The 122,707-nt window shown below is 31.9% G+C and overlaps 11 protein-coding genes across 20 annotated transcripts; 5 read left to right on the top strand and 6 right to left on the bottom strand.

Annotated features, from left to right (window-relative positions):
* Positions 1 to 330: 330 nt before the first annotated feature.
* On the bottom strand, positions 331 to 1,594 carry LOC7479142 (NAC domain-containing protein 104). The gene is made up of 3 exons (XM_002306998.4): positions 1,272 to 1,594; positions 786 to 1,045; positions 331 to 686 (listed from the first exon to the last, which is right to left on the bottom strand). Exons 1-3 carry the CDS (start codon positions 1,438 to 1,440, stop codon positions 528 to 530), a joined length of 588 nt encoding a protein of 195 aa, XP_002307034.4. The 5' UTR covers positions 1,441 to 1,594; the 3' UTR covers positions 331 to 527.
* A 6,161-nt stretch (positions 1,595 to 7,755) lies between these two features.
* LOC7479143 (histone deacetylase 14, chloroplastic) lies at positions 7,756 to 13,892 on the bottom strand. The gene is made up of 9 exons (XM_002306999.4): positions 13,762 to 13,892; positions 12,939 to 13,105; positions 12,331 to 12,405; positions 11,281 to 11,382; positions 10,921 to 10,992; positions 10,553 to 10,609; positions 10,055 to 10,306; positions 8,778 to 8,959; positions 7,756 to 8,390 (listed from the first exon to the last, which is right to left on the bottom strand). Exons 1-9 carry the CDS (start codon positions 13,796 to 13,798, stop codon positions 8,090 to 8,092), a joined length of 1,245 nt encoding a protein of 414 aa, XP_002307035.2. The 5' UTR covers positions 13,799 to 13,892; the 3' UTR covers positions 7,756 to 8,089.
* A 6,396-nt stretch (positions 13,893 to 20,288) lies between these two features.
* On the top strand, positions 20,289 to 22,791 carry LOC7479144 (ABC transporter G family member 5). Its single transcript, XM_002306218.4, has one exon. The coding sequence runs from the start codon at positions 20,624 to 20,626 to the stop codon at positions 22,616 to 22,618; it is 1,995 nt and encodes a 664-aa protein (XP_002306254.3). The 5' UTR covers positions 20,289 to 20,623; the 3' UTR covers positions 22,619 to 22,791.
* Positions 22,792 to 27,150: 4,359 nt separating this feature from the next.
* On the top strand, positions 27,151 to 28,704 carry LOC7466852 (alkane hydroxylase MAH1). The gene has a single exon (XM_002306221.4). It carries the CDS (start codon positions 27,151 to 27,153, stop codon positions 28,702 to 28,704), a length of 1,554 nt encoding a protein of 517 aa, XP_002306257.4.
* A 6,680-nt stretch (positions 28,705 to 35,384) lies between these two features.
* Positions 35,385 to 63,568, top strand: LOC7479145 (uncharacterized). Of its 2 annotated transcripts, XM_052453334.1 has the most exons (3): positions 35,385 to 36,426; positions 62,831 to 62,866; positions 63,080 to 63,568. In XM_052453334.1, exons 1-3 carry the CDS (start codon positions 35,687 to 35,689, stop codon positions 63,168 to 63,170), a joined length of 867 nt encoding a protein of 288 aa, XP_052309294.1. In that variant the 5' UTR covers positions 35,385 to 35,686; the 3' UTR covers positions 63,171 to 63,568. The 2 variants fall into 2 exon arrangements, with proteins under 2 accessions (XP_052309294.1, XP_024456044.2); XM_024600276.2 differs by lacking the exons at positions 62,831 to 62,866; positions 63,080 to 63,568 and adding an exon at positions 36,640 to 37,128 and having other exon boundaries at positions 35,386 to 36,426.
* Positions 37,217 to 41,428, bottom strand: LOC7466854 (uncharacterized). 2 transcript variants are annotated; one of them, XM_024600277.2, is made up of 8 exons: positions 41,290 to 41,428; positions 40,955 to 41,167; positions 40,749 to 40,860; positions 40,168 to 40,329; positions 39,350 to 39,396; positions 38,288 to 38,408; positions 37,627 to 37,693; positions 37,217 to 37,550 (listed from the first exon to the last, which is right to left on the bottom strand). In XM_024600277.2, exons 2-8 carry the CDS (start codon positions 41,156 to 41,158, stop codon positions 37,496 to 37,498), a joined length of 768 nt encoding a protein of 255 aa, XP_024456045.2. In that variant the 5' UTR covers positions 41,159 to 41,167; positions 41,290 to 41,428; the 3' UTR covers positions 37,217 to 37,495. The 2 variants fall into 2 exon arrangements, with proteins under 2 accessions (XP_024456045.2, XP_052309296.1); XM_052453336.1 differs by having other exon boundaries at positions 40,168 to 40,242; positions 41,290 to 41,405.
* Positions 60,186 to 87,849, bottom strand: LOC18099039 (protein trichome birefringence-like 14). Of its 7 annotated transcripts, none has more exons than XM_052453330.1 (6): positions 87,292 to 87,849; positions 86,195 to 86,501; positions 84,540 to 84,743; positions 84,151 to 84,354; positions 61,467 to 61,662; positions 60,186 to 61,354 (listed from the first exon to the last, which is right to left on the bottom strand). In XM_052453330.1, the coding sequence occupies exons 2-6, from the start codon at positions 86,346 to 86,348 to the stop codon at positions 60,526 to 60,528; spliced, it is 1,587 nt and encodes a 528-aa protein (XP_052309290.1). In that variant the 5' UTR covers positions 86,349 to 86,501; positions 87,292 to 87,849; the 3' UTR covers positions 60,186 to 60,525. The 7 variants fall into 7 exon arrangements, with proteins under 7 accessions (XP_052309290.1, XP_052309291.1, XP_052309292.1 ...); XM_052453331.1 differs by lacking the exon at positions 61,467 to 61,662 and adding an exon at positions 82,512 to 82,707 and having other exon boundaries at positions 87,292 to 87,836; XM_052453332.1 differs by lacking the exon at positions 87,292 to 87,849 and adding an exon at positions 84,908 to 84,982 and having other exon boundaries at positions 86,195 to 86,299.
* LOC127905377 (uncharacterized) lies at positions 63,657 to 67,846 on the bottom strand. The gene is made up of 8 exons (XM_052453335.1): positions 67,727 to 67,846; positions 67,395 to 67,607; positions 67,189 to 67,300; positions 66,608 to 66,769; positions 65,790 to 65,836; positions 64,728 to 64,848; positions 64,067 to 64,133; positions 63,657 to 63,990 (listed from the first exon to the last, which is right to left on the bottom strand). Exons 2-8 carry the CDS (start codon positions 67,596 to 67,598, stop codon positions 63,936 to 63,938), a joined length of 768 nt encoding a protein of 255 aa, XP_052309295.1. The 5' UTR covers positions 67,599 to 67,607; positions 67,727 to 67,846; the 3' UTR covers positions 63,657 to 63,935.
* A 7,679-nt stretch (positions 87,850 to 95,528) lies between the features above and the next one.
* On the top strand, positions 95,529 to 101,614 carry LOC7479150 (probable methyltransferase PMT26). Its single transcript, XM_024601626.2, has 9 exons — positions 95,529 to 95,817; positions 96,589 to 97,752; positions 97,836 to 97,985; positions 98,920 to 99,190; positions 99,475 to 99,585; positions 99,675 to 99,849; positions 100,159 to 100,431; positions 100,703 to 100,897; positions 101,012 to 101,614. The coding sequence occupies exons 2-9, from the start codon at positions 96,628 to 96,630 to the stop codon at positions 101,238 to 101,240; spliced, it is 2,529 nt and encodes an 842-aa protein (XP_024457394.1). The 5' UTR covers positions 95,529 to 95,817; positions 96,589 to 96,627; the 3' UTR covers positions 101,241 to 101,614.
* A 2,204-nt stretch (positions 101,615 to 103,818) lies between these two features.
* Positions 103,819 to 104,777, top strand: LOC7466855 (nuclear transcription factor Y subunit B-7). Its single transcript, XM_002306224.4, has one exon. The coding sequence runs from the start codon at positions 103,890 to 103,892 to the stop codon at positions 104,523 to 104,525; it is 636 nt and encodes a 211-aa protein (XP_002306260.2). The 5' UTR covers positions 103,819 to 103,889; the 3' UTR covers positions 104,526 to 104,777.
* A 2,312-nt stretch (positions 104,778 to 107,089) lies between these two features.
* LOC7466856 (gibberellin 20 oxidase 1-B) lies at positions 107,090 to 109,618 on the bottom strand. 2 transcript variants are annotated; one of them, XM_052452883.1, is made up of 3 exons: positions 109,020 to 109,618; positions 108,270 to 108,576; positions 107,090 to 107,541 (listed from the first exon to the last, which is right to left on the bottom strand). In XM_052452883.1, exons 1-3 carry the CDS (start codon positions 109,571 to 109,573, stop codon positions 107,278 to 107,280), a joined length of 1,125 nt encoding a protein of 374 aa, XP_052308843.1. In that variant the 5' UTR covers positions 109,574 to 109,618; the 3' UTR covers positions 107,090 to 107,277. The 2 variants fall into 2 exon arrangements, with proteins under 2 accessions (XP_052308843.1, XP_052308842.1); XM_052452882.1 differs by having other exon boundaries at positions 108,270 to 108,591; positions 109,020 to 109,612.
* Between the last annotated feature and the right edge of the window lie 13,089 nt (positions 109,619 to 122,707).

Genomic DNA, 122,707 nt, shown 5'->3' on the forward strand with positions numbered 1-122,707 from the left:
AGTAAAATAGTATTTCTTTTTTTTTAAGTCTAATATACATGATAAAATAGTATTTAATTATTATCTTGAAATAAATGAGATAAAAAAAATATCAAGGATACGTCTCATTATACTTTTTTTGTTTTTAAAAGAGAGATTGTTTTTCCAAAACTAGAAGCAGAAAATGGTGGGGGCAAAGTAAGCCATGCAAGACCATAAGTATAGTGGTAGCAGGGCACTAGGCGACGTGTTAGAAAATAAAATATTGTGTGCTGGTTAGATTTGCAGATAGTGCGTTGAAGATCTTACAACAAAGAATTGAATCTCAATTTCTGTATGTGAAAACTGATATTAATATTAATACCTCAATATATTTTTAAAACTCAAAAATGATGAATTTCGATACATCATCACAACAGATCGAACAAGCCTCCCACAAACAAAACGTCTAAGAACATTGTTAATTTTATCTAAATTAAACATATAAATTAAGATGTGCGTGTTTACACATGATTCAGTAACATATAAGCCGAAACAATACTCAGAAACTAATTTGGAAAACTTATATCATCAAGATCATCCATTGATAAGAACATCTCATCTAGGCATGAAAGCTCGGTTCCATCATCATCATCACTGTGGTTTGAACTCTTGGAACAGCTTCCTTCCCTCTGATAAACTCGACATAGGATCCATTTACTGCAATCCTGCACCAGACAATTAAAGATCATAATATTAGATTGAATATTTATAATTGATGATGTACGTATGTGAATATAAAAAAGAAACTAAAAGATTTTACTTACTAATTTTTGCTTTCTCTTGTAGGATTTGCCGCTCGACTTACTACTGCAAAGATGATATTCCTGCATCATCCAATTTGTTTCTACACCTTCGGGACCAATGCAGTACACAAGGTATTTCTTTAATCCAACCTTCTTACCAGTACTCGAACTAAATATAGGTTCTTCAATATCTAATGGCTTCCAAAACCCATTTCCTGTTGCTTGGTTCTCCATCACTCGACTAAAGTAGTACCACTGGTTTTCACTCCACAGAGCCCTGCCTGTCCACTCAAAAAGATAGCAACTAGTTAGCTATTTCTTTGAACCAATTTATGCAACTCTCTTGTTTTTTGTTTCCTCTTTATGTCTAAGAAAATGAAAACAAACCTCCGCTTGATCTAGAATGCAATACATAACTTACGGGGAGAAAAATCAAAGGAGAGAGAAGGAAAAGGTTGAGAAAAAAAGAAGAACAATCAATATTTACAGGGATAAAATAATTATTACCTTCAAGCTGCCAAGGATCCTGAGGATAAAGACCAAGATCGGGAATGATGTCAGGGTGGCAAGGTAAGAGAGAGGCCTTGCGATCGAGAAAGTGAAGGATGAGCTCTTCATCAGATGGGCTGAAAATAAATCCAGGAGGAAGGTTGCCGCTGCAGCCATGATCGCCCATGTCTAATCAACAGAAGCCGAGAAAAACACTCAAGGCAACCTTGGTTTTCTTGCTAAGTTACTCGGGATAGTGCTTGCTTGTGGCTATCCTATGGCCTTGACATATATAGTGGTGATGAGTGAGAAGAGAAGACACTGATTGCTGCACTATGACTCAAGAATTAGATATGGGTCAAGGGTGAAAAGGCGGCTGCAAATGGATTATGAGTGATTAATATAGCCCTTTACATTAAATAAATTGATTAAGGTAATTAATTAAAGCAATTCGGTATGTCAGGTAATTTTCATTATCATAAACAGGCAATTAAGTGATGAAATTAATGGATTAGGCATTGCACGTTGGACATGATCCCTTCACAGTGATATTTATTAATTAATTGTTCTCCCAAAAATATGTTATCACCATTCAAAAATATTAGCAAGATGTGATGACAACGTGATGTCATCCCATTACAATAGCTTGGATTTTTTTTTTTTGGAAGAGATCAGGCATGTAGCTTGGAAGTGGAGTGACGATTTCAACACTATCCGATAGATATCAATGTGCTGTTCTACCACTTGGAGTCAACACAGGTCGTATAAATTCTACAAATATTAAATTGAAGGAATATCATTCTAAAACTATTACAAAAAAAATAAAATTATAACAGGAAAAATTAAAAATAAATAAATAAGAATGCTTATAAGTTATTGGATCATTTATTAAAATGTGGGATCCAATAATAAGTCCATTATTAAGAGTTTTTTTTTTTAATGTTAACCATACTATATTCTTATAAATACATCTATATATGATCGTATAAAAATCCCTGCTTATAATAAAACTGTAAGAGAATTTAATTAGGGGTGATATACTAAGACTATTTCTTAAAGATATATATAGTACTACTCTACAATTACTGGCTACTAAATAACAAATTTGAATTCAAAACTCCATTGTTTTTTACTGGATATTAGTATTTTAAACAAAGCCATTGTAGAAGCTCCCAGATGAAGGCTTATTCTAGTAGAGACGATGAGTATATATGGTTGAGGTAAGCAGTCTAGGTTTGATTAGTGCAGTATCTCTGTCGTATAAAAGCTAGAGATGAGGATGATTGCTAGTGTTGCGCCATGGTCATGATGGCTACTGCTTGCGTAGCTTTCACCACCGAAAAGAAGTGGAGAATTGTAGCTGTAATTCGGTAACAGGCTGATGCTCCAATGACCATTTACAAGAATGACATGACCTCACACCATGGTAGCAGTGTCCATCGCCATACACACATATCATGTATTGGAGAAGCTAGGATACAAAATTTGGACAACCAGTTGATCCAAAATGCTTGCAATAATCCATGTCTGTGCATGGGGTGAACTATAAAGCTCAAGCTCATGATTGAAGAACATAAAAATAAAATAAAAAACTAAAAGTGATGTGGAATCTATTGTTTAATCTACTGTATGGATACATATAATATCCACTAGAATTGTGAATTCACACATTAAAATTAAAATTAAAAAAAAAAACTAAAAGAGTTGTGTAATTCACGATTTTATCTATTTTAAATTCATATATATCTCTGTGTAATTCACACAATGCCAATTTTAGTCTTCTCATTTTAAATTATGTAAATTTTTTTTCCAATTCAATTCTTCTATGTTGGATAGATTCGCAATTAAACATGATAGTTTATCACTATAAACTTGATCGAGGGTTCTCAAGGTTTTATAGACACATTTTGGCATTGGCTTGCTACTCGATTTTATAAAAGAAGTGTTCAATTTTTTTTATAATAAAAAACTAAAACTGACTTTGAGGAAAGAATTGAGGATTTCTTTGTACCTCTATTTTGTCAAAGCTTTTTCCTGATTCTTTGCCTTAAGTTTTTGTCAAAATTGAAGCTCGTCCCTTGAGTTTGACAGGCTTATGCTTTAATTTATTTTGTTTATATTTTAATCTCTAAATTCACACAAAAAAAACCACATTCTAACAATCAAATATTTGTTTTTAGTGTCAATGAGCTCAATTAAAGTATTTTTCTACCTTTTTATATTATTAATAAAATAGATCAAAGTTGAGAAGAAAGTTGTTTTAGGTTGATTTTGTGTTTTTTAAACAGAATTTGGGTTTTTCGAGCTTATAGATAGCTTTTTTGAGAGTTTAATGATGTTTTTTAATTGTTTTATATGAATATATCTATTAATTTTTTTAGAGCTTATAGAATTTGGGTTTTATATGATCTATCGCAGAATCATTAATACGCAAAAAGGAGAGACCTCAGCAATAGTGAAGGAGGCGCCCCAAGGAACTCCATTTGATTAGCTACGCCTACCATCATTCAATGGAAAATTTATGTTTCAATTATTATAATTTAAATATATTTCCTTTTGTTCCTTACAGTCTTAATTTCTTAACATCAATCTTCAAATTTTAAAAAGTTCCAAAATGACGATAGGAGGGTTCCTCAAGGGTGTATATATAGGAGTGAATACATGTTGTGTATTAACAATATTAAGATAAAATAAAAACAGATACTAGAGAGAGCAAGATCTTTGAGATTGCAACACATTGAGTTTTTTTAAAATAATTTTTTATTTAAAAATTTATTAAAATATTTTTTTTATTTTTTACATCAAACTATCAAAATAATTAGAAAATATTAAAAAAAATATCAATTTAATAGTTTTTTCAAACTAAAACTACTTTTAAAAAATATTTAAAATTAAAACCAGAGAAACTCTATAAAAAATTCCTTCAAAAAAATATAAACATGTAATAATAGAGTGATGAGGTTGGATTGAGAGGTGTTTCAAGGAATGTGAGAGTGATTTGTCAAAAAGTCCCTTTATGAAATAACTAGTATATTGGCCTTTGCTTTGTAGTGGATCATTTTTTTTTTAAATGTAAAAAACATATTAAGAGTATAGAAAATATTTTAAGTCTCTTGAGTCTGATAGTCATGTCAGACCCAAACAAATTAGTTCTGATAGCCAGTGGCGGAGCTAGAATTATTTGTTAGAGGGGGCCAAAATTAATATAATAAGATATAATATTTGTTTATCTGAATATTCAAACCACGGCTAACTTTTGATCCAATGAGACTGAAATTGACGAGGAGGTTTTTTACCAGTCAGCAGATATTCAGACATTAAAGGTTGATATGGTTCCAGATTAATGTATGCCCTTTGAATTTTATTTTGTTGATTAACCGAGTATTCCTAAATTTGAGGATGATTACTTGGATAAATTTCTCAAAGTAAGTGTGTTTAGTAATATGATACAGTTAAAAATACATCAAATAATATTTTTTATATATTTTCTTAAACTATAAATAAATATTTAAAAATATTAATTTAATATATTTTTTTATATTAAAAATAATTTTTTAAAAAAGGGGTCGGACTACGCAGGGATGACTACAACAAGAAGAACACAAACGACAGCTATGCCAACTTTTTATTCTTGAGGTGGGTATTTGACGATGGGCTCACTTCCTAGCTAGCTAGGTTTTCATTGCCTTGAGCAACTTGGAGAAATTGTAGATCAGCCTTAGAAAATAAATCATTGAGGTACTGCTGGTCAAAGCATTTCTTTATCTTTCCTGAGAAAACGTATTTCCAACGCAACAACGAGATGAGATTGATTGCCTGTTTAGATGTTTTACAGCTGAAGTTAATTTTAGTCAATGGAGTTAGACGACCAGGGGAATCCAAGCCCGGATTCAAGCTAAGCCCTGGTCGCCTCGAGGCAAGAAAGAGCGATCGTTCCTAATTTCTCAAGATTGTTTCATGTCAGATTAATTAATGATTGTGTTGGAGGATGCTTTTTTTTTTCTTTTTCATGAGAATATTAGGTGATTTTAGATGGCATGATGATGGAGAATTCTTCTCTTGATCTCTCCTAATCCATCCCGTCTTAGGTATAAAGATGACTTTATCATGTTTCTTTCTCGAATTTGAACACCAAACAAAGTTCACCAACCGAATTAGCTAGCAAGTCCACCATCGAATTTGTCTACTTCAATAAATTATTGAAATTGAAGTCCATCTTCATATTAATATATTAATATAAATTTATAAAGCATGTACTGCGGCAGTGAAATCTAAAGCGGTTTTTAATTGAAAATATAATAAAATAATATTTTTTTTATTTTGAACATCAATATGTTAAAATTATCGAAAAACACATAAAAATCAATTTAATATATTCTTAATCAAAATTGATTTTAAAAAGTATTTTGAAAATGCAGTCCACCACGAAAACAAACACATTGAAATCAAAATTCATAACCATGCTTGTTTGATGATTATGATCTTTACCAAACATGGAGATAGAGACAAATGTAATAGAAAGACAAGATATATTCCAATCACATTACTATCCACTCAACAAATTGAGCATCATTTCATGGCTTTAAAATCTTTACCACAAACCCATGATTGCAACTTACTAAAGGTTGGCATGTCACTTCTAAGTGGCACAAGAAGTTGCTAGTTAGGCATATGCTACATAGCTTAACGATCATGGAGCTTGAAGCTCATCTCTCAGCCATGAATTCTCAAAGAGATAGAAAAGTAGTGGGAATTTAGCTGCTTGTTAGATGTCTGAAAGTTCTTTAACGTGACATTTGTTCAAGTTTTCTTTTTATCGTGTCAAGCTTTGACATGTGAAATCGATGCCCTTTTTTCCCGCCTGTTCATGTATTTCTATCCCTGTTCTTGCAAGAATGATTTGAAAAGCGGGCCTTTCCAAGCAACTGAAATGGTTACTTTGCTGAGTTTTTTAAACCCATTTGAAGAGGTCTCCTGAGGCGATATATACTCTCTTCTTTTTTTTTTTCCTTATTTGGGCATACCTCATATTCGTCCTCATGTGTGTATCGTTTCTCGATCGAGTCCCCAATCTATCTATTGTTCCTTAATTAGGTCCTTCTGATACTGTAATCAGAGATTGTGTTAAATAGTGAACTTGCTATATATTCAAGCTTTTTCTAACCAATTCTAACCCTCCCAAGCCATAGGCATATAAACACTCAGTTTTTCTCTATATGACTAAGAGAAAGTGTTGTTTTATTCTATGCTACAGTAGTCCGTGCTCTCATGCTGAATGAGGGGAAACATTAGGTATTTTTCTTCTAGTGTTTGAGAGTGTGGTAAATTTTGTTTTTGAGTGTGTTTTAAAAATAGATTTTACTTACAAAATTATCAAATTAATATTTTTTAATATTTTTCGATGATATTGATATGTTGATATCAAAAATATAAAAATATATAAAAAAAAATTAATATATTTTTAAACAACAAAACTACTTTTGAAAAGTATCTCAAACTACTATAGAAACGTATGGAAAACTGGGTTAGTAAAAAGCAGGGGAACAGCATGTGCACGATTCGATGTTGTCTCCTAGATGGAGAACCAGTTGAAATAAAAACGATAATTAAGGGATTAAATTGAACTTTTCTTAATAGAGTATTCATTATAATTCTTATTTCTCTTTCTTTTTAGGCCTTTTAAATTAATTTGAATCCAAGACAGGCACCAACATTTGAAACAAACGAATATATTTTCCATCTAACTTGAAACATTGTTAACTAAGGACCAAATTAGCAAATAAACAAATGCTTTCTATATTAATTTAATTATCTGTTTAAGAAAAATACTTGCTCGTTGAAAATAATCATTTTGCATGAAATAATCAATATGTTATTACAAAAAAAATAAAATAATTAAGGATACATAATACAATGTTTGCGTTTTCTTTTGGTCTCATTTACTTGTGGGGAAGGATAGTAGAAATTATTTTTTAAAATACTTTTTGTTTAAAATAATATTAAAATAATATATTTTTTATTTTTAAAAATTTATTTTTAATATCAATATATTAAAATGATATAAAAATATAAAATTAAAAAATTAAAATTAAAAAATCTTTAAAAAATCAGTTAAACAGCAACGCGAGAAAAAAAAGTCTATCCAGCAAAGAAAATGGTAGTCTTTCCATTCATTGAATCACAAAAATTTAAGCATAAAAATGAAAAACAGTGATTCCTTGATCAAGGGCTGTTGACTTGTGACAAAAGTATAAATTTGCTGGGGTCGGTGAAACAACTTTGAGAAAGTAGCGTAATATAGCTCTTAATTGCAGTCCTTGTCAATGCCATTCATGTGATTAGACCACAGTCGCTAGCTTTGTACTGTGTTCTGGTTTACCAATCAATTCACGTCAAAAGTAAGAAAAAGATTGCTATCCTGCCAATTAGTGGTGTTTTTTTTAGTGCAAACCGTATTTGGGGTGGAAGGGAAAGGTCAAAGCAGAAAGCATGAATGAAGGAATGAAAGAATTGAGTGTTCTTTTTCGTTGGATTGAATGAAGGTAAAATCAATAATCACATTTTCCCATCTTTCCATATCTTGAAAGAAATTCGATGGGAAAATGCATTCATCTAAATATGAAGCATAATCTTTTTTCAGAACAGTGTAATTTTACCAGCTAATGTCAGTAATCGACAATCTTATCACTGAAGGCCTATACATGTTAAGATGATACTATACAAGAACAGTAGCAGGTTTTTTCAGACTGCGGTGATTACAGAATATGCTGAAAATAGCTTACTAGTGAGCAGCAAGGCTACTTCGAGACACTCTTGTAATGATGAGACATCGATCCTCAGAGGGAATGTATGTGTTTAACTCTCTGGATCGCTTGCTTCACCTTTGTTGATGGTTCTTCGTACAAGATGGCAGGGTTATCAAACTCAGATGCCAAACTCTTCTCACCGAGGAAAGCTCGAAAGGAGTCCGTTACTGAATAAGAAAGAGAATCGAGGTTGTATCCTCCCTCCAAGAAAAACACGCATCGGCCACCACATAGATCTTTTGCCAGTTCCTTAATATTAGAGGCAAGCGTGTAGTATGTTCCTGTTGTAAATTGAAGACTCCCCAGTGGATCCAGAACATGAGCATCATACCTGGAAAAAATTCGCAATACATGCTTTGTTCAGTCTATTATTTTTAATAGTAGAAACACAGTTCCAAACCTCAATTACGGGACGTTAAGACTATCATATATATATTTAGTTCAACTAAATTTGCTATTTAGAATTTGATCAGATTGCTTATGAAAGACTTTTGAAACATTCACAAATAACTGATGCAGATGCATGGTCTGCACAAAAGCATGTTCCATGACATTTAAACTGTAGCAAAGCGTCAAGATGACTTTATCCATGAAAAAAGGATCAAGCAACTAAAATAAACATGCAATTTCCAGATGCATGCTACATCGCATCATTTTGGAAAACACAGTTTTCAGTGAAACAGGGAAATCTGTTGCTAAGTCAAGGATGGCAACTCACCCAGCAGAAACAAGAATAATATCTGGCTTGAACCTTTGAGCACTTGGTACGATGACTTCATCAAACACAGTCCTCATGGAAATGTCACCTGAGCCTCCTGGTAGAGGCAGATTTAAAGTTGTACCTTCACCATCTCCATGACCTATCTCGTCAATTTTACCAGTACCTGGATAGCTTCCATCCTATACCCGTTAAGAGAAAAATAGGATTCAAGTGGTTAGTGGGCACATTTTGTGTTAGACCATGTTCATATCCAGCAGCAGAGATCCAGCTGGAATTATGGCATTGGGCAGGCAAAGTCCAAGAACATGCTACAAGTAATCTTGCTGCGTTGGCTAAGTATACTAATCAGTTAATCACATATTTTCTGCCATTTAGCATGTCTTTTGATATGCATATATGCTCCCTTATCCTAATATCATTTGTGTATCTTACCATTTTGGGAATCAAAATGTTTGTCCTGATCTTCTCTTTCACTTTTAACAATAAAATATTTGAAAATTTAACCAAACAGTCCTTAGTAGCATGAGAACACAGAAAGAACTCAAAATAAATGGACAGACAAAAGATCAGGAAACAGGGAGTAAGACAACATTAGTTGGTACACAGCAGATATTAAAACAAATACTCTGAAGACAAGACGGCTTTCATTATTTTAAGTTTTAAAATTTCTACCTCGAACATAAAGCTAATTACCGAAAGTGAAAGGAAAAACATAAATAAATAAAAGAAAAGATGCTTTTTATATCACATCATTTTTCGTCAAACCTCAATTTTTTGCCAGGGGAAAAATGTCAAACCTAAACAATCTTTAACCACTGACATAGAATGACATTTCACACCTGGTGAGCTAAGATTTTATGACTCCTTTTATCTTGAAAAAGGGATGTGTTGAACATTTGAGGTAACAACACATGCACTCATCACTGTTTAAAATTCCTACTAAAGCTACCATACTAAACCCGTATGGTAGGTTAAGTTTTTGTTGAACAAACAAGCACACAGTTTATTTTCATAATCACTTGATTATCTACAGTTCTTCAACAAGGAAACAAAAACTTATTCTAATCAAATATATGCTTGAGATATCCACTTGACTAGATTTTTTTTCTTTCCAACATCAGACATTCCAAATCAGTGTTTAAATATGAAATTCATGCTCCGAATGAGACATTACAGATGGCAAGAGGAAGAAGACATTGAGATTAGCAAGATACCAAAATTGCATGTGAATAGCAACAAAAAAATGTATTAACTCCAGATAAATTATAGCTTACTTGGTGAGTGGACAGGAAGTATATATCTGGATCATCAAAAAATGCATCATTCGTCCCATTCCCATGGTGAACATCAAAATCAATGATAAAGACTCGTTTTAATCCATGCACTAGTTGAGCATGACGAGCTGCAATGGCCACATTGCCAAAAACACAAAAGCCCATAGGCCCTTTTGGAATAGCATGATGCCCAGGAGGTCTGATCAAAGCAAATCCTGTAGGTGGATTCTGGCTGCAATTAGATGCTGCAACCTGACATATGACAGAAGATTTTTCCTGATAGTCAATAAAGGAACTTTCCTATCTTTACAAGTACCATCTTGCTTCAAAAACAACAAATTTAAATATCAACGTATAAATAGTGTTTTAGAAATTAGGGTCAACAAAGCTGGATTTCATCGAGTGAAATGAACATTGAACAGAGAAGATTATCATAAAGAGACTAACATTCCAGGAAGATTATCATAAAGAGACTAACATTCCAGGTTGAGACATCACCACTGAATCGACCAAGGTTAGTCCTGCTCCAGCTGCCACAAGTGACTCCCGGAACGTCTGAATCATAATGTCTTGATAAGAAAGAGTATGACAAATAGCACATATTGTTAATTAAAACAAAGAACTTGTATTGAAGCACCAAACTCTCCCTCATAGAAAGTGGTTATACAATCTAATGATTGAATACATATCCAGTCATTGATATTTTTTTTCAAGAGAGGTAACATAATATAATAGCACATATCCTATTTTTATCATAAGAAACGGAAAGCCATTAGGAAAAAAAAATTGCATCTATACTCTAAAGTAAGCAAGAATTCACAAGCCCAAAAACAGAAAAGCAGAAACACCTAAACAAATGTACTCACAGTGGCAGTAGCATATGTTGGTCCAGACCCATCGATATAAATAATGCCCTGTTCTGAAGCTTGATCCATAGCCTAAGTAAGAATGACCAATAGAATTAGTCATTGAAGTAACAGTATTTAGCCTAAAAGACAGACAGACACACACACACACACCCACACACACAGAGGGAGAGAGAGATTGCAACCACCTATAGTGGTCTGGAAAAGAAATAAACAATAAAACAGAAGGGGTTATCCATGTAACAGGTTCTTTCACCTTTGCAAAATGTTTTCATGTTTCTATGATCCTAAGAATAGCCAAGACAAAAAACAGAGGAGGGAAAAAACAGCAGAGAGAGAAGATGGTCAAGGCAAAACTACCTTCTCAAGGCCTGCTACATAAGCTCTGGCATGAACATTTGCAATGTCATCCAGTGAAGCAGGCTTGAAATCTTGAAGTTCAATGATCTCAGAACCACGAAACTGAATTCAGAAAAAAAAAAAAGTACTCAATACACTTAACCAGGTAAGAAATGGTTCCATTCTTGATACATACCATTGAAAAAGAATGAGAGATTGAACTTCTCAAAATTTCCATGATTTTTCATTTGTTATAAACAGATGATCCTTTTAGTACATTTCAGTTTTTCATCAGTTTGTAAAGCAATTTTACCCAGCATTGCTGTTTGTTATGCAAGGTTTTAAGAGAGATCTACACAGATTGCATTAGTAGGTCATTCTCAAGACTTGCACTAACAAAATTGTGCTTGGGAGTCCAAAAAATTCTACTTTGCAACACAAAATGGTCACTCTACCAGGGCTTTGCTGAAAGTAAAAGTTATTATTGTTAACTAGTAAAGAAGAACAGCAGTTTTAATGCTAAGAAAAGAGGAAGCAATATGATCCATGAAACATGAAAATAGAAAATAAAATCTGCAAAGAAAAAGCTTATATATACATCCTACCCAACAAATTTTTATTATGCAAGGAAAACTTTATATATGATATAGATAGAATGATTTTTGCATACTAAATAAAATGTAAGCATATTCACAGGCTGATTCCTTCCCTTAATTTTATAGACAAGTCATTCTAGAAAAAACCTTAATTCTATTCACAGTAAACCAATGATTTTAGAGAAATTCTCTTATATATGCGAGCACGAGCACACACATCAGCATGGCTAGAACACTCTTCTTTTATCATAGAATAGTTATTAGAGGAAAGCTCCAAGGCCATTTGTTAACTTTCAGGGATAAAATACAAAAACTTCAACAATGGCGAGTTTTATAGCTCTATCAGGGGAAAAAGATAAAAATAACAAGTAAGACGATAAAATGAGCATAGATTGAAAATCATAAATAAGAGCATCACATTATAATTATATATATATATATGGAAAAATATAATAGTAAAAAATCCGACAGCTACCTTTGATGTGAGTTCTGCCTTTTCAAGAGCACTCACGATTGCAGGAACTCTAAGATAGGATTCGGGATGTGCCTCCTGTTAGTGAAAAAAATGGAGAAAAATCCATGAACAAAGTAAAAAAGGGAAAAAAAACTACAAAGAGAACCCATGCTCTAACTGTAAAGAAGCAACACCACGGTAAATCAAGAAGTTACTCCCTACGCTGCAAATTGTTTGGCCCTGTACAGTATTCCAACTTTATGTAATGGGACTTGCAGTTGTCATTTCTTCCAGTGTCATAAATTGTACTGAATTTCAAGATCTTCCAATCTTAATGTGACTAGGTATGCTTACGTTTTTTAAGTTTCAGAACCCAAGTATGCTAAAGAAGCACCAAAAAAAGATGGACAAAGCCCCTTCAAATCAGGTTTAATTTGCTCGTTTTATGATAGAATAAAGAAAAGATTATAAAGGTTGACATGCTCATAACACAAGCCATAGCCAGACTTGATGTATCTTGTTCCCAGAACAAGACAGGCATGTCTCAGAAATGAAACCTTCACAGTTGTAAAGACTCCATAGCACATTAGAACATCCATAATATGAAAGCATAGCTCAGCTGAAGATACCTGGTTATGACCCATGGCAGGCGCAACACTATAAATTACTCGTGCATCAGTTAACTTTTCAATCAGTGGATCCTTGTCTAAACTATATGAGCAAGAAATAGAAAATCCACTGCGCTTTGTGCAGAACTGCCTTCGCAAAATCGAACGCCTCTGAAAATATCTGCACCCTGCAGATTGAGAACCAAAAACAAGCCCCTTATAGCTCTTCTGCTAGTACAGATGATCCCGCACCAAAAATAAAATGTTCCCTTAAAAAAAAAAGAGCAAGCTTTTTCTTTCTTGTTGAGAAATATCATACATGATAACATCAAATGCCACAAAAATCCGGCATGAATAACTAAAGCACCTCCAATCAAATAATAGCTTATCGAGATATTTATCTTGTAATAATCTTAATAATGAATTACATAACATGATATTAAGTGATCAATTTTACCATTCTTCTCAACAAAAACATTTACTTTGAGCAACCATTAAAACAACAAAAATTTCAAGAATTGAACAAACCAACAAGCCTAATCTGTTTATCCCAAAGAATTATATATTTCAACTATAACAATTCAATCACAACAACCAGAATTTACTATAACAAGTTGAAAGAGACATTATAACAAAAACCCAGATTTACAAAAACAGGAAAAAAAAAAGGCAATCAAAATTGTTGAATTTATACATTATAATTTTCCAAATACAGCTAATTATTCACAACCCGCCACCAATAAACATCAGTCCACTTTTCTTTTCTTGTAAAGATACTTCCTTTCATTGAATAGCAACTAAATTACCATTAAGTACAAAATTTGAGAAAGGAGGAAAGGGTTACCTGCAAAATATGGAAGGCGGAAAGTTTGAAGCTCCATTGAGGTGGATAAGTGAGCTTGTGGCGCTCAAACCTGTAATATTTTGTATGTCTTTTTTTTTCCTTCTTTTCTTTCTATGGCCCGTTGTTTGTTATTTTTTAAAATGCTTCTTGTTCAGGGTAATAATAATTTTTTTATTTTTAATATTAATACATTAAAAAAATTTAATTTAAAATAAATAAATAAAATATTTTTAAAACATAAAAAACAAACTATAATTATTTTATAGCATTTTATTTTTGACCCGAGAGATGTAGCATAATTTTTCTAGTTATCATCGTAGGCCTGAAATTATTTTTGTTTTTCCGAAAATGTCATTTGTGCTAGCTTGTATAGAGATTTTTCATTTTCTAGAAAATAAAAAATTATAGAAAACATAATTATTAAGTGAAAATAAAAATTATTTTCTTTAAAAAAGTATTTTCTAGCTCTTAAACTTTTTTAAAAAGTTTTTGAAAAACCCACCAACAAAAACTTATTTTTCATGTTTATCTGTAATAAAGAAAAGACAAGGACATTGTTTGATTTACGTGATTTATATTTTTTAAGGAAAAAAGAAAAAATAAGTGTACTAATTATAAGTTTTATAAAATAAAAAGAAAGGGTCTTGTCTAGCTTGCCTGTAATTTAATTAAAGAATAGAAGATAAAGAAAAAACACATGAATCACGTATAGTTTTTATTTTAATTTTAATAAAATAAGAAATAGATAATTGACAAAATAATTTTATGACTTTTTCAAAATTGAAGAAATATAAAATAATGGTCTTAAGAAAACAGTTTCCAATTATCTTTTAAAGAAATTCTGTCTTTTTTTTATTTTTGCTTTTTAAATGTTTTTGGTAAACAATGAAAATTAATTATAATAAACATGCTACTTAAACTTTATCATATTTTTATCTTTGGTACTTGATTTATATTATGGTAATTTTTATTTTTAAAATATTTTTTATTTGAAAAATAATATTAAATTGATGTTATTTTAAGTATTTTTTAATATTTTTAATTTAATAATATCAAAAATTAAAAAATATTTTTTAAAAAAAAAAACATCAATTCTCATGCAAGTCACGGTTGTTACAAAGGGGCATTCATCGCAATAATATTGTCATTTGTTTTTTTTTTTTTTTAAATATAAGCCAAAGGAACTCATTAATGAAACAGCATAACAAAGCTCACGACCGACGATAAAAAAGCAAAGACGAGAAAAAAGCAAAGTACAAAAATATCATTAATTTCGTTTGTCAACGAGAGTGAATGGGTCTTACTTTTTTGGTGCAAAAGAGACACACAAAGGCCCATAGAAAAAGCTTACCCTCCTATTATTAATTATTATTATTAACATATATTAAAATTTCTTGGAATTTCACAATAACAATTAACAGTAAAATGCTAAGTCTTTTTACAATTAGATTCTAAAGATTATTTTTTTCAATTTTATTACTTAATATTAATTTTAATGGGTATTGAACTTTATAATTTATTTTCTATAGTGTTAAATTAGTTTTATGCAAAATTCCTTTCAACTTTACCTACAAAAAAATTATTTCTATTCTTTTTGTACTTGTGATGGGTTAACAAGAATCTCTGGTGACAATAAAAAAAGATGTTTTATCACAGTTTGTTAACATAAAGACCTTACTATTTTCTATACAGTATGAAGATTCTAATTTTCCATGCGTGCTCCAACCATAAACTATCTCATACACAACAAAAACATTGACAATCTACATAAAAAATGCCTTCATTTGAAAATTCTGTTTTCTTGAGACATTATACGTCAAAGTTTTGTATGACCACAACTGCTTCAACTCATCAATCAAATGTTAAGGACAAACATCTATTTTTCTACCCGGACTATTAGGATTGAGTATGACTATAAATAAGAACAGAACTCTGGTCCCATACACATTCTCGATAACAAGTGTTAAACTGTGAATATTACTGGCTAAAAAGAATATGATGTAAGAAATAAATTAAATAGATTGAATCTGTCTGTACATAACCCAACATGTAAATTTTATTATTCTATTGAAAACTGATGATGCACATTATTAAACTGTTTACACACTTCACAATTAGAACGGTGCATCGTGATCTCATCCACTGCACTATATGAATGATGTTATATCATGTGCTTAGTAGTCTTTGGATAATTGAATAATATTTCTGGTGAATACTAAGAGAAATAAAAAGGTAATATTTTATCAATAAAAATCATTATTATTTACCAATAAATTTTATTTATCGATATTTTTATTTTTATTTGAAATTTTTTTGGTAGTTTATTTTTTGATACTGGGAAGTTTTGAAGTGTTGGTTTAATTTATTTGTTTAATGCTTGAAATGTGAAATTACGAGACCAACAACGTTGATGTGAAAAAAATATGCTATCCGCTGTCGACAATGGTACACACACAGTTAAGAAGTTCATTGCCCATCACACAATGTCTGAATTCAGTCTTATCATAATTGTTTTTTTCAGTCTTATCATAATTAATCGGCTAGGTTGATATTGCTATACCTATAATTAATATAGTGATATATGGAGCATTCTGCATACATATTGTTTAATTTCCTAGGAGGTTAATAATGTCACACGTCCCTGTATTTATTATTATATTATTATTATTATTTTGTCTTTATATCAATTCTATATGTTAAATTTTTGTTATTGATAGCTCATTCTGTCAATTGATATATATATTTTGGTCCTCAAGATTTATCAAGACTTTAATTTTGTTTCCTATATTTTATTTTTCTTACAAATAAGTTCTTAATTATTTTTTTTGGTACTTATATTTTAGATTAAATGAAATTTAGTTCCTAAATGGTTTTTTTTTAATTAGTTGTCTAGCTACATGTCAAATCTTAAACTTGGTCAAAATTATGAAAATAGATATATGATATTGTAGGCAATGAAATCTTAAAATTTCAAAATTATCAACTTAAAAAAATTGAGACAAAATACAAGAAAATAAATTTAAAAAAGATAAGAGAAGAAAAATATTCTCATAATATTTTATTTGATATTATAGGAAACAAAAAATCTTATTAAAATATGAATTATTATTATTATTTCCTAGATCACTAAAGTGATTTTACTTTAATTTTGATTCTTTTCTCATATATATTATCATAAACATAGGATTTTTTTAATAAAAATATATTTTTTTATAATTTAAAATGGATTGATGGATAATATAAGAGTTAAGAGGATCTAACTAGATATACTCACTGAAAACTAAGAATTTAATTTTCTATAATATTATATATTTATTTCACAAGTTTGACCAAGTTTAAGATTTGACATGCAAGAACTTAATTAATTGAAGAAAATTATTTAGGAACTAATTGCATTTATTGTAAATTATAATAACAAAAACACTTCAATTAAGGACTTATTTGTCAGAGAAATAAAATATAAGAACAAAACTAAAATCTTTTAGAAAGTATGGGACCAAAATAAACATCAATGAAATATTTCGTCTCATGTATATGTCATTATTTAACGACGTTAACGTAAGGATCTAACAATGATAAAAATATAATATAAAATATTGGTATAAAGACAAAAAAAAAAAAAAAAGGTGCTTAATACGACATTAACCCATTTCCTAACGGGACGTGAAAAAGCCTACTGTATTACTCCTTTTTTGTCGTACCAAAGAAAGTACCGAAAAGAAAAGCCCTGCTCTCTTCTTACTCGTATTATTGCAATGAAAACAGCTAAGGGTTTGATGTATACTAGATAGGTGGGGCGGGCCAGATAAATCATCATTATTATTATTATTATTATTATTATTATTATTATTATCTTTAGAAATGTTCTATAATAAAAAAGCGAGGATGATCGATTATCGTGTGAATGTAATAAATACAATATGGAACTCTTTTTGGATAGACTCGACTGGAATCCCTTGTTTTTCATGATCAATGGATGCCTTCATGGTATACCCTTCATGTACTTGAGGTTCAGATTCCAAATAATTCCAACCATTAATTATAATATTCTTAATATAATTTATTTCATGTCATATATCTTACAACTAATCAATTTGGTCTTACGTGAGTACTGCAAACTATATATATATATATACATTTCTTGGCATCTTGTCTTGATCGTCAGATTTGAAGAAATACTAGTGATTAAGCAAGCTAAACCTAAATGAAGACAAGGTCTGATCAACCCTATAGAGTATTTCTCACTAAAAAACTAAACCATCAGTCTGTCATTAACTAGTGACGACAGTGCTCTAGCTAATTACCTGACAAAACCAGTGCTACAGTTGTTCAAAATAAAGGATCTGATCCTTTTTTAGTCGTAACCAATTGTACATGCAATTGTATATATGTGTATGGTTTTAGAGATTAATCTTTTTTCTTCGAGGAAACAACAAAAATGAGATGGATTATAAATGAAGATTCCATCTATAGTTTGTTTTAATCCGAGGAGCTAAGCAAAACTAGGCTGCCCAAAGTCAACCAAGCAACTTGATTTTGATTACTGGCTGAAGATTTTCTGTCTTGTAAAACAGAAAAAAGGGTTTAATTACACTTGGGATTTGAGTTATACCCTTATTATAAAAACAGGAAGGCAATTATATTGACGTTAAAAGCTTGATATAATACTATTACTAGGTCATGGCTGCCTCTGTATGCTTGAGCTAGCTAGCTACCAGTGTTGTCAATGGCCAAAAGGGTTGGAGATCTGATATAATGTCATTTTCAGCACCAGAAAAAAATCATGTCATTTTCGAAACAATTATTTTCTTTTCCAAAACATTGATTGGAATAATTTAATTGAGAGGTCGAAATGTTTCAGGGAGGACTGATTTTAAACCACAAATGGCTCTTAAAAGTAACGAATTACCTTATAATCTGATCCAGTTACACGATAATATTATATTAATATGATTCTGAAGAAATGCATCATGTTTATCATTCATCAACCAGGTAGAAACATGTAGATAAATGGATGATTCAATCATGATGCATATACGCCTCCAATGTTGAATAATTGCTGAAAAACGACGTGGAATAATTGAAAGGTGGTGGAGGAGGAAAAGGTTCACGGGTGGGCTGCAATTTCTTTAACCAAAGTAGATAGCATGATTGGTGGGGCAAGAAGATGGAGTCCACAGAGTGCCTGAGTGACCACAGAAATGGCCAGCTCAGGGAGGGGATCAAGTCACGGGTTCTTACTGCTACGTGCATTTGCAAACATGAACAAATCTCTAGACAGCATCATCACCACATGAGGCTTTTGTTTTCTTTGATTTCGAGGAGAGCTAGCAGTACCACAAGTTTGAAAAAAGTGCCAAAGGTAAAACCACAAGTCTCTTCGGCCCCGCAACCTACATGGAGATCTTTGATCTCTTGTCAAGTTCTCAGCCACGTAAATGATTCTTTCTCCTGCCATGATCATTTTGCCCCATCCATTATTTTGCCCCTTGTCTTTTCTTTTCACAGTATGGAAACTTGATTCTGCTGATTAGCTAGTTGTGGAGCTAAGAAGGAGCTGGGAACTGGAGGGAGCAATCTCCTCCTAATTCCATTTTTTTCTAATGATATATATTTGATGATACTTGCAAGCAAATAAATAAATATGAGTCTTGAACTTGGTAAGAAAGATTGCTTTTGAGATATATCAATTGAAATATTTGAACTAGAAAACATTTTGAATTGCAGAAGATGTCGATTATTTTGTAATTATGCTGAGAATTGACAGAACGAAGAAATTAAGTCAACAGTAAAAAACAATGTTAAAAACTTTTTATACTTCTATGAAATCGATGAGTTTTGTATGACTATAGAACGTGATTACAGATACCTAAAACTGATGTTTTAATGTTTTAACACTTCTTATTACAATTTCTAAGATGTTTAACATTAATTAGATCTCCTGGATTTATTTTTTTGTAAAAAAAAAAAACAGATTGAAGCGTAAAACCGTCACTGCCATGGGTCGATTATCAGCAGCCATGGTCGATGTATAATGGTGCTCAATGATATCCTACTAATAGAAAAAAGATTTCATAGGTTACTAGCTACTATAATTTAATGTGATTTCAGCCACAAATTCGAGGCCCTAATGGGTCCATGCTTATCTTTTCACCCATATGGAGGCAGCTTCCTGCATGCATATGCTTCCAAAATGGTTGAATAATTTATTTTATTTTTCCGAGTGAGGAGACTTGAAGTATACATTATGCACTACCGGAAACCTAGCTAATTATATATTTTCTGCAATTACGTTTATTTTTTAACAAGATAAATATCGCCTACAACCAGCTATAATTTGTTGAATAGGGAAGATCCTAGCTTAGAGGTTGATGGAATGTTCAATTCAATCCCCATTTTATAAAAAAAAGCAATTTGGTCATTTTTTATTATGTGATTTATGATAGTTATTGACCGAATTTGAATTACGAAGGCTAAGACAATAACTTGCTAAGAACATGGGGGATCAAAACATGGTTTTGCCTTTTTTTTTTATTTGTTAATTTTGATTTTCTTAAGAATCTTGGTTTCTCAAATGAAAATACAAGCTATTATTGAGTGGAAAACACCAAAACTTACAGCGAGAAACTATAAGATTACACGTAGCAAAACATGTGAACTATCCAATTTTCCATAACAAAATAAATACCAAAAAAATATCAAGAACAATTTCACGTGAAGCTCTTGTAACAATTTCTAGGCTGCAATTGTCACTACCCTCTAAGTCCTCTGAGCCATCCAGTAAATATTGTTCTACTATTTCTTGCCTTTTGTTCCCATTGGGAGAAAAAAAACCAAGAACAGCCGTACATATTAGCTAGTGATGCCAATAAACTGGTTGAATCTTGAGAAACCAAACCAAAAATTTGAGCAAAAAATAGCAATGAAGAAGCAAGGTTGTGAGATTGAAGCAATAGGGATTTCCTACAAAATCTCAACCAAGAAAAGAGAGCACCCTTTTAAAATCTTCACCAAAAAGCAAGAAATAAATGAAGAACCAAAGCAAGTGACGGATCTCGAAGAAGCAAGCCTTGGAGCCAAGCATGTCTTGAAAGATGTTTTTTGCAAAGCAAAGCCATGGGAAATCCTTGCCATTGTTGGTCCAAGTGGAGCTGGAAAATCATCCTTGCTTGAAATCCTAGCTGGGAAACTCACCCCACAAAATGGTACCATTTTTGTCAACCAAAACCCTATTGACAAAGCTCGGTTCAAGAAGATTTCAGGCTATGTCACACAAAAAGACACCCTCTTTCCTCTCCTTACAGTCGAAGAAACACTCATGTTTAGTGCCAAACTGCGTCTAAGGCTTCCTCAAGCTCAACTGAGCTCTAATGTTAAGTCCCTGATGAAGGAGTTAGGCCTGGATCACGTAGCCATGACTCGAGTTGGCGACGACAGGATTCGTGGGATATCAGGCGGAGAAAGGCGTCGTGTGTCGATAGGAGTTGATGCCATTCATGATCCTGAAGTGCTAATTCTTGATGAACCAACTTCTGGTCTTGATAGCACTTCTGCTTTACAAATTATTGATATGCTCAAGGTCATGGCGGAGACAAGAGGTCGAACCATAATACTAAGCATTCATCAACCCGGATTTCGGATTGTGAAGTTGTTCAACTCAATACTTATGATGGCTAATGGATCAGTCTTGCATCATGGCACGGTGGATCAGCTTGGTGTTAATTTGAGGACAATGGGAATGCAGCTTCCTATTCATGTCAATGTTGTTGAATTTGCCATTGAGTCCATTGAAACCATTCAACAGCAAAGAGAAGTCTTGCAGAAAGAAATGCAACCCCAAGTGCTAACATCATCAACAACAAAACCACAGCAGAAGAAAATAGAAGAAGTTGGCGAGGGTAGAAGTGGCAAGTTCACTCTTCAACAGCTCTTTCAGCAATCGAAAGTAGTTGATGAGGAAATTATCAATGTTGAGTTTGATTTTCCTCTTGGTTTTGCTAATTCAAGGTTGCAAGAAACTTTGATCCTCACTCATAGGTTCTCCAAGAACATTTTCAGAACCAAGGAGCTTTTCGCATGCCGGACAATTCAAATGCTGATTTCTGGACTTGTTTTGGGCTCTATCTTCTACAACCTTGAAGATGATTTGATTGGAGCAGAAGAAAGGGTAGGCCTATTTGCTTTTATATTGACTTTCTTGTTATCTTGCACAACAGAAGCTCTACCAATCTTCTTGCAAGAAAGGGAGATTCTTATGAAGGAGACATCTTGTGGGAGCTATAGAGTCTCATCATACGCCATAGCCAATGGACTCGTTTACTTGCCATTTCTACTCATCCTAGCCATATTATTCACAATTCCACTATATTGGCTAGTGGGGCTCAATCCAAATTTCATTGCATTCATGCATTTCCTGTTGTTGATTTGGTTGATTCTCTACACAGCGAATTCAGTTGTGGTGTGTTTCAGTGCTCTAGTGCCTAACTTCATCGTTGGAAATTCAGTTATTTCAGGGGTGATGGGATCATTCTTCTTGTTCTCCGGCTACTTCACATCGAAGCATGGAATACCAAATTATTGGATCTTCATGCACTATATATCGCTGTTTAAGTATCCATTTGAAGGGTTTCTGATAAATGAGTTCTCAAATTCAGGCAAATGCTTGGAATACATGTTTGGGAAATGCATGGTTAATGCAGAAGATTTGCTTAGAGAAGAAGGATATAGAGAGGATGAAAAGTGGAGAAATGTGGTGATCATGGTGTGTTTCATCTTGCTTTACAGGTTCATTTCTTATGTCATTCTTAGGTTTAGATGCTGTCCTGGCATCAGCAGGTTCAAGGGAACACTTGTCTGATATATGATTCTGCTGAATCTCTTTATCTATTTCTCTCTCTCTCTCTCTCACGAGTGTGAACAAGATAGTTCACATGTTTTTGGAATTTACTTAAGATAGAAGCCAAAGAAATTAATATCAAAATAATAAAGAACTAAGCCCAATACATATAAATCATGAGCCTTTTCTGTTTTGTTCTGTCCTGTTCTTATTTCCTTGACTTTTAGTTTTTTTTAAGCACAGTGATATGAGAGCTTTGGAATCCGGTAAAAAAAAAAGGGTGCTTAAACAGTTACACATCTCAAGATGGAAACCATAAGGAGAAGTTGTTGCTTCTTGTGTGTGTGGTAAAATCGAGTCCAAAAAGGTGAGGATTGCAGCCAGAGGTTAATTTTCAACAAGATGAAATAATCAATCATGTAAGATTACTATAACTTAAACTGGTGAACTGTTCTCTCGATTGCAGTTAGCCAATGGACAAACCAACCATCATAGAGATGCACCTTTTTTTGTAAAGCAAGAAATCAGGAACTGGTAAAAAGGGTCTGCATGTCCAGCTAGAACGATCAGGTTCTTGTCATGGAGAACTTTCATGCTTCTTGATCTGTCTCTCCCATGGGATTAATGTTCACAACCCTTTCTGATTCGTTAACGTTCACAACCTTCTGATTCGTTAACGTCATCTAGTTCAATGGATGTTGATTAATCAATGTGAATGAATCAAATGATCACGCATACAAAAATGTTTGACAAAATAATATGCTACATCTCAAGATGTCAGAAACATTCATATGTTGCTCCTTTTTTTCCAAGTCTCCTGAACACTTTCACTGTTCAAAAGAAATTGTTCACGAGCCCAAAGTTCATAATGGACAGCATGTATCTACAATACATGCATTACAACTACTGGCATAGCTTCAGCTCCATTTAAGTGCAATGGAGTCTCGCCAAATGTGTGAGGATGATTTTCATCCAACATTATGTAGTGATTAGTGTTTATGGAAGTTCACTATCAGAATTCTTAGATTTATTGACGGAATTTTTTGTCAATATTTATACTTTTATTCAATCAATAATAAATTTATTAACTAACTCATGGACGAAAATGCTTTGTCGGTAAAATTCTCGTTGACAATTTTTGATAAAAAACAAGTTCTAAGCAGTTGATGGCTTTTTGATTAATTTTTCATAGACAATGCTAATTGATGATGTTAAAAATTCCAAGGAGGTTTTTGGTGGTTAGAGAATGGGCTTAATAAAGTGTTAATGGAATTATATCATTTCTCTGTAGCAAAGTAAAGTAATAGCTTAATTTAAGATCTGAATTTAAAGACCATCAAATGCTTAAGTTATGAAGAATAATTTCTAATTAATCCAATGTTAAATGATAAAATTAAAAAAAATATTAAATTAAAAAATAACAAAAAAAACTATTCAAGTCAAACCAAGTTAACATGACAAACCCACAACCCGGGTCTTGAGATATGATACCCTACAGAAAACAAATTGAAAAACATTTATGAAGTTTAATTTCCAATCAACCCAATGTTAAAAGATAAAATAAAAAAATCAAATAAAAAAATAAATAAAAACCCAAGTCAACCTGAGCTAAGTTTTTAAATCCCCTCCCTAGATCATAAAATAAGAAAATTTTATAAAAATAAAATAAGAAAATTATGAAGCTTCATTTCTAATATATCTAATGTTAAATGTTGAAATAAAAAATAAATAAAAAATCATGGGATAGGGATAACTCCACATGACATAAATTGAAAAAAAAATTATGAAGTCCAATTCCAAAAGAACCTAATGCTAAAAAATAAAATTAAAAAAAAAACCTACATAAAAAAAGAAGATTGAGTTGTTGGAGGGTAAAAAAAGTTATTTTCAATTAAAAAAAGACTCAAACAAATAAACCGAATCAACCTATCAAACTCGCGATTCAAGTCATGAGATTAAGATAACTCTATGGAAAACAAATAAAAAAAATTACAAAGCCCAATTAAAAATATATTCAATTAAAAAATGACCTAAAAAAATAAACAGAGTTAATACGGGTAAACCTATTATACCCCCGACCTGATTCATAAAGTTGGGATAATCCCATATAAATTAAATCGTAAAAAATTATGAAGCCTAATTTTCAACTAACCTAATATTGAAGGATGAAACTAAAAAAAAAAATCAATTAGAAAAAAAACAAAAAAAATAACTAGAGTTAACTCAAGTTAACTTGTTAAATTTGCGACCTGAATTATGAGATCATAATCAATTCATAAAAAGCAAATTGAAAAAAAATTAAGAAGTTTTACTTCCAATAAATCTAATGCTGAAAGCTAAAATAAAAAATATAGAAAACTAAATTCATAAGACCGGTATATAATCTAACTAAAAGGAAATTAAAAAAAATTATAAAGCACAATTTCTAAAATACCATAATATTAAGGATAAAATTAAAAAAAAAACCGAATAAAAAAGATTAGGTTGATAAAGGATTAAATTAAAAAAATTGCCAAAAAAAACACAAAACACTATTTAAAAAAAAAACATTTTGTGGGTGTGTCTACAATGATTTAGCCGGCCACACCTTTTATTGTTTTGTTAATGACATGAACGGTAAACACAATTCATGTTTTTATTGAGATTGTTTTTTAATTTATAAAGATCAAATTGAAAAAAAAAACCAATAGAGATTTGAGAAATAGAAAGAGTTTTGCCCATACCCAGCTTAAGACCTGACCTGACTAGGATATGGAATATTATGTTATGAGTTAACCTGTTAGATCAACGAGTATATATAATTAATTAATTAACTTAATAAATTTAATTTTATACTTTTGAACATATTAATCTTGATATGTTGGTTAAAGGTTTTAATTAATAAAAGTTATCAATGTTTAAATCTTACTATAAACAATTTGTTACTTATATACTATAATTACTTATATCTGTTTCGGAATCCAAATCAAAGTAAAATAGTATACAATTGAAATTAAACCATCTCGGCTACACCCTATGCAGACTGGATATTAATTGGGAACAGAGAAGGCATTGTTGAAATTCAAGTCAAAAGTAAAATGTAGACTTTATGGAGCTTCCGGATTCAACTGGCAATTGCCCATCTTGGCTTTTCATATGATTTTTTTTATTAGAATATATATTATAATATACATAGTAAAAAAAATTATATTTATACTATTTAAAATATTATTTTATTAATAGCATTTTTTGTTGGAGATGCTGTTATTACAAGTGTTAGGAGTTAGGAGACGTATCCATTTTCTAAATTATAATAAAAAACAATAAAACACAGAGGTCCGGCTTGCTATGCATGCATGAGCTAGACACTGGGCCTGACCCTCTGCTTGGCCTAGGCTATGTTCAACTCAAGATTTATTATTGTTTAAACAGTTGAGTTTCACATTCATGGAAGGAGGGTCAATGAATTATTAAATAATTAATAGTAAAACTTAATACTAATCAAGGGTTTAACAATGAGCACAGCTTGGTTAAGGCCTCCCTTGGAACAGCGTCCACGAGCTTTTATTTTTACTGGTAATCTTTGTGACATTTCCTTTGAAAATAGTTCTTAATTATTTCATTTATCTTGCTAAGAATAAGAACAAAGAGGACTTTTGAATGGGTCAATGTCCTCACATTACTCCGAAAAGTTTTTACTACATTGACTTATCTTTCAGTTTTGATATGATTTTTAAATGCTATTATAAATCTTTATTTGAATCTTAATAATTATTTTTTGAATTATTATATATTTGATGTGAAAATAATAATAGTAATAATAAATTATTTATAAAAATTAGATTGAAATCGATTGTTAAATTTTTTAATTAGATTTGGAATCCAATTTTATCACATTTCTTATTTTTTAAGCTTCGAATCACACAAAATATAAACATGTTAATTATTTTGATATTTTTTCTTGTTAATTTGGTTTAACAATTATACTTAAAAAAATAAAAACAATGCTTCTAGTTAAAAATATTGCTTTTAATAAAATAAATAAAAAATCCATGCATATAATGAATTTATTTTTTCAAAACAATTGTTTTTTTCAACTTTAATAATGCAAAGAACTCTCTGATATTTATAAAAGCTTTTATTTAAAAATAATATATTAACTGATAAAATATCTTCACCAAAAAACTTTCATGTCTCGTGGCTATTTGTTTAATATCATGAGAACTTCAATAATACATTGATTTTTATAGGGAAAAAAAAGAGATTATGAGTTGAAAAAACTATTCGAAGAAATTGAATATTTTTAATACCTTTTTGACTAACTCGTGCAATTGAACTATTGCTCAATAACTGATGAGATACCTATCTTTAGTTACTTTACCTGCTAACGCCCCGCTGCTAGGTCAAGTTGACAATTCTTCTTCAATTATTATTTAAATTTAAAGAATCAAGTGGGGAAAAAAAAAAAAAACATCGAAGGACAACAGTACGTGGTGCCACCTGCACCATATATAGCGGCAATACAAGGAAACCTTACGAGTGCTAGACAACATCAAAAAACCATTACAGCTCCAATGGCAATTCTTGAATACTTTCACATCATTATAGCACTTGTTTGCATACTTCTTTTCTGCCATTGGTGTCGGAACACTGTATCCCCGGTCACTAACTGGCCTGTGGTAGGAATGCTACCAGGGCTTCTTTTCAAGGCACAAAATATCCATGAATATGCAACCCGGCTTCTGAAACAAAGTGGAGGTACCTTCGAATTTAAAGGTCCTTGGTTTGCTAACATGAACATTTTTCTCACTGCTGATCCTCTTAATGTTCGCCATATTTCAACCACAAACTTCGTCAACTACCCGAAGGGGCCCGAGTACAAGAAGATTTTTGAGCCTTATGGAGATGGAGTTCTTAATTCAGATTTTGAATCATGGAAATCCTTCCGTAAATTGATTCATTCCATGATTAAGGACAACAAGTTCCAGGTGTCTCTCGAGAGATCTTTGCGAGAAAAGATACTTAAAGGTCTAATCCCGGTTCTAGAGCATGTATCAAGACAAGAAATAGAATTGGACATGCAAGATGTATTCCAGCGTTTCACCTTTGATAATATCTGCCTCCTGGTTTTAGGCTTTGATCCACAGAGCCTCTCTGTTGATTTACCAGAAATTGCTTATAAAACAGCATTTGATGTTGTAGAGGAGGCTATGTTTTACCGACATATTGTGCCTGAAAGCATTTGGAAATTGCAGAAATGGCTTAACGTAGGAGAAGAGAAGAGGCTAAGCCAAGCCATGGACACCATAGATAATTTATTGGAGCAGTGCATCTCATCAAAGAAAGAAGAAATTCGCCAACGCAAAGCCCAAAATATGGTGCAAGTTGAGGATAATGATCAAGACGACTATGACTTGATCACCGCTTGCATAAAAGAAGGAGAAGCAGCGGAACAGATGGATGCCTCCAAAAGGACTGACAAATATCTAAGAGACATGGGATTTAACTTCATTGCAGCTGGGAAAGACACCGTAAATGCAGCTCTAACTTGGTTCTTCTGGCTGGTGGCTACACACCATGAAGTAGAAGAAAAAATCGTAGAAGAGATCAGAGCCAACATGAAATCGAAAGGAGATCATACGATTAATGGGATGTTTTTCAATCTGGAAGAGCTGAATAAGCTTGTTTATCTCCATGGAGCCATCTGCGAGACTCTTCGGCTATACCCGGCTGTACCCTTTAACTATAGAGTATCTGTTGAAGCCGACACTCTTCCTAGTGGACATCTGGTGAAAGAAAACACGAAGGTGATGTTCTCACTATACTCAATGGGAAGCATGGAAGAGATATGGGGTGATGACTGCTTGGCATTCAAGCCAGAGAGATGGATTTCGGAGCGAGGAGGAATCATTCACGTTCCATCTTACAAGTATATTGCGTTTAATACAGGACCAAGGAGCTGTTTGGGTAAAGAAATAACCTTCATTCAAATGAAGACAATTGCAACAGCCATACTCTTGAATTTTCATCTTCAGGTGGTGGAAGGTCATCCCGTTTCACCAGGTCTGTCTGTCATGATGCGTATGAAGCATGGTTTGAAGCTTAGGGCCACCAAGAGATGTGTTTAATTAATGAAGACAACTCATGGAGTCTAGCAGTAATCTGCCTTTGAATAAAGTTTGTGTGTTACTACATGCAGCAGAGGTAATTAAGATAGTTAAAGGAGTATAGTAGTGGGAGGCGGCATAGCTAGCTAGCAGCACTCAGGGTTTAAAAACTGGCATCCTTGTTTGGGTTATGTTTAATGATGCCATTTATTATACAGGTACAAGTGGCAAATTTAGGTTTCGGAATGAAAGATTTGGTTCCTTTGCATGTACTTTTTTATTTTTTTGTTCATGGATTGAGTTGTGATTTTACAATGGATTGAGGAATATTGTTATCAGCAAGCGAGTGCCAGCACTGCCTGAACTATCAGCACGAAGTTCTAACAGAAATCGGTTAAAATTCAGTTTTTTTTTTTAAAAAAATTATTTTAATATATTAACATTAAAAAGTTTTCTTTGTTAATTTTTTATATTGCTAACTCACAATTATCACGACATGATTTTTTTTTGCTTTTCTATTGAGATTTACTTTCATATAATGCTAAGTTTTTATTTTAACTTACAACCACACACCTGAACAAATTACAGCAGGCTATACCTTTGCTTAGTTTCTTATGAACCCCCCCCCCCCCCCCCCCCCCGGCCTGACCAAATTAAGCTGGGCTTTTAATTTTCCATATGACAAATGTTCGAAGCAAATGACTAGTTTTTTCCGAAGAACGAGCAACATTGGAAGGGTGAGGGTTCAAGCTCCCCCTTCCACAACTACAAAAGGAAGCCCCTCTCCCCCTCCTGGCAGGTTGCCAGTAGGGACCACGAGTCGTATTGATAATCAAGTCATGCTGGGCTACACACCTTTTTTTTAAAAAATAATAATTTCCGTAGGATGTGGAACCAGATCGAGTTACCTGTCATAAAAAAAAATGTGTGTGTATATAGAAGCCAAGCCACCTAACTCTATCTTCTCTGCCTTCAAATTTATTTATTCTTTATTGTCGAAGAATCAATTTATGTATGAAAGTATGTACGAGGAGGAATAATTAACAATTAACAAAATAATTAAAAGATTTGGGTGGCTGTCACTGTTTACATGAATAATGAGGCTACATCCCATATCTTTTATATATTTTTTTCATTTCTTTCCTTTTTTTTTTAATTCATTTCTTTCTTATTTTTATTTTTTATTTTTTTATTTTTATTATTTAGCATTGAGTTTTTTTATTGAGTTTTTAATTTTAATTTTATTCTTTAATATTTGGTTAATTTTGAATTGATTTTCATAATTTATTTCAGTTTACTTTTCATGAAGTTATTGCAACTTCTAACAAATATCTTGACATTTAACTTTGTGTTCAATTTCATAAAAGTTTAATTTTTTAATTTATAATTAAATAAAAAATAATTTTAAAAAAGTTATCAAATCCAATGGAATCTATGATTCGGGTTGTGGTTTTGACGAATTAAGTTGTGAAGCTCGATTCGATCCAATATATTATCATTTCAATATTTAAAAAAGAAGATGTCATCTTTAATTTTTTAAAACCAAACCATGCTTTTTATTTGTTGTTTGGATTTTTTTTGGACTCACAAAGTCAATTGGTTCATGTCGAGGTAATTCTCACACAATTTAATTTTAAATCTGGGTTAGACAAGGATAAAAATTATAAGAATTAGAAGGGTCAACCTGGATTGACCTGATTAATTGTAAGGATAAAAAATATTATTATCATACTTTAAAACCCGACTAGGGGGTCGACCAATGCAAGACCTTGGTCACGGGTCAGGAGGGTCACCATGAATTTACCTGAGTCGAATTATGGATAAAAGTGCTATTATCGTAGTTTTAAAACCTAACTCATGAGTAGACCCACGGCAAGGTTTATGTCACAGGTCGGGAGAATTAACCCAACTAACTCAAAAAAAATTAAAAATAATCAAAGCAACCTTATTATGATCAATTTTTTTTCAAAAGAATGGATGGGTTTTTGATTTCTGTTTTATCCCGGGTTAACCTGGGTTTTCAACCAGGTCAGGTCAAGTTAATCATTCCTCTATTTTTTTCTTTTCTTGAACTAGTCCAGGTCCCGGGTCAACTTGTCAAGTCAATCTTGGTTTTATAACTACGGTTATTATAATATTTTTAATTCCAACATTCAATATAAACTAAAATAATATATATATATATATATATATATATATATATATATATAATTTTTTTAAAAATATATTTAAGTTTGAAAACAATACATATTATGAGTAAAATAATTTATATATATATATATATATATATATATATATATATTGGCCATCGTAATTAAACATGATATATATTATAATATCTCACATCAGCGGGTGAAGATTTGAGTGAGGGTCTTATATGAACATGCTCACCTTGACTAGTAAGATGTGTTTGGAAGCCATGCGTAGCTGTCAAGAACAAATCTGTGAGGTCCATGGACTAAAGCGAACAATATCTTACTAGTAGGGTGAGATGTTATATATAGACAATTATTATTTTGTATATCACCACCAAACATAATTTTATCTATTTTTTTTCTTATCTTTTTTCTTTTATCTCTACTATCTTTGATTTTTTTTTAATCCGAAATAATAATCAAAAGCTACCTTAAATAACATAACATGGGAGTAAAATAGAAGAAGAGGACAAGGACTGGTGCATGTGCCTCTAATAAACATGCGAAGAAGGTTTCCTTTTTCAACAACCACCAAATGGGTCTATCGTAGGATAGTACATGGGAGTATTAGAGTTTTTAAAAATTTTAAAATTTTTATTTGGTTCTAATTAATTATTGTTATTGATGATTTTGAATCATTTTGATTTATTGATGTTAAAAATAAATTTTAAAAATAAAAAAATTATTTTAATGCATTTCCTACTAAAAACTATTTTGAAAAGCAACCGTTACCACTATCACAAACACCTCTAAATATAGATACACCAACCACAATAACCTAAGATATAACAAAAAAAACCTAATCTATCTTGGCTTTTCACTATATATATATATATATATATATATATATTTGGTTCAGTAGGTTTTAAATAATGAAAGTTAGTTGCCTTTTAAATAAATAATTTTAAGAAAAATATTTTTTTATATAGTTTAAAAAATATATTTAATTAAAATTACGGTGAGATAAATTTTTGCATGTAAAATAAATAAAAAACAGATTTTCATGAATAAAAATAAATTATTTTAGCTTTTATAAAATCAATATTTGAAACATAATTATTTACAGGATTAGAGTGAAAAACAGAAATTATTTAGTTAACCAAACAATTCTTTCTTCATGGCTAGGCAAAAAATAAAAGCTACTAAAATATTAAATTATAGAGAAACTTTATACCCATTATGCTTGAATTTAGTAAATCAGCATGGTTTTTCTGTAAGAAAAACACAACAACTAATTCTTTCTCTTTATTATTTTCTTACGCTTTCTTATATATACATGATTCTGAATGTTTAAGGCTATATATAACCTTATAAGTCTTATTTAGACTAAATTTTTTATTATTATCTAACTAAGATGAAAACTAATTAACTAGTTAATTTCTATCAAAATAAAACTTTAATAGATAATAATCTTATTATTGTAGAGTTCAAACAATATTAGAATTCTTAAAAATTCTAAATGCTAACTCCTTGAATTCTAACAGTAAGATTTTCAAAATCTAGATGCCAATCCCTCGGTTAATTTCTGTCCTTTAAATAATACCACTATTTTTCTCTATGGAAACTTCCCTTTCTGCTTCTGTTATCTTTGAAAGATTCTGATTTCTTGTCCTTTCTCCTCTAGATTGCTGCTCAAACATCCAAGAGCCATACAGCTCCACCACCTCTGGAGGAATGACATGATCAGTCATCGGAATAAGCTGGGGAGAGCTTTCGTTTGCCAAACTAACTCGGTCAACATGAATATATATCCTCTAGAACATCTGAACAAACTTCAGACCTATGACCATACTGGCCACATTTGAAGCAAACTAAATGGAGATCTTCGTATTCCAACCTCCAAATCCTTCTTCACATAAGAAATTTAGAGATGAGAGGCTTTGGTAAGCCAATTTCAACACTTGTACGAGAAAATATTGCTCTAGTAGACAATTCAATAGACACGAACAGGACTCCCAATGTGAGAATGTCTTGACAACTCTTTACCTATACGCGTGAGAAGGTCTTTGTTGCAGAATTCCAAAAACAACTTGAGAACTCTTACCTAGACCACCGCTTTGTCAAGTTTGATGACCTCATCAGGATCAAAATTTGGCCTTAATTCTTGAACAACTAGTATGTTGGTCAGCAACCATCCAAGGACCACCAAAAAGAACAGAACGATCATTATCTTCAGTGTAGAAAGGTTTTCCGAGCCTACGTTTACCTAGAGCCGAAAGACAAATCGTTGAACAATCATCTTCATCTTCATCTTCCGAATCTGAATCACCCTCAGAGACCAAATCATCAACTTGCTCCATCTTTGTCATGGAAGTATACCCACCAAGTTCTCCTTGTAAGATACTTTAAGCTTGGAATCATCATTAGCAGCAGGAGGCACAACTAAAATCTCATCACTAGGATCTTTACCGTCAGCAAGTTTAACCTTCTTGTTACTACACACCAACAAACCCGTTAGGAACCGTGGAGAGAGAACTATGAGATTATAATATTAATTTGTTGAAAGTTCAAAAAAAAAAAAAAAAAACAGAAGAACTGGTACAACGGATGCAACAAGTCGAAATCATCCACCGGTTTAGAATTAATTGACCAGTTAAGATAGGAAAATATAATTTATATTTAGATTAGAATTTTTTTATATTAATTTAATTAATTCTTTGATTATCTATGATTTTATACCTATAAAAAAACTTGTAATTCAACATTACGAAGCTGCACAAACAAAATATAACTAAGAAAATTAAAAAAAAGAAAACATTTAATGAAAATATATCATCCTTTCAATTTTTTCTTGTTTTAAAATTTTTAACTTCACATTATTGGGTTTAGTTTTCTACCGCATTCATTCTTTTTCAATGTAATTTTTATCATTGGTTACTGTTAATACAAAGTTAATATTTTGTTTTTTTATTCTAAATTTATCTTCATTAACATGTTGCTCTATTCGCTCTCGAATTAATTAATACATAAGAATCTTATCCTTCAATCTGAATTTCTTGTATTATATGAATCTGTTGAGATTTTGTGGTCACCATTATTATAAAGCAAACAACTTCTGGGTTCTAAGACTCCTAGGAATTAACGCATATTATTAATTTTTTATTTTATTAAATATTTTGCTTAATTAACGACAATCCTTTTGAAAATAATTTAGTTTAGATATAATTATGATCTTTTAATTAAAAAGTAAATGATTTAGACAAGTAGACACCTAATCCCTACAATGAAGTCCAGTTCTTCCGTAGGCAAGAGGGAAGCCGCGTACAAGCAACGGGCATAATGCCCAGATGGAGCGAGGACACATCAATTTGGCCCTAACAAAATCACTGAACCCTACTAGCTTTACAAGGATTTGCTCATCTATATATATATATATTATACAGATGTGATGGGCGCATGACAAGTCTGCTTGAAGAATTTTAGAACATGGTTCTTAATTTATAGTTCCTGTAACAGCAGTAGCCTTGATCTCTCTTTTTGTCAAGAATGGAGGATTTATTTGGAAATTGGAGTTAAACAGCCACCGGCCATATTGCTTATGTTCTTGGCCACGCCTCTGCTTCCCTTCTGTTGATCCTTCAGGACTTCAACTACATTGACCCTTTCCTTTTGTCTTGTGCCATATTGGCTTGAGCGGTTTCATCGGCACATAGCAGAAGATTTGACTGAAAGCTCTCTTGAGTTTGCATCAACAAAAGCAATTTTTTTCATCTAATTCTAGAATCCTTGACATGCTGTTTCCAAGAAAATTGTTCTTTCCTTGACAGAATTGTTCTGATTCTTCTGGGACAGAAATTTACAGCACATAACAGTGAAGTCCTCGAAGAAAAAGGTCATCTGGTATTTGAAGTTGAAGGGGTCTTGATTTGACCACCATTTCTGATGATATACCTCCATGTTCTTAATTAATTATATAATTTCATAATAAATGCATTACAATTAGATATTTTCTTTTAAATTGAAAAATATCTTCTTGATGATATGCAAATACTCTTGATGCATGTATAATCTTCTTTTGCCTGGAAACTAATTAATTCAACCTTTATTATTCAATACACGTCCAGTCAATATCGTTTTCACGCGTCAAGATTAAGATTAATGTATTTATATATATATAATTTCTTTTTAAATATTAATATCTAAAAAGATAAAATAAAAATAAACTCACCTACTATATAATCCAACACGTCAATAATTATGCTTATTTTTGAAAATTTACCACATGGAAAAACAAAAAAACAAAGTCAAAACAAGATCTCTTTAAAAGAACAATCTTCGACAAGGAAAAAGATAACGTGACTCATGGAAATTCTGCCTTCCATGCAAATTTTTTCAAACCTTGATTCCAGGGTCATGATGTTTCGATCAGCCCTTAGTACACGCATATGTTGAATTTATAGAGAGAAAAAATTCAACAGGGGCTTAATAATAACTCTACTCTTAATTAAATGATCTTAAAATCAATGCATGAAATACCTCAAAACAGTTATAAGTACCTATATTACTCAGAAAAATGGTGCTTTCAACAAGGGATAGCCACTAGAAATTCAAGATAGATGTTTATTTATTGAAAATTTTCTCAAGAAAACTTTTGAACAAGACATGGAGAAAAGGAGGTATATCAAACCATTCACTCCTCGCCCATATGAGACGGCAATGACTTTAAGCCTCTCAGTTAACTGTGTCTAGAGAATAAGACTTTTGTCCTCCCCGTATAAATGAACATCGCTTGATCTTCTCTCACCGTTTCACCTCCAAACCAAGCTTGATCACAGCAACCACATCTCTTCTTTGAATCCTGTGTAAAAATGCACACCAGTTTTGATGGGAAGGTAGATGTAGAGTTTGATTTCTGGGGTGCAAGTGAAACCCAATATTACAGTAATGATAGAGGTGCTAGTGAAGTAGAGTTTCAAGCGCAGGTTGAAGAAGACTTTGCTGATTACTCACTACCCTTATGGAAAACAGATATGTCAAGAAACGTTAGAAATGAATCCTCTCCCTTACTTCCCCGTGGCCATCATTACAGTAATATTTCGCCGAGGTCTCGGCTAAAAGTGATGGCAGAAGGTAGGAGGAAGCTCATGGAGATTGTTCATAGCATGCCAGAATCTAGTTATGAACTGTCTTTAAAGGATATTGTTGATGAGCAGCAGATTTCTGAAGGGGCACAGGACGAGATGCCGAAGCAAAGGACGACTTCTGATTTCAAGTCTGAGGCTCAAATCATCAAGAAACAGAAGACGAAGAAAACAAAGAGTTTCAGTAAGTCGGGTAATATTTCAAGAAGTAGAAGCATGGAAAAGGAAAATTTCTTGATCAAGATGTTCATTCCAACTTCTCTCAGTTTCAAGATCAGAGACAACACAAGAAATGGCTCAAAAGTTCTTCCAAGGTCATCGATGGAACTAACTGATAACCGTGAAGATAAGAAGTGGTGGATCAAAGGGATTTTGTTTAAAGGAGAATGTAAGAACAGTGGAAAGAGCAGCAGCACAAGAACTAGTAGCAGCAATAGCAGCACACGCACTAGTAGCAGCAATAGCAGGTATTTCTTGGGTTCTCTTAAATTTAACATTTGACCGATTTGCAATGGAAAATCCACCCTAGCAGAATCTATTTCCATGTATTGAGAATCCCATCTTCTTTCTCTCTTTTACCACAGGGCATTTGATGGCTCAATCTAGATAACTTTTGATTCGTCAGACTGTGTTAAATCAGAGTGCTAACGGATTTTGGGTTTCTTGCTGAGATTATGCAGGTATGACAATATGGAGGCCTTGCCAAGTTGCTGGCCTTTTTTCCGCACTAAGAAAAGCAGGAGGACAAGACTCGAAGGACACATCTTCTAAACTGGGGATCCAATGCGATGATTTTTGTAATGGTGTCCGTATTAGCCTCAGAATAAGATAAATTATTCTGAGATAGTGAGATTGTTCTTCAAAGAACACATCAGAACATAGTTTTTAAAGAGTCAAGGGGTTTCACTGCCAGAAGATTGAATTCACTAGAACGTGTTTGCAGATAGTAAGCAACAGCACAAGCAGACATCAACTTATCTCTTACAAATTACTCTCTAGTCTCGTAGATACGTGCCACCCTTTTATATAAAATCCCTCTAGATTATACTCAGGAAGGTTGCCCTTCTAGATTATCATGTATTGCCGCCTTGTTGTTCTTTAGATGCTTTTTGATAGCTCACCTGATTTTAACATTTGTTCTTTAGAATTTGGTTTTTGATATTTCACCAGATTTTGACATTTGTGTTTCTGACCCAAAAGTAACAAGAATAGCAACTTACTTGGAAACAGAAAAGGCCATATTGATGATGCTTAAGGTCACGTCAACTCAATCAGCATTTTGTATAAACAAGAGGTTATAAGAATATCCATTCATGTCCACAAAATACCAATTAGTAAAATACAAATTTGATTTAGACACTGCATTTCCTACTTGGTTACAAATCTGATGTACATTTGTTGCCTAATGAGTAAGGCTAAGATATTACTCCTTGTCCTTAAACTGTCTCCTCCTCTTGGTATATTATATGTCAATCATAATCCTAATCTCAAATCTTTAATTGCAGTACATATTGAAACGAACTGTCAGATTGGCTTCTAGTTATCTTTGTCATCTTCTATATCCTGAAGTAAGGCACCCCTCACTTTTGCCCTGCTCAAACACCATGAAAATTAGATATTGAAAATGCAGGTTCATATGGAGAACTAAACAGGAGATGCTGATATACCTGCGAAATGCTGGTACAACACGATTGGTAACTTTTGTTGAGGCAGGATCTCGGCCTGCTAGTTTGTCTGATTTAAAGCAGGAGAAGGCAGTCTTAGTTTCTAAACTAAATTTCAATTATCAGCATCTACTGAACGGACTAAAATATCCAAATAAAAAGGACTAATTGAATAGAAGAGACAAATTATTTTAATCAGTCCCAGTAGTTTAAAAGGTAAACATTCTAAAAGAATCCAACGAAATAATAATAATATACTATGCACACAAGAAATCATTGTCAATTTCATTAAAAAAATAATAATAACTGTAAATTCTGTATATTGTTTCAATATAATTATCATGTGCTATCTACCCCTAGCATATTGACCATGATATGTTTTCCGTTCAATCCTTTTTACAGTTATTGAATTTTATCAGATTTCATTTACATACGTCACTTGCAAGCAGGCCTCATTCAACACAGAATCAAAATCAAATTGTGGCATACCAGCATCTATTATCTGGTTCAGAAATATTTTGTTTATAGAAGATACAGTATCATCACATTCAGTGATATATATAGAAGCACTCAGTTTACAGATAATCTGAAAACCTCCAAGGCTAAGCACACATCCTAGAAGATATTGCAAGTAGATTAAAGCAAAAATAAAAATGATGCAAACCTGGAGAATTTTGTGCTCCATTACTGGCTGGAGGACCAGAAACATCTAGTCTGTCTGAAGAATTCATCTTTTCTAACTTCTGTCTCTTTCCCAATTGACTCTGGATATTTTCACTCCTCTCCTGACAAAAAGAAAGGAGAAATTCAGCACAACAATTCAATAAGCCATCATAGGCATAATTGCTTCACGTCTTTTACACACCCTCTTGAAAAAACTCATCAATTTAACAATGATGCTAGCACCCTGTTAATTAGATTTCACATAGAAAGCATGACCATGACTAGTAAGCATAAAGTTTATCCACCACTACAAAAACTGGACTTCCCAAGCATGGTTGAGCCGCACAAAAACTTGAAGTGACAAATTACATTTGCACTATTTACTTTTGATAGGAAAAGATTGAGTGGTGTTTGGAGTTTAAAAAAAAAAGAGATTAGTGTCCAGACTTGTCATATTTTGTATGAAGAAGTAAATTACTGTTTCTTTTTCATCGGGATGGTTGATGGATAGTCATAGGAGAAAAGGAGATCTCCAGATGGCAAAGAAAGTTTCAAGAATAAGAATTGTTGCATACTTGGATGAATAATGAAATGGAGTCCTACGAGAGATATACAAGTTTTTACAAATTTTGTTTTTCTAATGAAGCAAAAACTAAACAAGGATAGTTGAATGAAAGAAAAGTAACCTTGAAGAAATTTTTTTTTGCAACAACAGCATATTTACAATTTAAATGCAGAAAATTCCAAGGTGAGTCTATAGGATCTCAATGACTCAGTATTAACTGTCCAAAAACCTAAATCTTTTTATAAGAACACATGGTATCCACAAGCATCTACATCTAACGTTACTGAATAATGCAAAATGACAACTACAAGTAGCATGTTGTTGATACCATTTAATCAGGAAGACACTAAGACATTAGACCAGGTCAGTCAGTGCAGGAAGCTTTGCACAAAATGGAGGTTGCGCATCATTAAAAACAGGCATACATCTTTACACAAAAAAAGTTAAAAATCATAACAGTAAAACCATAATATTGTCTGTCTATAATAAGCAACATACCTTTTCGGCTGATATAACTTTTGTCAACTGCAAAGAGTGCTCTTTCTCTGCAAGTGCAATCAAAGAATGTGACAATTAATTGCAGAATTGCTCATTTCGCCCCAAAGTGTTACTGTTAAAGAGAATATGACAAGAAAGAAGATAAAAGACAACGAAAAATGTAAAGCAGGTAGACACTTACAAGGCATAATGCATGAAAAATGAAAAGGTGTTGAAGACATATGACCATATTATAAGAACATGTAAGCGCACATAAGAACAATCATAGACAGGATAGATCTTTTAATGTATCAGAATGTATCATTTGGCTTAGTGTACAATCATGCAATACACTGGAAAGAAAGTCCACTTTTTTAGCATATACAAGTCTGGATACTACACAATTCTATCACATGTTAAAGCAGCAGAATACATCAATATATCAAATTTCCTCAGATATGAAAATCATGGAAATGATTGTTTCTTGAAAAGTAACTCAAACTATCAACGGACAATTAGCTGTCTTTCTTTTAAAAAAAATTGTCCTTTAGTTCTAAATGTTATCACAAATCTAAAAAGGGCACATCTCCATCTTGATATATTTTGAAACCAATACTATTATTAGCAGTTGCAGAATACAACAAAACCAAGTAAATTTTTCATTTGGAAATCATCTGCTAGCTAGTGAGCTAACCAGACTATTAAAATATTTTTCAAACACAGTGACTTCAATATACTGAAAAACACAATCAAAAGCTTCAAACAAAAGAGGAGGAAACCTCATATATCAGATAAATAAGTCAAAACTATATATCAATATATGAAGAAGAGAAGGTGACCTTGTAGAACCAAATTCTTCGTGCGTTTGAATGCCTTGAATAGCCCAAAAGACATGTTTGCCATGGCATCCCTAGCTGCATTGTCCAGAAGTTTTGTGAGGGAAATGGAAATTAGTGGCATTCCTTTCGATTTCTGAGCCACTAATTTTGCATATGCCACACCTGAAACACATAAAAAAAGGAACTAGCGCAATTTAAATGCATACATGTTTGGTCCATAAAAGGTTTCGACAAAAAATTTGGATATATAAAAGACTTTTGAGCCATCATCCGCATTAATTCAATTCCACAAATAATAAAAATCTCATTTTTTTTCCTTTTTTGAATCTTATAAGCAACGTAGTTAACATGAGTCAAACTCGTAAATGCTTTAGTTAGCATCTAATCAAGTCTGACTAGAACTACCTTCAGATATCCCAAGGGAGCACGCAAACCATAACAAAGGAAGAAAAAAAACAACGCTTTACAACATGTAAGAAATGATATGCCTAAAGATCACTTCACTTCATTTCACCCTATATCTTCATTAAGTATTTATAAATCATAATAAAAATGCAACAAAATTCAATAACATTAATCACCATCCGAATCCGAAAGTTTCTCAAGGACAAGCTTTACATCTTCAGCTTTAAAAGAAGCAACAAGGTACTCAACAAACTCAGCCCAAGACCCTCCAATGCCAATACAATCCCTCTGCATTACCCCATTAAAACAAAAGGAGAGTTACAAACTTTAAAACCCAAATTGCATGAGCTCAAAAATCCATGATTATAATCCAAGAACTAACCATGTCATCAAGCTGCATAACTGATTTAACAGCCTCAAAAGTATTGGAATGATAATCAGTTACTTGAATTTTAAGGTGATTGTCATCAGGAGCAAATATATGCATCAAGAATTGATCCATCAAACCCGAACCCGGGTTTGAATTCTTTGCCCATCCAATTCTGGGCTCATTAAAAATGGGTTCAAATTCTTGAAAACCCTCCATCTTTTACTTCTGTGATTAAAAAAAAAAAACAGAGAGAGTTTAAAGTTAAGTACTTTTCTTTTTTTGAATTTTCTTGGAAACCAAAAAAATTTGTATATTTTGAACTTGGGAGGAAAGGATGAGTAATTTACCTGAGAGTAATTTGAGACAGAAAGAATGAGACTTTTTTTAATTTTCTCGGTAACCAAACATGCTTCTGCTATACTTCTCGTGTCAAAGAAGCTCCCTGCACTTGTGCAAGCGGAACTCCTTCCTTTTTCTTTTTATTTAAGTAAATTGAAAATTAAGCCGAAATTTAGAAAACCGATTTATATTTTAATATTCGGTATGGCCCAAATCAATTTTTATTGATCTGTTATGGCCCAAATAAATCCTGAATTAAATTATGATTTTTTTTATTTTTATATTTTAAAAGTATTTTTTAATAAGTTTTAAATTTTTAAAAAAAATTTATTTTATATTAATATTTTTTTGATATTTTTAGATATTTTAATACATTAATATCAAAAATTATTTTAAAAAAATAAAAAAATAATTTTTTAAATAAAAATTATTTAAAAAATAACCATAAATACACTCTTAATAAACTTTACTCCTGCGAGGCAGATAGCTTATTGAACATGAAAATTTGATGAGAGTTTCTCAGCGATTATAAAATATTAAAACAAGATGATTTATGGGATATTAGCATTCCACGTTTAATATAATTTTTATAAATTGTTTTAAGTTATTTTTTTAACATTTGACTATTTAAAAAATCATAAATATATTTAATTAGAAATAAATTTTAACTTAAATCAAATATTTATTATAAAATCCAATCTAATTTTTTATTTAATCTAAAATAGCTATGGTAGTGATAATTACCCTTGTTATTGTAAAAATTCAGCCCATGATCTTCCAATAAGAAAGCAAGTGCACATTGCACTTATCATGCGATTGCTTGTGACTATGATAGGGCTTAACTCAAGTCAAGGTCAAACTGGAACTGTGTAGAGATTTCAATGTGTTTTACACTTTTAAAAGCAAAATATTTCAAAGCATTATTAGAAATAGTTTAGTCTTTTTATATTTTTAAATCACAATCTAAAAACTAAATTATCATTGAAAGGAAATTTTTTGTTGAATTGTAATTTAGAGGTTTTTTTGTCATTTAAAATTGGTATTTTGGTTATTATTAAATTAACTTGGGGTGATTTGATCTTTTGATATATATAATTTTAAAAATAAAACGTGGACAGAGCCTACACCCTTCATTGGTGAGTAAGGCGTAGTCCTGCCTCTAAGTATCACCTCACACAGCAGCATTAAAAGCGTCCTGCCGTTCTCTTTCTAATTGTGTGGCGCGTATACAAGATGATGTAGTGATTAGGTTATCCTCCCTTTTTTTCTATGTTTTTCTTGTTAAAATATAAAGGTGTTCTTTTATTTGTTTTTTTATATCCAATTTAGTCCTTATTTTTTGTATTGCTATTTTTTTTTATCATTTTATTGATTTTTTTTCTTCAATTACATCCCTTATCATTTGGTTTCATTTAATTTTTATATTAGATTTGGTCACCAATCTTTTGATTGTTTTTTTTTTTGTATCATTTTTCTAATTAAATTTTGTTTTCAATTTCATCCCTCAACATTTGATTTCAAATTATTTTTTATTTCAAATTTAGTCCTCATTCTTTGAATTGTTATTTCTTTTGTTTCGAATCTTTTTTATTGAATTTTATTTATCTATTCCATCCCTCAATATTTTATTGATTTAGAATTTTGCTTCTTTATTTTTTAGGATTTTTCTTTTATAGGATTAGTCCCGAAATCATGATCAAGGTCACGAGTTTCGAAAGTTAACACGAGTTGTCTTTGATCTTTTTTTAAATTGATTTTTTTTTCAATTTCATCCTCCAACATTTAATTTACTGTGAATTTCTTTTTTTCTTTTTTTTTTAATTTTTTTATGGGATTATCCCAAAATGGATTAACTCGAGTTAATTCATATCTTTTTTTATTTTTTTTAATTATTAGTTTTTTAAATTTCACCTTTCAACATTGAATTATTTGATGTTTGAGTTTCATAGTTTTATTTAGTTTGTTTTCGACAGGGTTATCTCGGTATCACAACCAAATCTCAAATTTGGCATGATAACTTGAACAGATTAATTCGAGTTAGTTTTTTTTTTTACTTTTTTTATGTTGTTATTTTTTTCAGTTTATTTATTGTCATTATAATTTTTATTCGTAATATTTAAATTAATCAGGCTTATCAAAACTAATAGAGTCAATGACTCTAATCTCATATATAATTTTGTTTTTTTATTAATGTTTATATCGTCTTACATCTTTTTTATGTTGGACAAATTTTGGGCTGGATGTACGTCGACGGGCGTAACACAACCCCTATGTAGTTTGATCTAAAACTGCTGCCATTTCTGTTGTAAGATAATTCTTCCAATCATCAATCTTTTCTGAAGAAATCATATTTCTTTGACATGAATCGAGAATGTTACTTTTGTTGATCTCCAAATTTCTTAAATTCTAGAAACTGCATAGCTTTGTTATTTCTTGCACCACCCCATCACTTTCTTCATTTTGTGTGAACGGTTGATACAAAAATTCAGCTAACCTCTAGACATGAATTAATAAGGGATCCCTCTTCAAATCCTCATACTTGAGAAACAATATTTTCTGTGGCAACTCTAAGCTTGCTTTCCATCAGCCTAACACAAGGTCCCAAAAAGGACGGCAGTACGTAGAACTCTCGTCTAGAAAATTTCTCAAATGTCTCTTTCAGTGAAGGGCTAGGTGTTATTCTTAGCGATAATTTGTTGAGGAAGTGCCGAAGGGAAACAACATCATCATTTGGGTTACGACAAACATACACAAAACGGCAGCCAGAAGTACCAATCATGGAGTTTGGCAACAGAGAATAAGGACAGTGAGTAGCAAAGATGCGAGGCTGGGAGAGAGTGCTTCAAGACCAGAAATGGATTCATATTTCTACAAGTAACCTTCCAAGAAGGGAACAAGGTCATGTGGATTAGCTGTGAGCAAAGGGTGGCTGGAAAAGTTACAAGTAGCTAGCTCGGCGCTTCATGATGGCAAAAATAAGAGCTTTAAGCCATGTGATGCCACACTCGGGATTGGTGGCCAAGACAACATCAGTACTGAAGTGGTCTTGCATGAAAAGAATACCAATAAGAGATGGTTCTGGAGGGATCCAAAAGCCTTGGCATTGGTAGAGAGGGTCAAGCATGCAAATGCCTCTCTATGGGAAGAGTTGAGATTAAGGCTTGGTGTTTTACTTTTACTTGCTTCTTATCAATGGTATCTAAGATTTGACGCTGTTGAAGTGAAAGGGACTCTCCGTCGGTGGAAGACGACATGATTCATGAACTCGATTTGATGGCTGTGCCTGTATTTGAGTAATGAATTTGATTATGAAAGATTCCCACTATTTTGAACGAAAATTAGAAATAGAAAGGGAAACTCAATTACTTCATATTCTAGATAAACTTTTTTTCAATGGTCCAATTAATATAGTGGAATCTGTCGGTGGTTCTCCACCTATTGTTTATCATTAATTAGGTCCCCCCCAACATAGCAGAAATTTTCAATTAAATCTTTCTATCTGAATTTGTTAATATTTTCCATCTAAAATCCCAATATTATGCAATTAAATGGAAAAAAAATCTTTTTTTTTTGTAATTGAAGCTTCAGATTAAGTATTTGTGATGGGATAGTTACCAAATTAATATAAAAATAGGTTGGGATTCAATTGAGATATAGGTAATAGATCGGGGATTAAGTGTTGGAATGGTCTGCATTTACGAGAAAAGGATAGTCAACAATTACAAGAGTTGTCAATGCATGCCTAAACTAGTGAAAAGATTGTAGGAATGCATGTGCCAAGGTTTAGGTTTTTCCAGCTTAACTAGTCCCAGGGCTCTCTAAGTTGCTATTTTTGCAGCATTGTTATAATTTTAGGCCAAAATTTGTGAACTTCCGCTTGTAATTTCACTGGAATTATTGAATCTCGTCTTATGGAGGTTCCAGCACATCATATTTTCCAGCAACTTATTTTATTTGCTTCATTTGTTGTTGTTGATAGACATTTTGTTCAACATGACCACCTCATCAATTTCGTCAAATTATCATACGCCACCAACCAAGTCATCAAATCTATCCCATTAATATGGTGGTGAAAGTAAAGTGATTTATGATAATAACGATTAATTGATTGAGAAACAATCGACTAGTTGAATTGATAAAATATAATTTTTGTTCAGATTAGAATTTTCTTGTATTAATTTAATTTTTTAATTGTTTATAATTTTATATTTATAAAAAATAGTTAAGAAAACTTAAAAAAAAATACTTAATAAAAATATATTTTTCTCTCTATCTTTTTCTTATTCTTGAGTTTTTATTTTGCGTAATTGTTTTTCCTTCTCTTCTTCCTTTTCCTTGAATCCGGCACCACACCCTCCAAAATCCCCCCAAAGTTTCTTGATTGCCAGCCCAAATTCCCTTGAATCCCTTTTTCAAACCCCTTACTCTCTATTGTTTAGTGTTTAATTTGGTGTAATTTAGGTGAAAAATCAAGAAAAATCACACAAATCCCTCTCTTCTTCTTTACTCCATTAGTCGGCCATGAACGGCTTCCCAAGGAAGCCAATCATGTGTATTTATATTACGTATTGTTTTTTATTTACACAATAACCCCAATATTCTTAAATCCTTATTTGAAACCTGTTTTTGTGATAATTTTTATAGTTGAGGTTTTAAAAAAATTGATTTTCAAAAGTTACTTTTTATTATGGCGTGTTTTATTTAAATAAATATTTGATTAAAATTATAATTAAAAATATTTCTAAAGAAATAATAAGTTGTAAATGTTTGTTTAAAAATGTGGTTAAAGTTGATAATGCATGTTAAATTATCATAGAGAACAACTAATTTATGTATTAATTTGAATTGTATTTAAAGATATGAATTGTCATAAGATAAACTAAAAATATGATGTAATTAATTTACAAAGGTTGATATTTAACAATACCCAAAATTACATACCGAATACTAAAAATTTTCATTACAAATATTAATTAACAGTTCATTAGCTTGGTGCAATTTAAGGAAGACAAAGATCAATCTCCAGTAAATGCCACAACATGCAAGCAATCAGAGTGTGACATGGAAATAAATATAGCTGGAGAGGATGGGATGGGGTAATTTAAGAAGTCTAAAAATTCATTCCAAGGAATATAACTCACCATACGATCTCTGCGAGTGCCTTCAAGCATTCAAAGCCTGATTTCTGCCAATATTGGCAAACCAATGGCATTGCTACAATCCTATGGAGTAGCACATTCACCATCAGCACACCTCCATTACTGACACAAAACCACCATTGAAACAAATAGCGCAGTATTTTACATCGAAGGAACCAAGTTTTAGCTTCCCTTTCCTTATTTTTCTTAGCAAGCAATCAAACAAAAAAAGGCTAAAGCATTTATAATAATTTCTTAAGCTCAACACTTTTTCATACCCATCTTCTCCTAAATCCCTAACTTCTGCAAGAAAATCCTCTAACAACATGTGATAATTTGAAAATCTAACACATACCCATTTCAATTCACAGCAAACCACATAAAACCCATCTGAATCTTTTTGAATATATGAACCCTTAATTCTTTGTCAATCTCTCATAGAAGGTAATTGCAGCAAGTTTTCAAGAGCATGGATATAATTGCACTGTACTTGGATAAATAAGAAGACATATCCCTAATTATTTAGAAAAAGAAACCTGAAAGTTATAGCTTTCCAATAAGTAACAGTAACCAATACTAGCGGATAATCTGATGGTGCTCAAGGGATGAACTTGTATCGACCTGAGCCATCGTAGCAACGATCATGATATAATTATCTAGCCATCTGGTGCTTCCTCATCTCCTCTTTCTTCTGTCCTTTTGATCTAAAAAAAAGGAGTTGGACTAAAGAATGTGATCTTAGGTGCAAGAAATGAAAAGGAAATGAGAGAAATATGGCAGAAAAGGACATGGATTGTATTTTTCAGGAGCAGCCCTCTCCCACGGTCCCACCTTGAATACCCAAATTTAGAGAGAGAAAAACCTTATAGAAAAGAGTGGGAAAACCTTTTAGTTTTTTTTGTCAAATCAATCTATCTCATCACCCAGATTCAATAACTGAGCTGGATTAACAAATTTAAGGTAATTATTTGTGTTCATATTTCGTATTTATCAGTCTGTTTTCTTGTAGGTGTTAAAAGCACAGGGCATGAGGTCCCACACGGCTGCTACCACTACTACTGAACTGACACTGAGTGGCATGTTTCAACTACAATCTTTCTTTTCTTTTTTCCCAGAAATGGAGATCAAAAGTTTCAGTAGGCTATGGACCAGACGGAGATCAGAGATGTCAATACGCTATTCATGCAGTGCATGGGTCATGACTCCCCACCTTACCACATGTTAATTAGCATCCCAATCCTAGGAGCCGTCAAAAACGTGAGTTTTATTCATCTCCACTGAAAGAGTTATTTTACAGTGCCTCGAGTGAAGAGATGCTGCCTAGTTTTGTGCACAGCACATACAGTAAGGAAAGCTAACAGAACATTAACACTTCTGCTATTCAATATTTCTTACATGATTTACTACATTCAGGGATACAGACACATAAAGAGCAAGAGAAAGAGGCTGGCAACTAGGAGGGATCATTGGAATTGCAGAAGAGAAACATGAGGCTGTTTTGTGTCCAATGTTTCATCTTTTTCATCAAACAAGCACAAATATGCCGCTTGATCTGCCCTCTAACTGGTGGAATCATATTCTCATTACCGCTTCCTTTCTTAGCCACCACTACTTCAAGCTCGCTTGATCCTAGAGTTGGCGCAATCATCAGCTTATCCATCGATCACTTGAACTCAAAAAAGAGCAAGAGAGCAAGCTACGTAGCTAAAGGAGGGAGGAGGGCTTGGTTATCAAAGGCAAGTGTCGAGTTTCTTTTTGTCGCTTATGTTTCATGCAGTACTAGAGTTTAATTGCTCTGTATATAGAGGGGGGATTGCGTGACAAAAAAACTCAAAATGTAAAGACATTGAAAAGAAGTCCATATTCACGGCTTGAGATGGAAATAACATGTGAAGAATGTATGAAAGAGAAACAGACGAGAAATTGCATGGCCAGTGTGAAGATGGACTTGAAAGGTTCGACAATTTTTGAAGTTCACACCATAAAATCAAATTAATTTGAATTTTTTTTTAGTGTTTTTTATGGTTTTAATGTATTAATATTAAAAATAAAAAAAATTATTTTGATATATTTTCAAAAAAAAATACTTTTAAAAAATAGCATGCACCACAATATCAAACACGTAAACGTTTAGATTGTATTAGATAATTCCTCACACTAAGCTGTAGCAGGACCAAAATTGTTCACATGTAAAAAAATAATATCAAAATCAAACGAAATTCTTTGACAGTGCCATTAAACCCAACTCAGCATGTTGAACCTGAAACCTCTTGATCATATTCCTTGCCTAGCAGTTTCAAATTAAACTGTGTAAAAGTTGCTCCGGCGTGACTCAATTGACTTGAAGGGTTAAAGAAAATTTTGACAACTGGTAAAAACATGGTTTGAATTTAAAAATATTTTTAAAATGATATCTTTTTTTAAAAACAATATTGAGACGGTGACACATTGGATCAACACGGGTCAACCTAGGTTACTCGTCAAACTCGTGCTCTGGGCTATGAACTCCACTGAATTTAATAACTTTATTTTTTTAAACTATTTTTATATAATTATATGATAAAAAATAGATGTTTGTAAAACTAAGCACCAACTCAATACCAAGATGGTTTTTTAAGATCATGATAATCTAATAAAATGTAAATCGAAATAAATCATGAATTCTAATTCTCAATAATTATGTTTTTTCTTTAAAAAAATTATTTAATAATATGATAAAAAATATACATGCTAAAAAAACCAAACACCCACTCAATGTTGATATGTTTTTCTAAGATCACGATAACCTTATAGAAAGTAAATTGAAATAAAATATGAGGTTCAATTCATAATAAATATATTTTTTTATTTAACAATATGATAGACAATTTGTTTTATTAAATAATATGATAGAAAAAAAATGAATAATCATAAAATTAAGTATCAATCTAATATTAGGATATTTTTTCAAAACTATAATAACTTTGTATAAAGAAACCTGAAATAAATAACAAAGTTCAATTTTCAATAAACTCAATGTTAAGATATAAAAAAAAAAAATGCAATGACATGCAAATAAGAAGGGGAATGGTGATTTCCCCTCCTAAATTAGTTCTTGTTAATGTTTTTAGGCCACAAAACTAAAACTATGTTATTTCTTTTTTTGAGTTTTACAACCATATGTATTTTCATATCAACTTTTAATTATTTATCAATATTAATTTATATTTTTTATCTAATTAAAAATAAGATAAATATATTAAGATCGAGAGATCGATTTATGAGAATTTTAAATTTTCACAGCCTAATTAATCTAGTATTGAAACTTGATGACTAAAAAAAAATTGAAATATTGAGGATGAATTGTCCAACTTGGTACTCTTTATGTGCGGTAAAAGACCCACTTATACTAAGATACATAAAGAATTAAAGATAAAATGCATTACAATAAAAAAAAAAGATTTAATTTGATTTAATAGACAAATAACCAGATTTATTTGTTTTTTTTTATTTAATGCCCAACATGTTTTTGAGGAGTGAAAAGAGAAAAGAAAAGGGGAAGAAAAAACACTTCGTTAGAGCTCATCAATCAATGCTTTATTTTTTGTGAAACAGCAGCAGAGAAGAAATAATATGGTTTTTTGTCTCATGACTTCCATCTTCTTCATGAAACAAGCCAAATTTTGGTGCTTGATTTTTCCTCAAATTGGTGGAAGCAACTTCCGGCTGCTGCCTTCTTTTTGGACTAGACGAAGCCCCAAGCTTCCTGTTCTCCTTTCTCAGTGGATCCTAAAGCCATTGACGAAGCCCCAAGCTTCCTGTTCTCCTTTCTCAGTTTACCAAATGTCCTTAATCTGCATGAGTATTAATTAATTAGTAGGGCTAGCGAATTGCTGCGACCACCCGCTGTTTTTACTTCTTACGTTGACACATGGTTGCCTTGATAGTAGGCGGCATATAGTGAGACTGGTCACTGGAAGCAGCAAAAACAAATTAAGCAGAAATTGTAATTGTGAATAGCACGGAAAACACAAAGAAATGACAAGGAAATTGCACTACAAAAGGTCCCACATCATATTAATTTATTATATATCCTGGTAAATTGATGTTTTAAATTGTGAAATGAATTTTTTTATTTTAATATATATATTAGAAATTAAAATATATAGTTTAGTGTCGTCATAAAGTCATTTGATAAGTTAATAAGACCCCTGGAGGATTACTATAATCGACTAATGAGTTTGCCATAGACTGGGCAAATATATAAAAACAAGTTAAATTATTGTAAATAAACTAGTCCCATCAAGTATTTATGACCTATTTAAGATCTAAATCTTGTTAAGAAGTTATTTAGTATTGTGTTTGCTTAGTGGAGCAGTATGATTTTTAATTAAAAGTATTTTTTATTTAAAAATATATTAAAATAATATTTTTTTTATTTTTAATATTATTATGTTAAAATCATTAAAAAAATTTAATTTAATAGCTTTGTATGATTACCCACCAGCATGCTGTCATGCCCAGCTAAGCTAGCTTGAGTCCAACATATCTAGGTCCAGATAGGTCATCTAAATTTATTTTCACTTTTTTTGGAATTTTTTTTTAGGACTCTATGGGATCTCTTAGTATTTTTTATTAATCCTATACGTATTAGTTTGAGTAGAATATAACTTAAAATATTATAATAATAAAATTACATTCAACCTCTTTTTTTTATAAAAGAATAAGGTTCATGAGTTATAAATACACTATGAACCCTTCAAATTAAAGGTTCGCAATCTCTTCATTCTTAACATTTTTAGCAAATATATTTTTAGAATTTATTTCTCTAAAATATCATTACAATTTCTCTTTCTAGAAAGTTATTAACTTTATCATCAAAGAGTTTCCACATCTAAAATAAAAAGATATTTTGCAAGTACCAATTGTCAGCCACTTTAGTTTACCAGACACCACCTGCTATTACAACAACTGCTAGTCTTAGCTTATCAAACATCACCTGCTACTACCAACCATCTAAATTTTTTATATAAAGTTTTCAAACATCTTAACTAGAAAAAACAAATTAAGTTATTTAAATTATAAAATTAACTAATTATTCAATATATTAATTTTATTTTTAAGCATTTTAAATTTTAACGGTGATCAAATATGCTAATAAATAACCAGTGACACCTGATACCGATGAGTCATGTTCAATGTATGTATTACTTACGTGCATTGATTTTGTCTAGTTAAGAAAGGGGAAACTTGGTCTCTTGCCACTCAAATCACGGAGACAAGAACCCTACTTGTCAAATTTGAATTTTCTGGGAAAACTTATATGACAATAATTTTTTCCAGCGCGTCTTACTTCTCTCACGATCAACAGAGACTTGGGAATTCTCTCACGTTTAAAAATAAGAGTTGAAAATACTTCAGAAAATGATCTAGTAATCTAGATATAGTATTTGCAATTAATATTGTTATTAAACTCAGTAAGTTCTAAAAATGATTAATCTAGGACTTTGCCGGTCTGTTTTGAGTCTTGAAAAAAATTGACTTGATTTAATTAATTAATCAACCCAATCAAAACCCATTGATAGTTTTTATAAAAAAAATATTATTCCAGATTAATATATCAGACTTGTAACTCAAATCTTATATGAAGTTGACCTTCAACAGGTTTAATAAATGTATTTAGCAACTGGTTACACACCCTTGCTTGCTTAGGATAATGATTGATCAAGTATCTTTCTCCATAACATGCATAGTGAAAATTTGATGAATAAAAGCACAGGCTTAAATTTTGATTAAAAATGAATCACAGTCAAAATGTCACTGGTAAATGCGTGCATATTATGATTAAAAAGGCACTGGCTTAAATTTTGACCTAATCTATGCACCGGTTGTTCTAGTAGGTCAATGAAAACGATAATATAATATAATTGAAAACTTTTTTAATTGTAACATGAAAACGAGAGATATGAACAATCAACTTTTGGCTAAAGTCATGAACTGGTGTGAAATGAAGCTTTACATCTAGAAAATCAAACTTTTTTATGATAAAAGAAAAAAATCGCATTTATCATTGAATGGTATTGCTGCTTAATTATTGCGCTAAATCCTATATATATTTAGAAGTGCCGTCCGTCTAATAAAGATAGGTTAAAATTCAATTTTTTAATATTTAAAATTAATTTTTTTTTATAATTTTAGATTGTCTTGATGTGTTATAATATCAAAAATACATTTAAAAAAATAAAAAATATATATTATTTTAATACATTTCTAAATAAAAAGCCTCAAAACCTTTAATTCTTCAATCCTAAAGTGTATATATATATTTAATAAAGATAGGTATTTCATTAAATTGAAATTGAGAAAAGCTTATACATCTAGATAAGAAGTCAACAAAGATATAATATATATATATATATATATATATATATATATATATATATATATATATATATTTAATAAAGATAGGTATTTCATTAAATTGAAATTGAGAAAAGCTTATACATCTAGATAAGAAGTCAACAAAGATATAATATAATTATAGGTGAAGTGCTCTAAGTGATAAAAGGTGTCAAAATAAAACATACGATAGAAATTTTACAACGAAAACTAAATATTTAAAATTCAGATATTAAAAACTAAGGGAAAATTAAAAACATACGATAAAAATTTTACAAAGAAAACAAAATATTTAAAATCCATAATTTCCTTTCTCTTTAATTACCTATACATTCTTTTACTGTTTATCTCTTTAGCTCATGGTTTCTGCAGTGGGTATCCAACAATATGAGAGAAAAAAAAAATGGAAGATTGAAAACAAAGAAGAAGAAAAAGAAGAAGAAAGGAGATAGCAATAGCAAGGGAAAAGCAAGGGAAAGCTTTTGAGCATAATAATAATTATGACCATGAAATTGCTTCATCTTTTGGTGAAGGTTGCGGTGGTTAGTTTAGGAGTTGTGAGGAAAAGGAAGTGATGGTAGTGGTATGTGGCTAGAGTTTATAGGGTGTTTGAAAACATGGTGTAAATAGCATTTTTAAAAATTTTGAAATTTTTTTCTGTTTAAAATAAATTTTTTTTTGTTTTTAGATCGTTTTGATGTGCTGATGTCAAAAATATTTTTTTTAAAATGAAAAAACTTCATTTTGATACATTTCTAAACGAAAAACACTTCAAACCACCACCACTACCACAATCTCAAACAGGCAGTATATTTACAGTTTGATTCATTCCTTTATATGGGCCTAGAGAATTGTTTTTCCGTTTATGTAGGAAATCGTGGGCTTTAAAAGATAAAAGAGTTTTACAAGCTGTCTGTGGTAGTAGTTGTTTTTTGAAGTATTTTTTATCTAGAAATGCATCAAAATAATATATTTGTTTTTATTTTTAAAAATTTATTTTGACATTAATACATCAAAATAATCCAAAAAATATAAAAAATAACTTTAAACTAAAAAAATAATTTTTCACAAACCTCTATTTAAGCTGCATTTCTAAACCAGGTCGTGTGTTTGGTATTGCGGTAGCTGTTGTGGTTGTGGTTGGAAAAAAGTTATTTTATAAAAAGTACTTTTAGTTGAGGTTGGTTTGGAAAAATATATGTTTAGTTAAAACTGTGGTTGAAATTGAGGTTGAACAAAAAGTAGTTTAATGTGTTTGGTTAAAAGAATGCTTTTCAAATTAAGATTATAAAATAATTAATATATATATATATATATTGATGATTTTTAATTTAAATATTGTAGATTTAACTAATATTATTACACCATGAAATAAATAATATTGATATCAAATATTTTTTATTATTCCATTAAATTATGTGCAATTTCATCACATACGAAATCTATCCAACAAGGACTATATTTTCAATGGTTTCTTAAGCGCGCAACAACAAAAACTGAATTTTTTGTTACGTCATCAAGTGATCTCCTTCTAATTTTTTGAATAAAACACAATTAAAAATAAAAATAAAAACTGAATTTTTTTTAATTGGGTCGGACCCGGCAAGAACATAATTGGAATATCGATCAAATTCCGCAAATGCTACGTCATCATGCGATGTCCTTCTAATTTATGTTGTGTTATTAAATAATATTAAAAACTAGTTTTTCGAATAAAACACAATTTTTTAAAAAAATTACCGGGTCGGACGCAGTCCAATCAACATTTGAAACATTATTTACGTGAACAGTGCCAAGTGAATCAGCACTGTTCACTTCAAGGGCACTGTTCACTCTTGAAGTGAACAGTACCAGGTGAATTAATTCCCCAGGGCATTGTTCACTTCGAGAGTGAAAAGTGCCCAGGTGAATTAATTCACCTGGTCACAGACGCGGCCACGCACGAACCAGTGGTTTTAATAGGCCCTACATGCACAGTATTTTGTGTTTTATTATTATCAAATATATTGTTTACGTGGTCGGCTTCGTAGTTGGTAGGCTTTGACTTAAAAGAAAAAAAATCAATTTGAATTAATCTTCTCAACTCGTGATTGAATCCTTATTCTAGGTCAATAAATAAGTTGGATTTTATAACTATGCTGCAAAGCAGAATGGAAATTTCAGGTTTTGCATGTATTGATCACTGTTTGAAACTAAGAAATCGGCGCCGACCAGGCAATTTGGTCAAAGGAACACTTATTTTATTATCTTATAATTTATTCTCTTTTTTTGAAAAGTACAAGGTAGTCTCTTGATTAATCTTTATTTGAAATTTATAAATTAATTTCTCAAATTCATTTTTAATTTTGCATGTAGCTGGTAAGATTGGGAGATTTAATTATGAAGAGTATTTAATAAAAAAAACAATTTGACTGCGATGAAAATCAACACAAGAACACAGTAATATAAAAGCAAGAGAAAACGAAGGAAAGAAAAAAAAACAAGATCAGGCCTTAAACTAAGAAAAATAACAAAAAAAAAAAAGAAGATAAATATGATAAAAAAAAAAAAACTAACTTTGGGATTATTGAGAAAATAAAAACAAAGAAGAAAGGCTTTGTCGCCAGTGACAACAACGATGACAGGCAGCAGCCCGCAATAAAATCGTACGAAAAATAAGTCAAATTAGAGATAGAATAGAGGAGAAAAAGAGGAGAGTTTATTTTATAAAATTGATAAATTTTTAATCCTTCCTTTTTTAATTCCTGAATGAATAAGTACATGTTTGGAATTAAAATATTTGTTTGAACACAATAAAAACTTAAAATCAGAGATTTATTTTCTTTTTATTATATAAGTCATAATTAAGATATAGTATTTGGTAAAAAAAAAACACATTATATAAAAATTTTATTTTATATTATTTAAGGTTTTATGTGATGCATACAAAAGCTTATATATAATGGGAAAATGGGATTAATAAGAATTGTATTAATGTTTTAAGCTAATTATTAATTAGAAATAGAGTTGAGTTTACATATTATTTTTTTTTTTTATAGAGAAACATGTATAAAATAAAGACATGGTTAATTAAGCTTTTATTGAATTTATATATTAGTATTGACACATATTTTTTATTGTCTTATAGTTTTCTTACATGTATAATTCCAAAACTTGACCCAAAATAATGTTCAGGTTACGGATATTGAGAGTTAATCCGGCCGCCGGGTCTACCTTTAAATTTTCTATCCAGTACTCTTGACAAAAAAGATATGCAGAAGACATCCTAAGACCAAGACAGACTTCATCGCATAGGTCAAGAAACAATATATAGAACAAAAAGAAAAATTAAACAAAATTAAATCCATACAAACAAAAGAGGAGCCTTGGCAAAATAATTCTATACAATTCAAAGTCGTAACATGGATTGCGTGATGACAGGAAGGCAGCTAGTGATCTTTTAATTCCCAGATTTTTTTATAGTTATTAAACTGCCATGATTTTACGGGTGAATTCAGTGATTTGTGAACTCGAGTCAGGTTTTTTAAAACCAAATTGGACAATGTTTCTATTATTTTGAGAAAAATCTATGTTAACCCTAATTAATTCGTGATCTGAACTTGAAACAACTCCCGAGCAGAGGTATGGTGACTATGGCATTTTCAACCTATAATTTAGGAAGCAAGAAACATTTGAAAAAGAAAAAAAAAGCTTGATCAAGGTTTCAAATATCAAGAACTTCAATGGTAATTCTTGGTAACACGTTGATAAAATCTAATTACAACTACGCAGAGCAATAACAGAAACGGTACTGTTATATATCCATGTACTCAGGAAAAGGTCTCGCTTTCTCTTCTCCATCTACTAAAACGCTTTAGAATTCTGCGACCAAATCTTGTAAACTGCGAATAAGATCAACCATGTCACAATTGATATCATGCTTGCTCTTGTGCCCTTCTCTATACAATTTGAATTCATGGAGAAAAACTTTTAAGCTTTTCTTATACAGTCTGACGAACAAAAGAGCATCTTCCATGTGTTCCGGCAAAGGTCGACTCGCTTTTTCTTCATCATCTTTTAACATGATTTCGAACTCTTCAACCAAATCTTGATAACCATGAAGAAGATTAACCATGTCACAGTTGAGGTCATGTTTGCTCTTGTGCCCTTTTTCGTACAATTTGAATCCAGGGAGAAAATCTTGTAAGCGTTTCTTGAAAATACTGACAAAAAATGGAGCCGCTTCCATATTCCCTAGAATCCAAGAATCAAGACCTATATAATTGTGCTCTCTTGATTAAATCTTGCTTCAATAAACCCTTTTAATTTGTTATCTAAAGTATTGTTCTTTTGGTTCATATAGGAGAGGGAGATGTTGTACAAATAGGATCCTGATGGGAGAGGGAGTTTTACTACTCACAAATTAAGTATCCTGGTTAAGCACAAATTCTATTCAATAATGCGAACACCATCTTAAAATCGGGCTGAGTTTAAAGTTAAATTAGAAAATACATTAAGCTAATTTCAAGTTAATTTTCCGAATTACTCGTGACCTCTCCTTAATTATTTTGTGATTAAAGTAAAAAATTACTTTATCATTTTCTTTTTTTTTGTTTTGGCATCCAATTTTGAATTGATGTTGCTTATTGCTCTTATCATTCTTCTATAGGATTCCTTACTTAAGTTTTGTGATTTTTCTACTTCATGTTATATGACTTCTCTCACCATTTTATCTCTTTCTAGCATTGGACTTTACAATGGCATGAGTTAATATTTCATTCACTGTCATAATCTATTATAATGATCTTCAATTATATTTCTATGTTTTTCCTTAATTTCTTAATAAAAAAAACATATATATATCTCTCTTTAAGTTGGCTTCTTCCACCTTTTGTTCAAAGAGTGTATATCTCTTCTACACTCATGAACATGTGTTCTTCTTCTTTTTTAAAAAAATTTATCCCTTAAAAGGATTGATTCTCTATTTTCTTCTTTAACATAACATGGTCATTCATTAATTCTTCTCTTTCTTCTAAGTTTTCTAGTAATTTTAATATTTTCAGTGCCATAATTTAAAAAAAAAACAAATATGACACTATCACTATAATTACCAATTGTTTCAAGTTCTTTTATACCTGACTTAACTAAGAGTAATTTGAATTTCTAAGTTGTACATTAAGAATTAATCACTTAATGAAAGTATTAAATGGTAACTGAAATTCAAGAACAAGAAAGTTTATTGCAAATAGAACTTATAATCATGAAGTTATTCTTTTTCTGAGTGGAATTTTTTATAAGAGAACATTTTTTTTTAATTTTTTGGTTTAAGGAAGCTATTGTCTACTAGATAAATTCCTACAATTACAAGCCTATTGTTTATCAGCCTACGAGATTACAAGCCTACTTGATAAATAAATTTTGAAGATCCTGTGAACTTGATTGAATTGCGAAGTAATTACTATTGTTGTTTTGTTGAATTGTTGGTATTTTTATTTTGCCTTATATCTTTTTTTAAATATGAAATTTCAAGTAATTTTTAGTGACTGTTCACACACCTTATTTTTTTTAAGATAACTTTTAGTAACTACTCACTCACCCTATTCCATTCTTTTTTTTTAAAGGATCGTGCATCATGTCAACTCTTTATATCTTCATTTCATCACCCATTTTATTATCATTTGCCCAAAACTATCAAAGCCCACTCTTTAGTATGCTATTATGTGTGTGTTTGGTATTGCGGTGGCTGTTGTGGTTGTGGTTTAGAAAAAGTAGTTTTATAAAAAGTGTTTTTAGTTGTGGTTGGTTTGGAAAAATATATGTTTGGTTAAAACTGTGGTTGAAATTGAGGTTGAACAAAAAGTAGTTTATTGTGTTTGGTTAAAAATTATGGTTCAATTTGATATTATGGTACAATTACCTAAAAGGACTTTTCATAATATTAATAATTACAGACAGTTTGCTCTTCTTCTTCCGTTTCTTGATAAAGAGAAATGAATGAAACAATTGCAATTTAAACTTTCAAGAGTAAAAACAGTTGATTTATCAAAGAAAATACACAGATCCGTTTGTCTAAAGATTGGTCACTGCAATAAACATCACTATCTACATCTACGTTTCACTGCAAGGGACAGAGTGAGGCGTCGTTAGTGGACTGCACATCAACTACTGTTTTGCTAGCTTCTCATTTCGACAAGAGACCCGCAGAAAGTCATCACGGCCTCAGAAGGTTCAGCCGAGGGATTGGAGGGGGGGCCAGCCAGGAAGAGGATAAGCTGGTAATTTCTCATCTCTGTTATCTCTAGAAAAGTTGAACCTGTGGTTAAACTTGCAAAAAAGCAGTATTTTACTGCTTCTCTAAAATCACGGTCCTGCCTCATTTTACTGGTGGGACCCGCGTTTTAAATTTTTGTAACGTGCGGTAACCAAACATATGCATCAGTGCGTTTTTAAAAAACACAAACGCTACTGCTTAGACAAACGGAGCCTATATGTTTGAGGTGACATGTCATATATATAAGTCTAAACTTTATCAAGTTTGGTCTATAATCAAGTTTGACATGTTATTCTTATAATTTTAAAACTCGGCTCGGTCCAATGGGTCGACCCGAGACCCAGCTGATCCAGGATTGGAACCGAGCTAGGTTTAAAAAAAATAAGAAAAGTCAAAAACCTGGGTGATTCGACTAACCCGGCGGGTTGACCCGGAAAAACCTGGTCAAAAACTCGATTGCAACCCGTTTGACTATTTATTTTTTTAACCAAAACAATCTCATTTTGATTTATAAAAAAACTTGGGGTTAACCTAGAAAAACCCATGACCCGAGCCTTGGATCAGGTTAAAATCACTGAAGTTGACCCAACCGAGTATCATTCAGTCTTGGTTAAATCAACTAGGTTACAAGTTCTATCAAGTCATCCGGATTTGACTAGGTTAATTTCCTAAAGTTAGCGGGTTACTGGGTAGACTTGTCAGGCTAGGATTGATATTGTTAAAAACCATGTCATAGAACCATCTAGGTGGTGGCCCAGTGGTAAGAGCTTGGGACCAAGAGGTTTGCTCCCTCTGTGGTCTCAGGTTCGAGCCCTGTGGTTGCTCATATAATGGCCACTGGAGGCTTACATGGTCGTTAACTTCGGGGCCCGTGGGATTAGTCGAGGTACGCGCAAGCTGGCCTGAACATCCACGTTAAACTAAAAAAAAAAAACCATGGCATAGACTCGCCAAGTGGGGAAAATTGGTTTTTAACATAGGAAGCATGCGCTACAGCGAGAACATCAAAGACTTCAGATTGAAAAACTGCCTAAATGGATAAACAAGTTCAATTTACAAAATGTCTAGCTGCCTAGCAGGTCCGCTTGATGACTTGCATGACTACAACAGCTAAATGGTTCAACACGAATTAGGAAGCTGAGTAAATCTTTTCTTTGTATTGAGACAATCGTGAATTACATACATCATTCCTCAGAAAATGTCCAGCTCCAGAATGGAAACTATTTCTTCGAGCTTTGCCAGATTTATCTGGCAACTACTACGTGGTGGATTCAAACTACAATTCGCGAAATCAATTCCTGTATGGATAAGAGAAATGGGCAGAACTGGCTAGATGCTTCACTGTTCTCTTCTAATCAATAAGATAGTTGTCACAAAAAACGACGTGTATCAAAAACAAAGTTGATGATAAAAGTTTCGCTTGTTGGTTTCTAGCTCTCTGCATTTGTCCATCTTGATCTTAATTGGTGTGGTTGACTCTATACCTGTGCAATAAGAAGTTCATTCCATGTGTCTGGAATGCCAGGAAGGCACCAATGCAAGCAGTCATTTACACCCGTTGTTGCCTTAACACTGTACCTTGAGATGTGACCTTCATCTCTTAGCTCAGAGAGAGCAGTGATATCCAAAAGCGTGATATTTGTTCCTTTAACAGCAGCCGCAATAACTGGATCACTCGATTCATCCTGTGAGATTTCGCTCCCTCCAGTCAAAGGAGTGGTATTATCACAATTACCTCCAGTGTTCCAGTCCCCGTTACGAAAATGCCTTGGTGAGATGGTCCTGAAGAAAGCCTTAAGTCGGGGATGAGAAGGAAGTTGAGAATCAAGCCACCTGGCAACACTATGCACTGTAAAATTCTTGGCATTCCCAATTTCCAAGAGTTTTCTATCTTTAAGGGGCTTCCCATTGACATACATCACCCAACGGTTTGCTGTTATCTTCCCTCTGTTCCAATGATGTCCTGTATTAAGAACTAACACATCAAACCGATGGAGGAATCGTCTCATGAAGGCTGGTGCACGGTCCAGATGCATAGCAACATCAGTGGCTTTGTCAGTGATGTTCAAAGGCTCTAAGTCAGCAAGGCTTGCTGACCAGTAATACAAAATGGTGGTATTGGTGTTTGAAAACCGATAAGCCCAGCCATCAGGACGAATGGCTCCACGAGCTTTAACAAGACCATATTCTTTTCCCACATTTTCAATATCTTCCCTCCGTTCCCCACCAGATGCCATGCACATCAAAGACTGGAATTGTTGCCTGCCCAGTGAATCTCCTATAAATGCAATTGTTCTGTCCTGCATCCTGGAATGCAATAATAATCAGGGAACTGAACATATGACATCTTTGTTTGATGGGTCAGAGAACAAGACAACACATATTCTTGCAGAAATCAAACACAAAAAACAGAACCCACCTTCTCAAGAATGCAGATTTCTCAAACTCCAGCATTTTGCAGTTTTCTGGTTGCCATTGATATCCCTCGAAGGAAAAATCTGTCCGTTGGGTTAGTCTACATGCCCACATTTCAGATAACCATTGTTTACATTCAAAACCAGAATACAAAGGCCGCCTGCTATCTGCAACCCATCTACCCTTGGAATAATTGCAGTCTGAAAAGATGATAACACACTTAAAATTCAATCAGCCATAAGACTTTGAAGCATGCATAACTCTAGCTGGTGCACCAAAGATTCACGACAAATTTATTGATTCATAAACATACAGGAGACTTACAACTTCAATGTGTAGTTTCACTATTCCACAGGTCTTTTTTTAATTTTCAAGTTATCGCATTCATTGTTCTGTTATCATAGGAGAACAAGCTAACTAAATAACTCACGCCATCCAGACCCCATAAATATTATCATCACCCCTACTGTAGCTTCTCAATTTCATGTCTATTTTTCATTGCAATGCTTTTGATTTCTAAAATTATTGCTGTATTATAAGGACCTTCCTTGCAATTTAATGAAATAAAGAAAAGTCTCCTAGTTTCAATCTCATACTAAATTGCCCTACAAAGTAGTTATATAGTAAGCCATGATTTACACCATAGTACAAATCTATAAATCATTCACAAGGATAATCAGTGTGGTTGATCCTTTTTTTCCATTCTTTCCACTTTTATTTCTATTGCCTAACATCCCATCTAACTGCAAAAATCATCTTCGAAAGCTATATGGCAAATAATGGGATGGCCTGGGCCAGCACTATATCAAAAAGAGAACATATAATTGTCACGCTAGAATAACAAAACAATAAAAAGTAAAATGAGTGACATGAAAAATCATAAAACTCAACCATTCCGCTATCTATCTTTAGCATGCTGCGAACCCATTCAGTCTCTGGTTAAAAGCCCAGTGCTCCACCAACTGAGCTATATATATATATTCTTGTCCTCCTATAAGGTTCCCATGTTCTATATAATTGTTGTTGTAAGTTGATCATAGCTTGACCATCAACCAGTAAAGCTTAAATGCAAAACCATAGTTGTAAATGGCAAGTGATAATTACAGGAAATCCTGTTAACAAGGTTATTAAGGACACAGTAAGTCATCTTATGCATTTTCATGTACTCTTATAGGTCATGAAGACTGAACTAAATATTTTTGACGCTGAACATGAAAAGAATGCCACAAGCTCTTGACAAGTAGTGTTAATGAAACTAACTGATAACCGTGAAGATAAGAAGTGGTGGATCAAAGGGATTTTGTTTAAAGGAGAATGTAAGAACAGTGGAAAGAGCAGCAGCACAAGAACTAGTAGCAGCAATAGCAGCACACGCACTAGTAGCAGCAATAGCAGCAAAAGCAGGTATTTCTTGGGTTCTCTTAAATTTAACATTTGACCGATTTGCAATGGAAAATCCACCCTAGCAGAATCTATTTCCATGTATTGAGAATCCCATCTTCTTTCTCTCTTTTACCACAGGGCATTTGATGGCTCAATCTAGATAACTTTTGATTCGTCAGACTGTGTTAAATCAGAGTGCTAACGGATTTTGGGTTTCTTGCTGAGATTATGCAGGTATGACAATATGGAGGCCTTGCCAAGTTGCTGGCCTTTTTTCCGCACTAAGAAAAGCAGGAGGACAAGACTCGAAGGACACATCTTCTAAACTGGGGATCCAATGCGATGATTTTTGTAATGGTGTCCGTATTAGCCTCAGAATAAGATAAATTATTCTGAGATAGTGAGATTGTTCTTCAAAGAACACATCAGAACATAGTTTTTAAAGAGTCAAGGGGTTTCACTGCCAGAAGATTGAATTCACTAGAACGTGTTTGCAGATAGTAAGCAACAGCACAAGCAGACATCAACTTATCTCTTACAAATTACTCTCTAGTCTCGTAGATACGTGCCACCCTTTTATATAAAATCCCTCTAGATTATACTCAGGAAGGTTGCCCTTCTAGATTATCATGTATTGCCGCCTTGTTGTTCTTTAGATGCTTTTTGATAGCTCACCTGATTTTAACATTTGTTCTTTAGAATTTGGTTTTTGATATTTCACCAGATTTTGACATTTGTGTTTCTGACCCAAAAGTAACAAGAATAGCAACTTACTTGGAAACAGAAAAGGCCATATTGATGATGCTTAAGGTCACGTCAACTCAATCAGCATTTTGTATAAACAAGAGGTTATAAGAATATCCATTCATGTCCACAAAATACCAATTAGTAAAATACAAATTTGATTTAGACACTGCATTTCCTACTTGGTTACAAATCTGATGTACATTTGTTGCCTAATGAGTAAGGCTAAGATATTACTCCTTGTCCTTAAACTGTCTCCTCCTCTTGGTATATTATATGTCAATCATAATCCTAATCTCAAATCTTTAATTGCAGTACATATTGAAACGAACTGTCAGATTGGCTTCTAGTTATCTTTGTCATCTTCTATATCCTGAAGTAAGGCACCCCTCACTTTTGCCCTGCTCAAACACCATGAAAATTAGATATTGAAAATGCAGGTTCATATGGAGAACTAAACAGGAGATGCTGATATACCTGCGAAATGCTGGTACAACACGATTGGTAACTTTTGTTGAGGCAGGATCTCGGCCTGCTAGTTTGTCTGATTTAAAGCAGGAGAAGGCAGTCTTAGTTTCTAAACTAAATTTCAATTATCAGCATCTACTGAACGGACTAAAATATCCAAATAAAAAGGACTAATTGAATAGAAGAGACAAATTATTTTAATCAGTCCCAGTAGTTTAAAAGGTAAACATTCTAAAAGAATCCAACGAAATAATAATAATATACTATGCACACAAGAAATCATTGTCAATTTCATTAAAAAAATAATAATAACTGTAAATTCTGTATATTGTTTCAATATAATTATCATGTGCTATCTACCCCTAGCATATTGACCATGATATGTTTTCCGTTCAATCCTTTTTACAGTTATTGAATTTTATCAGATTTCATTTACATACGTCACTTGCAAGCAGGCCTCATTCAACACAGAATCAAAATCAAATTGTGGCATACCAGCATCTATTATCTGGTTCAGAAATATTTTGTTTATAGAAGATACAGTATCATCACATTCAGTGATATATATAGAAGCACTCAGTTTACAGATAATCTGAAAACCTCCAAGGCTAAGCACACATCCTAGAAGATATTGCAAGTAGATTAAAGCAAAAATAAAAATGATGCAAACCTGGAGAATTTTGTGCTCCATTACTGGCTGGAGGACCAGAAACATCTAGTCTGTCTGAAGTATTCATCTTTTCTAACTTCTGTCTCTTTCCCAATTGACTCTGGATATTTTCACTCCTCTCCTGACAAAAAGAAAGGAGAAATTCAGCACAACAATTCAATAAGCCATCATAGGCATAATTGCTTCACGTCTTTTACACACCCTCTTGAAAAAACTCATCAATTTAACAATGATGCTAGCACCCTGTTAATTAGATTTCACATAGAAAGCATGACCATGACTAGTAAGCATAAAGTTTATCCACCACTACAAAAACTGGACTTCCCAAGCATGGTTGAGCCGCACAAAAACTTGAAGTGACAAATTACATTTGCACTATTTACTTTTGATAGGAAAAGATTGAGTGGTGTTTGGAGTTTAAAAAAAAAAGAGATTAGTGTCCAGACTTGTCATATTTTGTATGAAGAAGTAAATTACTGTTTCTTTTTCATCGGGATGGTTGATGGATAGTCATAGGAGAAAAGGAGATCTCCAGATGGCAAAGAAAGTTTCAAGAATAAGAATTGTTGCATACTTGGATGAATAATGAAATGGAGTCCTACGAGAGATATACAAGTTTTTACAAATTTTGTTTTTCTAATGAAGCAAAAACTAACCAAGGATAGTTGAATGAAAGAAAAGTAACCTTGAAGAAATTTTTTTTTGCAACAACAGCATATTTACAATTTAAATGCAGAAAATTCCAAGGTGAGTCTATAGGATCTCAATGACTCAGTATTAACTGTCCAAAAACCTAAATCTTTTTATAAGAACACATGGTATCCACAAGCATCTACATCTAACGTTACTGAATAATGCAAAATGACAACTACAAGTAGCATGTTGTTGATACCATTTAATCAGGAAGACACTAAGACATTAGACCAGGTCAGTCAGTGCAGGAAGCTTTGCACAAAATGGAGGTTGCGCATCATTAAAAACAGGCATACATCTTTACACAAAAAAAGTTAAAAATCATAACAGTAAAACCATAATATTGTCTGTCTATAATAAGCAACATACCTTTTCGGCTGATATAACTTTTGTCAACTGCAAAGAGTGCTCTTTCTCTGCAAGTGCAATCAAAGAATGTGACAATTAATTGCAGAATTGCTCATTTCGCCCCAAAGTGTTACTGTTAAAGAGAATATGACAAGAAAGAAGATAAAAGACAACGAAAAATGTAAAGCAGGTAGACACTTACAAGGCATAATGCATGAAAAATGAAAAGGTGTTGAAGACATATGACCATATTATAAGAACATGTAAGCGCACATAAGAACAATCATAGACAGGATAGATCTTTTAATGTATCAGAATGTATCATTTGGCTTAGTGTACAATCATGCAATACACTGGAAAGAAAGTCCACTTTTTTAGCATATACAAGTCTGGATACTACACAATTCTATCACATGTTAAAGCAGCAGAATACATCAATATATCAAATTTCCTCAGATATGAAAATCATGGAAATGATTGTTTCTTGAAAAGTAACTCAAACTATCAACGGACAATTAGCTGTCTTTCTTTTAAAAAAAATTGTCCTTTAGTTCTAAATGTTATCACAAATCTAAAAAGGGCACATCTCCATCTTGATATATTTTGAAACCAATACTATTATTAGCAGTTGCAGAATACAACAAAACCAAGTAAATTTTTCATTTGGAAATCATCTGCTAGCTAGTGAGCTAACCAGACTATTAAAATATTTTTCAAACACAGTGACTTCAATATACTGAAAAACACAATCAAAAGCTTCAAACAAAAGAGGAGGAAACCTCATATATCAGATAAATAAGTCAAAACTATATATCAATATATGAAGAAGAGAAGGTGACCTTGTAGAACCAAATTCTTCGTGCGTTTGAATGCCTTGAATAGCCCAAAAGACATGTTTGCCATGGCATCCCTAGCTGCATTGTCCAGAAGTTTTGTGAGGGAAATGGAAATTAGTGGCATTCCTTTCGATTTCTGAGCCACTAATTTTGCATATGCCACACCTGAAACACATAAAAAAAGGAACTAGCGCAATTTAAATGCATACATGTTTGGTCCATAAAAGGTTTCGACAAAAAATTTGGATATATAAAAGACTTTTGAGCCATCATCCGCATTAATTCAATTCCACAAATAATAAAAATCTCATTTTTTTTCCTTTTTTGAATCTTATAAGCAACGTAGTTAACATGAGTCAAACTCGTAAATGCTTTAGTTAGCATCTAATCAAGTCTGACTAGAACTACCTTCAGATATCCCAAGGGAGCACGCAAACCATAACAAAGGAAGAAAAAAAACAACGCTTTACAACATGTAAGAAATGATATGCCTAAAGATCACTTCACTTCATTTCACCCTATATCTTCATTAAGTATTTATAAATCATAATAAAAATGCAACAAAATTCAATAACATTAATCACCATCCGAATCCGAAAGTTTCTCAAGGACAAGCTTTACATCTTCAGCTTTAAAAGAAGCAACAAGGTACTCAACAAACTCAGCCCAAGACCCTCCAATGCCAATACAATCCCTCTGCATTACCCCATTAAAACAAAAGGAGAGTTACAAACTTTAAAACCCAAATTGCATGAGCTCAAAAATCCATGATTATAATCCAAGAACTAACCATGTCATCAAGCTGCATAACTGATTTAACAGCCTCAAAAGTATTGGAATGATAATCAGTTACTTGAATTTTAAGGTGATTGTCATCAGGAGCAAATATATGCATCAAGAATTGATCCATCAAACCCGAACCCGGGTTTGAATTCTTTGCCCATCCAATTCTGGGCTCATTAAAAATGGGTTCAAATTCTTGAAAACCCTCCATCTTTTACTTCTGTGATTAAAAAAAAAAAACAGAGAGAGTTTAAAGTTTACTTTTCTTTTTTTGAATTTTCTTGGAAACCAAATAAATTTGTATATTTTGAACTTGGGAGGAAAGGATGAGTAATTTACCTGAGAATAATTTGAGACAGAAAGAATGAGACTTTTTTTAATTTTCTCGGTAACCAAACATGCTTCTGCTATACTTCTCGTGTCAAAGAAGCTCCCTGCACTTGTGCAAGCGGAACTCCTTCCTTTTTCTTTTTATTTAAGTAAATTGAAAATTAAGCCGAAATTTAGAAAACCGATTTATATTTTAATATTCGGTATGGCCCAAATAAATTTTTATTGATCTGTTATGGCCCAAATAAATCCTGAATTAAATTATGATTTTTTTTATTTTTATATTTTAAAAGTATTTTTAATAAGTTTTAAATTTTTTAAAATTTTTTATTTTATATTAAAAAAATTTTGATATTTTTTGATATTTTTATACATTAATATCAAAAATTATTTTTAAAAAATAAAAAAATATTTTTTTAATATTTTTTTAAATAAAAATTATTTGAAAAATAACTGTAAGTAAACTCTTAATAAACTTTACTCCTGCGAGGCAGATAGCTTATTGAACATGAAAATTTGATGAGAGTTTCTCAGCGATTATAAAATATTAAAACAAGATGATTTATGGGATATTAGCATTCCACGTTTAATATAATTTTTATAAATTGTTTTAAGTTATTTTTTTAACATTTGACTATTTAAAAAATCATAAATATATTTAATTAGAAATAAATTTTAACTTAAATCAAATATTTATTATAAAATCCAATCTAATTTTTTATTTAATCTAAAATAGCTATGGTAGTGATAATTACCCTTGTTATTGTAAAAATTCAGCCCATGATCTTCCAAAGCAAGTGCACATTGCACTTATCATGCGATTGCTTGTGACTATGATAGGGCTTAACTCAAGTCAAGGTCAAACTGGAACTGTGTAGAGATTTCAATGTGTTTTACACTCTTAAAAGCAAAATATTTCAAAGCATTATTAGAAATAGTTTAGTCTTTTTATATTTTTAAATCACAATCTAAAAACTAAATTATCATTGAAAGGAATTTTTTTGTTGAATTGTCATTTAGGGGTTTTTTTATCATTTAAAATTAGTATTTTGGTTATTATTAAATTAACTTGGGATGATTTGATCTTTTGATATATATAATTTTAAAAATAAAACGTGGACGAAGCCTACACCCTTTGTTGGTGAGTAAGGCGTAGTCCTGCCTCTAAATATCACCTTTCACAGCAGCATTAGAAGCGTCCTGCCGTTCTCTTTCTAATTGTGTGGTGCGTATACAAAATGATGCAGTGATTAGGTTATCCTTCTTTTTTTTTTCTCTATTCTCCTTGTTAAAATATGAAGGTGTCCTTTTATTTGTTTTTTATATCCAATTTAGTCTTTATTTTTTGTATTGCTATTTGTTTTTTTTTTATTATCATTTTATTGATTTTTTTTCTTCAATTACATCCCTTATCATTTGGTTTCATTTAATTTTTATACTAGATTTGGTCACCAATCTTTTGATTTTTTTTTTGTATCATTTTTTTAATTAAATTTTATTTTCAATTTCATCCCTCAACATTTGATTTCAAATTATTTTTTATTTCAAATTTAGTCCTCATTCTTTGAATTGTTATTTCTTTTGTTTCGAATCTTTTTTATTGAATTTTATTTATCTATTCCATCCCTCAATATTTTGTTGATTTAGAATTTTACGTCGTTATTTTTTAGGATTTTTCTTTTATAGGATTAGTCCCGAGATCATGATCAAGGTCACGGGTTTGGAAAGTTAACACGAGTTGACTTTGATCTTTTTTTAAATTGATTTTTTTTTTCAATTTCATCCTCCAACATTTAGTTTACTGTGAATTTCTCTTCTTCTTTTTTTTTTAATTTTTTTCTATGGGATTATCCCAAAATGGATTAACTCGAGTTAATTCATATCTTTTTTTATTTTTTTAATTATTAGTTTTTTAAATTTCACCTTTCAACATTGAATTATTTGATGTTTGAGTTTCATAGTTTTATTTAGTTTGCTTTCGACAGGGTTATCTTGGTATCAGAACCAGATCTTAAATTTGGCATAATAACTTAAACATATTCAAGTTTTTTTTTTTAACTTTTTTTATATTGTTATTTTTTTCAATTTATTTATTTTCATTGCAATTTCTATTCGTAATATTTAAATTAGTCGGGCTTATCAAAACTAATAGAGCCAATGACTCTAATCTCATATATATTTTTGTTTTTTTATTAATGTTTATATCGTCTTACATCTTTTTTATGTTGGACAAATTTTGGGCTGGACGTCGACGGGCGTAACACAACCCCTATGTAGTTTGATCTAAAACTGCTGCCATTTCTGTTGTAAGATAATTCTTCCAATCATCAATCTTTTCTGAAGAAATCATATTTCTTTGACATGAATCGAGAATAGTTACTTTTGTTGATCTCCAAATTTCTTAAATTCTAGAAACTGCATAGCTTTGTTATTTCTTGCACCACCCCATCACTTTCTTCATTTTGTGTGAAGGGTTGATACAAAAATTCAGCTAACCTCTAGACATGAATTAATAAGGGATCCCTCTTCAAATCCTCATACTTGAGAAACAATATTTTCTGTGGCAACTCTAAGCTTGCTTTCCATCAGCCTAACACAAGGTCCCAAAAAGGACGGCAGTACGTAGAACTCTCGTCTAGAAAATTTCTCAAATGTCTCTTTCAGTGAAGGGCTAGGTGTTATTCTTAGCGATAATTTGTTGAGGAAGTGCCAAAGGGAAACAACATCATCATTTGGGTTACGACAAACATACACAAAACGGCAGCCAGAAGTACCAATCATGGAGTTTGGCAACAGAGAATAAGGACAGTGAGTAGCAAAGATGCGAGGCTGGGAGAGAGTGCTTCAAGACCAGAAATGGATTCATATTTCTACAAGTAACCTTCCAAGAAGGGAACAAGGTCATGTGGATTAGCTGTGAGCAAAGGGTGGCTGGAAAAGTTACAAGTAGCTAGCTCGGCGCTTCATGATGGCAAAAATAAGAGCTTTAAGCCATGTGATGCCACACTCGGGATTGGTGGCCAAGACAACATCAGTACTGAAGTGGTCTTGCATGAAAAGAATACCAATAAGAGATGGCTCTGGAGGGATCCAAAAGCCTTGGCATTGGTAGAGAGGGTCAAGCATGCAAATGCCTCTCTCTGGGAAGAGTTGAGATTAAGGCTTGGTGTTTTACTTTTACTTGCTTCTTATCAATGGTATCTAAGATTTGACGCTGTTGAAGTGAAAGGGACTCTCCGTCGGTGGAAGACGACATGATTCATGAACTCGATTTGATGGCTGTGCCTGTATTTGAGTAATGAATTTGATTATGAAAGATTCCCACTATTTTGAACGAAAAATAGAAATAGAAAGGGAAACTCAATTACTTCATATTCTAGATAAACTTTTTTCAATGGTCCAATTAATATAGTGGAATCTGTCGGTGGTTCTCCACCTATTGTTTATCATTAATTAGGGTCCCCAACATAGCAGAAATTTTCAATTAAATCTTTCTATCTGAATTTGTTAATATTTTCCATCTAAAATCCCAATATTATGCAATTAAATGGAAAAAAAATCTTTTTTTTTTTAATTGAAGCTTCAGATTAAGTATTTGTGATGGGATAGTTACCAAATTAATATAAAAATAGGTTGGGATTCAATTGAGATATAGGTAATAGATCGGGGATTAAGTGTTGGAATGGTCTGCATTTACAAGAAAAGGATAGTCAACAATTACAAGAGTTGTCAATGCATGCCTAAACTAGTGAAAAGATTGCAGGGATGCATGTGCCAAGGTTTAGGTTTTTCCAGCTTAACTAGTCCCAGGGCTCTCTAAGTTGCTATTTTTGCAGCATTGTTGTAATTTTAGGCCAAAATTTGTGAACTTCCGCTTGTAATTTCACTGGAATTATTGAATCTCGTCTTATGGAGGTTCCAGCACATCATATTTTCCAGCAACTTATTTTATTTGCTTGATTTGTTGTTGTTGATAGACATTTTGTTCAACATGACCACCTCATCAATTTCGTCAAATTATCATACGCCACCAACCAAGTCATCAAAATCTAGTCCATCAATATGGTGGTGAAAGTAAAGTGATTTATGATAATTAGTAAAGTGATTTATGAAAAATAGACTCACCGAGTGGAACAAGTTAAAGCGATAGAGAAACGGTCGATTAATTCAATCAATAAAATATAATTTTTATTCAAATTAGAAACAATACAATTGTAATCATGGAAAAAGTTCCAGGATTATATCAGTAGGACCTGCTGGATGGCCTCAATACAATTTGCAGCAGCATAGCAACGAAGCAGGTGGATCACAGAGTGAAAAGCAATTAGGATTCTCAGGATCAACGCTCTAATATCTTTAAGAGGCCAAAATTGTAACAAGAAACATACCATTATCGGGGGAGGGAGGAGATCGAAGAACTAAGGGAAAAGAATTATCAGAGACACGAAATGGGAAGTAAGAGAGAATATGGGAGGGATAAAACATACATGGTATGCCACCTCTAGGGACAAACGTTGATTGATATTAATTGCATCATGCATATAGATTGCAACAAGCTTAAAATTTGTCACCGATAGTGCTTTCTTGTGCTCTATATATAACACAGATAGCACTTCCATTAACAGAGTCCATTCAACAAGAAAAAGAAATATAGCACTTCCATTAACAGAGTCCATTCAACAAGAAAAGGAAATCTAGGAGGTCTCACCAGAGCAGCAGAGAAGAAATAATATGGTTTTTTGTCTCATTACTTCCATCTTCTTCATGAAACAAGCCAAAATTTGGCGCTTGATTTTTCCTCTAATTGGTGGGAGCAACTTCCGGCTGCTGCCTTCTTTTTGGACTAATCCTTGCTTAGTGGATCCTAAAGCCATTGACGAAGCCCCAAGCTTCCTGTTCTCCTTTCTCAGTTTACCAAATGCAAACAAAATTGAAGTATAGAGGGAATTAGGGAAAATCCAAAAAGTTCTGTTAAAGTTGGTTTGGTTAGTACTGTCTTCGTGGCTAGGAATGAAGTCCTTAATCTGCATGAGTATTAATTAGTAGGGCTAGAGAATTGCTGCGACCACCACTGTTTTTACTATTCCAATTAAAAAAAATTCTTACATTGACACATGGTTGCCTCGATAGGAGGCGGCATATAGTGAGACTGGTCACTGGAAGCAGCAAAAACAAATTAAGCAGAAATGTAATTGTGAATAGCACGGAAAACACAAAGAAATGATAGGGAAATTGCAGTACAAAAGGTCCCACATCATATTAATTTATTATATTTCCTGGTAAATTGATGTTTTTAATTGTGAAATGAATTTTTTTATTTTAATATATTAGAAATTAAAATATATAGTTTAGTGTCATAAAGTCATTTGATAAGTGAATAAGACCCCTGGAGGATTACTCTAATCGACGACTAATGAGTTTGCCATAGACTGGGCAAATATATAAAAACAAGTTAAATTATTGTAAATAAACTAGTCCCATCAAGTATTTATGACCTATTTAAGATCAAAATCTTGTTAAGAAGTTATTTAGTCTTGTGTTTGCTCGGTGGAGTAGTATGATTTTTAATTAAAAGTATTTTTTATTTAAAAATATATTAAAATAATATTTTTATTATTTTTAATATTATTATGTTAAAATCATTATAAAAATTTTAATTTAAAAACTTTACATGATTACCCAGGAGTATGTTGTCATGCCCAGCTAAGCTATGCATATTGCCCAGCAGCACTGGCTTGGATTCAATATATTTAGGTCCAGATAGGTCATCTAAATTTATTTTCACCTTTCTTAGAATTTTTTTCTAGGATTTTATGGAATCTTTTAGTATTTTTTACTAATTCTATACATATTAGTTTGAGTAAAATAAAACTCAAAATATTACAATGATAAAATTAATTACATTCATCCTTTTCTTTTCATAAAAAAATAAAGTTCATGAGTTATAAATATATTATGAACCCTTCCTTCAAACTAAATGTTTATAATTTCTTTATTTTTAATATTTTTAGCAAATATATTTTTAAAATATTTTTTAAAAAAATATCATTATCATTGTACTTTTTCTTTTTAATTTGTGGCTACCACTTAACCAGCCATACGTTGTACTCATCAGAGAAAACTGAAGGTAATTTCCTTACGTCATTGCTTACTCAAATCATGGAGACAAGAACCCTACTTGTCAAATTTGAATTTTCTTTATTTTAACGGGAAAACTTATACGACAATAATTTTTTCCAGCGCGTCTTACTTCTCTCACGATCAACAGAGACTTTGGGAATTCTCTCACGTTTAAAAGTAAGAGTTGAAAATACTTCAGAAAATGATCTAGTAATCAATCGAAACAGTCAAAACTCGTTGATGGATTTAAAAAAAAAATTAAAAAAATTATTTTAATATTTAAAAAATTAAAAATTTAATAAATATATTTAGCAACTAGTTACACACCCTTGCTTGCTTAGGATATTGATTGATCAAGTATTTTTCTCCATAACATGCATAATGAAAATTTGATGAATAAAAGCACAGGCTTAAATTTTGATTAAAAATGAATCACAGTCAAAATGTCACTGGTAAATGTGTGCATATTATGATTAAAAAGGCACTGGCTTAAATTTTGACCTAATCTATGCACCGGTTGTTCTAGTAGGTCAATGAAAACGATAATATAATATAATTGAAAACTTTTTTAAATATTGTAACATGAAAACGAGAGATATGAACAATCAACTTTTGGCTAAAGTCATGAACTGGTGTGAAATGAAGCTTTACATCTAGAAAATCAAACTTTTTTATGATAAAAGAAAAAAAATCGCATTTATCATTGAATGGTATTGCTGCTTAATTATTGCGCTAAATCCTATATATATTTAGAAGTGCCGTCCGTCTAATAAAGATAGGTTAAAATTCAATTTTTTTATATTTAAAATTAATTTTTTTTATAATTTTAGATTGTCTTGATGTGTTATAATATCAAAAATACATTTAAAAAAATAAAAAATATATATTATTTTAATACATTTCTAAATAAAAAGCCTCAAAACCTTTAATTCTTCAATCCTAAAGTGTATATATATATTTAATAAAGATAGGTATTTCATTAAATTGAAATTGAGAAAAGCTTATACATCTAGATAAGAAGTCAACAAAGATACAATATATATATATATATATATATATATATATATATATATATATATATATATTTAATAAAGATAGGTATTTCATTAAATTGAAATTGAGAAAAGCTTATACATCTAGATAAGAAGTCAACAAAGATATAATATAATTATAGGTGAAGTGCTCTAAGTGATAAAAGGTGTCAAAATAAAACATACGATAGAAATTTTACAACGAAAACTAAATATTTAAAATTCAGATATTAAAAACTAAGGGAAAATTAAAAACATACGATAAAAATTTTACAAAGAAAACAAAATATTTAAAATCCATAATTTCCTTTCTCTTTAATTACCTATACATTCTTTTACTGTTTATCTCTTTAGCTCATGGTTTCTGCAGTGGGTATCCAACAATATGAGAGAAAAAAAAAATGGAAGATTGAAAACAAAGAAGAAGAAAAAGAAGAAGAAAGGAGATAGCAATAGCAAGGGAAAAGCAAGGGAAAGCTTTTGAGCATAATAATAATTATGACCATGAAATTGCTTCATCTTTTGGTGAAGGTTGCGGTGGTTAGTTTAGGAGTTGTGAGGAAAAGGAAGTGATGGTAGTGGTATGTGGCTAGAGTTTATAGGGTGTTTGAAAACATGGTGTAAATAGCATTTTTAAAAATTTTGAAATTTTTTTCTGTTTAAAATAAATTTTTTTTTTGTTTTTAGATCGTTTTGATGTGCTGATGTCAAAAATATTTTTTTTAAAATGAAAAAACTTCATTTTGATACATTTCTAAACGAAAAACACTTCAAACCACCACCACTACCACAATCTCAAACAGGCAGTATATTTACAGTTTGATTCATTCCTTTATATGGGCCTAGAGAATTGTTTTTCCGTTTATGTAGGAAATCGTGGGCTTTAAAAGATAAAAGAGTTTTACAAGCTGTCTGTGGTAGTAGTTGTTTTTTGAAGTATTTTTTGTCTAGAAATGCATCAAAATAATATATTTGTTTTTATTTTTAAAAATTTATTTTGACATTAATACATCAAAATAATCCAAAAAATATAAAAAATAACTTTAAACTAAAAAAATAATTTTTCACAAACCTCTATTTAAGCTGCATTTCTAAACCAGGTCGTGTGTTTGGTATTGCGGTAGCTGTTGTGGTTGTGGTTGGAAAAAAGTTATTTTATAAAAAGTACTTTTAGTTGAGGTTGGTTTGGAAAAATATATGTTTAGTTAAAACTGTGGTTGAAATTGAGGTTGAACAAAAAGTAGTTTAATGTGTTTGGTTAAAAGAATGCTTTTCAAATTAAGATTATAAAATAATTAATATATATATATATATATATATATATATATATATTGATGATTTTTAATTTAAATATTGTAGATTTAACTAATATTATTACACCATGAAATAAATAATATTGATATCAAATATTTTTTATTATTCCATTAAATTATGTGCAATTTCATCACATACGAAATCTATCCAACAAGGACTATATTTTCAATGGTTTCTTAAGCGCGCAACAACAAAAACTGAATTTTTTGTTACGTCATCAAGTGATCTCCTTCTAATTTTTTGAATAAAACACAATTAAAAATAAAAATAAAAACTGAATTTTTTTTAATTGGGTCGGACCCGGCAAGAACATAATTGGAATATCGATCAAATTCCGCAAATGCTACGTCATCATGCGATGTCCTTCTAATTTATGTTGTGTTATTAAATAATATTAAAAACTAGTTTTTCGAATAAAACACAATTTTTTAAAAAAATTACCGGGTCGGACGCAGTCCAATCAACATTTGAAACATTATTTACGTGAACAGTGCCAAGTGAATCAGCACTGTTCACTTCAAGGGCACTGTTCACTCTTGAAGTGAACAGTACCAGGTGAATTAATTCCCCAGGGCATTGTTCACTTCGAGAGTGAAAAGTGCCCAGGTGAATTAATTCACCTGGTCACAGACGCGGCCACGCACGAACCAGTGGTTTTAATAGGCCCTACATGCACAGTATTTTGTGTTTTATTATTATCAAATATATTGTTTACGTGGTCGGCTTCGTAGTTGGTAGGCTTTGACTTAAAAGAAAAAAAATCAATTTGAATTAATCTTCTCAACTCGTGATTGAATCCTTATTCTAGGTCAATAAATAAGTTGGATTTTATAACTATGCTGCAAAGCAGAATGGAAATTTCAGGTTTTGCATGTATTGATCACTGTTTGAAACTAAGAAATCGGCGCCGACCAGGCAATTTGGTCAAAGGAACACTTATTTTATTATCTTATAATTTATTCTCTTTTTTTGAAAAGTACAAGGTAGTCTCTTGATTAATCTTTATTTGAAATTTATAAATTAATTTCTCAAATTCATTTTTAATTTTGCATGTAGCTGGTAAGATTGGGAGATTTAATTATGAAGAGTATTTAATAAAAAAAACAATTTGACTGCGATGAAAATCAACACAAGAACACAGTAATATAAAAGCAAGAGAAAACGAAGGAAAGAAAAAAAAACAAGATCAGGCCTTAAACTAAGAAAAATAACAAAAAAAAAAAAGAAGATAAATATGATAAAAAAAAAAAAACTAACTTTGGGATTATTGAGAAAATAAAAACAAAGAAGAAAGGCTTTGTCGCCAGTGACAACAACGATGACAGGCAGCAGCCCGCAATAAAATCGTACGAAAAATAAGTCAAATTAGAGATAGAATAGAGGAGAAAAAGAGGAGAGTTTATTTTATAAAATTGATAAATTTTTAATCCTTCCTTTTTTAATTCCTGAATGAATAAGTACATGTTTGGAATTAAAATATTTGTTTGAACACAATAAAAACTTAAAATCAGAGATTTATTTTCTTTTTATTATATAAGTCATAATTAAGATATAGTATTTGGTAAAAAAAAAACACATTATATAAAAATTTTATTTTATATTATTTAAGGTTTTATGTGATGCATACAAAAGCTTATATATAATGGGAAAATGGGATTAATAAGAATTGTATTAATGTTTTAAGCTAATTATTAATTAGAAATAGAGTTGAGTTTACATATTATTTTTTTTTTTTTATAGAGAAACATGTATAAAATAAAGACATGGTTAATTAAGCTTTTATTGAATTTATATATTAGTATTGACACATATTTTTTATTGTCTTATAGTTTTCTTACATGTATAATTCCAAAACTTGACCCAAAATAATGTTCAGGTTACGGATATTGAGAGTTAATCCGGCCGCCGGGTCTACCTTTAAATTTTCTATCCAGTACTCTTGACAAAAAAGATATGCAGAAGACATCCTAAGACCAAGACAGACTTCATCGCATAGGTCAAGAAACAATATATAGAACAAAAAGAAAAATTAAACAAAATTAAATCCATACAAACAAAAGAGGAGCCTTGGCAAAATAATTCTATACAATTCAAAGTCGTAACATGGATTGCGTGATGACAGGAAGGCAGCTAGTGATCTTTTAATTCCCAGATTTTTTTATAGTTATTAAACTGCCATGATTTTACGGGTGAATTCAGTGATTTGTGAACTCGAGTCAGGTTTTTTAAAACCAAATTGGACAATGTTTCTATTATTTTGAGAAAAATCTATGTTAACCCTAATTAATTCGTGATCTGAACTTGAAACAACTCCCGAGCAGAGGTATGGTGACTATGGCATTTTCAACCTATAATTTAGGAAGCAAGAAACATTTGAAAAAGAAAAAAAAAGCTTGATCAAGGTTTCAAATATCAAGAACTTCAATGGTAATTCTTGGTAACACGTTGATAAAATCTAATTACAACTACGCAGAGCAATAACAGAAACGGTACTGTTATATATCCATGTACTCAGGAAAAGGTCTCGCTTTCTCTTCTCCATCTACTAAAACGCTTTAGAATTCTGCGACCAAATCTTGTAAACTGCGAATAAGATCAACCATGTCACAATTGATATCATGCTTGCTCTTGTGCCCTTCTCTATACAATTTGAATTCATGGAGAAAAACTTTTAAGCTTTTCTTATACAGTCTGACGAACAAAAGAGCATCTTCCATGTGTTCCGGCAAAGGTCGACTCGCTTTTTCTTCATCATCTTTTAACATGATTTCGAACTCTTCAACCAAATCTTGATAACCATGAAGAAGATTAACCATGTCACAGTTGAGGTCATGTTTGCTCTTGTGCCCTTTTTCGTACAATTTGAATCCAGGGAGAAAATCTTGTAAGCGTTTCTTGAAAATACTGACAAAAAATGGAGCCGCTTCCATATTCCCTAGAATCCAAGAATCAAGACCTATATAATTGTGCTCTCTTGATTAAATCTTGCTTCAATAAACCCTTTTAATTTGTTATCTAAAGTATTGTTCTTTTGGTTCATATAGGAGAGGGAGATGTTGTACAAATAGGATCCTGATGGGAGAGGGAGTTTTACTACTCACAAATTAAGTATCCTGGTTAAGCACAAATTCTATTCAATAATGCGAACACCATCTTAAAATCGGGCTGAGTTTAAAGTTAAATTAGAAAATACATTAAGCTAATTTCAAGTTAATTTTCCGAATTACTCGTGACCTCTCCTTAATTATTTTGTGATTAAAGTAAAAAATTACTTTATCATTTTCTTTTTTTATTTTGGCATCCAATTTTGAATTGATGTTGTTTATTGCTCTTATCATTCTTTTACAGGATTCCTTAATTACTTAAGTTTTGTGATTTTTCTACCTCATGTTATAAGACTTCTCTCACCATTTTATCTCTCTCTAACATTGGACTTTACAATGGCATGAGTTAATCTTTCATTTAGTGTCATAATCTATTATAATGATTTTCAATTATATTCATCTTTAGTCTATGTTTTTCCTTAATTTCTTAATAAAAATACATATATGTCTCTCTTTAAGTTAGCTTCTTCCATCTCTCTTCTACACTCATGAACATGTACATGTTCTTCTTCTTTGTTTTTAAAATTTATCCCTTAAAAAAATTGATTCTCTATTTCCTTCTTTTACATAACATGGGCATTCATTAATTCTTCTCTTTCTTCTAAGTTTTCTAGTAATTTTAATCTTTTCAGTGCCATAATTTTAAAAAAATAAATATGACACTGTCATTATAGTTACCGTTTCAAGTTCTTTTATACATGATTTAACTAAGAGTAATTTGAATTTCTAAGTTGAATATTAAGAATTAATCACTTGATGAAAGTATTAAATAGTAACTGAAATTCAAGAACAAGAAAAATTATTGCAAATAGAACTTGTAATCATGAAGTTATTCTTTATCTGAGTGGGATTTTTTATAAGAAAACATTTTTTTATTATTTTTTGGTTTAAGAAAGCTATTGTCTACTAATAAATTCCTACAATTACAACCCTATTGTTTATCAGCCTACGAGATTATAAGTCTACTTAATAAATAGGTTTTGAGATCATGTAAACTTGGTTGAATTGCAGAGTAATTACTATTATTGTTTTGTTGAATTGTTAGTATTCTTATTTTGCCTTGCATTATTTTTTAAATATAAGTATTCAAGTAACTTCCAGTAACTGTTCATTCATCTTATTTTCTTTAAGGTAACTTTTAGTTACTGTTCACTCACTTTATTGAATTTTTTTTTTTTTAAGATCTTTCATCATGTCAACTCTTTATATCTTTATTTCATCACCCATTTTATTATCATTTGCCCAAAACTATCAAAGCCCAACTCTATTACATGTTTGAGGTGACCTGTCATATATATAGTTTTAAAATCCGATTTAGTTCAATGAATTGGTCCGGGACCCGGTTGATTCAGGACTGGAACTGAGCTGGGGTTAAAAAAAATAAAGAAAGTAAAAAACATGGGTGACTCGACTAACCGGGTGTGTTGGCCCGGAAAAACCTGGTCAAAAACTTGATTGCAACCCGTTGACTATTTATTTTTTTAACCAAAACGATATCATTTTGATTTATAAAAAAATTGGAGTTGACCCGGATAACCTGGTGACCCAGGAAAAACCCGTGACCCGAGCCTTGGGTCGGGTTAAAATCACTGAAGTTGACCCAACCAAGTATCATTCAGTCTTGGTTGAATCAACTAGGTTACAAGTTGTATCAAGTCATCCGGATTTTACCAAGTTAATTTCCTAAAGTTAGCGGGTTACTGGGTAGACTTGTCAGGCTAGGATTGATATTGTTAAAAACCATGGCATAGACTCGCCAAGTGGGGAAAATTGGTTCTTAACATAGGAAGCATGCGCTACAGCGAGAACATCAAAGACTTCAGATTGAAAAACTGCCTAAATGGATAAACAAGTTCAATTTACAAAATGTCTAGCAGCCTAGCAGGGCCGCTTGATGACTTGCATGACTACAACAGCTAAATGGTTCAACACGAATTAGGAAGCTGAGTAAATCTTTTCTTTGTATTGAGACAATCGTGAATTACATACATCATTCCTCCGAAAATGTCCAGCTCCAGAATGGAAACTATTTCTTCGAGCTTTGCCAGATTTATCTGGCAACTACTACGTGGTGGATTCAAACTACAATTCGCGAAATCAATTCCTGTATGGATATGAGAAATGGGCAGAACTGGCTAGATGCTTCACTGTTCTCTTCTAATCAATAAGATAGTTGTCACAAAAAACGACGTGTATCAAAAAAAAAGTTGATGATAAAAGTTTCCCTTGTTGGTTTCTAGCTCTCTGCATTTGTCCATCTTGATCTTAATTGGTGTGTTTGACGCTATACCTGTGCAATAAGAAGTTCATTCCATGTGTCTGGAATGCCAGGAAGGCACCAATGCAAGCAGTCATTTACTCCCGTTGTTGCCTTAACACTGTACCTTGAGATGTGACCTTCATCTCTTAGCTCAGAGAGAGCAGTGATATCCAAAAGCGTGATATTTGTTCCTTTAACAGCAGCCGCAATAACTGGATCACTCGATTCATCCTGTGAGATTTCGCTCCCTCCAGTCAAAGGAGTGGTATTATCACAATTACCTCCAGTGTTCCAGTCCCCATTACGAAAATGCCTTGGTGAGATGGTCCTGAAGAAAGCCTTAAGTCGGGGATGAGAAGGAAGTTGAGAATCAACCCACCTGGCAACACTATGCACTGTAAAATTCTTGGCATTCCCAATTTCCAAGAGTTTTCTATCTTTAAGGGGCTTCCCATTGACATACATCACCCAACGGTTTGCTGTTATCTTCCCTCTGTTCCAATGATGTCCTGTATTAAGAACTAACACATCAAACCGATGGAGGAATCGTCTCATGAAGGCTGGTGCACGGTCCAGATGCATAGCAACATCAGTGGCTTTGTCAGTGATGTTCAAAGGCTCTAAGTCAGCAAGGCTTGCTGACCAGTAATACAAAATGGTGGTATTGGTGTTTGAAAACCGATAAGCCCAGCCATCAGGACGAATGGCTCCACGAGCTTTAACAAGACCATATTCTTTTCCCACATTTTCAATATCTTCCCTCCGTTCCCCACCAGATGCCATGCACATCAAAGACTGGAATTGTTGCCTGCCCAGTGAATCTCCTATGAATGCAATTGTTCTGTCCTGCATCCTGGAATGCAATAATAATCAGGGAACTGAACATATGACATCTTTGTTTGATGGGTCAGAGAACAAGACAACACATATTCTTGCAGAAATCAAACACAAAAAACAGAACCCACCTTCTCAAGAATGCAGATTTCTCAAACTCCAGCATTTTGCAGTTTTCTGGTTGCCATCGATATCCCTCGAAGGAAAAATCTGTCCGTTGGGTTAGTCTACATGCCCACATTTCAGATAACCATTGTTTACATTCAAAACCAGAATACAAAGGCCGCCTGCTATCTGCAACCCATCTACCCTTGGAATAATTGCAGTCTGAAAAGATGATAACACACTTAAAATTCAATCAGCCATAAGACTTTGAAGCATGCATAACTCTAGCTGGTGCACCAAAGATTCACGACAAATTTATTGATTCATAAACATACAGGAGACTTACAACTTCAATGTGTAGTTTCACTATTCCACAGGTCTTTTTCTAATTTTCAAGTTATCGCATTCATTGTTCTGTTATCATAGGAGAACAAGCTAACTAAATAACTCACGCCATCCAGACCCCATAAATATTATCATCACCCCTACTGTAGCTTCTCAATTTCATGTCTATTTTTCATTGCAATGCTTTTGATTTCTAAAATTATTGCTGTATTATAAGGACCTTCCTTGCAATTTAATGAAATAAAGAAAAGTCTCCTAGTTTCAATCTCATACTAAATTACCCTACAAAGTAGTTATATAGTAAGCCATGATTTACACCATAGTACAAATCTATAAATCATTCACAAGGATAATCAGTGTGGTTGATCCTTTTTTTCCATTCTTTCCACTTTTATTTCTATTGCCTAACATCCCATCTAACTGCAAAAATTATCTTTGAAAGCTATATGGCAAATAATGGGATGGCCTGGGCCAGCACTATATCAAAAAGAGAACATATAATTGTCACGCTAGAATAACAAAACAATAAAAAGTAAAATGAGTGACATGAAAAATCATAAAACTCAACCATTCTGCTATCTATCTTTAGCATGCTGCGAACCCATTCAGTCTCTGGTTAAAAGCCCAGTGCTCCACCAACTGAGCTATATATATATATTCTTGTCCTCCTATAAGGTTCCCATGTTCTATATAATTGTTGTTGTAAGTTGATCATAGCTTGACCATCAACCAGTAAAGCTTAAATGCAAAACCATAGTTGTAAATGGCAAGTGATAATTACAGGAAATCCTGATAACAAGGTTATTAAGGACACAGTAAGTCATCTTATGCATTTTCATGTACTCTTATAGGTCATGAAGACTGAACTAAATATTTTTGACGCTGAACATGAAAAGAATGCCACAAGCTCTTGACAAGTAGTGTTAATGAAAGGCAAGATGGTTCGACAAAGGAATTTCAACAATATGCATCTCTAAGGATAGTGTAACAAAAATCAGAAATAAATCATTCCACTAAAAGTGCTGCAATAATAATGAGTTCACTGTGGACAAAAATTGTTCCCTAAAAAAACTAAAATAAGAAAGCACCCAAAACAGTAAGGAAATATAATATTAGCCAACGGTTTACATGGTCCCCGGGAAAAAACTATATACATTTCTTATTCTAACTGCGCCAAGTGAGTAGTTTAAACAAGCATTTCAATCATCTAATAAGTGCCAAAGTACACAAGTACAGCAGTGTGATTATAGAATGGAAAGACCAGAGTTACTAGATTTATTAAAAATGATATCTTGCAGGTGTAAACGAAAAGGATTCAACCTTTTATCTTAGAAGACGATTTCCTATCTGCATCACCATCCTCTGTTTGAGAAACAACTGAGCTGGTAAAATTTGAGGCATCAAATTCTTTTTCTGGTATTATAGATTCTTCTAATCTTGTAGGATCAGAATCTGTTTCCTGAACATGCTCATTTGGGATCAAAGAATCAAAAGAAGAGCCTTTGGGAGTATCAACAACAAACTCTGAGACAGAACAAGAGGAAAAAGAGTAAGTCAGCCAATAACCATGATATAAAGTTAAGAAATATCATGATTTTATATGGTAGTACCAAAGTATAGAAGTACAGTGTGATTATAGAATGGAAAGACCAGAGTTGCTAGATTTATTAAAAATGATCTTTTACAGGTGTAAATGAAAAGGATTCTACCTTTTATCTTAGAAGATGGTTTCCTATCTGCATCACCATCCTCCGTTTCAGGAACAACTGAGTTGGTAAAATTTGAGGCGTCAAATTCTTTTTCTGGTATTTGAGATTCTTCTGATCTTGTAGGATTAGAATCTCTTCCCTGAACATGCTCATTTGGGGTCAAAGAATCAAAAGAAGAGCCTTTGGGAGTATCAACAACAAACTCTGCGACAGAATAAGGGGAAAAGAGTAAGTCAGCCAATAACCATGAAATAAAGTTAAGCAACATCATGATTTTATATGGAGTGCAGAAGATTTCAATAACACTCGTCACTAGCAAAATGAAAAATAACTCAACCAGCAAAATATACAATATAAACAAACCAAACCTGGTTTACAAGTCATTCTTCTTATGCCCAAAACAAATCTTATTGTCTGGTCCATTATCTAGTTCAATCCCAACACTATACACAAATATCAATAGAATAGTCCTACATTATTCCAGTCATTTATTCTACTTGGAGCTATCCAAAAATATATGTGATGAAAAGAGAATGAATTATGAAAAGGGGGCAATAAGACATCTGCCTAAATACAGCAAGAAAAAAAAATATGACAACAGAGATAACACACTGAATGTTGGCTAAGGAGACTTCCTCTTTATAGTAAAAATCCCCTTAAGCATCACCCAATAAGAACTGGAAAAATGTTGCACCATAACGATTGCCTCAGTAGAATGATCCTTCAATAGATCTGGAGCTCTGCTCCAAAAAACACACCTCCACACCATCCTTCCCTCTCCTAAATAAATCAACGATACTTCCTCCAGCATATGTGGGACCATCTACAACATATACCAAACCATTGAAAACTGTAGAAATAACTCTATCTCCCACTATCGTGGTACGTAATGCAAATGCTAGGTGATAAGGTCTTATGACACCTCCTAACTCACAACAAGTCAATGTTTCAATCTAGCTAACTACCAAAATCCAATTAAAATATTTAACCTTAAGAGGTTACCTTAGCTTTTTAGATGTAATTACCCAAAGGAAAAATTAGGGATCTGGGGTTAGTGAAAGATGAATTAGAAAACATTAACAAAGGAAATTGGCTAGCCCCCCCAAGAGAACATATTCATTCTACTTGTGGATCTCAATGTCAAAGAAAAGGCACTTGGCATTTTCTAGAAATAAATTTTATCAAGGATTTGGCAGTTTTCCTAGAAGTAAGAAAATGCAGATATGAACCTTACAAAATTGCATTCAGCGAGGAACTTCTCTCAGATGTTGAAGCAAAAACTTCTATCAAGATCTTTACCTTTATTGTTATGTGGTATCTTCAGTTGTATGGGCACTTCAGAAAAATGTGAAATTCAAGACAGGGGCCAAACACGACTAGACAAATAAGATCAAGGTAAACTTTCTAGCTACCAACCATGTACCCTTCAAGATTTGTAGCAAAAAGGTAAGGACATATCTACACCCACCTAGAAGATCTCTGATACTTCATATTCATTATATGAGTTCCTATCTTTCAGAAAGTGAAAAATAAGGTAATCAAGCAATCATGTTGCCAAGCTATATCATAAGTAATTTATGCTCTCTTGTACATACTCACCCACACACAAATAAGATGTGGATATATCCGAATGAACAGTGAAATGAGAAGCAAACCTGAAGTATGAAAATTGAACTGCTCTTGCGCTGACCGCAAAGTAGTAACAAAAGGATTCTTTTCCCACGCCCAGAGAAATATGGTTGTAAAAGTAAGGACAAGCAGAGTAACAGAAAGGTGCCTCCCCTTCAATCTACAAAAGTTTCCTTTCATCTCTATTACACGGCAAAGGGGAAAAATCCTGCAGATTTCAATGTATTCTAAGCATTCCAAGTGATAGTTTAAAATCAGTAATGTTGAAAATGTTCAGGAAAAATCCACTTTATGATGCCACAGGTCGTCCATTTGTCCTACAGGATGCTTCAGCTGCAAGGCAAGCAAAGAAAAAAAAAGATCATTTACATGTGGTTATTCATGCTTCTACGTTCTACTTTTCAAATACAGCCATCTCAAGATCTACGGAGTTTTTCCCTATATGAGCTTCCACACAACACTCATTAATAAAAACAAGTTGAGCTATTACATTCCATTGTCTCCTTGATGAACAAGTACCATTCACATCAATTACAAGCCCTTAAAATTGAATATAAATTTCCACATATCAATCACCCACTTAAAGACTAAAACATTATTGCCACCAGAAAAATTTCATGGCAATCATAGCAAACTAGGAAAAAAAATAGAGAGAGAGAGATAAAAGCAGGGAGTGCAATATCACATGTAGAAACTGTCAAGTTACAAAATTTCCAAGTCTACAATTCCTAGAAGTTCAAAAATCACACAAAATGTAGACTTTCTGCAAGAAGCAAAAACATCAAGAAGTCATAAGATGAACCTACCAATATTTAAAAAAAAAACATTTATTTCCAAATAATTACACTTTAATTAGCACATGAATTCTAAAATCTTAAATCGAGGTCCACAACTCCATTAAACAGGCATTATTATTATCAACACATTTTTTAAAAAAAGAAACAAACTTGAATGCGTGTAACCACTAAAAAAGGAACTGCCCAGAATTCTATTGGTGAAAAGAAACAAACCCTATTAAACTTGAAAGAGAATTTGTACAATAACAATAAAAATGTGAAGAACAGGAAACAAAAAATAAATAAATAAAATGAAAAACAAGAGCCTGGTATGATGGATGACACACCCAGTAGCATATTAGAGCCTCCTCCTCTCTTCAGTTCTCTTCTTCCATCCAATTTTATTCCTTCCTATAAAATGGCAAACTTTTTTTTATGATCCACAGATCTGCTAAACTGAACCTCTCTCTTTTCTTTACAAAGATCAACTGCAAATCGCAAAGAAATTAATGTAGAACACAAGGGGGAGAGAAAGGCCCACAACCAGCCAAAAAGAAGGAAAAGAGAACGGAGAATTCGTTTTTGGCCTAATTATGTTTTGACACTTGTGTGCTGTGGCAAGGTAGAGACTGCTAGCTAGGAATTGTGTTCTAAACAGAAAGTAGAAAAAAAATATTATAAAAAATTAACTCTTTTATATATTTAGATTGTTTTAGTATGAAAATGTTAAAATTAATTTTAAAAAAATAAAAAATATTATTTTAATATATTCTCAAATTAAAAAACACATCAATTTTATACTTCAAACACCCGCTACTACCCCCCACTGTGGATCGTTCTGGGAAGCGCGGAGAGTCTCCTGTGTGTTTTTTGGTTTTAAGGTGAGAGAGAGAGAGAGAGAGAGAGAGGAAAGAGGACATGAATGAATAGAGACCGGACGTCATTAGCAAGACTTATAATCTGTTAATCATAGTATCTAAGACCAAAACGGTCTATTTCTTCAGTTACTGACTTGGAGTTTTTTATTTTATTTGCTGGTCCACTCAGATGTGCATGGTAAAATGCATATTTGAAAGTTTCTAAATATTAAAATAATACTTTTTATTTTAAAAAATATATTTTTAATATCAACATATTAAAATAATTTAAATATTAATATATTAATATATTGTTTAATTTAGCTTTGTTTGCGTGTGTCGTGGTTGTGGAGGTTGGAATGCACACGAGAAATGGCTTCCAAGAATAAAGAAAAAAGGACAGGACCCACCGACCGACAGGAAGACTTTGACGTCATAGTGAGCTGGATCCCACCTTGACTTCATCTTATTCACATGATTACAAGGATTAATTTTTTTATAATATATATATAAATTATACCATTGAAAATTTTGAGGCATTGTAATTAAACATGATTTAAATTTGGAAAAAATATAATTTAATATTTTATTTAATTTTACTTTTAAATTAACCATGCAGAAATTAATACATTATCACATATCTAAATTAAAAATATCTAAAAAAATATAATCAGATTAATATTAATCAACCTGCTAAACTTGCTACTACTTCACTAAATTAAATTGAATTTTTATCTTATTATAAAATTAAAAATTAAAAAAACAATTCATTTTAAATTAAATAATAAAAGGTTAAATTAAAAAAAATTATATGAAAGGATTGAATTAATATATATATATAAAGGGCTAAAAAATTTTATTATATATTGCATCCCTCAGCCTCAAGCCCGTGACCTCGTCTTCACCCAGGGTGCATCAACCAATTCACATATGGCATGAACTTGTTAACCAAATTATTAAAAATAATATATCAACCTTATTCATTATTTATATAAATAATTAAACTAACCCACGTCTTTCTAGTTGTATTTACTAGGTTATAAGTCACGCTATCGTTGCAACTTTGATTAAAAGTTTTTGGAACCTATGAAATTAATATATATATCATCTAGAATTTTTGGACATTGTTATTAAATTAGATACAACTATTTAAACTTTGACCTGCCGAGTATAAGATTCACTAGGTTAAATTATTTTTTTTAATTTTATTATATGACAAAATAATAATTTGGATTAGAAAATATACCTCAAAGAGAAGTCACTGTGAAGTTCTTTACATGTGAAAGCAGAATAGTAGCTTGTTTTTTCTCCAGTCCGAAGCATCAATGCATGTAAGCATGGGGAAATAAAAGCAAAATGAGGGATTTAACTCAACTAGTCAGGTATTGAGTTTGCTTTCTAGAAGTTATCAGTTCGAGTCTTACAAACTTCAGAGTCATTAAAGACTTACATGGTCGTTAACTTTAGAGCTTGTGAGATTAGTCGAGGTGCACACACGTTGATGCTGACATCCACGTTAATATAAAAAAAAACAATGATAATAAGATCTATGTCTTCCCCTCGACTAACAATAATATTATTATTTTCTGATCTTTGCATAAATGTTTTAATTAGAATATATACTCTACACATAAATACAACTCCTCCAGCCATTTCAACAAATCTGAACGTATTCGGCAAGAATTCATTCTAAGCTCTAGAAGTAGTGCTCTAGCCTTAGTTATGGCAATGTGAGCAAGGAAAATTTAGAGAGCTTAACTCATACTCCTGTATGCTTAAATAGACTAAAAGGGAAGGAGGATAATTTAAAGGTTTTGTTTTCTTTCTTTCTTTTTAAAAAAATATGCTTGCCGTGCATGTTTAAGAAGATAAACACACCTTGTGACAAAATCCATCCTCTTCTATGTACAAGATAAGACTAATGTTTGAAAATATATTGAGATGAAAATTAGGAGAACAATTTCATGTTGGGTAATGTGGTTCAATTTGCTTTTTAAATTGTTTTTTGTCTAAAAAAATCAAATATGAAATAAATAAAATGTTTTAGGTACTTTTCTATAGTTTTAATATGTTGAACTAAAAGAAAAACATCATTAATTTGATAGATTTTTAATTGAAAAATACTTTTACAAAAACACTCTACACCGCATTAATTTATTAGTGTATTTCATTTTATGTTTATTGGGGTTTTATTTCTTGTTTTTGCAGCAATATATTTTAATGAAAGAGTTGTTGACCTATGAGCTACATAAGGAATTTTTACTATCATGTTTTTTATTTATTTATTTTTATTTTAAAGGGTGATTTCTTTATGATGTTGTGTTTGGTATTGTGATAACTTTTATGGTTGTGGTTTGAAAAAAATTATTTTATAAAAAGTACTTTTATTTGGGGTTGATTTGGTATTTATATATGTTTAGTTAAAACTGTAGTTGAAATCGAGGTTAAATAAAAAATAGTTTAAAGTGTTTGGTTAAACATATTTTTCAAATTGAGGTTATAAAATAACTAAAAAAGATATATATTAATATTGATGGTTTTTAATTTAAATATTGTAGATTTAACTACCATTATTACATCATTAAATAAATAATGCTTTATATCAAATATTTTTTATTGTTCCATTAACTTATCTACAATTTCATTATGTATGAAATTTATCCGTTAAGGACTACAGTTTTCATGGTTTTTTTAGTGTGCAACAAAATCAGGTAAAATATCATCAAAAACAAAATTGGAATTGCAATCAAATTCTGCAAATGTTACGCCATCATGTGATCTCCTTCTAATTTATGTAGTGTTATTGAATAATATTAAACACTAGTTTTTCAAGTAAAATACAATTAAAAAAATAGATTTTTTTTTACCGGATCAGATGCGGTCCAATGAACAGTGAAGACATTGTTCATGCAAACAGTGCCATGTGAAATTTAGCTGGCACTGTTTCAAGTGAACAGTGCCACGTGAATTAATTCACATGGCACTGTTCACTTCTCCTGCAAAACTAATACACATACGCAAGGACAGGGAGAAAATACTGGAGAAAAACGCAGGGTGAAAAAATTGAGAAAGAAAAGGGAAAAAAACAGAGAGAGAGGGAACAAGAAAAAAGAAGTGGAACAAGACCGGAGAGAGAATGAGAGGACCCAGAGAACACAAAAAGGGTAGGAGACAAACGGAAAACAGGATAGGACATCGTCTGGCCAGATCGTCACCATTGTCTTCGTCTCTAGCTTTCAGCACCAGGTGAGCCTTTCTTCCCCTGTTCACAATTTTAATTACACTCGCAGAGCACACATGCACAGATGCAACAGGAAGGGAGAAGCAAACAGATGTTGCTTTCGGCTAACCCGCGTTTGAAACGTTAATTGTGGTGGGTCCTGAACACAATAAATAGCGTTTGCCATTTTACCAAACGTTTTGTTTCTGTGGTTTGCTTCAAATGCAGAAGCAACCACGGAAACAAACACGCTCAAATTTATATTGTGGTATAAAGTGTTTTTTAAAAGTGATTTTTTAAAAAATACATATAAATAATTTTTTTCAATTTTTTTTATTTTTAACATTAGCACACCAAAATCAATAAAAAAACACTAATTTGATGTTTTTCATGTCAAACATACTTTTAAAACTCATCTAAACATCAATATGATACATTCAGATAAACCTTTTATGTGTTGATTTCAAAATTGGGTATTGTAATCCTAGATGTATGGAATATCCAGCCACTCAACCAATTTTATATGATTATTCTCTTAAGACTAGAAAATACTATCATACAAGTAAATGTTCTTTTTTGTGTGATCAACCTATCTATCCATGCATCCCATCTTTAACATTCAAAATAGAGGGACGATTGGCAAGGATTGTATTTTGATGACTTTTTTTTTGTTGCTAAAATATTTTGACAACAATTGGCCATTAAAAGTTCGAACCATGGGCTTAGAAAACTTAACCAGCATTCATGTCTTTCAAAATCAATATGGGCTGGACCCCTCATGGGCTAAAAGCATGGGTGTGGAAGGATCGATGGGCCCAGCCTTTTATTCTATGATTCTATCGAGTCTCATTTATAGAGATCCATTTCAATGTACAGTCCCAAAGCATCTTTTAGCCTAAACACAGTTTGCTTAGCCAAAGCAGAAACATCGTGGTTCTTCCTCACGCCACGCCACTGCATGATCGATCCCACGACAGCATGTGAAGTTGTAGTCATAGGGAGCTGGCTCCCTCCCCTTATTAAATATTTGCTAGAACTAAAACCCTACAAGGCAAGGCAACGAGCCATGTGGCTAACACGTTGGGGTTCTTCCTGGGTTCTATTCACTCGACCATGTTTCAGAACATTCTAGCTCATACGTGGACTATTGAGTGGGACCAGACATGCGATCGAGTGGGACCAAGCAGGACCCAGGGCCGTCTTTTCTCGGCGGTGGATATATCAGACGTGCCAGTCCTCTCGAGCTGCATGTGCATCTTGGATCGGAATTCGAAAGTCCTTGCGTTTGTTCAGCGGAGGGTTTATCTCTAGGCACATAGCGGCATTCTCGAGGAACAAATATTTTGGAGAGGAAGGTCGTGCTTCTTAGCTGGGCACGGTGAGGCCTGCATTTCTTAATCCACGATTAGTCATTTCTTAAATGGGATTCTTTATTAGGTTTGGAAGGTGTAAGGGTAGTGGCTAGATTCATTCTAAAGTCAATTTAGTTGTAAAGTCTTCGATTTAATTATATTGATTTTATTTTTATTCTCCAGTCCTGAGGTTTTATTTTACTTTAAAAAATTAGGGTTTCCCTAGTTTCAGCACATGATGAGGTAATTTTCTTTCACTACAGTCCCTATTTTTATTCTATTCTTAAGAATAACAAAACAAAAAAACCAAAATAAAATAAAATTAGGGTCATCTTTCATCATTGACTTTACTAGTTCACCACTATCTTCCATTTTAATATTGTTACCGTTATTATTAATATTACTTCTACCACGACCACCCTTATTAATTTTTTATAGTCTAGTACTGATCATTAATCATGATCATATTTAATTTTATGATCAATTTGATAATCAATTATATATTAGTAATATTAAAAGTGATGCAAGGTGCTAGCTGCCTGCTATATATATATATATATATATATATATATATATATATTCCAGTGGCTTAATTTGCCGATCATAGATAGCCACTGATCAGTCCTATATATTGTCATGATCAGTCTTTTCCTTGGTAAGTTTCCAAGGCTCTTTCAACAGGTAACAAGTCATTATTTTGGAAGGTGGAAAAGTAAAGTATGGGCATCGATTTTATTATGAAAGAAAAGGCCGTGATGGGCACCAGGAGGAGTCAGTAAGCGGGCATTTATTCTATACAAAATTTGAGTTTAATATTTGATTCCTACAGTGTTGTTATGTTGTGTTATGAAACTATATATTAATTTTATGATCAATTAATGGAATTCACATCTCTAGTTGTAATTGTGGTGGCAAAGGTCGATCGAAGGCTAGCATCATATATATATAATTCCTACAGAGATTCTCCATTCTCCTTCGAATTGCAAAGGTCGATCGAAGGCTAGAATCATATATATATATATATATATATATATATATATAATCATTAAAAGTTTCATGTAATTTTTTTTTTTTTTAGTTTAACGTGGTGTCCGGGTCAATTTGCGCGCACCTCGACTAATCCCACGGGCCCTGAAGTTAACGACCATGTAAACCTCCAGTGACCATCATATGAGCAACCACGGGACTCGAACCTGAGACCACAGAGGAAGCAAACTTCTTGATTCCAAGTTTTTATAACTGGACCACCACCTAAATGGTTAAGTTTGATGTAACCTTGACTCTATTGAAGGGGAACAATTAGTTAGAATATCAGTACCCACCAACATATCAAGATCTAGGAAGCGTCCATAACCATGCACCTGATGGCATTGAGTAAGTTCTAAGACTAACAGTCCATGAGTAGTTTCTTCAATCCCACATCATGAAAAACCAAACAAATCTTTTAATATTTAAGGGATAGTTGGAAATGCTGTATTAATTGTTTTTAAATTTTTTTTTTTTTGAAAAGATATCAAGATAATTTTTTTATTTTTTTAAAATTATTTTTGATATTAACATATCAAAATGATTTAAAAACATAAAAAAATTAATTTAAAGTAAAGAAAAGAATAAAAAAAATTTAATTTTTTTTAAAATACTTTTAAAATATAATTCTAAAATCATAGACGATAGACTAGAAACTTTAAACTATAATTACCAATTGTATTTAAAAACAAAAACTTAGGCAATCTATCAATTGCTTTAAAACTATATTTTTTAAAAAATTGATTTTTTTCTTGTTTAAAATTATTTTTTTATTCTTTTAATATATTAATATAAAAATAATTTTTTAAATAAAAAATAATTTTAATATACTTCCAAATAAAACTATTTTAAAAAACAATCATTATTATATTATTCGTACACCGACATTTTATGGTTCGAGACTTCAGATAGTAGTTTTATTCTTTGTAAGTGGACATGCAGCCCTTCGCTAATTTCCACAATTAAATAATTTGTTAAATGAGAAGAATGAGAGCATATATATGGATCTGCACAAATGATTAGAAAACTTGCATCTCCAGACAGGAACAAGAAACCTTAAACGCAGCGACTTCGTTTAATTGGCTCTTGTTGTGGTGATATTATAATTATAATTACTTAATAATTTAACTATATTATCATATATATATATTTTTTTTTAGTTTAACATGGGTGTCCGGGCCAGCTTGCGTGCATCTCGACTAATCCCACGGGCCCTGAAGTTAACGACCATGTAAACCTCCAGTGACCATCATATGAGCAACTACAAGGCTCGAACCTGAGACCACAGAAGGAGCAAACCTCTTGGTCCCAAGCTCTTACCACCGGACCACTACTTAGATGGTTTATATTATTATATTCTTGATTGTGGTATCGTACGTAGTCCTTATAAATACATGTATTTGAATAGAATTATCAACAAATCTTTTACCCATGAAAATATTTATCCTAAGTTCTGTGTAGTTTTATAGCATCTTATTTTTTCCCAACTTCGTATTAATTTCTATTTTTTATTAATTAAAATTGAACTTATAAAACTTCTATACAAAAACTAAAATCGAAACATAATAATTTCTTAAACTATATAATAAAAAAATATATTCAACGTGGATCTTAAACTAAAATTTAAAATATGAGCTTTCTATTTATTCAAGAAAAAAGAATTTACAATAAATCTATGCCAAGAAATTGTGATTTAAAGTACTTAGTTTAAATGTAATTAACATCAACAAAATCATACCCTAAATACAAAAAACTCAAGGCTCAAGATTAATTATCTTTGGTCAAATGTAATTATCTACAATAATTATTATGATTATTATGTTAAATGTCTTAGTCTACAATAACTATCTTTGGTTTTTAGTTAATTTGTTTTAAATTAATGCCATGTCTTTTAACCAAACCTTCCCATCTTATCTACCTTTTTATATTTTCCAAAAAATAAAAAAATCGAAAAAGAATATAAAATCACGGAAGAAAATAATTATGAACAGATTTAAAAACACATTAATTTAGTAAAAACAATGTTTAAAATACAAGGACTAACTGATTGTTTCTTGAAACTATAGGGACTAAGTTTATGATAAACTCTCTCTTCCACTCTAATATAAGTAGGAGTAGAATTCCATCAGGGGTTGCTGATTTCACGGCTGTTCTCGTGGCCTTCACTTTCCGTGTCTTGTTCGACCGTCCCTTTTCCTCTCCCTGGCACATAGTTTATAGGAGTTTTGTACTAACAAAACGAAACCAAACTGATTTCTTCTTCTTTTTTTATATATTTAACCAAGCTCCTCATATATCCATCTCTGTCTTTCTTTCTCCTTTCAAGTTGTAGTTTCGGATCAATATGGATAAATAAGGCTACACAAGCTTGCATCTTTTACACCCCAGATCTGCTTCTCTTCATTTTATCAACACAAGGTTTGTTAAATGTGATTTCTCACTCGCTTATAATCTTCAGCTCATTTATCATTGGATCTTGATTTTGTTTGTACATTTGTGACTGTCTTTTTAAGTTTTTATCTGGGTTTCTTTTCTTTTTTGCAAAACATGTGAGACATGATTAAGGTGTAATGGATCTTATGCGATTTTAATGGGGTTCCTTTTGGAGTTAAACGTGGTAAATATTTGTTTTCAGCGAAAGGGTTGTCATTGTAATGGCTTGATTATATAGATGTGCATTGTTTAATTGTTTTTCTTGTTTCATCTTTATTGGTTTTGCCTGTAATGTTGTGTTTTGTGGTTATTTGTAATGGCGTTTTCAAACTTCTTTTTATTAATAAGTTAGAAACCTTTCGAAAGCCAAGCATTTGGTGTGGTAGTAGTGTGTTTTTTTCCCGAAGGTTGGTATTGTATATGCTAAAAGTTCGTCAACTTTTTTTAAAGGGTAGTTGATTTGACCCATTCTCGATCTTAGCATTAATATTTGTTTTTTTTCTTTTTTTGGCAACTTGTGTTCGATGCCAAATTGCCAATTTCATTTCATAAGTTCAGAAGATTGTATCTTTTTTCTATTATTTCTACGATTTTTTGAATCTGGATATGTTGTTGTCTATTTGGGGAGCTATTCAACTTCGTGTGTGTTAAATATTGATGAAATGTTATTTGAAGTTTTTGACCGATGTGTCAAAATGTATGCTTTTTAGGCTGTGTTGCGATGAGATTTTTTTGAGTTTCAACTTTGATCTGCAGGTCTTAAAAGTTTTGAGAATTGATTGGCTATAGTAAAGCATGGCGTTAGGCAAATATAGTAGGGTAGACAATAGAAGACATAATTCGAGTTACTACTCAACAGTCACGATTGTGGTGTTTGTGGGTCTCTGCTTGGTTGGGGCATGGATGATGACATCGTCATCTGTGGTTCCTGGTCAAAATGTAGACGTTCCTGCTCAGGAAAACAAGAATGAGGTGAAACAACAAGTGACTGAGAGCAATGAAATCAACACTAAGCAATTTGAAGATAACCCAGGTGATTTGCCTGAGGATGCAACAAAAGGTGACAACAGTATGCCCGAAGAGAAGCCCGAGGAGAAGCCAGAGGAGAAGCCCGAAGAGAAGCCAGAGGAGAAGCCAGATGCAACAAAAGGTGACGACAGTGTGCCTGAAGAGAAGCCCGAGGAGAAGCCAGAAGAGAAGCCCGAGGAGAAGCCAGTAGAGAAAACCGACGAAAAATCTAATGAAGAGACAAAGTCGGATGATGGTTCAGATACCGAGACACAAAATGGAGTCAACAATACAGAAGATGTGGATGCTAAAACCAACGATGGAGAAACAAACACAGAAGATGGAGGGACAAAGGCAGATGATAGTGAAGGTAATGCAGCTGGACAAGGAGATTCCGAGGAGAATTCTACAGAGAAGAAACCTGATACTGATGAGACCGAAACAAAATCCGATGAGAATGCTGGTGAAGATAAGGATAGGGAAACAGGGAATGATCAGCTAGATGAGAAGGTGGATCAGAAAGATGATAAGGACTCCGATAAAAGTTCTGATGGGCAGGCCAACAACCAGAGTTCAGGCGAGCTACTTCCTTCAGGGGCTCAGTCAGAGCTTTCGAATGAGACCTCCACTCAGAGTGGGTCGTGGTCAACTCAGGCGGCAGAGTCAAAGAATGAGAAGGAAACTCAACAGTCTTCTAACCAGCAAAAGGGGTACAATTGGAAACTGTGCAATGTCACTGCTGGGCCTGATTTCATCCCATGTCTTGACAATTTGCAAGCAATCAGGAGTCTTCAATCTACAAAGCACTATGAACATCGAGAGAGGCACTGTCCTGAAGAACCTCCAACCTGTCTTGTTCTGCTTCCTGAAGGATATAAACGGCCAATTGAGTGGCCTACAAGCAGGGAAAAGGTACGAACAATAAGTTCATGCAAGTTCATTGACGGTCTGCCATTCTTCTTGCAATTTTGGATTAATCGACTGCTTTGCTGCAGATATGGTACCACAATGTTCCCCACACCCAGCTTGCACAATATAAGGGGCATCAAAACTGGGTGAAAGTTACAGGTGAATTCCTCACTTTCCCTGGTGGTGGAACCCAGTTTCAGCATGGGGCTCTCCATTACATCGACTTCTTAAATGAGGTGAACCCAGTTATATGCTATTTTTAAAGCTTTTTTTTTTTGTGTTTTATGAATGTATGGTTGCTGTTTGCCACTCTCCTCACTCTGGGTTGCAATTTTTCTGGAGTTACTATTATGATTGTGCGTCCTGGCTTTGTATTATTATTAGAGATATCATTATCTTTAGTTTTGTAAGTTATTAGTTTTTGTTAGTCTACTCCAAAGGTGTTGGTTGAGGTAAGAACTCTTGGGATCTTGGCCTCACAAATTAGTAACTTGAATTCAAATCCAACTTCAATAATTTTGGTGGTTATTCTAAGCAATAGAGTTCTAGTTTGACTAGATGTGGGTTACTCCTACACTTGATGGATCAGTATCTTGGATATAAAATTGAATACGCGTTGTATATCCAAATTCATTAGTCATCATCATATCAGCATAGTATTGGAGGCTTTGGGTTGTGGTTTGAAAAACTTGAAATACAGGTAAATAATTCGAAGGGAAATGCAGAGGTTATTTTTAGGGAAGAAAGATGGATAGAGATGCAGTGTGGGAGCTGACTTTGAAACTGCTGGATCTGTGTGGGCTAGCATAGATTGATGCAGGGGGGAAATACTCAACTTAAAGTTAGCATTTCCTTTAGTCTCATGTGTGATTGAATGATTATCTGTACACATACACTGTGCCAATTCTCTTGCGTAAATTACATCTGAATAAGTCTTTGATAATACAGCACCCTTCAACTTTTCCAAATAAAAGTATTTGATAATACAGCATCCTTCAACTTTTCCAAATTCAGAAAGTAGCATTTTCATATCGACAAGCTTATTTCTCAATTGCTTTTACTTTTTGCATTTTGACAACAACATGCATAAGCTTTTGGTGGTTTCTTCCTTAATTTTGTGTGTCATTCTCTTGTGAGATAATTGTGAATGTTGAGATGTATATGCTGCAGTCTGTGCCTGGCATTGCATGGGGAAAACGAACCCGTGTGATTTTGGATGTTGGATGTGGAGTTGCTAGCTTTGGAGGATATCTTTTCGACAGAGATGTCCTAGCAATGTCATTTGCCCCTAAAGATGAGCATGAAGCTCAAATACAATTTGCTCTTGAAAGAGGAATCCCAGCTATATCTGCCGTGATGGGAACAAAGAGGCTTCCCTACCCAGGCAGAGTTTTTGATGCTGTCCATTGTGCACGCTGTAGAGTACCTTGGCATATTGAAGGTATGCACATAATTTGTATTTCTTCAGATAGGTTTAAGCTCATCCAAACTTTTGATTTTTGTTGGCTGCATTCTTTGATTTGCTCCATCTGCCAATCTCTTGCTGATGTTCAAAACATCATAGCATCCGATTGCAAATCCTGTTTGGTTGCTATATGGTGACTAATGAAAAGATTCAGTGCCTGTTGAAACTATCTTAATTGAGATTTCTTGGTTTTAATTAACAAAATAAAGAAAGCAGTATAGAATATAAGTTTGTTTTATCTTAGCAATTGACATATGCAGGTGGTAAACTTCTTCTGGAGCTGAATCGTGTGTTGCGACCTGGTGGTTTCTTTGTGTGGTCAGCCACTCCTGTTTATCAGAAACTAGCTGAAGATGTTGAAATTTGGCAAGGTGGGTGATTTTTTTAACCAAATATGCACTAATTTTTGAGAGAGTTGATTGATTCTAACAAATTGTGTTTTTCATGGAATTATTTGCAGCCATGACTGAACTAACAAAAGCTATGTGCTGGGAACTTGTGTCTATTAACAAGGATACACTTAATGGAGTTGGTGTAGCTACGTACAGGAAGCCTACTTCCAATGACTGCTATGAGAAAAGATCAAAACAAGAGCCTCCACTTTGTGAAGCATCTGATGATCCTAATGCAGCCTGGTAATTTTACTCTTAAGCCAGCGGATATTTTCAAGTAATAATCCATGTCTCACTGCTACTCCCTGTGGATATGTGCCTTTTTAAAAATTGGACCATGCACGTGTATTTTATGAAATCTATGTTCTTTTACATTTTTGTGCACCCACAAAAAAAGAAGAGAAGTTGCATGTGAATTTGGAAAATGGAACCTCACTGAATTTGAAAGAAGGTGCTGTGATTTTTCTTAGATCAAATTTCCATTATTAGAAATAGCAAGCATGCATTACAAGGTGCATGACTTCTATAACTTTATTTTATTCCTGTGCTTAGGAATGTGCCATTGCAAGCATGTATGCATAAGGTGCCTGTAGGTTCACTGGAACGTGGGTCTCAATGGCCAGAGCAATGGCCCGCAAGGTTGGATAAAACACCTTATTGGATGTTGAGTTCCCAAGTAGGAGTTTATGGTAAACCCGCACCAGAAGATTTCACTGCAGATTATGAGCACTGGAAGCGGGTGGTCTCCAATTCATATCTAAATGGAATTGGATTAAACTGGTCATCTGTGAGAAATGCCATGGACATGAGATCTGTTTATGGAGGGTAAGCACGGCTTTTGTTGTTTCTTGTAGAAAGTGTTTAATGATTAACTCTCCTTTTTATTTCAATGGGAAATACATAGTTAACTTGTTTTTTTTTTTTGACCTTTCTTGCCATACTTCTTTGTAATGTATACCTTTGTTTTGCTGGCATGGAGAATAATCTACTTCTCCTTGTATACCTTTGAGCAGGGTTTGGTTCTTTTGCGAAATCATATAATAAAATGAAAATATTGTCTCTTTCCCTTGGTTTGATATTCTTGTTGTGTTGGCAGTTTTGCTGCAGCTCTGAAGGAGTTGAATGTGTGGGTCATGAATGTGGTCACAGCAGATTCACCAGATACTCTACCTATAATTTATGAACGTGGGCTTTTTGGAATTTATCATGATTGGTGTGAATCATTTAACACTTATCCAAGATCTTATGATCTTCTCCATGCAGACCATCTCTTCTCCAAGGTTAAAAAGAGGTATGTAACAATAATTGAATGCTCTTTTCGTGCTGCTGGAAGTTCCACTTGATAAACCTCACTGTTTCTCTATTTTCTGCCGTCTGATTTAGCAATGTTTTGTGGATCTTACAGGTGCAATCTGGCGGCTGTATTTGCTGAAGTTGATAGAATTCTTAGGCCAGAAGGGAAGCTCATTGTCCGGGACAAGGTGGAGATCATTAACGAGCTGGAGAACATGGCAAGGTCTATGCAGTGGGAGGTTAGGATGACCTACTCTAAGGACAAGGAAGGATTGCTGTGTGTTCAGAAATCCATGTGGCGGCCCAAAGAGTCAGAGACGATCAATTATGCTATTGCTTAAGCATGCTTCCAGCCCAGTTGTCGGCACTTCCATTCTTGGTATTACTATTGCCAGTGAGCTTAGGTATTCATTTTGCTCCGGTTGCTAAATACAATTCTTGTAACTGTCTGTATCTCCATGTTAGCTGATGTACCATGATAATTAGGCTCGTCACCATCCAACATTTTCACTATCTTTTGGTTTTATGATTTCTGTCCCAAAATTTCTGTCACAGTTTTCGTTGTAATATTGTTATTAAAAGACGATACATTCTTTAAGTGTAAAGCCCAATTGTTAGAAGTTTGGACGAAAATCAAAGTTCCCATGAAAGAAACATGTAACGCTGAATTTGTTTCTATTGTATTCCCATGAAAGAAAAGTTTGATTTTGCACAACCATCTACACCTTTGTGTGGAGCTCAAGTGTGGATCGTGAAAAAGAATACGATAATTCTATTGATAGTTCATATGGAGGAGATTCAATTTTTGCATTTATGATGGACAGAATGGATGTTTGCAGGCTCTGTTTTACTCCATGTGCCCAATGTCTAGAGATCAATCTGTCACAAACTGAACCACATTTATTTCAGCTGTAATTTGATGTCTTCGTTCTGCATGGAGTTGCAATAACAATCAGAGGTAAATGGTGCGAGTGGCACGTAATAATAATAATAATAATAAAAAAAAACCCTAACAGGGGAAGGTAAAAACACCGTGTACAAAGACTTATTCTACTATTCATTATAATATAAAATGACTGTTTAATCTTTTCCAAAAAAGCCACTTCCTTTTGTTCCGGGGGCATGTCTTTTTATATCATCTAATATTGGTCATTAGAGAATTATTTAGGGATGTAATTATATATTTTATTTTTTAAGTATAATAAAATGATATAATTATAAAATATTAATAAAATTAAAGAAAAGGGCATAATTATCTTTTCAAAGTAAATTAGTAAGCATACCATTGGATTTAAAAACTTCAAATCAAATCATCACTTTAGAGGACTTTTGGTCTTTTCCTTTATTTTTTTTTAATTACCATGGCAATCAAGTAAATTTATCTTTTAATATCAATTAATTCTAAAAATTGTTTGCATGCACAGTGCACGCGCTAGCCTAGGAGGCGTCTATGCTAGTGTACATGTAGAGGCTCTCGCACCCTTTGGATGGCATGACTGATGTTTTTAGTAACTTAAAATGCTCTTTTGTCATGTCGTTGGATAAGCCGTTGTGACCTTTTCCTCCCGATGCGGCGCGTGTCAGTGATGGTAGGGTGGCTTGTCGCCATTCATCCCTTTTCCCCTTATTCTCTCTTCTACCCTGGAAAATACAGATTAATCCTCTTTGTTGTTAATATTTCAACTTCAATTCTTATTTTTTTTATTTCTAATTTTTATCACTGATCCTTTTGTTAAAGTTTTTTCATTTATGGTATTTCCAGTCTAATAATCTTAATCACGAGTTTGAAAAGTTAATGCGAGTCAACGTTATTCAAAACATAAGGATTATATGGTTAATAGCTAGTTTAGGGTTTTGGAGAAAGTTGCAAAAATAAAAAAGGAAGAAGAAGAAGCTCTCGGTGAAGAGAAAGAAAAAAAGAAGAACAAATGAGGTGCCCGTGTATATATATATATATATATATATATATATATATATATATAAAGCCAAGACTTGAGCCAAGCTAATTCTAAAAAACTGGGTTAGAGTTAATGGCCAACAATTATATTAATACACGGGCCTCAAATTTGTGTTAGTGTCTAATTGCAGTAATTAGAATGCTTAATTTAAGTGCTCTAGATCTTGCATGGTTTCCAATTTCTGGAACTGTGTAAAAGTTTATTTTAATTGCTGTAGACTTAGCATGCGTGAGCCTTTTGAATTAAAATATAAGTTATATTATACTTGATTTGATATTAAATGGTTAAATTTAGGAATTTAGTGACTTGTTAGATATTTGGGCCTAAAAAAGCATGTTTCTTCCTTAAAAAGAATTCCTCTCACGTAATGTATATATTTTATTTCATTTTAAATAAAATAAGGGTCCTTATAACAAAATAAAATAAAACTTATAGTTTAGTATTTCAAATTAAAAATAAAATAATCAAAATTCTTAATTAAATTCATTTTACAAGTATTTCAAATAATAAAATTTAATTCAGTTTTATAGTTTAGTATTTTATTCCAAATATAAAAATCATAATAGATTATCAATTAAATTTAAATCTTACGTAGAAATTATTCCAAATCTAACAACTGGACGATTCCAAGGTGAGATTCGATTCGATCTATCACAACGTAAGATATACAACATAATTGACTTCCAAAATTCAGTGGCCAGGAGAGGTTGGGAAGAAACAACGTTTGTAGAAGTTTCATTTTCCAACAACTAAATCTAAGTTTTATTCAGTCATGAAAGTATTCTAATTATGGAGGCAGTTAACTAATCTATATTTTGAACAGAAGTTAGATTAGGTCATGACAGTTAACTGCCTTCTCCACCAAATTAGCTTATCTGTTAAAAAATCAGCCAAGTCTTTTCTGTTCCCCTCTTCACAAGCCTATTTTCCTGCTCTTCTTTCTATTTATTTAGTCCATAAAACAACCCTTAACATTATCAAAGTCAAGACCAATCTCTTACACTTTGGTGAGAGTGTGTGCAGAAGAGAGAAATGGAAGATGAAAACCATAAAAATGGAACAGATGGTCACAGTGGAGAAAGCCCAGAAAGCCCATGTTTGAAGAGTTGCAGCAGCAGCAGCAACAATCACAACAATAGTAAGGAGCAGGATCACTTCCTTCCTATAGCAAATGTTGGCAGAATTATGAAAAAGGAGATTCCAGGCAATGGGAAAATCTCGAAAGATGCGAAAGAAACAGTTCAAGAATGCGTGTCCGAGTTCATCAGCTTTGTTACTGGAGAAGCATCTGATAAATGTCAAAGAGAGAAGAGAAAGACTATTAATGGTGATGATATTATTTGGGCCATCACAACCCTAGGGTTTGAAGACTACGTTGCTCCACTTAAGCTGTATCTCAACAAATATAGAGAGATCGAAGGAGAGAAGCTTAATGTTCCAAAGCAGCAAAGAATGGAACACCAAAGTTCACAACAGCATCATCAACTAGAACAAGAACAAAATATGATACCACCTTACACTAGTATATATTCTTCCTCAGCTCTTATGTCTCAGCCACCATCTTTCATGGTAGCTGATCATAAAACATATCCCTTGCCTTTCTCTCCTAATTCCATCCAAAAACATTTGCAGCACCAAGACAAAGTCGATCCTGTCGAGCATTGGTAAGAGAAAGAAACTATATATAGTAATTGAAATCATTGAATTTTTGTTTTGTTACACATAACTGAAAAGATATTCTGATATAATGTATACGTATTGGAGAAATTAGCTTATTGCCTACTGCCTCCATAAATGAGGTAGTTTATCTTGCAATGATGTAAATAATATGAACAGCTGAAATATATAGCTGATGAAAATTATGCAACTAAGACACGCAATCAAGCATAATTAATTACGTACAGATAATTGTTCATCATTGTTTGTGCTAGTTCTGGCAATTACTTAAAAATGTTTCTGTAATTAGATCATACATTTTATGAACATTTTGTCCGTGCATTATAGAGCATATGGGAAGGTTTTTAATTTATTTAAAGGCTCATTGGATCTTGGAGACTTGAACTCATTGAAGGACGAGTTTCTTTTCTTTTCTCTTTGTATAATTTATGAGTCAATATCATGATTAATACAAAAATGAACAGCATGAGCAGCTAAGAGCACCAAGATCGATTAAATCGATTATTTCTTTTTTACGATAATTAGTTCGATTTCTAATTGTAACACATATCAAAGACCGATTTCCGAAACCTATTCTTGATATATAGACTAATTTACAATATTGTCAGGAGAAGACACACATGAGCAGTGTGCCACACATAGCGTTTCTTACTTAATTTTCATGATACAGTTTACATGATTAAAGGGTATATCAACTTAAAGTTTTTAGGTGATAATTAAGCATGCCATGATGAGATTGTAATGTTAATTAACTTAGGAGTAGCTAAAGCATTTTAAGTTATTTTGATGACTACATTGAGATTTACTAAATTAATATGCTCCTAAGGTACATAACTTAATTGAAATTCTTTTACAAAAATAATGTCTTGGCTATTCAAGAAGGTTGTTATTTTTGTGATTTAATTGGAATAAGATAACAAATAGATATTAAGGATGAATTTTATTCTAGGCCCTCAGGTGTGAATAAGTTTTAATTCTTGGTATTTTATTTATTAGTCTTCTTATTAAAGAAGTAGTAAATTCTATGCATGATGCAACCTCTGCCCATAAGAAAGTTCAAATTTACTACTATTAATTTAGATAAAATATTTGTTTCATAGCATTAAAGTATTTTCTTGGTTATTGCATCTTTTCCTACTGTGTTTATTGATACATATAATATTCATATGTTATGTGGTGATAATTTTGCTTATAAAGAAAAGTATTCACTTTGCATTGGGGCATGTGAATTTGAATTCGGCCTTATATATGGATGAATCACTCATCCCTACTGAATCAAGAAATGCTTAGGATAAAAACTGATTATGAGCGGTGAGAGCGATCTAATTATTTAAGTTTAATGTTCATAAAGTCTCGAATAAGTAAGAGTATTAGGGATTTCATTCCTCAATGCTCTAAGATAAAAGATTTTCTGAAGGTCATAGATGAACAATTTGTTCATTCTAATAAGGCATTGACCAACACCTTAATGAAGAGGCTTTTAGATATGTCATTTGACTATTCTAAAGGCGTGCGTAGGCATATTATGGAAATGATTGACTATTCTAAGGGTTTGTGCAGGCATATTATGGAAATGAAGGACATTACTACTTAATTGAAGTCCTTGGAGGTTGAAATTCTTTAGTCATTCCTGACTCATTTCATTTTGAACTTTTTTCCTATGGAATATGATCCGCTTAAGATTTCTTATAACACATATAAAAAAAAATAGTTAATTAATGAATAATTAACCATGTGTGTTCAAGAAAAAAAAAATTGAAACTTAAGAAACTTGAAAGTGATCATTTGGTTTCTCAAGCTAAGACGAATGTCAAGAAGGGTAAAACGACCTTTAAAGTGAAGAAATATAGAAATATATCAATAAAGCAACAACTATTGGATATTTAATTGGTTATGTAGTGAACTTTAAAGAATATAGATTTTATTGCCCTTCTCATTGTACAAGAATAATAGAGGCAATAAATGTTAAATTTTCTGAGACTTATAATTTTTTTATATAAAAAATATATTTAAACTATCATTAAAATATCATAACACGGAAATCCAAGTTCAGAAATTATTTATAAATTATAAATTATCGAAAAAATCTAATTTAACATTTTAGATCTAAAAATTTAAATCATATCTTTCTATTGAACTAATTTATTTTTTATATTTATAAATTTGTTATTTCTTTAATTGAAATAATTTATTTTTTATATTTTTGCACATCTAATGCATCTATCATCTTCCTTGACTGCCTTTGTAAAAAAAACCACACACAGTCTCTTCTCAAGGTAACATTTCTCTGGCTCAAACAGATTTGTTTTGTGGGAGTTCGTGAACTACTGACCAAGCTCTTTTTATCGAATTTTCAAAGCCTAATAATCAGGGCAAAAAGTTCATTAAAGTCTGTTTCAGGTCTTGTCTATTGTATGATCGTTAGTTTGCCTTTTTTTAAAAAACCTACTAAAACTTGAGTAACAGTTCATTTTTCCAGAACTATAAACTTGTGAAGACAAGGGAATGGATATTGGAATTGGGGTAACCCAAGAATTATCTGAATGCTCGAAGGGTAGAACACTAGCAAGGTATTAGTTTTTATTCTTTCTTCCAATAAAATTCAGAAAGCTACACAAAAGCTGGTGGAAATTGTACCAACCTGAGAAAATATAGAGAGAACATAGCTAGCCTAGCTAGTACACAGGATACATAAAGGCAACCAATCATCAAAAGCATCCAAAGCAACTACAAGGTTGATGCTTTATGGTTTAGCAGATAAAAGCCATTGAATGAAGCTTTGGAGTGTAGCGACATCAGCTCTGTAGTGTTTTTGCGTGAACTCCAACAAATCTGACCAAGTGAAATCCGGGTACTTCCTCGGCCCTTCTCTGCAAACAAGATCTTGTGGGGGTCTGACTACCTTTTCCTCTTTTGGACTCACAAAGAAAACCAATGATTTCCTTTCTCTCTCCCTATTCACCACTGCTCTGTGAAGGCAGCTCTGGTACCTCCCATTGGATAATGCCTACATATCAAAGAAGCTGGGCACGTATCAATTAACTCGTACTATTCGTTTTGACCTCCAAGAGGGTTGATGGCCATTGGATTTGTGTGGGTGGGTCTCGATGCCATTCATTTTGAGTTGACAAGCTTATAGAAACAGCCACAGTCCAAAAGCTATTACTATATTAAAAAAAATCATGTCTTTTCAAATTTATTTTCAAAATTTTGGGTGATGCTGTATTTGTCTAAAATCAAATGTCTTAATCTAAAAGAGAAATAATTGATCAAGACATGACTTTGACAACGTGAAATTTCCTTTCGCATCAATGTTGTAACTACCTAGACCAATCGTAATCATCCATTGCTAATTGAGCTTTAATAATCATTTCGATCATATAGGATCTGAGATTATAATTTTGTATTGTTCTTTGATATCTATTCCTAAGATCAATAATTGTTTCACGGTTAAATCCGATTTAATAATTAGAGAGAAGAAAAATGATAGAGTTTAGAGCAACTATCCATGTGGTTAATCAAATTTAATAAATGACAAAATCTTAAACATTCTTTGATTTTATATTAATCTAACAATCATGAATCAAACTCATTGTTCTAAGAATATAATCCGAGTCTTATTCTTGCAATTTAAGAACATAAAGCTGATATTGCAGAATAACTATGAACTAGTGCTGGTGAAAATAAAATATACTATATATATGCTGCAATTTAAATAAGAGGAAATTAACTTACCGTGAAAGTATCACCAATGTTTACAACTAGGGCATCTGGACGAGGTCGGATTGCTTGCCATTTGTTGTTTGCAAAGACTTCAAGACCACCAACTTGGTCTTGATGAAGTATTGTTAAGGAAGTTGGGTCACAATGAGGACCAGTGCCAAGAGTGAGGCTAGAATTATTGCAAGGTGGATAATTGTTGCACCTCATTATTGAGCTTCCATCTTCAAAGAATTTCCGATAGTGTAAGCGATCAACTCCCAAGCTAATGCCCAGCAGCTCAAAAATAACTAGAGATACTTTCTTCATTGCTTCGCAATATCTTTGGTAAACCCACCTTCAGAAAGCAATGTTATGTTCGACATTATTAAGAGAAAACGTACTAAACATAACCAACATGAGAAATTAGGGTTTCTCTACTTTAAGGGTGGATTTTTTTTTTGAGAAAGATGGAATTTTATTTTATTACTTTGTCATCACATCAACTAGTAGGAGGCATCGTTTGATTGATGAGGGCATTTAAACCTTAAATTTGGATATTCAACTGGTGACTCTCTAACATATGTACCAGCTGGTAAAACTCCGATCAAAGTTGATAATCAAAACTTGTAAATATATTTATAGAATGACAATATTGGAGCAGGGAGAAGACTACCTCAGCCATGGCAGGCAAGATGGACTTTTCAAATAATTAACAAAAGAAAAAAAATCACTTCAAGAGTATTACTATTAAAGAGACAAGATCGTAAGACGCAGCTGGCTTACCCTGTGTGTTCAAAGTTCTCTCCTAAGACAGATTTGAAGTAATCAACAACAAGTGGCTCAGAATCATCATCCCCATGGTAGCCAAAAGAAAATGTCTCCTTCCATGGCAACTTGGATGAATATCGATGTGCATGGGCACCAGAATATCCACTCACATCGCCTGGCTTCCTACGAGTACTGAGTTTCTTGTCAAGAGGCAGCTTAAAAATTTTATCAATCTCTTCGTGAGCAGCATGAATGAGACCTATATCAACTCCATGGTTAATGACTTGAAAGAAGCCGTGGTTCAAGCAGGCAGTCCTAACAAGCTCAGCCGCATCAGCAGTTGCTCGCTCATCACCTTTCAAGAATCCATCCAAGTCTATCAATGGCTCTTTAAGCTCATCTTGGTTGTGAACTAAGTCTCCAATGGGCCAAATGAACTCTGTGGGCATGTTGGCTTGTTTTTGCAAGAAAGATGAGTAAAGAACAGGAGCATCAGTTTCATCTTTGCTGTGAAATGGAGGAGGAGACAGGAGAAGACTTGAAGAGGTTGAGTCCATTAGGAGAGACATTGATGAGGGCCGGTGTCTCAGAGAAGCAATTTATAGAATTTCATATAGAAAAGCAGAGTTGCACAGTGGCTAGATGTTAAGAGTGTTAACATCAAACCACAGCTCATCTCACTTTTGAGATTTTATGCTAAGATATTTTTTAACATGATATGATATTATAGGTTTTTTAGCTAAATAATGGGAAGTTCAAGTCCTTACTTATCTCAATCGTTTTTATAATTAACAACGGATTTATACAAGTTTTAAAGTTAAAAACTTTAACTTATATATATATATATATATATATATATATATATATATATATATTAGAAAGTAATATAAAATTATTTCTAAAATCCCATGTAATAAATTAATAATTACGAGTTCTAATTTACCATCTTCAATTTATTTTTTAATTAAAATTTAAATTAATATAAGATATATAGTGGTAAGTCATTCTTTGATCAAAAGCTTTTATTTAAGGCAATGTATTTAAATTGGAATGATTTGGTGACATTATAGAAAAAAATAATATAAACATGATGTATTTAACTAGATGAGTTTTTAAGAAGATTTTATGTTTCTTTATTCCTTTTAAAAAATCCAAATACATGAACCAGACAAATTATAATTTAACTAGATATTTATAAAATCCAACCATGGTTCATAAAATCGCCCTTTATCGGGTGTTGTGCGCAGCTATTGAGGCTTGGGCAATACCCTAATTTGAATTTCTCATTTTTTTTCCATGGTTTACAAGATTTTGATGTTTATAACTGTTAGAACATATATTTCTTATGGAAAAGATAAATAAACAAATAATCTTAATATATAAAATTAAAAATGAGATACTAATCTTTAAATTTAAGTTGATCTTTAGAAAAATCTAAATTTAATATTGGTAAGTAGAGTGAGTCATCAAAATAATATTAGTTTTGTTTTTTCTATATACATACATGCTTTAGGGCCTGATTATTTTTATGTTTTAAAAATATTTTTAAAAAAAGTAAATTTTTTTTATTTTTCTTTACTTCAAATTAATATATTTTGGTATTTTCGTATCATTTTGATGTGCTGATATTAAAAATAATATTTAAAAAAATATATATATATATTATTTTGATGTATTTCTGAGCAAAATACATTTTGAAAAGAAATTGATACAATACTTCCAAAAATTCCCTAAAAAAAATAATAAAAAAAAAACAATATACAGAACACATAGAGACAAGAAAGAAAGAAATGAAAGAGTTTGAAGACTATATTATTATATATTGTTGTTCATCGCAAGAAGGCCCACATAAACACATAACTGAGCTGCATTATCCCCAATTCACTCACCCTATCTTGGCATATATATGATAGCTTCGTTTTCTAGCTTGCTCGAAATCTTGACCTCTTGCAGCTAGCAAGAGAGATACCACTAAATTTATAAAATCAAATCCGTGGGCTCTTGATAAAATAAATAAACAGAGTATGGGAGCATCAAATGAACATGGATTCCTAGCCAAGGAAAAAAAGGTAGAAAACGAAAAATAGAGAGGAGGCCGGTGAATTAAGGGAAAGGCCAAGGAGGCCGTCACCACTGGAAAGGATGAAATTTAAAGATTTGGAAGGTTGTCAAGGTGCCAACAGCTGAGACGAGTGGTCGTCCTTGAAGCCTCTCTGGCCACTCTCAAGATCAAGATTAACAGAACTTGTACTCTAACTTTTAGGCACTGAAAACAAAACTAAAATCACCATGCACTGCCTCTTCTTTGTCTCTTCTACTGCTCCAAATTGCGTGTTCCCCATACCAACTTACGTAGATATTTTTTTATTCAATAAGACGTGCAATAAAATTGTTAAAAATGCATTGAACTTAAAAAAACCTTCCTTCTCCATAATTAGCTTTTAGTTGACACCAGTAAAAGAGACAATCCAATCCAGACTCTACGGATATTGATATGACTCGACCTCGGTGGATAATTTTTTCGAATAGAAAAATAATAGAGAGGAAATTTAATTTAAAATTAGCTAAATATATATTATATAAATATATTTGTAGAAAATATAGATTTTTTTTAATAATATACATACCTTAATATTTATCATTTAATATAAATATCATACTTTAAATATTAACTATTTTATTTTTTATTGATTAATAAATAATAACAGATAACAGATACTCGAAACCCGATGGATAGTTTATGAATATCTAAATTTCTAACCAGGTTGATAATGGATAGGGTATGGATATCGAGAAATTCAATCAGCGGGTACCCATTGTCATCCTTAGTTGTGAGTGGAATTTTAAGTTATTTTTTATATAAAAAAAAATCTAGTGTTAGAGATTTTTTTTTAGCATCATAAAACTTGTTAATTTAGAAATAGAAATGTTTATGTTTAATACAATGAATTAACAATATATAAACTAATAAATCATATAAAAAGAGTTGTGAATATTAATTAAAGATTAAATTAAAAAGGTGACCTTTCTAGTAAGAAATAAAATATCCATGCACCCATAAATATTTTATTTTAGCTATCCTTTTTCATTTTATAGATTTTATTTTATTTATCTTGGAGGTTTATTCATATGGTAAGTACATAAGATTTTTGTTTTTATAAATGAATCATTCAAATACTACCGATTTATCTCAAATTTAATATAAAAAAGATAAATTACAATAATGTTTTTTGAGGTATTATGAAATTATAGGAACCATAAAAAAGTTTAATTACTAGTTAAATAATAGTTAAGCTATATAATTTAAAAAATATAAAAGAGAAGATATTAATTAAAATTAAATTAAGAAAACAAAATTAATCAAAATTTTATTTTATAAAAGATTTGTCACCTTTATGGTCCAAAAAATTTGGGCTTTGACTTTTCAGATTTCAAAATCTAATTTTAACTTGTTTTCATCTCAAAACATTCCAAAAACATCCTAGAAACCTCTATAAGTATACTTTCAACCCTAAAACATTCTTTAATCAATTAGAAATCTAAAAGTTAAACCAAATAAAAAATACAATACTAATCATCATCTACTTTTTTAATTTCTCTCTACTCTTAATATCCAAGAACTAAAATGTAACAAAAATGAATCATAGGAACAAAATATAAAATAGAGACTTAATAATGCAAACTTGAGAACTTAAGAAACCAAATTGAATTTTTTAGCTATTTAAACAGTGAAAATGAAAAAACAATTACTTTTTTCTATGTTAATTTTGGTCCTTATTCTTTCAAATTGTTTTCACCATAACTCAAAATTCTATTTTCTAATAGCAATCTTTAATAAAATATAAGAATAGTCTTTATCATATCACCTTCATTAAACTCCCATTTTTAATATAAACTCATTGACACCAATATTAGCTTTTTTATGATCAAAATGTGGTCGATCAAACCCTTTCTCCTCCTTTTTTGTTGAATTTCTCTCTACTCTCTTAATATCCAAGAACAAAAATGTAGCAAAAATGAAGTATAGGATCAAAATATAAAAAACCTAAAAATAGGAACCAAATAATATAAACTTGAAAACTTGATGGATCAAACTGATTTTTTTTAGCCTTTTAAACAGTGAAAATAAAAAAAAATGACTTTTTTTCTATGTTAATTTTGGTCCTCATTTTTTTAATTTATTTTTCTCACTATAACTCAAAATTTTATTTTGTAATAGAAATCTTTAATAGAATGTAAGAATAGTCTCTAACATATTACATATGCATGAACATGGACAACACACTATAATATATAGAACAACAGTACCGATATAACTTTTGAAGATCAAATAAAAAATAGAGTTTAATAATTGAGGTGTTAGGGACAAAAAATTCCAGGGACCTAAAAGAAAAAAACCCTTGAACAATGACATGAACATTAAAAATATATGGAGATGAACAGTAAAGAAGCTATACTAAAACTTTGAGCTTCTTTAGTTTATTGTATAATGATTACATGATAATTGTAGTGTTCGTTTTGCTTACAATAGTTTCGAGAAAATATTTTCTATAGTTTTTTATGTTTCTTTAATACCAAATATTTTATATAAAAATGATAAAGGTAAAGTATATTTTAGTTAACCCACCAATTTCATTTTTTTTGCAAAAAAAAAATTATTATTCATGGAGTTTCATAAAATATTTTACAAAAATAATGAGCTCATATAATCATTACCATCAACAAATACAATTATTATTGTATGTGATATCACCCCCACTTTATCATTATCACATTTTCATGTCAATACTTAACAAACATTTAAAAAATATATTCTTTATAAAAAATTTTTTGATGATAAACGATTTTACACAACAGATGCTAGTGAAATAGTTTTCAAAAGCATTTTTTTGTATAATTGGGTGAGAAACTATTTTTCTTAAACATGTATGTAGAAACTCTAAGTGAAGCAAATTCGCTCAATAATACATCAACTCAAACAAAATAAGCTATATAGTAAACACTTAGTGAAAGATGAGAAATGTTGTAGCTTGTGGCTTATAGGAAGATGCAAGAGTGGAGCGAAGCGAGGAGAGAGAAGCGTACTAAGCAAAGCAAAGAAAAACAACTAGGATGGCTAGGATTCCTTGGGTGGTTGGGATTCCTTGGGCGGTTAAGGGTCTACTATAAATACATCTCATGTAACCCTATTTTGATATAATGAAAATAAAAGTTCATCGCTCATATAGATTTAGGCACATTGCCGAACTACATTAAATCTTCTGTTGTTTCTAGTTTCTAACCTATGCAATATTCACCTATAATTGCTGCAAGTTTTTCACAATAATTGGTATCATAACTTGTCTATGATGTCAGGGATTTCTTTTGAAAAACTCGGCATAATCAAATTTGACAGATTAAACAATCTTGGATTATGGCTAAGGAGGGTGAAGGATATGTTGGTGCGGCAGGACATGGTAAAAACATTATATAAAAAGCAACCAGAAGGCATGACCAATAAAGATTGGCAAGAATTTGAAGCAAGGGTAGTGGAAACTATCATGCTATTTTTGGATGATGATGTGATGTATCATGTCATGGATGAGTAGTCACCGATGACAGTTTGGGCAAAACTGGAAAGTCGGTATATGTTCAGGTCATTGTCGAAACAAATTTTGTCTTAAGGAAAAACTATTTGGTCTTAAGATATCAGAGGATACAGATATGAATCAGCATATCAACATGTCCAATCAGATTGTTAGTGATTCAAAGCAAATTGATGTGAAGTTCAACAACGAAGACAAGACGTTGATGTTACTGAATTTCCTACCTACTTCTCCTATATACAAAAACTTAGTTACAACTCTAATGCAAGGGGAAGAAACTCTCATGTTAGAAGAGATTATAAGTGCCTTATTAAGCTTTAATATGTGGAAGAAAGCTGGTGATGAGAATTCATAAGGCAAAGGCTGGTGGTGAGGAGTAATCAGGAGCGGGAGATAAACAAATCCGGAATGAATCGAGAAATAATAAAGCTCGGTCTAAATCAATGAAGAGGAAGGACACATGATGTTATAAGTGCGGAAAAACAAGACATATAAAATGAGAATGTCCAAGGCTTTTTTTCACTTTAGCCCTGAAAAATCTTAAGGGATTTTTTTTAATTTAATATTTATTATTTTTCAATGTCATCCTCTAACATTAAGTTTATTAGGTATTGGACTTCATAGATTTGTTTTTTTTTTTTTTTGCTTTTAATAAAGTTATTCTAATTTCATAACCCAGATTACGAGTTTTACGGGTTAGCTATGTTGATTTAGATTATTTTTTTAATTATTATTTTTCTCAACTTCATCCTTTAACATTGAATTAATTGGTAATTGGGCTTCATAATTGTTATTTTATTTATTTTCTATGAGGTTATCATGGTCTCATGACCTGGGTCGCGAGTTTTGTGGGTTAACCAGGTTGACTCGGATTTGTTTTGTCCTTTTTTAATTGAATATTGTTTTTCAATTTTATCCTTAAATATTGGGTTGATTGGGGATTTGATTTTTTTATTTTTTTTCTTATGGAGTTATCCCGATCTCCTTACTCGAGTTTGATAAGTTAACCTCAGTTGACTCAGGTTATTTGTTTATTTGATTTTTTTTTTCAATTTTATCATTTAACAATGGATTGATTGGAAATTAGACTTTATAATTTATTTTGATTTGTGTTGTCAAAGGTTATCTTGATCTCATAACCTAGGTCGTGAATATGGTTTGTCGACTTAGGTTGACCTGGGTGGTTTTTTAGTCATTTTTTAATTTTTTTTAATTTCATCCTTTAACATTGAATTAATTGATAATTGAGATTCATAACTTATTTTGATTTATTTTCTATGGGAGTATCCTGATCTCATTACTCAAGTTTAGTAAGTTAATCTAGGTTGACTCGACTTATTTTTTTCGTTGTATTTTATTTTTAATTTTATCCTTCAACATTGGGTTGATTGAGAATTGGATTTAATAAAAAAAATTATTTTCTTTTTATAGGGTTATCAGGGTCTCATGATCTAGTTAAAAGATTTGATAGGTTAATCCGAGTTGATTTGAGTATCTAATATATTGTCATTTCAATATTTAAAAATAGATATATTTTTTTTGTCAAATCATGTTTTTATTTGTTATTCAGGTTATTTTTAGACTTGTCAAGTCGATCAAGTCACATCAAGTTAATCATGTATAGTTAAAAAAAAAAAAAAAGTAAATTTAATCCACAGCATACCGCATTAAATCTAATTTGATTGCTCTATATTCTATAGGTTTTAAATTTTTTATTGTCATTTCCTTAACGGCTCTCTTATCCTTTCACTTTCATCATCCTAATTATTTAGGCTGATTTAATTATGGGTTTGAAGAGGCAAACAGTGGTATTCACGTCCAACACTTCATTCGAATCCTGCTCGACAATGATGACACCAAGCCATTAAATTGCGAGGTTAAAAAAAAGAAGAAGTTATAATACAATATCCATACGTGATAATCTGATTTTTTTTCCCTTTTGAGAATCTCATCAAGAAATGGATGTTCAGAGAAAAAGACAGCTATATACTAACACCATGCAACGAAATCTCAAGGTTGTTCAAGATTAACTCAAGAAATTAAATTTTTGGGTGAATTATATTTGGTAGTGCTTAATTTGTCGCAATTTCATATTTAGTTCAAGATTAATCTCAATTTGTCACATTTTTCATTGCTTTTTTCCAATTTTATGGTAGTATTTTTTCATTTTTAATTAGTTTTTGTGTGTTAAAAAATAAATCCTAAAAATCATACAAAAAGTCTAGAAGTTAAGAAAATTATAAATAAAAAAAATACATAGTTGGGGGTGGAAATTGGACCAATAATTGAGTATCACAAGCAAAAATAAAATTTATGAATTTTTAGGCTATAATTGAGGTTTAAATTGCAGAAAAAATTAAGAAAAGAGCTTAATTTGATTTAATTTGGCTAAGATTGAAAATTCAATGATAAGTTTGAAACAAATAACCAATTTAGAAATCAATTGAGGGTTTAATTGAAGAAGAAAATTAAAATTGAAAGTTAGATTGGTCAAAATTGTATAATTTTGGTAACCAAAATGAATTTGCAACAAGTTGTTAAATCTGGAGGTCTAAATTGATTCAATTAGGGATGTAATTGAAAAGCAAATAGGAATTTAGAACAAGTTTGGTTGAAATTGCATGAAATTGGAAAATAATGACTAAATTAAAGAGGCTAAATTGAAAAGATTAATTTAAGGGATTAAATTGACAGAGAGTTCAAGATTTAACTCTGTCTAAGTAAAATTGAAAAAATTCAAAAGTCAAGGACTGTGATGAAATGAGAAAATATTACTAGGACCAATTGACTATTTATATAACATTGTTTCAGTCCCATTTGTTTCATTCCAATCAATTCAGTCCAATTTAGTCCAATTAAATTGAGTTAATTCAAACCAGCCCATTTAATTCATATTTTTAGTCCAACTATTTCTTTGATTTGGTTACAATTTAATCTAATAATTTTATCAAATTGATTCAATTTAGTTCAAATAAATTGAATCAAACAATCCCAACAATTAAACCAAGATTTCAATCCATCAATTCAGCAACTAAATCCCAGAATTCTAGCATATCAAATTCAATACTAGAACTCCAATAATCAAATATCCAACTCCAGCAATCATATACTTGTATACATCAATGTTTATGTTATTTGTATCCATTTTACATTATTTTTTTTCTTATAATTATTTTCTTTAACATGATATATATCACTTTTCAATCAATATCTTTAATATCAGTATCTATTTATAATTATATTAATTTTTTCAAAAACATAGTATAACGGTAAAAACAAACACTTTCTAATAATATTTGATATTGTGATAGTATTTTTTTTTAAGTGTTTTTTTTTTAAATATATTAAAATAATATTTTTTATTTTATAAAAAAATAATACGTGAAAAAATAAACAAACATGGCCGCAGGCTTACGTTAGGGAAAGAAAAAAGTTACTGTGGCTTTGAACAAACCGCCCAAGGAAGGCATCAGACAAATAGACAGGATTTCCAATGTCACTGTGGGAAGGGGGCAGCCCAATCTTGGAAATAATATCTGTTTCCAAATTCCAACACCTTGTTTGTCTTGCAGATCGAGGGCACGTGACCACCCTTCTCAATGCAGTACATGCCAATATTGCAAGGAAATAATATATAGCATTTGTGTGTGTACCCCCTATCGATCCAATTAAAGCATTCTGTGTTCTGATTAAGCTGGTGGTTTGAATTTTTAGTGAAATAAATGCAATAAAAAACAGATTTAGTGAAAATAATAAAATTATTAGAGAATAATATAAATCATATCCTGAAACCTCACCTAAAAGTTTAAGTTATTGGGTTGAAATAATTTTTTGATATAGTATCAGAGCCTTAATGACCAAGCGATCACGAGTTCGAATCTTACTATCTTTATTTATTTGATAAAAATTAAGCACAGGATAAAGTGAGTCTGTGCAAGTTTTAAGCCCAAGAGGTTTTCACTTGAGGAGATGTGTTAGAGAATAATATAAATCATATCCTGGAACCTCACCTAAAAGTTTAAGTTATTGGGTTAAGATGATTTTTTGACAGAAATAACTCAAATTACAAATAAGTTTAAAGAAATTGAGTGTTAATTGTATTAAGATTTGAGTAAAACATTTTTAATTATTGGAGGGTGGCATGATACCAGTTTCCACAAATACGTGGGTGTACATATTCACATGTATCCATACACTAAAAACAATAATAATAAAGTTGAGTTCTTTGTTAAATAGTTAGAAATTTTAGTCGTCTCACTTAACAATTGTACTTCCAATCAAAAAGCTTAATTTAAATACAATGAAGGATAGTATTTTCAAGGAAAAAGGAGGAGAAAAAGGATAGGCACTCTTAATTCTCATGTACTTGTTCTAGAAACCTGGGGAGAAGCCAAAGTAGATTTTGGTAAGCAAGATAGACAATTTGGTGATATAAAAGGTAAATGGAAGCCTTGTCATATTCAAAAGGATTGCAAAAAATTTAAAAGAGATTAAAAGGGTAAAAGAGAAGAAAAGAATGAATAGAATGGTATACTTAATTACAGTTTTTTTTATGATTTCCCATTATTTATGATGATGGTTATGTTAATATTATCTGTAGGATATCACTTGGATTGTGGATTTAGTTGTTTTTTTATGTTATTTTTTGATAAGATTTTTTAACTTTCTACACCATTGGTAAAATAATAAAAATAAAAATTAGAGTAGTGGATTTAATTTTAGAATACATGTAATATGTAATAGTAATGAATCTAGAATAAATATAAATTTATTATAATAATTAATGAATAAATAAGCTCAATATTCAAATGATTTGACCCTTTAGAATTGGGATTGTAGGGAGATTTTCATTTAAGAATCTACACGAGCCCTCCATGGGCTGTGCACGGAAGGATTCATATTAATATACACCACTTTCAATCTAGTTATTAAATTAAGGTTTAAACTCTTGATTTTCGATATTTTAAGTTATGGTTACCTTCATATGTAAACTGTAAAGCGTCTCTTGATTTTCCACTCATACGTCCAGCTCAATTCACAGCCAGAATGACATAGCATGTATGCTGACAGATTGAATCTCTCGTTTTCCTGAGCTATATTAATAACCGTAGAGAAAAGGGAATGGCGTTAATTTGTCAATATTCAAGAAGCTGATTAGAAGAGCATGGCGTCCCAAATCTTAGGAATTGACATCACAATACACCTTAATCGTTTGCCTGACATGATCACACTTGGCTTGTACATTTGGGGCCATGAAACCAAGAAAATACAAAGAGCTTCACGTGGGTTGATGAATTTTTCTTCTTTTTTGTTCAGCAAAGTGGATAGATTAAGAGATATTTTAGATTGTGGTGTTGATTGTTTTTTAAAATAGTTTTAGGTCAATTCAAAAGGGACCATAAAATCAAGAAAATACAAAGAGTTTCACGTGGGCTAGTGATTTATGTTTTTTTGACAAGTAGACAGATTCATAGGTTTTTAAGATTGTGGTGTAGATTACTTTTTAAAATGATTTTTCGTTCGAAAATACATTAACATATTAGAATCATAAAAAAAACACTAAAATAAGCATTAATTTAATAACTTTTAAGCCAAAACTATTTAAAAAAAAAACACATAAAAACAGAAGCAGAAATTATGCCAAATTATAACTTTCTCCTATTATATATATGGTCTGCATGTCTCCTCAACTTGAAGCTCTTTTAACCCTATCTGCATATACACTCATATTGCCCCCACAAGTATATGCTATGTTCTTCTTAGCTTGTGGAATAACATATGGCATGCACGTGAACAAGATTCTGATCTTAGCCCATATCTTATATATTTCTGGCAGATTCGCCAGAAGAAAAACAAAATTCTGCTGTGTGTTTTATTGACGAGATCACAATAAACGACATTATCGTTAATTATTGAACAAATGGAGATGTAAGATCAATGATCGTGATCTATTAGAATCCTAGGGAGGATTCGATCTGGGGATGTATATCTTGTACGTGTAACAAGGGAGGATGTGATCTATGTGCTTATAGCTAAACCACATATATAATTGAGCGTTAATGAGACAAGACTGATCAAATTATTTCGGAAGATTTAAAACTTATCTTAAAATTAAACTTATCGCTTGCTATCCAAATGAATATTATTTAATTATTTCCTGTAATTAAAATATAATCCCTTAATCTTAATCTTAATCTTAATCCTTCCTAGTCCACGGGCGGTTCAATCATCACTCAGCTTTTGCTAATGACAAGGTTAATAATCAACACCCAAAAGTCGAGTACTAGAAGAGTTGAAGTACATCAATGAAGTAAATCATTTTTGTCAATTCTAATGGACGAAGCAAGCTCTAGTAAGTAAAGTAATTATTGGGCCAATCTTCGAATATCAAGATTAATTCTTCTCTAATCATGTTTTAAGAATGTCATTCGTATTCAAACTAGCGTATTAATGAAAAAAACATACTTTTTTTCTTATCTTTCCTAACATTCAAATCTTTGGAGAACAGAAATCTACTTACCAATTATCCACGTTAGGCCTCTCCAAGCATTTTTTTTCTAACAAGGATCATTAAACAACAAGCAATATAAACTTGAGAACGGGCCCATTCCCTATCATCAACCTTTTTTTTCTTAAATAAAAAAATTAAAGAAAAAAAAAAGGACATACACCTAGGCTGGACAGCCTATGCATGCACGCCAAGCCTAGGCACAATGGGTTGGTCTGTCCAACCCAACTTTTAACAAAGAAAAAAAAAAAAGGAAAAGTGGACAAAAGAATGGACTGCTATAAAAAATTATTATATATTAGAAATCAACGGTAATATTTTTTTTTTTTTAAGTTTAACATGGGTGTCCGGGTCAGATTATGCGCACTTCGACTAATCACACGAGCCCTGAAATTAACGACCATGTAATCCTTCAGTGGCCATCATATAAGCAACCACAGGGCTCGAACCTGAGACCACAGAGGGAGCAAACCTCTTAGTCTCAAGCTCTTACCACTGGGTCACCATCTAGATGGTTAATCAACAGTAATCTTATTATAACGGCACGCTAGAGTGACTAATATATAAATAATGATATCCTAAAAAATCCAAGTAATTTGGGGTAAATTTTATGTTTTGGATAATTTGTTAATCTTTTAATTCTAGTAATTTAATTCATTTTTTCTAGTTAAGATAGTTATAGACGGGTGTCTAATACCTACAAAATATCCTTCTTATGAATTTGAAGACTCTGATAATTAAGTCAATGACTTTTTGAGAGAAAATACAATAATATTATAAAGAGATACTCTGAAAATAGATATGCATACAGAATTGAGATTCCAAACCTTTTGTTTAAGGAATTTATGACCTATTTATAACTTATGAATCTTTTTATAGAGAGGAGCGACTAAAGTGTAATATTGTTCTGATAGTATTAAAGAGGTAAAATATCATTGATATATGTATTAATATGGGTGGAAATATGATAAGTTCTTACAGAATTTTTATATTCCTAATGGATATAGGAAGAATAGGATTCAAAATATAACTGTCCAAAAAAGATGGATCTTTCCCTTGGCTGAGTCCAAGGGAGGTGGGTTCTTTCCTTGACCAAGTCCAATAAAAATTGGGTTTTTTAGACCCTTAAATTTAGATTTATTGGTAGCCACCTAAATCTTTAAAATAATATTTATACACAAAAATTTATAAAAATACTTGGTACAGCGAGGTTATATGGCCTATAATGATAGTAAGAGCGTCAATCATGAAGGGGAAAAAGCAATTCCTATAACGAACACACTTGCATGTATAGTCATAATAGATCCCATAAGTTATCCAAAAAAAAATCCTATAAATTAATATGCCTAGCTTTATAATTAAATTGTTTTCTATTTAATTATAAATATTATTTTCCCCTATGCTAGGCTAAATTATAATCTTCGACAAAATACAATTAATCATTTCTACACAAACACACAAAGTCACTCACAATAATAATCTCTCGCATGTCCAATCGATCTTTAATTATGAGACAACTGCTTAGTATGAGCTGGACGGCATTATTGTGCACTTGCTCAAATATTTATTGAAGCATCTTCATTGTTTCTCTAGTTAATTAAGATTCTTTT

The sequence above is a fragment of the Populus trichocarpa genome, chromosome 5 (genome assembly GCF_000002775.5).
Source record: "Populus trichocarpa isolate Nisqually-1 chromosome 5, P.trichocarpa_v4.1, whole genome shotgun sequence".
Lineage (NCBI taxonomy): Eukaryota > Viridiplantae > Streptophyta > Magnoliopsida > Malpighiales > Salicaceae > Populus > Populus trichocarpa.

Excerpts from the sequence above, each read along its gene's own strand:
- LOC7466854 (XM_024600277.2), bottom strand. The coding sequence starts at position 41,158 with ATGGAGGGTTTTCAAGAATTTGAACCCATTTTTAATGAGCCCAGAATT. Across the intron at positions 40,330-40,748 it reads GAAACTTTCGGATTCGGATG|GTGTGGCATATGCAAAATTA; the intron begins GTGATTAATGTT and ends TATGTGTTTCAG. Across the intron at positions 37,551-37,626 it reads GTTGTACCAGCATTTCGCAG|GGCAAAAGTGAGGGGTGCCT; the intron begins GTATATCAGCAT and ends GTGTTTGAGCAG.
- LOC7479142 (XM_002306998.4), bottom strand. The coding sequence starts at position 1,440 with ATGGGCGATCATGGCTGCAGCGGCAACCTTCCTCCTGGATTTATTTTC. Across the intron at positions 1,046-1,271 it reads GGATCCTTGGCAGCTTGAAG|GCAGGGCTCTGTGGAGTGAA; the intron begins GTAATAATTATT and ends TTGAGTGGACAG. Across the intron at positions 687-785 it reads ACAAGAGAAAGCAAAAATTA|GATTGCAGTAAATGGATCCT; the intron begins GTAAGTAAAATC and ends TGTCTGGTGCAG.
- LOC7479145 (XM_052453334.1), top strand. The coding sequence starts at position 35,687 with ATGCACACCAGTTTTGATGGGAAGGTAGATGTAGAGTTTGATTTCTGG. Across the intron at positions 36,427-62,830 it reads ACTAGTAGCAGCAATAGCAG|CACACGCACTAGTAGCAGCA; the intron begins GTATTTCTTGGG and ends CAGCAATAGCAG. Across the intron at positions 62,867-63,079 it reads AGCAATAGCAGCAAAAGCAG|GTATGACAATATGGAGGCCT; the intron begins GTATTTCTTGGG and ends GAGATTATGCAG.
- LOC7466852 (XM_002306221.4), top strand. The coding sequence starts at position 27,151 with ATGGCAATTCTTGAATACTTTCACATCATTATAGCACTTGTTTGCATA.
- LOC7479143 (XM_002306999.4), bottom strand. The coding sequence starts at position 13,798 with ATGGAGCTTCAAACTTTCCGCCTTCCATATTTTGCAG. Across the intron at positions 13,106-13,761 it reads CCGCCTTCCATATTTTGCAG|GGTGCAGATATTTTCAGAGG; the intron begins GTAACCCTTTCC and ends CTCAATCTGCAG. Across the intron at positions 10,307-10,552 it reads TAACCTTGGTCGATTCAGTG|GTTGCAGCATCTAATTGCAG; the intron begins GTGATGTCTCAA and ends GTCATATGTCAG.
- LOC7479150 (XM_024601626.2), top strand. The coding sequence starts at position 96,628 with ATGGCGTTAGGCAAATATAGTAGGGTAGACAATAGAAGACATAATTCG. Across the intron at positions 99,191-99,474 it reads AGTACCTTGGCATATTGAAG|GTGGTAAACTTCTTCTGGAG; the intron begins GTATGCACATAA and ends TGACATATGCAG. Across the intron at positions 100,432-100,702 it reads ATGAGATCTGTTTATGGAGG|TTTTGCTGCAGCTCTGAAGG; the intron begins GTAAGCACGGCT and ends TTGTGTTGGCAG.
- LOC18099039 (XM_052453330.1), bottom strand. The coding sequence starts at position 86,348 with ATGAAAGGAAACTTTTGTAGATTGAAGGGGAGGCACCTTTCTGTTACT. Across the intron at positions 84,744-86,194 it reads GTTCAATTTTCATACTTCAG|AGTTTGTTGTTGATACTCCC; the intron begins GTTTGCTTCTCA and ends ATTCTGTCGCAG. Across the intron at positions 61,663-84,150 it reads ATCGTCTTCTAAGATAAAAG|ACTGCAATTATTCCAAGGGT; the intron begins GTTGAATCCTTT and ends TCATCTTTTCAG.
- LOC7479144 (XM_002306218.4), top strand. The coding sequence starts at position 20,624 with ATGCCAATAAACTGGTTGAATCTTGAGAAACCAAACCAAAAATTTGAG.
- LOC7466855 (XM_002306224.4), top strand. The coding sequence starts at position 103,890 with ATGGAAGATGAAAACCATAAAAATGGAACAGATGGTCACAGTGGAGAA.
- LOC7466856 (XM_052452882.1), bottom strand. The coding sequence starts at position 109,573 with ATGTCTCTCCTAATGGACTCAACCTCTTCAAGTCTTCTCCTGTCTCCT. Across the intron at positions 108,592-109,019 it reads GAGAACTTTGAACACACAGG|GTGGGTTTACCAAAGATATT; the intron begins GTAAGCCAGCTG and ends TGCTTTCTGAAG. Across the intron at positions 107,542-108,269 it reads ACATTGGTGATACTTTCACG|GCATTATCCAATGGGAGGTA; the intron begins GTAAGTTAATTT and ends TTTGATATGTAG.
- LOC127905377 (XM_052453335.1), bottom strand. The coding sequence starts at position 67,598 with ATGGAGGGTTTTCAAGAATTTGAACCCATTTTTAATGAGCCCAGAATT. Across the intron at positions 67,301-67,394 it reads TTATGCAGCTTGATGACATG|AGGGATTGTATTGGCATTGG; the intron begins GTTAGTTCTTGG and ends GGGGTAATGCAG. Across the intron at positions 66,770-67,188 it reads GAAACTTTCGGATTCGGATG|GTGTGGCATATGCAAAATTA; the intron begins GTGATTAATGTT and ends TATGTGTTTCAG.